Source organism: Haemorhous mexicanus, chromosome 3 (genome assembly GCF_027477595.1).
Source record: "Haemorhous mexicanus isolate bHaeMex1 chromosome 3, bHaeMex1.pri, whole genome shotgun sequence".
Taxonomy (NCBI): domain Eukaryota; kingdom Metazoa; phylum Chordata; class Aves; order Passeriformes; family Fringillidae; genus Haemorhous; species Haemorhous mexicanus.
In genome coordinates, this window is record NC_082343.1 from 12,032,057 (window position 1) to 12,176,235 (window position 144,179).

General features: G+C 41.6%; 1 protein-coding gene across 2 annotated transcripts; it reads left to right on the plus strand.

Annotated features, from left to right (window-relative positions):
- Positions 1-40,208: 40,208 nt before the first annotated feature.
- Positions 40,209-121,509, plus strand: FSHR (follicle stimulating hormone receptor). 2 transcript variants are annotated; one of them, XM_059840835.1, is made up of 10 exons: positions 40,209-40,403; positions 69,356-69,427; positions 92,533-92,607; positions 92,998-93,072; positions 100,684-100,755; positions 102,945-103,022; positions 106,434-106,502; positions 106,611-106,685; positions 111,525-111,710; positions 117,489-121,509. In XM_059840835.1, exons 1-10 carry the CDS (start codon positions 40,246-40,248, stop codon positions 118,714-118,716), a joined length of 2,088 nt encoding a protein of 695 aa, XP_059696818.1. In that variant the 5' UTR covers positions 40,209-40,245; the 3' UTR covers positions 118,717-121,509. The 2 variants fall into 2 exon arrangements, with proteins under 2 accessions (XP_059696818.1, XP_059696817.1); XM_059840834.1 differs by lacking the exon at positions 102,945-103,022.
- The last annotated feature ends 22,670 nt before the right edge of the window (positions 121,510-144,179 follow it).

Below are 144,179 nucleotides of genomic sequence, written 5' to 3' on the forward strand. Positions count from 1 at the left end.
TTCATCTCTTTTTAAAGTAAAATGCAATAAAACCAATCAAAAAATGTGTGAAGGCAGCCAAATTTTTCTAGACAAAATATGTCAGCAAAAGGGGACAGCCTCATCTGTGACCAGGCACATGGCTGATGCTTTATTTCTTGTTGTGTGCTTGAACCTAGAAAAATATTACAGTGGAAAAGAATGGCCTATTCTGAAATCAAAAGTAATTAGGAAAATTGCAGATTTTGTCCTCACACATGATGAAGTACCTGAAATACCAGGAAGAGTAAAAAATTAACAATTTCAGGACTTCAGGCTTAATGTTATCATTTTATCATTTCTCCTCAGATAGAACATCATGGTTGTCCTCTTAGTGGGCCTCAAAGTTTCTATTTGAACAGAACTGGAATCTGATTCTCTTCTCTTCTGGTAATGGGCTCTGGCTGATAATCTCTTATAAAATGCTTGGTCTCATTTGAGTTTTCAGCACAGGGCTCTTGCCAGCTTGTCTGGTCTAATTAGTTCCTTCTGAAAACCTAGTCAGGAAAAAGCACATGCCTTTTAGTATGTTGAACTGGTTGATTTAAATCCTTTTAAGGAGCGCACAGTCATCTTCAACTCTACTACGTGGTGAATGCATACATTTTCCTTAGTGGAAGCAAAACTTTTCAGCCAGCAGCCAAGTTAGCAGCTCTCTGTTCAGATGACCTGTGCTGGATGGAGTGTGTTTGTGTTTGCTGTGGGGCAGGTGATGTGGCACAGCCCATGTGTCTCACATAACTCACTGCCTAGTCCCGGAGAGAACAAATCGCTCTCATTTGTACTCTTCACTTCATCCCACAAGTACTCTTCACTTGATCTCTCTGGCTCCAGGTAAGTTCCACAAGGCACTCTGTTGCCCATTAGGGTTTTATGGAGGTGGCTAAGATGCACTTGTGTTGGGAAGAACAAGCTGCCCTTTTGCAGTGAAGCCAGAAGCATCTCTCTGCTGAGGGAGAATTGCACACAACTGAGTTTCACCCTTCAGATCTTGTCTCTCCCATCCGAGAGGAAATGGCTGCTCCTGCTCTCCCAGTAAAATGAGACTGTCTCCTTGAAACACCATGACACGGCAGCACAAACCTATTGCTATGCTCCCAAAGAGGAGGGGGAGGAGGAGAGCAACGCTCACGCTGCTGCACCAGATCTGCTAAATGAGGGGACAAAGGCAAAGTGCCAATTTTGCATCTTGCTTATTCTGGGGTAGTGAGCCCAGCACAGTGAGCACTGCAAGTCTCTTTGCAGGAAGGGACTTGCCAGACTCTGAGGAAGGAGAGCTGTGAGAGTCTGAGCTCCCCTTGCACGGGTGAGCTCCCTCTCCCAGGGTTACCCAGTGTTGGCCCCCCCAGTGACGAGTTCCCCACCTCAGGAGGATTTCTGTGTCTGTCTCTGCCTGCTGATATCAAGTTGAAACTCATGGGGACAGACACCCAGGGGAGGTATGGCTGATGGCTTGGTTGCAACTTAGTGAACTGCCCAGTAAGTTTGCCTGCCCACAGGAGCAGGACAGAGTCATTTAAATGGTTAAAGACCTCAGTCTCAAGGTGTTCTTTTCCTTCAAGGGCATCTGAATCTCTCTGAGAACAGGCTGAATTTCACCAGGAGTAGAAAAAAGAGTTGCCACAAATGTCAGTTTGTTCTTGTTTCTTCTGCTTCTCAGCTTCTTCACTGAACCCCCCTTGAAGGGATACCACAATACTTGTGTTTCTTGGCTTTCAGTTCCCTACCCCAACTTTCCTGATTTTCCCTCCAGGGCTGGCATGTTTGGAAAGATCTTCCAGCACTGAGTGTGCACTGGCTGATTCAGCCACCACATCTAGCAAGCTTCCTACTTGTAGCTGCTTCCACTTCTTGGAGCCTCCTGTGAGCCAGAGTTGCCCTGGAGATCAGCAAAGTGACAGGATCTGTCTTCTCTTGGCCAGGAACCTCCTTTCTCTGTTTGCTGAATGTCAGTGCTGGTGATGCCCAGCATGCAAGGATGGGTTTGTACCCTGAGTGTTCTGACAAGAGCTATGACTTTTGTGCCCCTGGGATTTTGGGAGACAATTTCTACCAGTGCTGCAGTGTTTAATTCACATGGGGATAGAAGCCAGCCATGTGCTGCCCACAAAAGTTCTTCCCCAGCTAGAACTGATCCCAAATGCAAATCTGATGCTTCAAAGCAAAGATTGGGAAAGGATGGATCTTTTTTTTTTTTGTCCAGTTGTGTGACAAAATTGCCTATATTTACTGAGTGAACTGAATTTTTCTCTACCAGCACACATCACACTCTTCTCTGGAGAGAGATACATGTCTTTAAGCAGCCCAAGCATTGATTCAGGGCTGTGAAAGTCAAGGTACTCTGAATCTAGGGCCAAAGATTTCTGCCCAGTAATACTACACCAAGCAATTGTTTTTTTCAGTATTTTTGGCTTTTTCTCCTGAGGTCTCTGTCGAGTGGTGCAGGAAGGGATAGGAGCTGTTTCTGCTGCTGATGCCAAGTAATGCACTGAATAAATGTCAAAGTATTTGCATCCCAAATAAGCTGCCCATTCTTATTTTTCCTGTAGAGCATAATCATCTTTATTCCAGACAGGTTCTCTCACTCCATCAAGATCAACCTGGCCTACTTTATATGTAAACTTAAGTTTGCCTAGCTAGATGCTAATATATTTTTATTTTAAAACCAAATTGGAAAATCTGTGAACATCCAGGAGGAGTGAATATTGCAGAATCTCATTCTCCTCTTCTCCTATGCACACTTCCTTGGTCCTGCACAAAGTGGGCTTGAGTTTTGCCAATCTGGTCTTCTCTGAGAGAATTTACAGCCACACAGGGAAACAATCACACAAGTCACAGGCAAAACAAGCTGTCATCTTTAATAAGAAATTGCCAGCATGCTTTAATCCCCAAAGAATCTTGCCTTCCTCCCCAGATATGATCAAGTCACTCTCTCATAATTGTTAAATGCAACCATGGCTGTTATTGTGCTCTGAATGATTTCTGTATTTTCATTATTTTGCTGCTATTACTAATGCAGATTCACTTGTTCCTGTGGAATTGCTCTTGGCTTTTATGCAAATACCTGTCATCTTTATGTCTCAATCAATCTCATTAGAAAGAGAAGGTAAAAAAAAAAATAAAAATATGCTTTTTTCTTCTTTTTTTTTTTTTTTTTTTTTGACAAGCAGATGCTACATTTCAGCAACTGTTCTTTGGTAACTAAATGTTATAAAAATGATCAAAGAGATGGTGAAATATTAAGTAGTTACTTTCATTGCCTCAAGGACAAACCCAATGAAGCTTCAGTGAGCTGCTGGAGTGAGTTATGCTTCTTGATATGCAGTTTAGTGTTTACCAGTTACTATTCAATCAGATATCTTTATGAGAGGTAGCCTGAAAACCCTAAAAATATTGCTGGGTCGAAATGAATTCCTGCATGACATCATGCAATAATTTTCATTGGACTCGTTGCCAGATGAGGAGAAAAATGAAATGAGACCAACTGATGAAATGAGCTAAGAGTGAGGATTTAGATTAATGGCAAAAAAAATCAGGCGCAGGTGGGATATGATGAATCCCGCAATTTTTCAGCATTAAGACAAGGAATCAGAAGACTCCTTCGAGAGGATGTACATGATGTTTATTTGTGGGAAGTGACCTTGTGAGCCAAAAGCCATTAATTTGATAGCACAGAACACGCTCGCCACCCTGTGGATGCTGGGAGAACTCGGCAGGTGTAACGCATTGCCTAATTAAAAAGGCAATTAATCCTACCTGCTGCCTAAAGCGAAGGGGTTTGCACGAGTTTTTTGGGAGCTTGGAGGGGATGGAACAGTGCTGCCTGCTCCCTTGGGAATGGAGCTTGAGTGGTAAGGTTCTAACGTGGCTGGGAAAAGAGGATTTTTTTGAAGGTTGAAGAGTCTTACCTCTGTGTGTGACCAATGTGTTTTACGCGTTCCTGAGTTGACAGAATTTGGTTTGATTTTTGCAAGAGGATGAAAGACACGTGCCATGCAAAAGCTGTATGGGAAAACTGTATTTTTTCTGTAATTCTACATCAAAAATTGCCCAAACATTTTTCTTAAAATTTCCCCTGAAAATATAAGCATGCCTAGAAGGACTATTAACAGCATTGGCAATAGCTTCATAAGAAAGCAGCCTTGCACTGCCTTAATTCTTTGAGAGAAAGCCCTGCCTCCCAAAGGCAATTTTTTTCATGAGGCTCTCTGTGTTGTAAGCTACTTCAGCTGAGAATTCCTTATTTCTGTAGAGGAAAATTGAGGAGATTGTGCTCCCACCCTGGGAGTGCTCCTGGCCAGACTGGATGAGTCTCTGAGCCAACCTGGTCTAGTGGAAAGTGTCCCCGTCCATGGCAGTGGGCTGGAACTAGATGATCTTTGAGGGTCCTTCCAAATCATCCTATGATGCACATCTAAACATTCCATGGATAAACATCCTATCTTTAAGCTTCAGATTGTTTTAACAAAATTATAAGCAACATGAAAGAAAATTCACCAAGTGGGAAGTGTCAGGGGATATTTTTAATGGACCTGGCTTACAATACTGTCTGTATTTTTGTGAATGCTTGGTGTTCATGTGAGGGACCCACTATTATAGGCCAATAAAGCCAGGTGCAATGCAGACAGGTGGGAAATTAATTTTTTTCCACAGAGCAGCAGCACGTGGACAGCTTGAGCTGCATGTGGGACAACTGGGCTTTCTGAGGCTGTGGACAATCTCCACATCTTGTGATCTTAATCTGCAGGAAACTTCTGCAGCGTGGACTGCAGCTTCAGTGAAGGAGAAGGTTTTGTGGAGCTTAAAGCAACATCTGTTTGATGCTGCTGGATTGGCTTTCTCCATCTTTGTGTTGGAGGATAAATGTCTCATTTCTCAGAGAAGCTGGAGTCAGTCTCTTCTCAGAACACCTCTCTAGTGCCATACTGTTCCTAAGCTATTCAGAGAGGCAACTCAAGGGTGACCAGCACAAACTTTACTCACCTGTCATTTAATTTAATTTAGAACTGAAAGACTTTAAAAGTTAAGTGAATGCATTTAACCCACTGCAACCTGACCTTCAGCACAAATTAGCCACTGTGGACTCCCCACTTTACAGTGGGAGCTTATGCTAACGTTTTTCTTCTACCAAATGCTTTTCCATCATACTGAGATCCTGTAAAGGACAGGAATAAATATAGCCACTCACCTCAAAATCAAGATTGGAGGTGAAGAAATATAACAGCAGTGCAGTGTTACCATAGTAACAAAAGCTCTAAAGTGATCTAATCTACTGTTAAATTCCATCTCAGAGATGAACAAAAATCAACATAACAGAATAAATGTTATATTAAAAAGGGAACGAGGATATTTTGAGACCGATATTATATTTGTGTCCCAAAATAGACCATGAAAAACGTATTTGAAAAGAGAGGAAATTTTTAGCCATTAGAGTTGCACATTTACCATATTTGTTTCTAATTTGGACTGTAATTAATCTCTGGTGAGGTTGGCTGTCAGATGACTCTTTGCCACACTGCCCAAGTTTACTCACACAGATAGATTGCTTTCCAGAACATCCCCCCCTGCCACTCCTGTAACGCAGATGGTGAACGATGGCCCATACGCTTTATGTCCCAGATTTTTCCAGCCATTAGAGCCTCACACCCATCAGTGCTGCAGGATCTAAATGAGTTCAAACACAGAATCTCTTCAAAAATTGGTTTAGAGCATGAGGAGCCTCTGAAGGGTCTTGCATTGCAAGGCAGAGCTGTTTCCAGTGTGTTTCTCTTTCTGGTGAACCTTGGTATGTCAATAAGTGTTTTCATTCTGTTTCAAAAAAAAAAAAAAAAAACATTAATAAAACTTCCCTCCCTCCTCCAAATAAAAAATCAGTTTTGAAAAAACAAAGTAGAAGTTCTAAAATATGGCTATTTCCAGCACCTTTTCATGGCATACCACTCTGAGCATGGACACCATGAACAGGGGGACAGTAACAGTTTTCTTCCAAGCTTTGTTTTAATATCCTTAAGGACACTGCAGCTTTAGCTGTTAGTGAAGATTCAGTCATTTTGGTCTGAGGAAATGAAGGTAGAGGTTTTTTTATGCTAAGCTGTCTCTATTTGTGCTGCATGTTTGAGATTTTAAATACCTGCTATTTAAGCATTTCCAGAGTAGATAAGATAAGAAATTCATATCAGTAGTCTAGCTGAGTTTGATGTAGTTTTGGCATATGCATAATAATGGGAAAGTAAAAAGAAAAATATCTGAACCAGCACCAATATATTTGAAATAATTTCTGAAGGAATTTGATAACTGATGTTTTAAAATGTTCGAGGTAAAGAAAATATATTCTAGTGGCAGAGTTTGACCAAAAACCCAGTCCTTCTGAATCTAAGCACCTGGCATATATTTCATAACGAGGTATGTCTTCATGATCAAAGACACCCCAGAATCTCTCTCTGCTTCATACTGAAGAATAAATTAACTCTGTGTATGTTTTGAAAGTAGGTCTTGGAGTGTATTTCATCAGTAAAAAACAGATTAAAATAGAGTTTGCAGAGCATCACTTTCAGTCTACCTTAATAGCTTACAAGCAGCATGTGAACTGCATGCTTTTCAGTTAAGTTTTCCTTTTCTAATGGGAGGAGATGTGCTCTTAGAAAATGAAAACTCATTTGCATGCAATTTGCACGCTGCTTTTTTGCAGGAATACATTTGACTTTTTGCACTTTTCTCTGGTGGTTGCATTTCATTTTCTCAGTGCAGAATAGAAGTGTTAAGATCAGATTTTAACTCAAGAGCATTATTTGCAAAGACAAGAGGCTGCTCTTTCCAGCTCCTTCTTGCAAGCTGTGTAAAATCCAATAATTTTTTTCCTGGTATCAAATCATGTATGTGTTTCTTTCTCCTTTATACCATGCACCAGACACTGTCAAATCTTCCATAAAGTTCTTGCCTCGTTATTGAGAGATAGGGAAAGTAGAGCTATTTCTGAGGCAATAATCTTTGCTTTTATGGTCTATTCTCCTTCACATTGATTGCTTGAATTTGAAACTCTCATGGCATTTTGCAGGCAATAAAAACCAGAGAAAGAATGTGTTTCTTTTTGCCAGTGTATTATTATTAAGCCAGGCAGATCTGCTTACAAACTTGGTGCAGTCACTGCCACCAAATTCAGGAAAATGAGGAAAAAAGAGCAATTTCCATGGAGGATGGAGCTGGAGCTTCCTTCAGCTGATTCACAGGTGATCTTTGCTTTTTTTTTTTTTTTTTTTTTCAGCTCAATTTGCCCTCATTCTGTTTGAGTGAACTTGAAAGCATGAAATTTACTTGAAAGTAAAAATCATTCTCTTCTCTCAAGCTGGCCACTGAACCAGTGTTCTTAAGTCCAGTGCAGTTTCCAAAGGGACTGGGAAGGCTTGAGAGTCTCTGCCCCTCTATGTGCATCAGGATATGTTGCACTGTAATGGACATTTTTGAGGTTTTGCTATATTCCTCACACTAATGCAGCCAAGTAGAGTGCAAGATGATCTATATTGATCAGAGGAGCAGAGTCAAGTTTATGGTTCAATTTTCAGGCATATTTCCTCAACAGGGTTAAGATGGGTATTGCATGTGGGAGTCACAAAAGGATGCAAAAAAAAATTATCTTGCTTCTTTATATGTACATCTATATCCATATATCTATACATATATAGATATAGTGTAGATTCAGGTAAATGCAGCAACATGAAAAGAATCTTCTGGGTGAGCACCACTTTAACATCTTTCTCTCACCAAACCTGAATCATTATTTTAGTTACATTTAAGGGCTCCAGCTACCATCTCAACCCCTATGCTTTTTGTATTTTGAAATCATATTTTAAATAGAAAAGTCAAAATTTGTCAACTGGGAAAGGCAAGATCCCAGTGAGAGCAAAGAGATCTGGGTTCACTGGAGAAGCAGCAAATGAGTTTATGATGCCACAACAGGCTTCAGATGAAGCCTGCTCTCTTAGTCACACCCTTCAGGCCCTCCCAGGTTGTTTCTTTCCTTAATTTATCTATTGCTTCTATGGCAGTGGCTTACCTTTCTAGATGCTAGTTCCCAAGTGTCCTTGACAACTAATTTTGACACTTTAGTTATAGATTGTGGTCAAAAAGAGAAATCTGCTCTCTTTTCCTAGATTTAATCTGCTGCCTGATAAAGTTTAAATTAGGAAGCAACTGGGGCATAATGAATAACTTATTTTCTAAACTCCTTTGCAATGATATTTCTTATTTTTTCCTAAATCCCTCCTACCTTTCCTTGACTGGGGCCTTCCAAGTTTAAAAACCCTTAGTCTGTGTGATCCTTCTTTGTACGGATTCTATATATATTTTTTTTTTTTTCCCTAGGACTGTTTGATTGTCTTTATCAGTTTTCTTCTGCTGCTCCATCCTTTTTGAGGTGGGGTGCCTAGAAAGACATGCAGAATTCAAGCTGTGGGAACACCATGGGTTTATAAAGCGGCATAACCATATTTTTGCTCTTGTTTTTCATCCTTCATTAATGATTCTTGCTGTTCTGTTTTCCTTCTTCACTGCTCCTGATCCATTCTCAAAGAACTATCAATAATGACTCCAAGATCTTTCCTGAAGGCTGGGAGGTAATTTAGAGTACATTTATATATATATTGAGACTATTTTCCCCTCAAATGTTATTCTTTAAATTTCACCTGACATTGATTGATTGTCCCATCATTCAGCATTGTGAGATCATTCTGCTGCTTCTTGCAATCAGTTTTCATTTTTAGTGCCCTGAATAATTTTGAATCATAAAGAAATTCTGTCACCTCACTCTTTATTCCTTGCCTGAGCTTTAAATGCATTGGTTGGGGACGATTCATATGGGCTCACAGTTTAACTTCCCTACATTATGAAAATTCCTATTTATTTTCATTCTTTACATTCTGCCTTTTAATAAGTCATTTATCCTGGAAAGGACCTTCCTTGTAGTTCCATACAGTTTAATTTTTTTAAAACCCTTTCATAAGAAAACTTGTCAAAACCTCATTGGAAATCCAAGTATAGAAGATCAATTGAAATGGCCTCATCCCCATTTATCATCTCTTTCAAAAGAGAGCCTGAATACCCTTGTGAGATGTGGCTTTGTGTCCTGGCCCTGCTGTGTTGCATTTGTCTGTGTGCTGCCTATTTCTTTATTACCATTTTTATTAGTTCATTTAGTATAAAAAGTGAGATTTGCTGGTCTAGTTTTCTGTTGATCTGTTGAGGGATTACTCAGGATTCTGTGTGTATGAAACCTGTTTAAGCTAGGAGTACTTCCATGTGTGATTATTTCAGGACTTTTATTGAAATACTACTAACTTACTCTTTTCTGATCTAAAATCTTGCTTGTTTACCTTTTGGTTTGAGGCACTTGCTCTGGCTTTTCTCCTGTAGAGAAGCTATGTATCATCTCTCAATTATTTCCTAACAGCCACTGACTGCATTGATTTCACTCTTCTAATAAAGCACAAGCCCTTTGACTAATTGCTGCTTCTAGAAACTCTTCAGCAGACATGCTTCTATTGATACATCTTTTTGGAAGAAAATCTTTGCTATTTGTAAATTGATCCTTGACATCTCTTTTGCCTGTCCATACTATAATTTTCAGATTTGACTCCCTAACATGCCCTTTACCATTTTCTTCCACTGAGTACAGCTTCCAGTTCTTGATTTGTTGAGTTTGCTGGAAGCTCGAAACTAGATTCCAATGTGATTTGTTATCGTCCTTCCCTCCCTTCATAAGAAAAAATGAAATGGTTAACGGTATTGACGTGTGAATTATCTCTGCAAGACACTCAAATCAATCCTGTGCTGAGGGATTTCACATCCCCCCACCACTCTCTGGAGGCTTGCTGAAACATGAGGATAAATGAAGACACAGCAGCGTGGGCTTCAGTCTGTTGCTAATGCGCTGCTGGCTGAAGTCAGTGCTGCTGGATCTTTGGTGCTGGCACTGCTGGAGATGTGTAGATTAAAGCTCAGCATCTCTGCTGCTTCCTCTCCTGCAGGTATTACTCAAGCATTTCCTACAACAGCACCTCTTGCCACCCTTGTTGCCAGAGAGATGTCACCTTAGAGGGACACTAACTCCAAACCCAGCCGCCGCTTTCAAAGTTCACTTTGTGTGCGTGGTTTCTACCAAATATCTGAGCATGCTCTGAGATCAGGGTCATGAAGCAGCTCTATGAAGGCCCTTGTTAATCATGTGCCTCGTTTCTTTTGCTGTTAATATGCCCAGTGCTGATACTGGCATCAGTAAAACACCTTGCAAAGAAAATGCTCCTTTAAAAGGAGGCTGTGGATGCTGACTCACCACCTCAGAAATACCAAGGGAGAAAGCTGTAGGTGCTCACTCTCTGACTCTACAGATCTCTTCTTCCTCAGTTTTGAGAGACTTTATTAATTCTTGGTCAGAGCATCCAAGGGCAATGACAGGTGGTGGAAGTAAGAGAATGTTTCTATAGAAAAAGATTTTCCTGGCAGCAATCAGATTTGAGTTTTCAGCCAGCTCATGAAAAAACCAACCCCAAACCAAAGAGAAACTCAAAAAAAACTCCTTCCCAAACCAGGTTTCATCAAGAAAATATTTAAGGATAGACCACATATTGAGCTTCTCTGACTGAGATACTCTCTTTGCATGTATTTAAGGTTTGCTTCCTCTCCTGAAAGATCTAGCAACTGCTTTTTAGATCGATGTCATGACACTAAGCAGAATATTCTTTGTGATGAGGCACCCTGCTGCCTGCCACGTCAGCAAACCTTGACCTTAGAGCATTTAAGCTTCAGTTTCATATCCTAAATGCAGGTACTGTATCCACATAGCTAAATTTGCCTCAAATTTAGAAGACACAGGAGTTGCTAAACTCACAAAGGAACATCCAGCATGTTATTAATGCAAACTCAATTCTGTGAAAAAGCCTTTCCAAGAAGACATCTAGTTCAAAAATCTTGCAATATTGAATAAGGTACTTTGGTAATAACACTGCAAAATTTTAAGGATGCAATGTCTGACTGAATTAGGAGTTTCTGATAAAGACACTGCCTGGATGCTAATAAATGCAGTATTTCAGTTTCCAAGATCATGTTCTGTGAAAATATTCTCCCTTAATATTTAGGGACTGTAAATTTGGAGTTTTCCAAAACTTTTTAGGAGCTTGTCTTGTACTTTCTGTTTGACACTAATAGCAGTTGTTTTTAAAATGATTAAACAATTCTTACTGAGTATGATTTCTGTAGTCTTGGGCTTGCAGCAGCATTGCTATCTTTCCATGTTATAGTAATGACATTTGTTGGCTACCTGTCATTCTTTATCAGTTCTTCCTGTTCACTTCTGCATGTGAAAGACTATTAGGGTTGGAAGAAATCTCCAATGACTTATTTAATCTCCTTTTAACTCCAATAAAAGTAACTTCCCCACTGCAGACCATCTCTAATCCATGGATATCCCAGTCTAGGATACTGCCAGGATATTACTAATTTGCATGATAACTTATTCCTAATGCTATGTATTGCTGTCTGTATGTCACTGTATCTCTTCACAATTTTGATGACAAAGTGGGTATGGGTGCTTATACATCTGCTCATACAATATATTTTCTTATATTTTTTTCATTTAATATATTTTCTCAAGGACAAGCAGGGTGTAATTTCATAATTTCTGTAGTGGTTTAGGCTTTTTTTTTTTTTTGGTGCATCAAACAGCTCTAGTCTTTGGACTGGAGTGCTGGTTTGCATTTGCTGTTGGTCTTGAAGGTAACTTTTACTTCTTATCCTACTTGCACTCTCTAAATCTGATCCACCTATTCAGAAAATGCATTCATTTCCCATAGTTGTTAAGATCTGTAGGGCAAACCTTGAGTATAGAATAAGAAAAAGAGGATTATTTTTACTTTAAACATTCTTTTCAAATATCTTTTCTTTAAACTCCATTTCTGCTGGTCTTTTACATATTTATACACAATAATCAAATATGGTTTTGAAATGTAAAATATTTTCACATAACTTTGAAATTATTTCCTTTTCCACTAAGATATCTGGAACAGCTGCCACTTGTCTTTTACACAGCCAGGGTCTTTCTCACGTCTGAAAGGCAGAACTTTGATACCCTGCTTTTGCTACATCTGAAGTAGCTCTCTGTCCATGCACCAGTAGATAAGTAGAATATAAATGTTGAGATCTGTGATGCAAATGTCACAGAACAGGTTGCACTCAAAGCTAGTAGGGAAACTACTGGAGCTCTATGAAATTTCCAGCAATTTGTATTAATAATCTGACTTTGTGGGTAATTAAGCTGTTACCCCGTCAGCTCAATATGAAAATTTTTTAGCAATTTGCATGTTGACCCTTATTCATAAAAGAAAGTAATGACCTAAAGGCCTGTCTTAAGATGATAATGTTTTGGCTACTGAACCCTTTTCCAGAAAGTTAACAGGAATTTTTATGGATTTGGCGTTCTCCTCAAGTAACTCAATCAAAGCACAAATAAGCATATGATTCAATCCCATTCAGGGAGAGAAAACCAGGTTTTGTTTGCACTTTTTTCTCTGTTGGGAACACAGAGCAGGTTGGTTGCACTTCTTTTTCCTAAAATAAGCCCGAATTTCTGCGTAATGCAGAATTCAACTCGGAGCATTCTCATACAGCAGAACAAGCACTGTGTGCTTCAGAAAGCTGTAAATCCTAGTGCTGGCCTGAAACACAGCCCAGGGGAATGCAGCCTTGGCTGGCAGTGCCTCTTCAGGCTGACAGCTCCTCTTCTCAGGGAGGAGCAAGCACCTTCCCCTGTTTCTCCTCTGGTTGTAAACTGGTGTTACTTAGTATGCTGCAGCTGTGCAGATTTTCATTTCTGATAAAACTTAGCCTGAGAGGTATTTGTTGATGATTGTCAACAATCAGATGAATTATAGATGATGTTGGTAAACAAAATGCTGCCTTGATGAATGATGACTTGGCTATACTATGACATGACTGCTAAGTCATTCAAAGCACTGATTAAACCCATTACAGTAAAATAATCACCATCCATTACCTTTAATGTCGTGAACTGACAACCTAGTTAAGGCAGCTGATGGTGTCAGCAAAATGATTTGTTGGTCCTCGTGTCCAATGACAATAAATCACTTCGATAAATCAATGAACAGTAGCAATAAAACAATATATTTTCATTTTTCTTGACATTCAATTACAGAGTGTGTATACAGACTTATTCTTAAACATTCAGTGATATGGCAGGATTCAGCATCCACCAGCAACTAATACATACAGTTCTTGGGATCTTGGTTTGTCCAATCGTGTTTTACCCTTGGTTTTGTTTTCTGCTGCATCTGCTGCTGTGATACATCACTTGTCTTACAGAGCCGGATTCATTCTCAGGTGGAAAGGCAGAATTTTTATATTCCTTTTCACTTTGTCTGAAGAAGTTTTTTCTTCTTCTAAATTGGTTTCTCTAAGTATTGCATTTTTTGCAAGACTTCAAGGGTAATGATCACATTCCTCTTTTTTCACTTTTCTGGTATCACCTCTAGGCTAATAAAGTCTATAATTTGGCTCACAGGTTAAACTAAAAGTGAACTCAATCATTGGATCAGCCAGACCTGGGCTGAGGCTCCTGTGCTGCTCATGAATAAGCAGTGGATGAACACTGCTGACAGCCAATTCAGCCAACAGGCACCATCTCCTCCCTGCTCTGCTGTCACTGGGGCTGTGCTAAATGCCAGTCCTGGCACACAGACAAACAGATTTGGGAGCACTGGATTTTATCCTAGAAGTAAACATCTGTATCTACCCATTTCTCTCTCTTGTCATAGATATGTTCCTGAGGGGATGTGAGAGCAAATTTTGGGCATGCAGAGAAGTACCAAACCTAGAAATCAATCCTACACTCAACTGAAATTGTGAAAGGCAAGACACTTCCCAGATACTTGATACATACTTATGTCAAGATTGACAACCTCAAAATCTTTATTTATTCTTTTTGGCTAAAGAAAATGAAAAATAAAATTTTCTCTGGGTTCCTTCCTCTTCCCCACCTATGTGCACACACTCCCCCAGACTCTAAAAATACCCTGAGGAATTCACAGAGCATAATTTTTAACATAATTCAGGTTACCTATTACCCAGGAGGGTCATTAGAAGGCAGAGATGGAAAACAAGATGGCTCTGGATTCAGTGGATTGTCTTTTCTGAGCTGTCCCACCATTCATGTGCCCTGAGTCTCCACCTGTTTGGACTCAGCTTGTTTGTGTCACACTTGCATTGCAAGAAGTTTGCTGTTCATCAAGAGCAGGTATTTTCCACACTTGTACAAAGAGAAGATTCAATTTTGGTTTCTGGTAGTGACTTGGGATCTGGGATCTGTTTCCTTGAGCACTTTCCTGCTGCAGACAGAGCATTGAGATGAAACTTTTCCACATGGCTACGTTGCAAAGCACATGAAAGATTTTTCTCATTTCTTTCTAAAAATTGATCTGTCTGTAAGAAATGATTGGTCTCAGTGGACATATGGGCAGTTAGAGCTAGGAAAGCTGAATGTCACTATGGGAAGGTAAAAATGAAATGTTTGACTGTAAATTATTTTTTATGTCATATTTAGATTACAATATAAAAAATGCAAGTAGTCAACATGAGTTATGTAGCAGACATGAGAACGTGTCAAGAAATGCTCCACTTTTGATGAAAGTGAGCTATAATGGAGACTTGCAGTGACTTTGCAGGAGACAGAAGTTGATCCTTATTCCAAAAGTAATATGTGCAGCAAACGCTTCTGAAATGGTGACTTTCAGAACTTTGTGGGCCATGTGCTGTGTAAGAGTTATTAAGAGGTCATTTGAGATAACAATCACCAATTTGGCTCTGCAAAATCTCAGCAGCTGCTCAGAAGAGAGGCAGTAAAACAGACTGTTGTCCTGTATTGAATAGTCTGCCTGTGAGGTCTGTGCAAGCAGTTAAAGTTTGTAAAAGGAGGGATGCAGGGACTTTTTGCGGAGAACTCAAGTATTTTCAAAGCTTCTGCTACATGCAAGAGATTATCTGTGCTACCATGGGTGAGAACTGCATTTTTTCCTGTAACAGTGATTCATTTAGCTATTGATATCCCACCCCCCAAACTCTACACACTTTTCTGGTATCACCTCTAGGCTAGTAAAGTCTATAATTTGGCTCACAGGTTAAACTAAAAGTGAACTTAATCATTGGATCAGCCAGACCTGGGCTGAGGCTCCTGTGCTGCTCATGAATAAGCAGTGGATGAACACTGCTGACAGCCAATTCAGCCAACAGGCACCATCTCCTCCCTGCTCTGCTGTCACTGGGGCTGTGCTAAATGCCAGTCCTGGCACACAGACAAACAGATCTGGGAGCACTGGATTTTATCCTAGAAGTATACATCTGTATCAGTGCTCAACCTCACGGCCTTTTCCAGGAACTTCTTGACACTGAAGCCTTGCCTTGCAAAGCAGAGCCAGTGCCTTTAATCACTAGCTGTGCTTTTATCCAGAAACCTGTGCTTTTGGGGCCTCTTTTGGCTGGTTCATACTTTCATACTTGATCTCAGTTTATCAGCTCAGCTGCAGAACGGTCAGAACAGGGCTGGGGGCATGGCCTGGAGACTGAGATTCCTTCCCTGCTGTCAGAGGACCACCTGGGCAAGGTGGATCTGTCAATGCTCCTTCTCTGTGTCTCTCCTGCTGTTGAAAGGAGAGGAAGGGAGCAGGCCCTCCACAGACCCTCTCTTCTCTTGACTAAAGCTTGAACCAAAACCTGCAGGACAGCAGGCTCAGGTGTTCCCTCGTGCCAGCTTTACCTGAAACATGATGCCGGTGGCTTCTGGCAAGGTTGCTCAGATTCAAGCTGAAATTAATGACCCCAGAAATGCTGAGATGAGCACGGTGCTTTAGAGTCCTCACCAGAGACTGACAGCACCAGTTTCCCCTGCTCTGGAGGAAAGTTAAGATGGCATTTCATTTTAACCTGGGTCAGCCTGGCTAGCTCCTAAGTTTGACTAGGCTAGGTGGTATTTCTGCTGGTGTAGACAATTTATTAGACAGTCTGCCCGTGGGGAATGAGAGGATCTAGTGGGCAATTTTCAGGATGTGCTGTTCTGTACCTTGTTAAAATTGCAAAGGGCAGCAAGAAAATGTGTGATGCACAGTAGATGAGCTTTGAAAATCACATTCATCTGATGATTCTTCATAGGGTCCTAACTCTGTCTGAGGAGTTGTGTAATGTTTTTTGGGTTTGTTTTTTTTTTTTAAAGTGAATTCATAGTGTTTTGTACCATCAATAGCTAAATCATGAGGTTCTTGTAAAGTGGTGGTACTTACTGTACCTTTGGAAAACATTCAGCACTGTGTACTGGCTCTGTCTGAGAACATATACCCCAAAGTGTTGTTTCAATGAGGCAAAGAGGCCAGTTGTTATGAAATTTGCTTTCCTACATTCATTTTAAACTTTCGAGAGATCACACTTCAATATTCCTGTTATCACTGCCTTGAGATTAACTGGACTGTAACAAAAAATATTGATGTAAAATGTGTATTTTCACTTAGGTATTAACATATGATACAGTTTTAAAGTTTTGTATAAAATTACTTTTACTCAGTGTATATATATATATATATGATGACAGCTTATTATATGATGGTCTGTGGTCCCCCTTAGCTCAAAATAAGATGAATGCATTAACCTTTTTCAAATGTCACCTATAAAATCCATGCAATGAAATAGTTAAGCACATAAGCCTCAACACAATCAATATTTCTTGGTGAAACTGGCTCTGCAGCATATCTTTGCCATCTCTATAAACATTTGTATAGCAACTTTAACATTTGTGTCTGTTTCCTTTCAAAGCTGAGGTGGAATTCCTGAAGGTGTCCTAGCTTGTTAATAGCATCAAATATTGAAAGCTGACCCCGAAGTTTCCTTCCCAAAGTCCTTCTGGTCTTGCTCATGGCTGCAAGAAATTAAAAATTAAACACTGAGAACACACAGATCCTGTTATTCAGCTTGAAAGCTCCAACAAACCCTGGTGATCCCTGCAGTGCAGCATTCAGTATTGCTGCTTGTGGCACAGAAGAGACTGGGCAGATTTGGCTCATTAGGGCAAGTACAATTTAAAGGTTTGTCCTAAAATGAGAGGAGAAAGAAAAATAATGCAACCACCATCAGCAGATTAATAGGGGATTTATAAAAAAAGAAAAAAAAAAAGGGCAGTGAACAGCATCTGAAATGCAGCTGGTACTAGCTTTTTGGTCACATTTTATCTCTCCATGGGCCACTGTCACCATCAGAGCAGCAGTGTGTGGAGTGACTTGTGCCACAGCTGGCAGCCAGCAGTGCCTCAGGGCTCAGGCCAGCAGGGACCCTGGCCACTGAAGCATCCCCAGAGAATGAGCATCTCCACGGAAAACACCAGGAAAAGGGCAGAGAGGGGAGAGGTGGAGGAGAGCAAATACATCCAATTTTTGCAACTGTCCCAGTGCTTTTCTTTTCTCTTTGACACCTGGCCTGGCATACACACAGCACACTGCTGATTCACATCTTGTCACTGAGACCAAAGCAATGATTACATTCTGATAAGAAGGCAATTCTATTTCGCTCTTGTCTAATAACTTACAGCAAGTAACTGCATGGTAGAGATGATTTTCTGGGGAGAGAATGAGAGGTTCTTTAAATTGTCCAAGTTTTTTTAATACCTTCCCATTGAAGCCTCCAGATTGCCATACTGTAGTCCTGTAATATTGTATTTAAAAAAAACCAAAAAACAAAATGGTAAACAACCCCCTCCACCCCCGCCCCGCCTTTCTCTTTTCTCCTTTGTCAGGTCAGCATAGGATGTTCAAAACCGGATATATTTTTGCTTGTTAATTCTGGTAGGGGCTGGGGTAGAAAGAGGTAAACAGCTTTTAAAAGCATTCTTGCCATGACTTGCTAGGAAAAAGTAGTGAAACTTACATTTCATCATTAAGTTTGCTGTTTCGACTACAATGTTCACTTTATTACCTTGTAAGGCTCCCCTATTTGCCAATAATCTCAATTTTTTCATTTCTCCCATAAGAAGAATGTATTCAGAACTGGAAATACAATGAGGCTATATTTGTATTTGAATTCTGAATTGGTAAATTGCAAATATTTCCCAAAATATTGGCAAGATTCAGAGCAATTTAATGATCATCTGGAAATACAGGGTTAAGCAACTATCTGTTTATATACAGCCTACCTTGCAGAATGTCTTGCAGAATAGCTTTTCTATTAGATCTGTATTGGAATATCTCTGGTAATGGAGTTTAAGAGCACATTTACCTTTCTCACAGCTGTAGCCAATTGGTGACCCATAGTCCCCGTGAAGTAAATTATGTTCTCGTTATTTGTGCTGCTCCTGGCAGCCAGACATCATTTACCTTAGAGGCAGGAGGGGGAAGGAGGAGAGCTTCAGAGAAAATGGTGAGTGAGCTCTCTGAAAAACACCCTCCAGCAGGTCCAGCTGTACCTGGGTAAGATGCTCCTGGCTGATTCTGGGTACGTGGGGCACTTGGGCAACGTGACTTGGAAATCTCACTTTCATTCCTTGAGCCTCTTGACTTTTGTTGATGCTGGGAATTTAAACTCACCAGTAAGTTAGTGCTGCTGTGGCACAGACACGTGTCCTGCTGAGCCATCCTCACTTCTGGCTGGTCATTTTGGTAGGAGGGGCACCTGTGTGACAGCTTTTTAGCAGAGCCTGGAGCCTGTCTTAGCACCTGTGAAAAGCTGTTACCAGTGTGGCTGCACACGAGGCTCCCCTTACAACCTGTGGGTACAGAAAACCTTCTGCTGGCATTAAACAAATGGGTGAAATGAACAGACTGACAACCATTTTGTCAGGTCCAGGAAGGGATCTGGCTCCCCTTGTCTGAAAAAGGTGGTGATTGGTAGAAGGTTTTATCAATATAAAGAACTCCATCAGTAAATTCTCTGTTTTTACACTATCCAGAAAACAAAAATATTTGTTATTTGTTAGGATTTTTTCCTTCCATCTGATTTTCCAGTCGTGCCTAAATAATCAGCACAAGTCACAGCATTTGTGTCATTACAGCATTCCCTGCACAGCCTTGTCCAGTAGAAAGATTTACAAATATTATAAAGCACAGGGGCTCTCATGCCAAATGTTTATTTATACAGGGAGCCACATTACCTGTCTCAATTCACACAGGATTTGTTTTCCTTTGCCTGGTGGCCATCCTGCCATGACATCCCCACAGCAGGAAGCAGCCAACAGCCAAAGCAAACAGCTCACAGATCAAGAATGGGTCCTTTAATAATATATTTTCTTCCAGATTATCTGAAAAATATTTGCAGACACACTCAAAGACAGTCAGGCTTGATTAGGAAAGTTATTTGTGTCCAGATTATGACATGCCATGATTGAGGGCTGCCAAATGCAATACAGATGTGGCCCAGCTATCCAGCAGGTGTGTTTGAGGATTAAAACCTTTGGGGTTTTGTTTCTTTTCTTGTTTTTCTTTAATGATTATCAACTGCATTAGCAAAACGAGACATTAATTGTAATCCCTTCACTCCATCTGACCTGTTTTTGTGTAATAATTAAAATTTCAGATAAGGAATTAAATGCACTCATGGCAGAAAAGAAGCATAGTGGTTGAGAAAAGTGAAGAAGTTTGATGTTCTTTCTTTGTTTTTTTTAATGGATAATGTGGATTATTCATTACATCCTTTGCTTTGATGGTTAACAAAGCACATTGAGCTCCAAGGAACAGCGTGGGATTAAATGGCTTTGTCAGAGGCATCCTTAGTCCTCATGAACCAGAAGTCCATAGGTCTCCATGCAGAACACCTCCACAGGCACTAGGATTTAATTCTTTTTTCATGTATTTGTTTCATTTTGCTGTGCCATAGGTATTTGAATTCCTCATTGTCCTAAAGCTCAGTTACAGAGGGTTGCTGTGCTGAGCGAGGGTGGGGAGCTCCTGGGAACTGAATTTTAAAGATGTTTCTGCTGCAACTACCAGCAACAAGTTACTGCATGGCAATGAGAATGGCAGGTCACACCATGAAATGTAGAGGGAGTCCAGAGCCAGTGCAGAGTGAAGCAGATTTTGGCAAGCCTGCCAGCCTCTCATTGTCCTCTGATGTCCCTCCTGCCACACAAAAGGAAGGCAGCCCTGCTTCATTGTGCTGATGTTGTGGTTTAATGCAGGAGTCTGAAGTTTGGTAAACTGGTTAAAACCAATCTGTACCATGCAAACATAAAATGTGGTGTAAAGCCAAAGCAAAATGGTTTTTAAATCAAGCACATACCTTCAAAACAAGCCCATGAATATTCAGATTGAAGGTACTTATCCAGCTGTCTTGAAAGGCCCCTGAGAGTTTATGAACTATTCCAACAGTGACACCAGAATGGGCTGAATCCTACAAATTCTATTTCAGAAATTGCAAAGATGCTGTAGCAAACTTGTATCATTATTTATGCTTGGTCTCATGAGATTATGGTTACACATGCTGTCTTTATCATTGCTCCTAAGTTCTGTAGTCTCTTTAATCTGTCATTGAAGTACTTTCACCATCCTCCTTCTGTGACTCCATGCCAGGTCTCACATGCATTTGAAATGTAATGGATGGTTCCCTTAGTTAATCATTCTGTGAGAGGCCTGTGGTTTGTTTGTTTCTCAGGTATGCAGCTCCTGTGGCTCTTAATCAACAGAGAGAAATCTGAATTAAAAAATGAAAAATAGAAAAAAAAAAAAAAACCACAAAATCCTGCAATTATAAGTGAGGCAGTCAAAAAGCCAATGAATGCTGGAAGAAACTTTATTATATATTGTCAACAAATACAACAAAAAACTTTTTAAATCTCTGGAGTACTACTAAGATTACATCTTCTTCCATAATAAAAGGGATTTAGGACCAGTGTAAGATACCCTGCCAAATGATGCTGCCTTGGTGCAAGATGGATGTGCAGTGCCAGCAGTGAGCACTCCTGCACTAAATATTGGTCCTGTTACTATTATGGTCCCTAATGCTCCCATGGTCCCTAGGCACACAAAACTAAACAGGCTGCTGGTGAAGAAATCTGTTTGTAAAGGTGCCACAGCTGCAGTAAGTCAGCCTGGGAATGGCTCTGATGCCTCTCCTGACATCTCCAGGGAACTTCTACAGTGAGCAGTTGTACCACCCTCCTTACTGTGCTACATCTTTTTTCACCTTGATAATCTTTGTAAATCTGGGGCTAGGTTTTGCCTGCCTTTTCTTAATTGCTGATGTGAACATTGCTAGTTCCTGCACTGTGGACACAGCCTTTTTTGGCACACCTTCACATCCTGGTGTCTCTTAATCCTGTGATGGCAGCAGGTTCTTCTGCACAGCAAGAGGGGAAGAACACTGCCTTGTCCTCTGGCAGAGTCTAGTTGGTCCTTTGGACCATTCAAAGTAATTCTTCTACCCAAGGTTAAGCTCTTCCATGTTTTCTTGCCACTGGTGACATTCACTCAAATGTTTAGCTAAGGAGCACTAGGGCTCTAAAGCCTCCACTGCTGTCCAAAGTCCATACCTGCCTCACAATAGAGCAGTCCCACTGTAGTTTTCCTTTTGCCTTTGTTTTGAGCAGCTGTTTGGACCAGACCCAAACAGAGCTCTGCCTGGTGTGCCCAGTCATTGACACCTCTGCAGAAAGCTTCTTGCTCCATACAATACCTCTGTAGACAAGTGTAAACCCTAAACAAGATCAGATTTCATTTTGTGCAGCTTTTAACCACAGCCTGCTGCTGCCAGCTGGCCTCAGAAGACTTATTTTCCATCACCTGCAGTTGGCCACACTTGCCCAGCCTAAGATTGCTGCTTATCACTGTTGTTTTAGCTGTATTACATCTGGCACCACAGCCCAGCTGGAATCAAAACATTCATTTAATAGCACAGCTGCAAATCTGGCAGCTGAGTGACAGGTGCCTGGCTTTGGCTGTGCACACACTCCTTGCTTTTCCTGGAATTGCACTGCAGACATCATCCTCTGAACTAAAGCCCTCTGCATCCTTGGGCTGTGCACGCTCTGCTCGCTCCTTTCTTCCCGAAATAGCTGCAGCACTGGGGATTACAGATGGCTCTATTTCACATTCTCCTTGCACCTCTCCCTTTCTCATGCCTCACAGCTTTCTTTAACTTAAACCTTTCTTTGTGTGTGTGTATGAAGATTTTTGGTGGTTTTTTTTCTTTTTTTTTTTTTTAACTGTGTTGTTTTGGGCTATTTTTTCCCCCAAACTGTGATTTTCCTGTTTTTTTCTAATCACTTGAGTGGTCCAAATGGGGTGGTAATATTTGGATGTGCCTCTCTGGAGAGAAAGCACTCAGCAAACTTTCCTGTGGCTGGGATCCTAGGTTGGTAGGGAGTCTCCTTGAAAATTACAGGTAAATAAGAAAGTTTAAAATTCTTGCTACTTATTTTTTGTGTAAGTACATGAGAGGTCTCTTCTGGCTTATTTTTTGGGGGGGATCATAATGCTTATGCAGCATTTGTATCAGATTTCTGGTGTTTCTGTTATTGTTCTTAGCAACGTTTTTTATCTTAATTTTCTTTTTTATTCCCTATGTGGTGGCTAATACACATCTCCCTTCTGGCTTTCAGTTCTTTATCTTTTAGCATCTAGCACTAGATCTGTACAGAGGCTTTGCTTTCCCTGCACTTCTGGTTGTGCCAGATTCTCTTTGTTAGAAATTCAGCATGGCCAATGATCTCAGTCTCTCTATGCTAATCACCTTCCCTGCTTTCCTGTGCATCTCCCTGGCCTGCCTTCCCCACATTTCACACACCACACGTTGGCTCATCAAACAAGAGGCAAATCTGAGTGGCTCTTTATTTAGCAGCTGATTTCAGGGGTGCTGCAAATGCAGCTAGACCCCTCCCACAACAAATAGGTGGATGTCACGGTTCTTCCCTCAGCCTTTCCTCCTTTTTTTGCACTTCAGGTCTGAGCGGGGAGGATCTCTCTAGGGCACAGACAGATGTCTAAGCTCTGATTTCCATGAGTGTTGTGTACTTTTGCAAGCAGCATGCTTACTCTTTCTAGAAAAGGCAGCTCGCAGTGCATCCAACAGCCTGGGCCAGACAGGCAGGCAGCTGGAGCTGTGTGTGTGTCATTTTCCTGTTCTGGAAAAAATTCCGCCTTTTTTCCACCCACTGGAAAATCTCCACCTTTCTAACAAGAAAAGGGTTTTAAAATCTGTTTGGTTTGTTGGGTTTCCTTAAGTAAATGGTGAATTTAGTTACGTTGCATGTGCATTTTTTTAATTGTAGTTGTAGAGTTTATGTGTATCTTAAAATGAGGAGCTTAAAAGAGGATCATGAAAAAGAGCAGAGTTGTTGACCTTCTGACTATTCCTATACATTTTCTGTGTTCAGTGAAGTTGTTTGTGTTTAGCTATTTGCATCTTTCCTTTCCTGGAGAATTCTCAGATCTTATTCAACCTTTTACACTAGATTGGTTTTGGTTTTGGCTTTTTTTTAATTTTGACTATTAAAAAAAACTTTTGATACTGCTATCCCAGAAATGGATGTAATATAGCAATCCATAAAATTAAAAATTTTTGTGCCACAGTAGCACAAACTGTCAGACCTGGCAACAGGTCTGACAAAGACAAGAGGGTGGGTGTAGCCATATGTAGAGAGCTGCCAGGGATTCATCATCTTCAACAATTCAAATCATTATTCCTCACTGTGGATAATCAAGGGTGGGGGGAATTAAGCATGCAGTTTTATTTAGCAGAAATGTTTTGAAGATGTATGGAATTCTTTGTGAATAATTCATGTTCTTTAAGATCAGAAGCACTGAAACAAAAAAAAAAAAAAAAAAGGTGGGCAATTCTGCTGGGATGTGCCAGCTTAGAAACAAAGCAGCACTCTTGCCACATGTAAATGCAGCTGAAACAGGATGGCTGTAACATCAGGGAAAAAGTTCTTTCCTAAAAAGTCTGTAGCAATATAGATGATCTCTTCTTCAGAAAGTAAATTATTCATTTTGTCCTTGATCAATTGTAGTTAACATGTATTTGTGACTCGCAACTGTTTCTCCATAACATGAGAGTGGCTCACAGGGGAAAAGAAAAGTCATGCTTGGGGGAAAGAGCATCCAGAAAACCCTGCCACAATGAAGCCTTCTCCATCTTGTGCCCCTACCAGGCATCTCTGATTAATCAACCCTTTCAGTGATTTTGGCACTAAAAAGTTATTTAAATTTTCCTTGCCTCTCCCAGTACATTGTTCTACTTTTTTTTTTTTTCTGCAATATTAGATACAGAGTGGAAATCAAAAATGAAAAGAAAAATTGGAATGTGCTTTTGATTTAGGACAGCAGGAGAGCAGCAGGTGTAGTGTGGGCTGTTAGGGTGAAATCTGTGAGGGACAGGTGACAGCTCTGCCACTTCACGGGAACTTTCATGTGCTCACTTCTGTGAGCCTGCACCAGCAGAGTAATATAGGTATAATTTATTTTTTTTTAATATCTTCACATCAAGTCTCTGGCTTTGCAGTCCAAACTGAAGTCAATAGTTGGTTGCTGGTGCCTAAAAATCATTACTTCTTGTTTGAGGAACTGGGACTTTGTGGCACAGGCAAATTATCCCCCAGCTGGTCACTGCAGGGTGTGCTGGGCAGCAGGGCACTGCTGGGCCCCTGTCAGAGGGCAGCCTTGGAGCTCCCTTCCATCTGGGACATTCCAGCAACACCTTCTGTCCTCCCCATGACAGGGAGTGCATGAAGCAAAGTGCTCTCCAGGACTGATATTCCTGTCTGGTTTTCCCAGCACTTTGAGGACTTCTGCAGAACCCTTTTATCTAGTATTTTAAACCTCTTGGGAAACTGGATGCAAACTGTTTGTGTTCAGCATTCAAAAGCTGAAATACCTCCACAAATGTTCCCATGTACAAGCAGAGTCCTTCTTTCCCCATGTATGCTGGCTATGAGCATATCTCCTCCTCTTCTCAGGGGTGAGAAGAAGACACTCAGGAGAGGACACCTTTGGCTGCATGGACATGGGGTCAGGTAGAAGCACAATGTGCCCAGTTACACCCTGATGTCAGGACATTTTCACTGGCTTGGATACAAAATGATCCTTGTCTGGAGAAGCCAGACAGAACAGCATGCACCAATCTTTTAAAATACTCCTTTTCCACCTCTTTGCTACTTTTTCTGAGCAGAGACAAACAAATCTGCAGTTTGGTGGTAAGGTTCAGCCAAATCAAGCTGTCTGAACACCGAGCTGTTTTTGGAAGTGCCGCAGTGTGCCCTGCACCACTTCTTCTCCATTTTGCGTGCGTGCAGAGAAGGTCAAGCAGTGAATTAGCAGACACCTTTGATGGTGCCAAAGACAACAACCTGCCTCAATACATTATCAAATAATAGACTATAAATTATGTAAGCACTGAAATGCCAAGCAGCAAACAGCATGTTCAGTGCTAAATAGAATCACCAAAATCACTAGAAACTGCTAACCCCGATGATAGGATTTTTTTGAGGAGTCTGAACATTAACTCTTTGTCACCACCCATCCTTTTCTTTCTGCCTCTCTGTCAAATGTGATTTTTTTTTTTTTTTTTTTTTTGCTCACAGTCCCTTTTTATGTGATTCTGTGACACTGTGTTTCAATTCATGTTCAGACCAAGTGCATAAGCTGGCAGAATTCTAAGGCAACTCGGGAGGGGCACCACATAAGAATAAAAATGTTGAGTATGCAAAGCTAGGGAGTAAAATCCCTGAAATGAGCTGACAGCATGGAGCTCTGATTCTTTGTGTGCTGCTTAGCTCCCTATTTTCCATAAGCAGAAGATGGAGAGGTGAAAAATCCAGAGGCTGTGCATACATCAGTGTGGTACCTCCTGAGATAGATCCTGCAGCCTCTGGGAGGTGGGAATTGCAGCTGGCCAGGGCTTTCATCATCTGTGGTAGTGAGAAATCAGAAAAAAAAATGAGAATGTAAAAGACAGATTTTATTAGAAATTCAATTATGGTTTGGGGTTTGGTGGGTTTTTGGTGCTTGGTTTGGTGGTTTTTTTGGCTTTTAGGTATTTTTTTAATAGAGAAACATCAAAATAAATAGGGTTGATAAAAAAGTGTTGAGCACCTTGGTTTCAGGGAACACAAAAACCTTGTTACTAAGAGCTTGATGTATCCAAGTCAAGGGAGTCTCATAGAAGTTGAAGCATCCTTGGGAAGGGAAGTATTTTATCTGCAAACTTGTTTTCACAAGGTTTCCCAGAGGCTGTGGGCAGTGTTCTGCTAATGCAGTTTGTTAGACACACAAGGACAAGGAGTGCCACATGTGCACAAGACCATCATAATTTATTGACAAAATGTCTCACAGACTCGGAGGACTAACTAAAAATTAGGTTAACCAAACCATATCCAACACCTAAGGTAAATATTAATGTGCAAAATTCCATAGTCTAGCATGCTGCTTGGTCCCTATTTAGCACAGCAAATGTCATGATTGTTGGGTGCATTGCAGGACTCAGGTGAGTGCTGAGGTCTGGAGGGAAATGCAGTAGTTCACAAATTCATTCTGCTATCACTGCATTATTTTGGAAATCCACAAAAATCCATGGAATCATTGTCAAAGGATAAAGAACATTAAGTTAAAATACATCAGAAGTTCCAAATCAAGGCATTTGCCACTGAGCATTTTACTTGCTAAGGCTTTTTCTTTTAGAGAACTCTGCAATTCCTAAAAACAACTCTTTCTTTTTCATGATCACACACAGCTTTTAGGACCAAAATAAAAAAAAGCATCTTTCTTTGTGTTTTATCTCGATATTTCACTGAACAGGGAATTTTTTTTATTGAAGCTTCCAAAGCAAAGATAATTTGCAAAATAATTTCTCTACCACTTTGAAAAAAGAAACCATCAAAAGATCATGCCATGTCCAGTGTTTCTGTGAGAGAAGCTAGGGTAGGGAACACATATAATTAGGTGTTTCACAGCTGAATTTTGCTGTGATTTCTACACTTGCCATAATTTGCTAGTAATGCTGCTTAAGGCAGGGCTGCAGTTGTTCTTCCTCCTGGTTCAGGCGCTCTTTTTTCCTTCTTCTGCACGCAAACTTGAAGTCAATGATTAGAGAAACACTTTTCTCCTTTATTTACTCCATGCAAGAAAAGACCAGGGGTCTGGTGGCTATAGGTACCCAGAATTAGATTAATTTAACAGATAAGAGAAGAGAAAAAGGAATACTTTGCTGCATCTCTTCAGAATAGGGCAAGCTGTCCCTTGACAGTGGGAGTCCCTAACCCAGGAATATTCTCCAAGTTTAAGCATGAGTTGTGATTTTGCTATGTATAAAACATTTCTAATTCATAAAATTAGACATCTACTTGGCAGGCAATGATTTCAACTCTTAGTAAAGCACCACTGTCCTCACATGAATCTGGAGGCAGTAGAGATCTATGACTCAAGAGCTCACTACTAGAAAGTGTCTCCCATTTCCAGAATTGTCAGTTCCAGAATATTTCACTCTTATAACTTCTATGCAAAATAGTGAGAATGTTGAAAACTTTGGAGATTAACCTAAATTAAATATTTCTGTTATCATAGTAGAAGGTCTTCAGCTACATCAGCTGTTGAAGAAAGCTAATTCTCTTTAAGCCAAGACTGGCTGTTGTGGAGTCTTAATGCTGGTGACAATATTCAAACCAAGAATTTGCTATTCTGTCTCCAGAAGTGCTCATAAATGGACACCTGAAGCAGGCAAACTTATGTAATACCTTCCCCTCATATTCTCTCAGCCCTCAGCTTCATACCTTTCTGGTGATTTCCTAAGTCTCTTGTGGCTTGTTCATTTAGAACCCTAAATCATCTCTTTTTCTGGTAATCATACCATTTTTCCTTGAATCAGTGTCCACTCTTGCACCTACAACAGCAAGGAATTTTATAGATCTGCTCTCTGCTGTGTTCAAAACCAGCTCTCCTGGCTTCATGTGATAACCCACAGCTCCTGGAATCAAAGAGATAGTAAAAAAGTTGATTCTAATCCTTTACTTCCAGGCCAACCCTTATTTTGCAGACTTGTACCAAATTCTTTCCAATCATCTCCTTTTTTCAGCCTCTTCATTTTGACCCTAGCTATTTATTTTTTTTAAACCTGGGCAGAACTCCTCCTTTTCTCTCTTAGCTATTTGACTTTGGTGAAGAATCTTGTCAAAAATCCTTTTGGAAATGCAAATACCAGATAACACAATCTCCCTTTTCTGCAAGGATCTGCAAGGCAGGATTTCCCTTAGCAGTTTCTCTCAGCTCTGGCAGATTTCCATGCTCTGTAGATGCATCCTTTATTACAGTTTCTGCTAATTTGCCCAGCATTGTCATGATTACAGGCCTGTGATTCCTCAAATCTCCCTGGAACCTTATCTTCAGGATTGATATTGCACCCATTCTATAGATTGGAGGATATTTTATTTTAAGTGCTCGGTCTGCTTGCAAATTACCATTAATAACTCAACTGCTTGATCTGAGTTCTCTCACACCCTCTGGGTGACTGCCATTGGTTTTTGCAAAGGTTACTGGTCATGTGGAGCCGAAGTTACCCAGTGTAATTGTATTATCTGCCCTCTCTGGCTCTCTGATTCCCCTCAGCACAGAGCAGCCACTGCCAGCAGCTTCCTAAGGAACACCCTTACCACTCCCTGGATGTGGTTCAGCATGGTCATGTGCCCCTCTTCCTGTTCTAATGATGTCTCTGGAGCTAATCCTCTACAGTCCTCTCCCCATCCTCTTCCTGGGAAGATGCACTTAAAAATAAATGGAAGAAAGTTGAATACTGGACCTTTCTCTGCTTCCAGCCTGCTCCTGGCCCATTCTGTGCCATAGTCAGTTCCCTTTGTAGGTGGCATCTGGCTTCAGCATTAGGGTTGAGCTGAGAAATCAAGTACAGCTGGGACTGTGGGATCTATTGTTTCAAGCTTTTTTGCAGAATGGGGTGGATTCAGAGTTTAGTAACTGAGAAATGTTTGATTTTTCTGTAATGAATCTGGAGCTCTAATCTCACCACAGGATCAGAAAACTAAGTAGGATCAAATAGTATTTACTCTTCTGCTGCTGTCAGAAATGTGCCACATGACACTGACAGATCAGTTGAAGACAAAGGAGGAAAGAGATGAAATAGGAGCTATTTACAGATGCTTAACTTTGCTGCTGTCACCTTCACTCATGGCAGAAATGTCACCTTCTCCTACACACATCAGAGAATGCTCCCTCCAACAGCTGTGGTCTGTCAGTGAGGAAAACCAGGGTTTGTGGTAGGATGTGAAAGTGTGAATATTGGCCATGATCAGCCTTGGGAGCTTTCTCCTGCTGCTGCTGCTGCTGCTGGCAAGCTTTCTGCCCAGAAGCTGGATGACTTTCTAGTGTTCTGTCATCGATGTAGCTTTAGATTTGGACAAATATCTTGTCTGAAGGGCATATTTGGTCTGGGTTTCTGTTTCCCCAAAAGCTTTATAGACCTTTGGAGTGGCTTGACTTGTGTACCTTGACTGTTGCTCCTTCTTTTTTCCTTTATGCATAAGTGTGCATACTGCTAATGCCAGCAAGCTTGCATAACAACATGCAGTGGCTAAATATTTTAATTTTTTTTATTTTCCTCCAAAGAGAGTCTTTGTAAGTCATTTTGTTCCTCATTCAAAATCCAATCCTCTTCCCACAGTTCAGTGTCACTGCTAGCATTTGGTAAAATCACTCCTATAATGAATTTGAATTGAGATGTATGAGGGTGACCAGTGGCTTAATGGCACAACAGTAACTACTCCTTGAATCAGCTCCTGGGTAATAAGGGAGGTAAGAATAGCTCCTCATCTTGTGTGCTGCACTACCTGAGGTTCCTGCAGGCAATCATTATTACCTGCTACTTCATACTCTGTTTGGCCAGATAATGTCTTGCAATTAGGCCTGAAGAGCAAGCGATGGAAAGCTCTCCATAAAAGCTGATTATATTTGGGCCCAGCAGCACATCCCTACCACCATTCTCTGAGATTTATCACCTTTTTGATGTCTCTCTGCCGCTGCTCTGATACAGAGGCAAGCTGTTTATCCAGGCTACTGCAGTCCAAACCTTCAGCAGTGGTGCTCTGAAGTCAAGGACAGCATGGCCTGGCTCCTTCTCACTTACATCCCTGCATGTTCTGTAGTGTGAGCTCTATCCTGCTGGCACTGCTCCGTTTCTTTCATTGCCACACTCATTTTCAGCAGGTATAAATACCATGTCCACATTTCCTCAATGGATCCACCACTGGAATCAGCCTTGCTTCATGGTTTTTCCATGATGATGCTGAAAAGTTTTTAGGGCTGTGGGAGAAGGGACAAACATCAAAAACCCTGAAAGTTTGGTAAATGTCAATAGAGTTAGGGAATGAATCTTCCCTGACAATGACCCTTATGGTGCCACACAGGGGAGGGATGGGCACTTAAAGTGGCCCCAGCAGTAGCCCCACATCCTGAGGGCATACCAGCTCCTTTGCTCCTGCACAGCAGCAAGCCAGCACAAATGGCTCCCAAGGACAGGCAGCACTGCAAGCCCAGGCTTGGCAGATAATTCAGCTGGGAATCTGTAAGGGAATTTCCATCCCCCCTGCATTCCACAGAGGGCACGCATAGAGGCCAAGTGCTTTCTTTCTCCTTCCCAGAGCTGCTGTGGTTTGGAAGGCTGTACAAGGATATTCCCTTGCTTTGTATGTGGCCAAACAACACTGATGTCCCCAAGGCTGACAGCGCAGCCTCCTCACGTTACTCTGCTAGCAAAGGCCACATCACTTTACCCACGGGCCAGGCCAGCCAGGAGTTACATCAGGAGAAACACTGGCTAGCACTGAGCATGAGCTGATGAGCCCTAATGAGATTTCTGTTCAGCTTGGAGCACATGCAGAACAGCCTTGTAAAATATAATCATATCACTTTCTAAGACACAGTACAAAAACCTCACCTCTGAGAGTTTTTGGGTCTCCAAGCACTTTGAAGTTCATCTGGGCAAGAAAAAAATTAGTCAAAGTCTGGTCCTCATTTGGCAGTGTTTAACAGATTGTGTTTCACCTTTGTGGTCCATTGTAAAAGCACCAAAGGAAGGTGGTCATGAAAGGTAAAACAGTCTTGCAGTTTGGTTTCAGGTTATTATGACCAAACTGTGGTCAGCTTAGTTCCAAAAGTATTTGTTTTTTTGGTCTCATACAGCAGTTGTTGACAAATTATATCATACTAAACCATGCCATGTGAGTCAAAGGGTAAGGAAATTGCAGTAGAGATAAGAAAAAATAAATATATTGAGGAAAGAAAAGTGAAATATGTGGTGGAGTATCTTCTTTTTTTCTGCTTTTAGCTTACAGCACTCAAGAGATTAAAATGTTCTTTCAATACCTAAAACTTTTCTTCTCTAACCCATCAGTGAATGACATCCCAGCATTGTCACAAGGGTGGTAGGAGCCACAGGAGCCTTTCTGAGTGAAAGACTTGCAATCTGTCAGGGTGGGCAGGCGAACACAAATCTGTTAGCACTTGCTTTTCCTACACAGGTCAGAGTCTTCAGAACACTGGCCAGATTTCAATTTGGGTAGCTGTACATCTGTTGGGACTTCAACTGTGGCTTGTAAAGTTTGTTTGAATCCTCTGAAGAGCAAGTAAATCCTGTAGAAATGCCAGGTGGGATGGGGTTTCAGAGACAAGAAAAAGTTGAGATCTTGGCTGGGATGTGAGGAGGAACCACAGTGCTTCTCTGTCCTTCCTCAGCTTCCCAGGGTGGATGCCAGTGAATCCCTGCAGGCAGCAGGGTTGCCTTTGCATTGAAAGGTCACAGCTGGATGTGCAGAGAAGCAGAGTGAAGATGCCAGAAGTGACTGCAGGTGGGCCAGGGGGAGGTCAGAAGTCCCGTGTGTGTGTTTGCAGCTCAGGACCCCAAAGCCCAGCTTCCCAGCTTGGGCATGTCTTTTTGGGTTTATACTTGTTGTGCACAAGTCTGCACCTCTCTGGGCTCTCTGGCTGCAGCCCAGGGGATCTACCCACCCCCAGGCAGTAGATGTGCCATTAGTTCCCCTGACATCATCTGTAAAATGATGCTGGAGGTCTTTGCTAGAGAAGAGGGGACAAAAACGGGCATTAGAGCTGGGAGCACTTTGATAACATGGTAATGAGGACTACAAAGCACCTCAGAGATATGGACAAGCTTCTTTTTCATCATCTGCAGAATCTCATTAGCCTACCTGCCACTCTCTTCTGTGCCTTAAGAGCAATGTCAGGACCTTATTCTTGTCCTCTTGCAGAGAGCTGGGCCTGACCTGCTCCCTCTGCACCGAGAGCAATTGCAGCAGATCAAGGATAGCAGCTCCTCTTTGTCCCCTTCCATGCAATAACCTGCTTCCTGACAGAAGAGGTGTCAAAGGACAACTATTCCAAGGATGAATATATCACTGGGCAGTCTTACAGCACTAATTTGAGCTTTCTGAAGCAACTTGGAGCTGTTCTTTTTCATTTTTTTCCAGGGCTACAGCTGTGTAAAGACTTAGACATGCCCATCTTTCCTTTCAATGCTCATTTGCTTGCTTTTAAGTGCATGTGTCATTTTTCATTATTTTATATGCTAAGGGGAAGAGTCTGAATTTTTAGCCATGTTTGGCAGAACCTTGTTCCATAAATAATCCTATTAATTCCAGTGGATCTTTTTGTGGAAAACAATACTGTTCAGCAGCAGCTGAGGAGCCCCAGCAGGAAGCTCAGGGAAGAGTGGAAAGGGAAAATGGCTGCCAGAGATTGGAACAATATTTAGGTTTTAACGTTGTTCCACATCAGCCACTGAATGAAGCAAAACAATTTTTTTTTCTTTGCTGTTAAAAGCTCCAGTAAAAGTAGGAAAAACCTTGGATGACCTTCAAGGATGCTTTAAAACAAATGTGCAATATTAATTCTTGCTGTATAGTGCTAAAAGAAGACTCAGTGACTCTTGGGCTCCTAATTGTCACCTCAGGCAGCTTATTTAGCCTACCTGTCAGGAAGGCAAAAGTACACAAAACACTATTCCTGCAAAGTAATTGAGCCACTTTTTTAACCTCCTTCTATCAATATTAATAATCTACTCTAATTGCACAATGCTTCTTTTTTCTTTTCTCCTTCTTCTTCAATCTGCTATAGGGATTAGTTAGTCATCTGCATCTTCTTTAGAGGCCTTCGCAAATGTTAATTTTTCACTCTTGACTCTCTTTTTCTATTTTTTTTTTTAATAAGTGTCAGAATGAAATTAATTTCCCGGAAGGATATTTAGTGTCTTTCATGTATCAATCACAGCTGAGTTCTTCCTTTTCTTATGCAGAGATGGTTTCTCTTAGGCTGTATGAGGTCAAAAAAAATAGAAGATAGGTGTATTGTAAAGATATTTCCATTTCAGATCTCTTTAATGTATTTTAATGCTGGAAATGCTCACCCAACCTGAGTGAATTTAGGGAAATTTGGTTTTCAAACGGCCAAACAACAGGCTGTTAGCACTGTCTATGGGCCAATTTTAAGTATGAGAGGAATTAAAAAAATTTCTCTTTACAGATATCTCTGTGCTTCAATCTTTCAAACTTCTCATGTATGCTCTGCAAGGCAGCTCTCCTTCTTTAATATGAGATGATAATTATGGCATGTGGCGGAGCCATCATTAAAGTTTCTTTAATTCGTTTTATGTCATAATAAATTGTACTTGAAAGAATTAATAGCCTCTTGAATTCTAATGAGTGAGAACTTCAGGTTTGTCACTAAACTGTCCTGAATGGCAGGTTAGTGAACTTTGAAATGCTGGACAGAGAGCATTGCCAGCCTATTTTGTTCATGCTGACAAACAGTTCTCCCTCCTTTAGGGATTAAAGACTAATAGCTGAGTGGTATACTATAACCATGCTCAAAAGCAAGTGGCAGTGTAGGTTTGAGGAAAAGCATGAAGAGTCAGTCTCTATCTTAAACATCCTAGGGAGATTTTTTTCCTGCCTGAGCCATAAGTAGAATCACAAAAGAATTCAGGTGAAAGAGGGACCTGGGGAGGTCCCACGTGTTGCTCAATGTGAGGTCAAACTGGGCTGCTCAGGATTTATTCAGGCTGGTCTTTTAAGCTTCTGTGGAAGGAGAGAATATGACCTCTCTAGCAGCTTGTGCCGCTGCTTCAGTGTCCTCAAGGTGAAAAATTATCTCCTTGTATCCACTCTGAATGCCACTCATTTCAACCCAAGTCTGTTTTGATCTCCCACCCTTCACCTCTGCAATGAGCCTGGGTCCACTTGTTGATCACAATCCTGTAGGCACTGGGGATTGTTTTTACATGTCCACAGGCCATCCCTTCATAGGCACTGGGGGCTACTTTTAGGTGCCCACTGGCCACTCCTTCCCTGGACTGTTCTCACAGTTTTCAGCTCACAGAGTAAGCGCTCCTGCCCTGACCATCTTGGGTCTTTCCTGCTCTTCCTCACTGCCTTCTACTGGGCATCCCAGAATGGATGCAGAGCTGTCCACATGGCCCAAAAGTCCTGAGTAAAGGGGAATAAACACATCTCTCAACTTACCAGCAGATCTGCTCCCTGAACAGGCAGTGTCCAGCCTGCATCGCTGCAGGGAGTTTGTCCTCCACAGGTGTGGGGCTTTGTGTTTGCCTGTCCCTGATGGATTCCATGGGTTTCCCCTGGTGCTGACGTGAGCAGTGCATGGTTATTGATGCCTGTGGGCAGGGCTCCTTGTCTTCACAGTCAGGCAAGGTTTCTCTCACCTCACATCCCTGACCTTCAGGTACCTTTTGCTGGCTTGGGAAGGCGTCAGAGGAGAAAATATGATGCAAAGTGTGATTCTAGGCAGGCTTTGGTGTCTCTTGTGCATTATTTTGGTCTAGTCAAACCCACTCATGGACAGTGCAAAGAAAAAGTACTTCTATAACTGTGCTTCCACAGACATGTGATAGAAACCCAGCAGATGGGCTGCGTCTTTTATTATCGGCTGGGGATGAACAGACCCGAACCCGAGGAGCAGCACTAGATGGAGTGACAAAGATTATTCTCTAACTTCACTCTTGCCTCTTGCATATGTCTCCTCTGCTATGAAAATACATGAGGTGCTTATATCCTCAGATTGCCTCAGAAAAATCGCGCAGATAAAGGGCTGAGTGGGAGCTTGTTAGCCATCAAAGCCATAAAAGTATCAGGGCAGAGGGAAATAAAGTCAAAACTCCCCTGCTCCCCCAGCCCAGAGCACAAGCTCACTGAGAAGTGTCAGCAGAAAAATTAGAAGCTTCTGAGGCCGTTCCATGCTGGGCAATGTCCTTCCTGAGCTGAATAGATAGGTAGGACTGTTCTCACAAGATCCTAATTCATCTTCAAGCAGGAGGGAAGAGCCACCGTGCAGCTGCTTGCTGCTGCCCTGGACACAGCTCCATGTGCTGTGCAGCTCTGGCCTCTGCAGGGGTGCAGTTTAACCAGGGAGCGACTCATCACAGCCAAGTTGTGAGGCCAAGAGTCAGACAGCCACAGGAAATCGTCATGGGGATAATTCCACTCAATTTCTGATCCTTTGCCTCAGACAAGTGCGTTCTATTCCCGAGTCCATGCGCTCCCTCTGGTGGCTGATTTACTGTCTCAGCCCCGCTCCGCTCCGGAGTTGAGGTTTCGTGCGAGCAGATGGCTACAGGAACTGAGAGAGCAATAATCCTGCTTTTATTAGGCTCCTTTATCGATTTATGTTCTCGGCACCGAGGGCACAGATGAAGTCTGTCCATTCAAATGTATTTAAAAATAATCCCCGTTTGCAGAAAAAGGTGAAGCTAAAAATATTCTGTTCAGAATGGCTATTCCTGGAAAGTGCCTAAAACATTATCTTTTTATCAGGTCAATGATCTGTTTGCCTCAATGATCTGCTGTTTTAAGACCCATGTTGGTCGTTTGCACATGGTAAATCAGTGATGTGTCAAAGACCTTTTTCATAATTTCCTCTAATTTCCTTTTAGGATCTGCTCCAGCTCACACTGCCAGCTTTTCTGGATAGAAAACACCTTTTTCTTCTCATAGCATGGCAGTCAGGACAATTGAGGCTATTGCAGCTTGTAAAGCCACAGGGAGAAACTCTGTGTTGGAAATCCTCAAAAGAGAAAGAAATATCCACTCTGAAAGGATAAACCTCTTTTGGATGTGTTTTTTTATGTCATCTGTTCATGCAGGTGATTGATTTGCCTACACATTTTTAGAGAATGCTTATTGTTAAGCAAAGCCACTGATAAAGAGGCATTCAGTAATTAAACAGAGTTCTGAGGCTGGGAAACATCAGTAGAAACAGTATTTACTTAATTAGCTGTCATGCTGTGTTTCAGAGGAGAGAAACACAAGCAGATGCTGCTGTGAACTTGCTTGCCTGTAGGTTGATGCACTCCAGCACCTCGTGACCTTCCTGCCTTATGGAAAAGAGCTGCTCCCACACATCCAACAGCTGGATTTAGGTGCTGACCTGGCCACATGAACACTGCAGTGAAAGGACTCAGAGCTGTCTTTGAAGCATGTTTATTGAGGGCCAGAGAGAGAGAGGTGGGGTGGCTCATTTTATTTCCCACTGTAACCTCATCCATCCAGGTGACAGCATGGCCCAGGACAGGCACTGCTGCTTGGTCAGAGGATGGAGTCTGCAGAACCCCTTGGTTCCTCTGGCTCAGAGTTTGCAAATTCAATCAGTGCTAATTTTAGTGGCCAGTGCTGATTTTAGAGGCCAGTTCTATCAAGCAGACTCCCTAACTACCACCTTCAAAAAAGATCCCTTGTTGATTACACAACCTGGAATTAACTGTTTGTCTCAGATACCATCTAATTTCATAATCTGTAACATCATCATTGAATATCTGTCATAATTCACTTAATTGCATCTCTGTTGCTACAGTGCTTCAATTTGGGGAAATTTCTGTTTTCTTACTCAGGAAAACAGTTTACACTCTCAAGACCAATTTGCCAGCTGGAGCATAGTTCTTCTGCAAATGGATGCAAAGATAAGGCTCTCATAAATATCTGAAAGCACCATCATCTCTGCATTTACACATTCAACAGCATGAATCTCAATGACAGTGCATGCTTGCTCCTAGCACATGATGTTCTGATGGTGGTCCCCTGCAACAAGTCCTGTGGGTTTACAGGCATGGTCATCGCTCCAATCCGGCACTCAGGAACGACTTGGGAGTGCAAATTCCACAGAAAGATACCAGGAAGGGTTTTTTCCACCCTCTTTTATAAGAATTTTCTTCCCAAGAGGAGATAGCTGTGCTCCTGAACTGGGAGTGAGAGGATCACCAGATGATGTATCAGTGCAGGGGACTGTGCTCATGTGGTTGTGTGACATTTGACAGTCATGTGCAAAAATGGGACAGAGTTTCCCGGTTCAATACATTAATAGACACCAGAATCTCTTCTTTAAGAGCTTGGATCATATGTTTAAAACAACTCAGAGAACCTTCTGAGTGTTCATGTATCCTCGGGGAGTTTTTGTGTGGTCCTGATTTATTTCTTGTTCCAATATGAATGAAATGTCAGTTCTGTTTAGCATACTAGCCTGATTTTATTGAATGTAATGATACTTGCATATTTCCATCAAAATCTTATCTCTGCAGTATTACAAGAGAAGCTTGCAGTCTGGATAAGGGGTTTATATTATTTAATAATTGTCATCTCATTCTTAACTGATGTAAGTGAAAGTGGAGCAGTGTGTACTGCACTGATAAAATGGTCTCACCAGACAAAAATGGAAAAGAGACAACCTCTCTCCAATATTTGCTCATTATGTTCATGATTTTCTACCGAACCTGATCTGATGTTTTAAAATATATATATTTTATTAGCTGTATTAAAATCAAACATACTTTTTATAGTTTTGGCTTCCACTAATTAATTGGAAAAATCCCTTGCAATAGTTGTGATATTTTTTGATCTCCTGACTTTTGTACATAGAAGAATTATTGCTTTCATTTGAAACAACTTTCATGGCTTGATATATGAATCCCAAATTTAATCAAATTGTCATGTCTTCTTATCAGGGAAAATTGTTTTGACATTCAGAGAATGTTACCACTTTTTCAACCATGTCATAAATATTACTATCCATTTCATCAGTATAACATGACCATTTATACTGATGTATTTCTGTATGAAGAGATGCAGTTTAAATTCCTTTTTATCCAAATACTCTTGTACCCTTTATATGCCTGAAACTTCACATTTCGTATTTTGGAGATTATCTCAGCCTGCTTTTAGTCTATGACTGCAGGAGTTAAGGACTTTGTATTGAAAAGACAAAACCCCAAAAGCCTGAAATGATTTGTCTTCCTGGCATTTGTTTAAATCTTGAAGTGTGTCATTATTCCAACTTTCAGTGGGCCAAAGCAAAAATTTAACTAAATAGGAATTTGTTTGATCATAGGGTGCAATTCTGTAGTTTTCATCCCACTGAGGATGAAGGTGGCTGAAGGTTTTACTTATTTCAGAAGACCTTGTAGGTTTAAGATCTTTCAAAGGAAAGGGAAGACAGAGAGATAAGGAAAAAGTCGGTCAGTAAGGTTTTAGAAATTCTTTTTTCCTGGCAGTCACAGTTTTTCTCATGAAACTTAGAGAAATGGACTCTGTTTTACACGTACAACTAAAAGAATACTCTTACAACTTGTTATAAGCCTACCATTGTTAGAAAAAGATTGTCATGATTTTTCCCTTACTTTTTTTTTCTATGTCAATCTAAATTCTCATCTTGAGTAGGCTTAAGTGACTGAGGGGAAAAAACCAAATATTTGGTACAACTGGGGTAAGTCTTAAGTTTAAGAATTATTGTAATTATTTTTAAAAATCTTGATTAGTTCCCTTAAGAAACATCTATATTGTTTTAAAAGTGAGAATGATAGAAACTTTTGGTCACACAGTTCAGAGAAAAGATGTTGTCTTTTGTCTCATTACATTTGTTACTGCTTTTTGATTATGAAAGACAAGAAAAAACCCAACAATTTCAAAAACTATGACAAAAAAGCTAGCAGCAGCTTTTAACAAGACTAAGAAATCCTTCCAAGCAATGGGAAGGATTAAATGTGAGTCAGGTTCAGCAGAATCACCCATGGCTCCCTCACTTATTTAAAATGCACATGATTTATAAGCTCTGCGTGTCTGAAACAGCCATTTACAGTTTAAAAGAAAAGCAAACAAACAAAACACTCAAAAAAAAAAAAAAAAAAAAAAACACCACCACCAAAAAACCTTTATGTCAAAATGCTCATTTCAGGTGTCTTGTAGAGAAGCTCTGGTTCCAGGCCATGGCCTGGTGCAGCTTGACTCAGTGACAGCAAAGAGTTCACAGGGCCCCTTCCTCAAGGATTAATATTTGTAGTGAGATAATTTAGCTCAGTCAAAAAAGTAAAAAAAAAATAGGGACTCAAAGACAAGATTCAACATCCAAGCCTTATGATGATATTCTTAAGGCTGTTTTCTTCCTGTTGTGCCACAAATAGTCGTCTGGCAATATTTCTAGGATTTCTGTTCTAGATGATGAAATTAGTTTGCCAGTCCACAGGGACAATTTGGATTGTGGAGTTTTCTTCTGTTTGGATTCCAATAAAGATGCCAAAGGAATAAAGGAGATGAATCAGCAACTGCATGAAAAATAAACACACTTGTGGGAAAAAAGGCATTATTTAGCTCTGGCTCCAGGTCTATAGAGCTCTTACCCCATGAAGTAGACTATATAAAATAATAGCACCTTACTTTTGCTTAGGATAAATACAAAAGCAGAGGTCCTTGGATCTGTGAATGGGAGCATAAATAGTGCCATAAATAGAGTGCTTCTTCTTCAGGGACAAAAAGGGTCTGGACTGTAGAAAGTGAAAATGCTTTGTTGTCCCTTGGTCTCACCAAGCAAGACATGAAAAACAGTGTAGCTGAGAAGGAAGAACCTTTCCCCAGCATATTAAAAGAGCCCTGGTTAGTACAGCTGGGTCTCCTGATTTCAACACCACTTGAAATACAAAATACTCGTGTCATGAAAAATCAGCATTTCTCATCTCTATCCCCACTCCAACGCCATAAGGAATCTGGGGTCACGAAGGGAAACTTGCTGAGAAGTCATCCCCTAAGAGCCACTTGGTTTGTCCCAGCTTTTGGGGCGGATCTTCCATCCAGGGAGCTGGCCTGGGAGGTCTCTGCGTTCCTCCCTTTCCGATAAAGGGACGGGCACAGATGTGAAGGCAGAGATGTCTCCAGACCTCTCCTGCCTGCTGCTGCTGCTGCTCCTGGCGGGCTGCCTGGGATGCCAGCACCCTGCCTGCTGCTGCCTGGGCAGGGTCTTCATCTGCCAGGAGAGCCAGGTGGTCCAGGTTCCCCGGGACATCCCTGCCAACACCACCGAGCTGTAAGTAGGGAGAGGGAGAGGTTGGGAGCAGCAGCCCTGTGGTTGGGAGCAGCAGCCTTGTGGCTGGCTCTCCAAAGGAGCTGCTGCTTGGCAAGATAAGGTCAGGTTTGCAGGGAGTCACTTGGGAGACTCCACGCCGGCTGTTTGCAGAGCACAGCCCTTCCTCTGATGCCCACTCAATCACACCTTGAAACTCCTCTCCATTTCTCTGATCATGCTCTGTTAAGAAAGGATTTTGCACGTTATAATACAAAGTGCAGGCTAAATTTGAAACAAGCATCCTTGGTGCTGTGACAGTAATTTGAAGCATAAAGTCTAAGCTTTCTTTACAGCTTTGCTTTAGCGTTGTCGGAACGTGCAGAGCAACTTGTCTGCCCCAAACAAGTCGATGATGAGTGTTTGTTTGTACTGCAGGAGCTTTCCAAAGGTTTGTGCTTGTTTGCCAAGAAGCAACTTAATGTTTTCCCTTTGAAATCTCAAAGGCATTGCAGAAAGGACTCTGATAAACATTCAGAGAGGGATCCTCCCCCACCACAGGAGCAGCATGGCTGTGGTTGGAGAGAGTGAACAATGTGAAGATAGAGGAGGGGTTTTGTCTATCTTAAAGCTTCTCATTATTTCCCATAAAAGTAACATGAGCAACAAAAAAATAACGTGTGGCAGCTGTTTTCTGTGTCAGTAGCACAGGCAAGAGAACAAGCTTGCGCAATGGCAAGTATCTAACTACAAGTGATTGTTTTCATTTTATTAGTTTGAAGGCAAATATCACCCTTTGCCAACACCCCCACAGACATCTGGCATGGTTACAGCCTAAAGCAAAACCAAAAGGAGTAGTCCTGGATAAAGCCTTTGGTAAATAAGTGGAGTGGCAAGTTTGAAGGGAGGATACAATGAAGAATGATGTGTCACTAGTAAGAAAAATACACCCCCATCCCAGTTTTACACACCATGGTTATTATGACACAGTTTTCCTAGGGTAGAAGTTTTGTTTTCTTCAGAAGGAGGGATTGCTATGCTCACTGACTAAGACTGCAGTGAAAACTTGAGAGAAATGTCTGAATTAACCACAAAAGGTCAGTAAAAGTTTAAATCATTCTCACAACTAGAGGAAAAACTAATCCATCTGTGATTTAGGTCATCTAAATCCTGAGTGCGCTGTGCTCCAGGCGTGTACAGCTAATTTTGTTTAATTTTGCTTTGATTGTTTCTTTAGATTACACAGTTAAGGTCTGCCTTCTAGGGATTAAGCAAGAGCATTTTTTAATTATTTCTGCAAAGAAGTAGAGTATCGCTGAAAAGCACCTGTTAGTAAAATGGGATTTGTTTTCTCCTTGTTAACTTCTCAAGAGTTTGTTGAGGATGCTAATTTGTGGGTTCTTAGCAGGAGTGTTATTCTCTGAAACAGACAGAATACAACATTAGTGTGACTGAAGACAGCAAACAAATCCTTTCTTCTGCCAGTGCTGTGTAAATACTGGATTTAGAATCTCTCAACTTGACTCTCTTCTCACTTTCTCAAAATAAACCAGATTTTGGTTTCTCAGGAAGTAATTCACGTCCCATTCCATTAGTATAGCCCTGGGACTGATTTCAGCATGCCTTAAAAATTTGAAAACTGCCTGGAGTAGCTTTGAACATACCAAACCTTAGTATTACCAAAGGCAGATACATTAGCTGAAGAGCTATCAAGTGACAAATAAATCTTAGATTTTTCCTTCAGGATCAAAGGGAAACTCTAGAAAAGTGCTTTCCTTGGCATCTCTCCCCTGAGTGCCCAGTGGGGTGATTCAGGTGACTAAAATAGGCTTTACTGCACCAAATGACACTGCAGGTACACTCCTGGTAGCAGGAAATTCTTGCTTTATGTTTTCTCAAAAAGTCTTAATGAGTGAAAAGAGTTTTTTGATCAGTGTACCAACTTAAGCACAGAAGGCCATGGTGTCTAAGAACCCTGTACAGGACACAAGCACAGACTTCTTGCTATGTACAACTCCTGCAAGGTACTTTCTTCATTTAAGAGCTCATTCTAGGAGTCTGGATGCAGCCTGTTTTTATTTAATATAAAGGAGAGGGGTTCACTTCAGTACACTTACAGCTCTTCACCTTCCCTTATGTGATCTTGATAGCTTTCCTAAGTTATCTTAGAGTCCTTCCCTAGTGCCTTTAAAGTGTTGAATAGCATGCTGGTGAATGCTTTAGAGTGGGAGCAGGAGCCTGATCAGCCTCAAGCACTTCTCCCTTTGCTGTGTGTTTCTATTTCACTACAGCTGTGTCTGAAGTTGGGACACTGGCATGTGGCAGCCAGCTCAGACACTTGGTAGGAAAACTCTTGATAAAGGTAAAAACAGGGCCCTCCCTAACAGTTATCTCTTTGCCATTGCTGAATTTTTTAATTGTTATTATTTTTTAGTGTTTGAGTGTTGGTCCTGACCACGTGCTGCCGTGAGGGATTCCTTTGTGGTTGGCTTCCCAACAGAGAGAGCTTAGGCTCCAAGGGAAACGTGAGCTCTGCAGTGTGGTGCAGGAAGCAGGGGTTTGTTCCTGCCTGGATTAGCACCTGCTGTAGCAAGGGTGATGCAGAGGGAAGGCTGGTAGCCTCTTAGGGTGAGTGATTTCATTCTGTACTTACCTCATGGAAACAGAGCAGGGAGCAGAATACACATGATTCCATCACTCGAATTTCTGCCACGTCTACTTTTTCACTTACTGGCCAAAATCTCATGGGAGGATAATTACAGCTTGGTTTGTCCATTGCCTTTTGCAGATTTCCAAGCATTCTGCAGCTGGCATGTTCTAAGTATTTACAGGGGAGGCGGTGGCTATTAGCTGCTTTGCTTTATAATCTTTGCCTGGATAGAAGAATTTTTTGTATTTTTTTTATACATACCAAAATGCCTGAGAGATGGCTCTGACTTACAACTTTGGAGTCAATCCATTAGAAACCAGAGACCAGCAGTTCAGATTTGGAAATGTAGGCTCACCTGTGTCAAGTATTAACAATTATTTGCCTCAGGGGAGGAGAGGAGGGAGTGACTCAGTAGCAGCTGCAGGCAGTTTGCTCTTTGAAGATCTATTCCAGCCTTAAAATCCAGTGTCAAGTTTTGTAATCCATCATCAGTATTCAGTAGGATTTCATTTATTCATTAGAGGTCTTGCTTTGTAATGCAAACAAAAATAACAGAAGTGATCCTTCTTAAGATTTAACAAACTACTTTAAGCAGAAACATTTAGATAGCACCAAGTAACAGGAAAACAGGAAATGGCCTCAAGCTGTGCCAGGAGCAGTTTAGGTTCAATATTAGGAAAAATTCCTTCCCTGAAAGGGTCATCAGGCATTGGAATAGGCTGCCCAGGGAAGTGGTGGAATCACCATCCCTGTAAGTGTTGTGGATGTGGCACTTGGGGACACGGCTGAGTGGAGAACAAGGTGGTGCTGGCTTCATGGCTGGACTCAATTATCTGGGAGTTCTTTTCCAGCCATAATGATTCCATGATTTTAGGAGGCAGATCAGCCATTGTCAGAGCAGTTTAGAGCTATGTTATATAGAGTGTTTTCTCCCAAGCATCTGCAAACTATAAACAGCAGGGTTTTTTACTTGCTCACTGCATAGGTGTTTTTTTACAATTGCTCAAGGATATTTACTTTAGACTATCAAGTCAAGGCTGAGTAGATGTCTGAGCACTAAAACATCAGCTGCCTAGAAATAGCAAGTCCTGTGTTGTGTACTGAGTGTGTCAGATGTGCTTGCCAGCCACAGAAGCTGCAAATGATGTGAATTGTAGCTGCAACACTGTTATTGACAGCTGCAATTAGGATGTTTCTTTATTCTTTCACACTTAGAGCTGAAATTACACTGAAACCTGCAAACAGCTACACTTCTGGCTTGGGTGTTTATACTCATGGACTGACCTTAACCTAAGAAAGGTAAGGTGTGAGAGCATAAAGTAAACTAAGGAAATTAAGATCCATGAAGCTTTGAACTCTCTGTGTTGTGGTGGTTAATCATACAGTCGATCAATAAATCCGCATTTTTTCAGGAACGAGATGAGAATGTTTTCACAGCAGAGCATATTGAGAGCGTATTACATGCTGACTAAAGCCTTTTTAATTATTTTAGTTTTTAATTCAAACCAGCTTTGCATCTGTTAGGGTTACATTCTTCTCTTCCTGAATTTATGATCAGTTCCTACTTTGAAACAGAAAGCAACAGAGTTGCTGTAAGATTGCTGTCTATATCAGTGCAGTGGTCCAATGCTTAGGCTGGATTCTGTATTTGACATTTTAACTGGGAAGATAAAAAGAAATAGGCAGATCATAAGAGAGGAAGAGAAAGAAACAGAAGAAAATTACACAAAAGGATAACAAACTCTGCAGGACAGATCCTTGGCTGGTATAAACGACCAAAGATATAGATAGACAGATAGATAGACAGATAGATAGATAGATAGATAGATAGATATAGATATATAGATATAGATATATAGATATAGATATTTACAGAAACATTCAATTTCTAAACCTTCAGGAGCTTTTGAACACAAGGAATTATACTGCACACAATGGAAGCTGCTTTGCAGTGCAGTACTCTGCTGGCTTACTCCTGATGCTATAAATAAATACTTGCACATGGCTCTCACCTTACTTAGAGGGTCTGCAGCTTGATGCATGTATGAGAGAGTTATGGCCAAGTCTGAAGATGCAGAGCTGTCTATATATATGTACATATTCATGTATGTATGTATAAAATATATATTTGAAATGAAAGTGTGTTCATTTAAAATTTAATGACTTGCAAAATCACTGAGCTTTTTGCAGAGAAACAGTGAAAGCCAAGACTTGATTTTGTTTGCATGCAGCATTGGGAGGATACCAAGCTGATGCCCTTCCCTGGGGTCAGCTACAGAGGGATTCTCACAGTGTATATATTCTGTTTTTTCCAGCAGTCTCTGTTATACACATGCACACACACACACAAACCAGGCTGTGTCACACCCCCACACATCTGAAACCAGGCAAAATGGGCTCCTGGGCTGATGAGCCGAAATGAAGGCTCTCTGTTAGACATTTTAGATATGTTCTGGTTCAGTTCCTACAAAGAATCAAAACGTGCCTAGTGAATGAGATAATAATAAATGTTTTTCTAAAGGGTTTGGAAGATTAAAGTAGTCATTTGTGGGAGTTACATTTTCTTGTCTCAAATATGGTGTCTTCATCTTGTGTGTCTCCCCATTCAAGTCATTAATATAGTTAAAAACCCAGGAGAGTTTGACAGTAATGTTATTCATGAGATGGGATCTGGTAAATACCAAAGTTAGTGTTGAGGCACAGCAGGGAAAAAAAAGCCCTACTAAGATCTGAAATTAGTAGCTTTAAACTAAAATGTGGTAAAAATGGGGAAGCTGGTTAGCCTAGGGGACATTGCAAAGTAGGATGGAGGTCTGTCTTTTGCTTCTCCAACAAGAACATGAATCACTAAGCAGATTTGAGGCGTCAGGAATTCACTGGTGTCACGCAGCAGTTAATTTCCTTTGCTCTGAATGGTGTGTTAGGCTAAACACTTCAACAGTATGGATGATTTCCTGGCTTCATTTACTCCCCTTACAACAGTTTCTCACAACTCATCAGTTTTCACTCTGCAGAAGTAAAACACTGTATTTCAGACTTTGTTGCCTTCTCATGCCTAATACTACAATGTATTAACTCCATCCCTCATCCCATGCAGGGACGCTTTGGCACAGGGAATCCTATTGAGCATCACTCAAAGGTGACTGCTGCCAGCTGGGAGAGCAGAGCACAGTCAGAGCTCTAGGGAAATGCTTTCACGAGTTTCAGTGGCATTAAAGTGCTTATGTGGATCAGTCCCAGCTTCATTGAGCTGCCTTCCCATCCCTCACATAGGGAGCTGAGGGTATTTATGAAGAAAGGGATGCAGACAGGGGTATGTGTGTGGGTGCCACTGAGGCTCTGACCCAGCAGGGTACAAGCTGCTGTACTGCAAGAGCTACCAAGCCAGGCCAGTTCATCTTTATCCTTGTATTTGTCCATGCAGTTGTGCTTTCAGCTCCTCAGTCAGGTTTAGCAGCTTGGGAATTTGAGTTAATAATTTTCTAGATCAGACACTTAGCAGGTTCATATCAGCACTGCAGTCTTGAAGAGTAAAGCTTTTTACCTCCCTCAATATCCCAGGCCATGCCACTTAAATAAAAAAATAAAATTAAAAAAAATTCTTCTCAAATACTTGATAATCCCAGATAAATTCCTGAGATGATTTCTGGAGAAGACATCCCCAGTGGGACGTGCCTTTAAAAGCTACAAATCACATTCCTCTGCAAGAGTGTCACACATAAAATGTGTCACCTGATAAGCCAGCAGGAGCAAGTCTGCTGTGCAGCTCCAGGGTTTTCTTTGCAGATGCTGAGGGGGTCTCATCAGGCTGACATGTCACTGGAAACACTGTTAGTGTGAGAGTTTAATAAGGGTGATGGGACAGAGTGGATGAGGAATGCCACAAAAACAGGAAAAGAGCTGCCCAGAGGAGGAATTATAAATAAGACTATACATCCCAAAGGGAGAGCTGCTCAAACTGCCAGCAGTGTGTGTGTGCAGGAGGGGGTCCTGCAGAGGCAAGCAGAGTTATCTGCCTAAGAAAAATAAGCAAACCTGTGAGACATCCAACTGAGGAGCCAAGGAAACCTGTGCAGAGTTCAACATGCCTCACTGTCTCCTCTCTTGCTGGCAGTTTAGTTTAGTTAGTTCTGCTTAACTTTCCCAAGTCCTTGTGCAGGCAAGTTAACAGATAATTGGGGTAGGCTCACAGTTAATTTAAATTGTCATAGCTTCATTAACTTCAGTGGAAAGAACTCAATTCATTTTCTCCATCTGGCAATGGGGAACTCTCTCAGCCATGTGTTGTTCATTTTGGCAGCAGCTGATTGGGAATGAGTGTGTGTGTGTGTCTCTGTGTGTGTGTCCAGTAAACAAGACAGATAGTTTAGGCACAAAAGACAGGTGTTATTTTTCATAGCAGTCTATTAGTTTTACACAGTGAGGGGCAAGCACTCTGGTAGGAAAAGCCACTTTTCTTTGTTTAAGACCTTGACCTTTTCAGACAAAATCTGTAAATTATTTCACACACTTTGCCTGTGGTTTGATTGGGCTGCTCTTATTAGCAGTGAAATTTAAGTCATTAAAATGAAACTCATTTCAAATTATAGGTCAGACCAAGCATGGATTTCATATAAGAGTATAGAAAATGATTTCTTGTAATTGTCTCACATACACTATAATAAGGAGCCTGATTTCTGCCTTTTACTCAGGTGTAATTTCTTTGATCCTGGGGGTCAGAAAAGCTTGTGGTTTGTTTACTTTTGCTCGATGTTTTCCTCCAACCATCCTTAGGTCTTTCAGGAGCTCAGCCTGGAAGGTAGGGATGCTGTTTATCTCCCACTACCTTATCAAGCCACCTACAATCATTTGCTCCTGGGTAGCTAGAGGAGAACTTACAGACTGTTGTTATATGCAGAGGGAGATATGTGTCTGAGTGAAATGAAAACAGCCTCCAACCCAACTCAGCTGAACAAATCCTTGCTTCTCATCAGTATATTGAGCTTGCTGAGCCTCCCTCTTTGCCTGCACTAACTAAATAATGCTGTATCCTTAAAAGTAACATACTCAGATCTTCCTATAGATAGGACAGCCTCAATTTTAAGCATATACCCACTGGGTGAGCTGCAGGCTGAAGCTTTCAGCTCTGCTCTCTTATCTATTCATTAGTGCTATTACTGGTCAGCATTTTAACATGTTTGCCTGGAAATTCTGGTTTTTGAATGCCTATGGAGCATGATTCTGAGAATGGTCCTATTGACATAAAGTTTCTCCATATCTACATACATGAGGATGTACTTTCTGATATGAATCCTTGTCCAAATACAGCCAGTTAATTGAAATTTATTTGTAAATATTTATTAGTCAGGAATCTGTGAATCTTCAGTGATTTTCCAAAAACACTGTGTGCATAAACATGCAATGGGGAAAAATTCCAAGTTTTTAGTGTTTCATTCATCTTTTGTTTGAGAGTGGAGCAAGGAGGGGATATACCTTCAAATGAAGATCAGAAGATTTTTTTTTTTTTTTTAATAGTAGCATGCAATGAAGAACTGGATGGACTGTGTGAAGATTGGAAAGGAAAGCAGTGCTTGTTTTCTCAGGAGATTTTTCTGGTGTCCTATATTTACGTTCCAAAATTTCGGGATACCATAGGATACTTATAAAGACATCTTCCCTCCCTCTTACCCCAAAACCAGATCCTTCCCCAAGAAGGGTGCCCACACAACTGTGTATGTGCACAGGGTGTCTGTGTTCAACTTCCTCCCATGCCAGTTTGGCCCTGGGCAAAGGGGATGAGATTGGAAAATACCAGTGTGGATCTATAGCTGTAACTCCTAAAATGGCCCAGGCTGAGGTGAGAGTAATAATGGTAGGAGGGACCCTCTACCTGTCCCTTTTTCCCCAAACCAGGAGCATGGGATGGGAAGAAGTGATATGTGGTTATTTGAGATTGCTTTTTATCACTAAAAAGGAGGCAGGCTAAGAATTATAATGTATAATTATATTCTTTTGGACACACCTTTGGAAGCCTTTTAATGGTTTCATATTCTGTGCTAAGTCTTGTGCTTAGAAATAATCTCTGGTGCAACAGCCCTGCCTACACTTGGCTTTGAGAGGTTTGGATTTCAGGGCTTACCTTCAGGGTAAGCTTAGATTTCTTTTTTCCACCATCACATGGTATAAACACACTAGGCTATGGCCTTTAGTAGCCCAATAGGCATTTTTGAGGGCCAGATCCTTTGTAAAAGGATATCCTATTCTGTGGGAAACATTCATGCCTGTGAGAGCCACAGACATTCGCTGAGGTAAGAAGGCACATCTGTCTCCTGCAGTGCAAGCACCACCTGTGCTGCTTCCTCTGGAATCTCCACAGTTTTACAAAAAAGAACACCAACAACCAAATCCACTTTTTGCTTCTTGATAACTACTGGGAAGTAATCAATTCTGAAGAGTCTTTCCTTGGAGTCCAGTCTCCCAGCAAGAATACTTGTAGGCACACACAAATTTCTGAGCAAGGAAGGTATAAGTAGAGAGGCTATGAACCCATGGAAAGACAGTGGGTTGATGCTACAAAACTTCTCTTGTCCCCAAAGTTTTCTTTGGCCAACAGCACTGCTATGAAAATTTTTGCTTTTCATTTTTGGCAAGTGAAGAGTCATAAAAGCAGCACAGGCTGTGCTAGGAGATGACAGCAGAGCAAGAACTGTTGGCAGAACAACTTTCTAGGTGGAATTACTGGTTTGGGGAAATGCTCACTGCATCCGAATCCCACAAGCTGCAATTTCCTATCTGCAGTATATTGTTGCCATGGCAGATGAAGCCCAGACCTCATTCTCCAGTCCTTTGAAATCAGCATTAGTGGCCCCTGTGAGGGAATACCCTACAAGAAAATCCAGGGTCTGATTCCACTGGCATTCATACACATCTTAATTGCTTGCCCAGGCTGCTCTGCTGCTTCCCGGTGGGACAAATCACAGGTGCAAAAGTACCTGTCTGCACTGATTTGCAGATTCAGGACTTTGTGCTATTGCAGGAGGCAGGAAACCACTGTGGGGAAAAATAAAATTGGCACTGAACACGCAAAAGAAATAATTTTTTTAAAGTTTGCATTTGTTTTAAATTATTAGGGGAGGTTTTAATTGTTTTAATGGGCCACGTGGAACTGATTAATCTGGCTTAGAGCTCACCAAGTTTTCTATCTTAACAGATTTCACAACATTCCTGGTAAGTATGTAAACGTAATTTTATCCATTACAGTAACAACAAAGCTATGGGTTACAAGAGACAAGCAATTTCCCAAGAGCACAGGGTTTAACCCTGTGTCTTAGCCTCACCTTATTCACCAGACTGTTCTCCTTTGGCAAAAGGTTTCCCTTTTCCAAAGAGCAAACAAAAAAAAAATTACCTCTTGCATATTTGTATTTTTTTTTCTAATAACTAATTCCCAGCAGAGAAAGTTATAACTCTACTATTTTTTATATCAAGTGAGGTGTAAAGTTTCAGGACTTTTTCCCTCAAATGCATTTTTATTGAGTTGGTACATTTGCATCATTGCCTTTTCCGCTTTCTTCCTTTCTGTACTTTTCTTGTATCAGTTTCTGTCACTGTATTAGAAGAGCAGCACTTCACAGCAGTGTTACAGCCGGTAATTTAAAGAGAGCTGAGGTGGAGATTTTGTGAGTATTTCAATTATGGCTAACGGTTGGCTCCGTTATGGTCAGTAGGGCTGCCTATGGAGCACTAATTGGAAGGTTCTCACCCTTTTATGAGTTTAATTGCTCTCTGTATATTTCTCCTTAGCTAAAGATCTTCGTAAATGCATAAACAGGAATTTTTTAGTATATGTTTATAGTATTCATATAACAAACAATATTTCTTTGACTTCCTTCATTTCTCTTCATTATATTGATGCGGTATGTCGGTGTGGCTGAGCACACTGCCTGAGCCCACACCCCAGAAATCATGTTGGTTTTTGAACACTTTACCCTAGAAATCAGAACATGTCCATCCTGAGCATAATAGGGCACTATACAAGCTGGACAAGGAGCCGGCGGTTTCCATGAAGTTCCCACTGAGGAGTGGATTGATTCCCATTCCCTTGCATGTACTGATGTCCTGGGCTGGTGGGGACGGTGTGTAGCTTCAGGGCAAAGCTCAGGCTTTGCCATTTTGTTTGTCTGTTGAGAGGCGTGGACGCTGTCTGGAAGAGACACTCTGGCGACACTGGGAATCAGGGAGACTGGGCCTTTGTTCAAGGCTTTGAAAGGCTTTGCCTTTTTTTCTCCTTGGGTGTGAGGCTGCCAGGAGCCGGCCTTGGTTCTAGGTGTGGATTCATCTCTTGAGTGTCCTCCAGGCTGAGGTAGTTATCAGCTGAAACAGGCAATGAGGCAGGTCAGAAGTTGCTGCTTGCGTCTCCTTGAGGATTTTCTGCATTCCACAGAAAGCTTGTTAACCTCTGATCTGGTGGGGTGGCAGACTGCTATTTTTATTAGCCTGACTTGCCAGCTAGAGTACATCTCTACAATGTCCATTGTGTAAAGGAGTTTATAGATTTCTGTAAAACACCGCATGCTGGTACCCTGCTTCTATGAACAGCTTTGGGCTTCAGCCTATGTTGCATAGCAACACTCAGGGTTTTGTTACTCTGAGCTCAAGTGATTCAGGATGGCTCTCAATCCTAGAAGGCCAAAAGTCCCAGAAGCCTTGAGCTTCAATAAGATGCCAACTGCCTTTCTAAAAATGGCCCAAAGAAGGAAAAAGGTGCACCCAGACTATGTGGAGTTCTAAATTTCACCTTCAACATCAAGTACAGCATCAGTGTAGGAGTTTCCATGGCTTTGAGTTCCACCCTAGTGGAAGGTCTTTTTCCAACTTCAGGAGCTGCCTGATAGAAGCTTCTGCCCATATTTCCTCTGCTAGCCTGCCTAGGAGCATGCTTACCAAGCTATGCCTAGCTTGCATGGTCATCTGAATTGTCTTTGCCCTTGCTGATCTTATTGAAGAAGAGGTGATGGAAAATACTGCCCAGAAAGAAAACAGTGTCAAACCAATCACTAATCATTCCCTGCCATCTCCATGCTGAAATAGCAATACTCACTGAGAGGCTACTTCTGCCAGATAAAGGATAATCACCTAAAACATCTGTGTGCCTTGGAAGATTACCCTTGAGGGAAGGAGATAGGAAAATCAAAAACCATAAGCACAGGCAGAAAATATTTCGGTTGTGGCTTCCGATATTTTCAATGCTTGCTGTATAGGATGAAGAAGAGGCTGTGATGCTTAATTTCTTTTTTGCCTCTGACAGTAAGACCTGTTTTCTTCAGGGTAACCAGCCCCCCTGACTGGGGTGGAGAGAAAATAGACCCCCTGTAATCCAGGAGGAAGTAATTAGTGATATGCTGGGCCACCTGAAAACTCTCTAGTCTATGGCACTAGATGTGCTTCACCCAAAGGCACCAAGGGAGCTGGTGGAAGGGCTCACCAAGCCACTCTCCCTCATTTACCATCAGTCCTGCTTAACCAGGGAAGTCCCAGGCACCTAGAGATTGGACAATGTCACATCCATCCACAAGAAGAGCTGGAAGGAGCATCCAGGAAACTACAGGCCTGTCAGCCTGATCTTGGTGCCGGGGAAGGTTCTGGAGCAGATCACCTTGAGTGTGATCACAAGTGCTCACAGTGTGAGCACATGCAGGATAACTGAGGAATCAGGCCCAGTCAGCAGGGCTTTGGGACAGGCATGTCCTGTCTGACCAGCCTGTTTATGACCAGGTGACCCTCATCCCCCGTGGGTGAGGGAAAGCCTGTGGATATGGACGGCCTGGACTCCAGTACAGTCCTTAAAGCTGTCTACCACAGCATTCTTCTGGAAAAGCTGGCAGCCCACGGCTTGGACCGGTGCACTTTTGGCTGGGTAAGAACTGGCTGGATGGCTGGACGCGGGGCATGGTGGTGAGCAGTGTCACACCCAAGGTGGCTAGTGGTGTCCCCAGGGCTCAGTACTGGGGCCAGTCCTGCTCAATATCTTTGTTGATGATCTGGATGAGGGTATCAAGGGCGCCCTCCATCACAGATGACCCCAAGCTGGGTGGGAGTTGATCTGCTGGAGGGCAGGAAGTTCTGCAGAGGGATCTGTACAGGCAGGATAGATGGGCTGAGACAACAGTGTGAGGTTCAGCAAGACCAGGTGCTGGTCATGCTCTTAGACCACAACAACCCCACGAAGTGCCAAAGAGTGCAGGCAGAGTGGCTGGAATGCTGCCCAGCACTAAAAGACCTGTCAGTGCTGGCTGGCAGCACTGAACATGAGCCAGGTGTGCCCAGGTGGCCAAGAAGGCCAGTGGCATCCTGGCCTGGATCAGCAAGAGTGTGGCCAGCAGGACCAGGGCAGGGATTGTCCCCCTGTACTCAGCACTGGTGAGGCCATGCCTGAAGTGCTGTGTCCAGTTCTGGGCCCCTCACTACACGGAGACATTGAGGGGGTGGAGAGACTCCAGAGAAGGGCAACAGAGCTGGGGAAGGTGCTGGAGTCCAAAAGCAGCAGAGAATATTCTTTTAAACAATGCAGCCTTGTAAACAAAGCCCTGGGAAATAAACATCCTTTACAACTGTCAAACTCGGAGCAAATGTTCATTTTCTCATTGCCAGAGGCATTTCTTAATCTGAGAAAGTGAGACAGAATGGCTGCAATCATACCTACTCTTTGAACAATCCATTTGCAAGAATAGATATGAATGTCACACTAAAAGAAAAAAAAATAGTTGGCTATTGAGGTGAAATAATCAAAAGGGCTGAAATAACAAGCACTGAATCTAACCCAACAGGTCAAGGGGTTTAAATTAGCAGCACATTTTCTTGACAAAGTAATCAGCTACAAAATCCATGCATTCTCAGTTTTTTTTTGCAAGGCCAACTAGTCTTTGAAACTTAAAGGACTTTTTGCCATGTAAAACAGAGGAAAAGGATAGGAGATTCTGCAAGGAAGCTGCAATTAGAGTAGAGTAATGTTGCAGACCTTTGAAATAAATCTGAGGGAACACGTAATGATTCTGGAAGGGTAAGTGTGAAACTTCACAGGGACATTTCAGGTTCAGTGGTTGATGCTGACTGTCATTTTTTCTTGCCCTTAAGCTAAACCAAACATGGTTAACCAAGCCTCTTGCAGCAAATTCTATCAGCTAGATAAGATGTGCAGCACTTAATGTACAGAACTGTGCTGATTGTGGATGTCGCCAAAGAAGAATGTGAGGCCAACTCATTTTTTTGTTAGAAACTCTGATTGGGACAATTCCATCTCAGCATTAAGAGATTATCACTGCACCACTGATTGGTTAACCTCTGTTCCCATTATTCAGGTTTCTGCATGCAATAAATTATCTGTCCAATACATATTGAAAAATCAGTGGAAGAATTCCTATTGATTTCCCTTGGACTGTGTTGTAATATTGGGCTCAGTCTTTTTGCTGCATTGCTTTAGCACTTGGTCATCAGCACTGAAGTGTCAGCTAACAGAAGCCAAGGAGCCGTGGCAATGTTTTTCTCATGTGACTCATGAACGGATGTTTAGAATAAAATAAGAGCATTAGAAATAGCCACGTTCTTATACAACTTATACCCTTTAATTACCTTCTGTCACAGCAAGTTATCATTGTTTTTAATTTGGCAGATGCCCTCAGACTGGCAAAATGTCCTGTTTCATCCCTGCTGGAAATGTTGGTTTGTTGGTTTTTTTTTAATTTTAATATGAGACATCAAGGAGGTAGAAGGAGAGCAGAGGCTTCAAGCACCCTGACATCCAGTACTGTATCTTATGTTTCCTTAACTCTCTCTTCAAGGTGAGCAGTCAAGATAAGCCAATGATCTGCAGCTCATCTAATTTGTTTTTCCATCATTTTCTTAAGTTGTCTTATGTGCAATAATCATTACAGTGTAAGTGACACTGCTGGGAAAATCAATTCTTCCTCACTGAATAGAAAATAAATTACACTGTGCTTGAATCATAATTGGTATTTTGTTTATTTTGTTGGACTTGAAGTTAACCACTGGGTACTTTGCCCAGGAAAGTTCTGTGTCTTCTGGCAAAGGCACTGCATGCTATAAACATTAAGGAATCTACTTCCAATCAAAACGTAATAAAAAATGTTCATGGATTTACACTGAATTTTCTGTCAGATGTTCAATATTATGTCCTTGAAGGCTATAAAGTCTCTGAATATTTATTAGAAAGATGGAAGTCTATTCCAGATAGGCTTTGAACCACGCTCACCACTGGAGCATGTGAATGACTTTCAGTAGTACATCTGTCATTTATTCTATTATTACAAGATTACTATTCCTCTTCTGCTGTTTATCTATAATTCAACCACAACAATGAAAAAGACTCTTATGTGCTATTCATGAGCACAAAGCCCACATAACTGATGCCAGCTTTTCAACCTGAGGATGAATGGGAGTTAGCAGAGGTTATCAGCACCTTGCATTGTTCTCACACATCTAGGCTGTTATCCCATAGTGTGCCAAAAACCTCTTCAGTTTTACTACATTTGATAAAACAAATTCAGGACTGGTAGTTTGTATTTTGCTTACATTAAACAAGAAATTTCATTGGAGGGGAAGAAAAAAGGGGGCTGGGGTTGTTTAGGTGCTTTAATTTTCTGTGTGGCACTTATTCCTCAGAGCAGGTTCTCAGGGTCTTAGGATGAAATCCCTGGGAGGAAAGGGTGATCAGGTGGCAGGAAAAAAACCCCTGTGATGAAAGGGGAGCTCCTCAGTGACCAGGTCCTCTTGTTAGTAAGACACTACAGCTTTCTGGGAGCAAAGTCCCTTTGGAAAAAAGAATCCAACAAAGCAAACAAAAAAAGGATGAAAGGGAAAACAAGGTGCCTGTGTGCACCTATCCCCTCCTGTTACCCGAAGCCTGATTGAAGTTAATTCACCTCCCTTGTTCCCCTCCAGTGGATAACCCTTGGCTGAGCACTGGGGTTAGAGAGAGCTTCTGTGTTCTCCAGCACCCTTTCCTAACTTACTCCATGGAAATAGACTTTTCCAGTGGTCTGACCAAGAATCTCTTCACCTGAGCATTAAATCCCATATATGATGCAGGATGCTTGGTGCTTGCTTATCTATTTTGTTCTGTCCTCCCTGTAAATTCCTACATTGATCTTCAGGGAAAAAAAATCTTATTTTGGGATTTTATTTTTTATTTTGGAGGGTTTTTTTTTTTTTCCTTCTGGGGAAAAGGAAAGGGAGTCTGTGTTTATGTTTGGATAACCTGGAGTATTTTCAGTATCCAGCTCTGTGTACAGCTGTTCCGGGAGAGATACTGAAAAGCTGCAAGTGGATTCTTTTGCCATCTTATCACATTCAGACAAGAGAAGACACCCCTTGGCTTATAATGATAAGCTACAGCCTTGATCGATTTGATCTGTGCTTTTGTTCTTCTTCATAATCTGAGCTATTGATTCTATTTATTAAAACTAATTTTAAAAATACAAGCCCTGAGTGCTCTGCTGTTCCAGATCAGGCTGCTCCAGGCAGTCTGATCTGAAGCTAATCCATTCACTGCCGATTTATTTTCACTTTGTTTTCAAGCAGAGTTCTGTTCTTTTTTTTTTTTTTTTTTTTTTTTTTTTTTTTTTTTGTGTGTGTGTGTGTGTGTGTGTGTGTGTGTGTGTTCTCTGTTTCTCTCTGAGTAAAAAGGCATTTTGTTTCACACCTCCAGTGCAAGCAGGGACACCTAGATTCCTTTTTCTGATATATGAAGTGAGCTCAGGAAAGTTTACCTGACTCTCTTTCATGCAGGTTTTTGTTCAGAAGGTGGCCTACTGTGCATTGTTCTCTGTTGTCTTAAATCAAAGCACTACCTTTATGCTAGAAAAAAAATATATTTGCTTAAAAGCCCTCAATCTTGCCATCTTGGAGTTCATGGGAGTCACCATGTTCCTAAACTAAGGGCCAGCAGAGGAAATTTTTTCCCTGTACTTCCTGGGAAGCACAGGTTTGTCTAAGGGCTGGCTGATAGTTCTCTAAAAATAAGTTCCTTTATTCAGACTCAGATAAGTAGAATGAAGTCCCTATTGTTCCAAACAGACAAAAAGAGGAACCTTAAGGAGATAGACACTTTTCAGCACCAAGCTGGCTTTGAATTTCTGGGCAAAGATGAGCATTTAGTGACTTTGTGGTATTTTATTTACTGTAGGTGCATTTTGTTAGTGATGCTATTGGGCCTTCTTTCCCCCAGTTTAGCACAATTATTTAAATCTTTAACCTCAAAATTATTTGGCTGGTTCAAAGCTCTCTGAGTGTCAAACTTGTGCAGGGACTGCATGTTGTGCCCACTGCATCTTTCAGTGTTTGCTGCTGTAAGTTATTCTTTCCACTGTAAAAAAAACCCTCCTAGTCAGTTCCTACTTCATGCTGAGGTCTGCTTGGTCATCCTCACAGTCTAAAGCCTGCAATTTCTTTTGCAGCATGTCAGAACTATCAGCTGGAATCAATCAGGCAAAACATAAGCCTTGATATTGTCATGAAGGAAACAGGCACAAGGTAATATAGAGTAATATCCTCTGAAGCCTGGGTCTGGCTTTGGAAGCACTGAGCTTTACTTCAGAATCAATATGGGCACAGCAAGATGGAGTCAGTGTTGCTGAATATATCTCTGTAGGTTAGAAATGCCTTATGGAGTGCATTAGGAAGGTATCTTTGTTTTGACTTGGGAGCCACGGGTAGATTATTGATGGGATACTTGCAATAACCAACATTTAAGCAAAACCACAGCTGTTCAGATGCAGTAAGAAAGAAACTCCCCACAGTTTGTTTACAACATCATCTTGCCCCAAACCTTCACAGAGATGTTGTATAGCCCAGAGGACATCTTCTGCAAAGGGTCAGCAATTCAAATTTGACCCATCAGCTCCAGCTGAGGCTGTGCTGTTCCCAATTTCCCCTTCCTTATCCCCAGCTCTCCAGGCAGGGTTACAGCCCAGCAAAGGCAGATCATGGCAGGTTTTAGCTTCTGTAGGAAGAGACCTTCTCCTTTGCCTGCTGTCTCCCTGCAATATCAGCTGTGGCTGTAAGTGAATCAAGCACTCTGTGCACAACAGGGAGTCTTAGGAGCTGCTAAGGGTACCTTAAGAATCAGAGAAGCATTCAAGACACTTTAACACAGTACTCCAACCTCCAAATAATTCCAGCCCAGAGGGTTGTCTGGAATTTATGTTGAAGCACCAGTCCTTGTCCACCCTCTCCAGGACTGCTGTGGACCTCTAGCATCCCTTTAAGCTTTTCAAGCCAAAAAGTAAATTGGTTATTCCTCTTACAAAAGCCATATTATGTCTTTTATCAGTATTAGGGCCCTCCTCTTTACCTTTCCCAATACTCAAATACACTTTTTGAGATGGAAGGGATCAGAACTGCACCCACTGTTTTTACAGTAGAGAAGGGAAAGTTTTAGAAAAAGAATGCAGCAAACAAGTGACACAAAACCCTTAAGCATTTAGAATATTATGAGCCTCAATTTCCTTTGTAGTCACCTCCCAAAGAGGGCCTGGGAGAGGAGTAAGGGACAACTTGAGACTTTGCACTGGCAGTTCAACTGCCTGTGCCTGATTTTACAAAGATTATCAAAATTACCCAGGAAAAGAATTTGTGGAGAGCTGAAACATTCTTTTAATATTTCCATTATTAAGGTATGCTGAAGGGTCCTTGTCACATTTATTTTTGGCAGTGTCTCGTGGAGCCAGTTCTGTGCAATGAAATAGGAGTCTGAATGAGGTGCTGAAAGCATTAAATGGTATCAGCAAGTGCCACATCCACATGCCGTTTTTTACCCTGTTTTATGCAAGGAGATGCCTATCACAGTCATTTAGAGAGCTGATGTCACAGTCAAATCAAGAAATATGATGGAAGGGTGTGTAGGAAGGGGGCAGAAGTCTCATCCATTGAGGTTAGATGTTGCAAAGAATATATTTTCCCAGGCATAACTGCTAAACTCTTTCTTAGAGGTCTTCCATAATCTGCAGCTGTGCCATGAGCAGGTCAAGTTTCACCCATCTCTATTTCACTCTTCTATCACCCTTTTTAGGAGGACCATGTATGTTTATTATTTTTAAGTGCTCTGTGGAGGGTTCATGTTTGAGAAGCAGTCTGAAGGTGAAAGCAGGAAACACATCTTTATTCTGAACACAACCTAGCATTTCAGTTGCCAGTGTGGTCAAGGTGGCCTCTTTCTGAAACAATACCACTCACTTTCAAATACAATAAAGATCCATGCTTGACAACAGTGCAGGCTTTGTCCTGTGTATTACTGGGAAGAGACCTGTCAGCCTTAAAGGAAATAGTACAGTGACTATTTTTAAGGATAGTGGCACACTAGCTGCCATGCTATATTTAGTCAGGAGCATCATTTTAATATGTGAAAATAAATCCATGGTTAATGGAAGGTAGATAGATAAATTCAGCTATTTGCAATGGCAAGGTAATTCCTGCTAAAATAATAGGAAAATGTAATAATTTATTTTGTTTTGTACAAGGAGAAGTAAGGAGAATTCCTTGCTTTTTCATTCCCTGTCAAATTGGTGATGTCTATGGGGAAAGGACCTCAATAACAGAGAAAGACTGTGAGGGAGGAGAGATACTCTCAGGAGAGTGCAGGAGAATATTGGAAGAGTGCAGGCACCTGCAGTTGATATCCCTATGATTGTTTCCCTCAGCAATCTCCAAGAGATGAGCTGAGAAACGTTCCTGACATGGGAGCTCTGTGACTGGGAAGAGGACCAGTGATTTGGGAGTGTGTGGTGAGCAATGGCAGTGAACTGGAATTTTTACAGGACTTGCATAAAATGTGCAAAGTGCATTGAATTGTGAGGACTGTGAGCTCTTTTACAATTACAGAAACCCGTTGCTCACTTTCATCTCGTGGCTTCTCCCATTCCCAGTGTGCTTTGTGGCTCTCCCCCTTTCACAGGCAGCAGCAATTCCATGATCCAACCCCTGAAAGATTCAGCAGAAATTCAGACTAAAGGAAGGTATGACCAGAGGAGATTTCCTTTTTGCATGGTGCTGGAGCGACCAAAGTTGGGGATTTTTTGTCACTTTTACTGTTATTTCAAAACTTAAGCATTTAAAATTTAAATGTTTGCTTCAGTAGTTAAAAAGAGGTAAATTTTCCACTTGCCATGGTGCTGGAAAAGCAGGAGTGTGGGGCACAGGCCCAGTATATTTCTGTACTTCAGGACAGCTGTGTCAGCACAAGTCTGGCTGGTGCCCTGGGAAGAGCAGAGTAGTTGCTGTTCCTCTCTGGGACCCCTCCTCCCAGAGAGGCTGTTTTCCCAAAAATTCCAGTTGAGTTAGTTGTGTTTGACACTCGCACTGCTCTTTGGAAAACACAGCACATAGTAGATAGCAGAGAGAATATTTACTTTTGCAAAGCTTATATTCAGATAGGAAAGAGGAGTACAGTGTCTCAGCACTGCTTCCTAAATGGTTTCTGACTGCTCTGGCACTGGGAGTATCTGATGTCTCATTACAACTTCAAACAAGCCTTTGCATGTATCCAAATTAATCCAAATATTTGGTGGGGACCCTGCTACTTATTAGACTGTGTGCTAAGTAGGGAATGTAACAGGGAGTATCTTTCTTTTTATTTCATTAATATTCTGGGATATTCCAGCTGTGTCCCATGAAGCAGCATAGGTAGAGTGCCTATGGAGATATGGATGGGAAAGGAGATAAAAAGCACTCTAGCTGTTTCTAATGAATTCATCAAGATAAATGGTCACAGTTACAAATAATGTTTGGTATGTTTTGCTATTCAGTGATGGCTCAGCAAGAAGTTCTGCAGAAAAGCTTCCCTTTTCTCTTTTACCTTTCCTAAGGCACCCGACTCAGAACTGAAGGGATTTTGTCCCTGGAGGATTTGTCTCAGTCCATAAAAACAACATCATGTATGGTGGGCCTGCCAACATAGAAAGTCCCAAAGTCTTAGAGGCAGAAACACCACACACAAAGAACACTTGTCACCTTTTGGGTACCACCTCAGGCAATGAACAAACTCCAGTTTTCTCCCTGCTGTGAAGTAAGACCTTTTTTGACTTATTCTTGGGACAGGAAGAGTCTCAGTGACTGGCTGTGTGTGAGCAGGATGGCTATTCTTGCACTGCATCAAAAGAGGAGAAGAAAGCTGTGAAGACAATACCTAAAAAGCTTCCCATCTGATTGGACTGTGGACATTTTCCAGAATTGTATTTGCCTTGACAAGCTGCCCATGGGAAAGAATGCAAAGTGAAACATTCTTTTTGCAAGAACAAAATACCCAGTGCTTGTACAGTGCTCCTTTTGTTAGGAAAATATGCAGAGATATTAATTTAGAGCTATTAACAAAAATAGATGTAACACCAAGAATGTTTCTCAGAGTGAATGAATTTTTAATGGATCCTCCTCACCATAAAGATGGTTGCAGATATCAAGGTCAGGTTATAAGGAAGCTGTACATTCATCACATGCTGTACATTTCTCAAAGGCCCCTGTGAGTGAGCTGTGAGGAACAAAGATGTGCTCTTCTAAAAGTAGCATGGTGTCTTACAGGATAATCAAAACTAATAAAAGTATAGCTATTTGTAAAAATAAAGCAATCACTGTTTCCTGGCTCTCTGTAACCAAGACAGGATAACTTCATTCGCTGGTGTTATTTATCTTGCACAGAACACTTTTCACAGCATGCCTTTGACATTAATAGAAGCAATTTTAGCTGTGCTTTCAGGCTTACTGCTGGCCTTTTTTGTGGTAACTCATCCCAAGTAGTTAAACTCTTCCAAGATGCAAACATGATGACTATGATTCTGCTCAGAGGCCTAAAGAGGACTTGTTTGCTGCAATTTGTGCCCTTTTTCTCTGTATGTGTATATACTGTAGAGGAATCCAGGGCTCCAGCTTTGCTTTGCTACAGCTCTGGGTAAGCTTAAAGCAGGGAGGAGACCCTTCCTGCCAAGACAGCATTGCTTTGCCTGCTTTACCTGATGTCATTGTGTAGCTACTGCTACTTGCACCTAAATCTTCAACAAAATTGATTGTCAGGGACTTTACAAAATCAGTTAACACACACAGGCAGCTGGTCTGAATAATCACAACTCTTGTGCATCTCCAGCATTGCCTCAGTGTAAACCAACCCAACCTAAATACACTGAAATAACTACAGCAAGTGTAGACCATTAACGAGTAAACTCTTGGTGTTGGATTCCTTTTCCTGATTGGGAGTTTTGCCATTTTCTCTTTTTTTTTTTTTTTTTTTTTTTCCCCTGTTCCTCCATATCCAGATTCCTCCCACCCCATTCGAGCAGAGCTATTTAAAAGCACCTTGGAGCTTTATTTTTAACTGGCTGCACGTGTGACCTCAGGGGGAAGCTATCTGCTGTGCCCTGGGGGATGAGGCAGCGCTACTGAGGACAGTGTGTGCTTTGTCCAGAAATGAAAAGGCTATCAGTGCTGAGACTAAACATGCCTTGGCTTTGGAAAACTAACTCAGGGAGGAGGGAGAGTAAGCTTTACAAGCCCACTTCTTGACCACTTTAACAGTCTTTTTTGTTTTTTTGGTTTTTTTTCTCAATAATTTTCTGTTTCCTTATCTCTTCTTATCAGCATTAGCTCCCTCTGGGCACTGTGGGCAATTAATTAGCTGAACTAAGCAAGGTCCTAGGGGAAAAACAAATCCCACAGCAAATTTGCTGTGTGCCTGTGGGAGTAGCATCACAGTTCTGCTGAGAAAACAGACCTGTTGTTATCCTGCTATGGTGTTGTGGGCACTCTGCACCCTGTGAAAAGCCTACAGGGCACTGGGGGTGTGATCTTGAAATGCTTCCCTGCAGCTTTTTGTGGCTGGGGGGCATTATTACACTGGGTAAGTGTTAACTAAATTTAGAATAGGAATGCAATCAGTGCTATTAATTATCCTTTTAATCTAATTCCAAAAAGAAAAGGAAATTGATTTTTATGGGAAGCCACTGATAAAGATTAAGAAGTGATTTTTCATCAGCTGCTGCACTTATTCCTTTTAGATTCAGACCTGCAAAGCAGATGGACATCACTAATAATTTTATCAACACTGTTCTAATTGTATTTACTTTGTCTGTACAATACTTTATTTAATCGCTCACAAACCAAAATATTTTCTTTCTCATAGATGCCCTTTACATCATTCCCAGACCTGAAGCAATTCCCAAGTAGCCTTCCTGAAAGGAGAACACGTTCCCTCCCAGATTAACCCTACATTTTCTGTCTTCTTCATAAAATGTGCATTGCCCAGATTTTCCTTGGAATACTCACCTTTACCAGCTTTTATTATCCCACAAGAGGAATAAACCAGCTGCACTGTCTAGATAACTTCTTCCTCAAGCATTTAAAAGGGATGAGGAGCTGACTTAAGCACATTAGGTGGATGCAGTGATCAGATGCTTCAATCCAGATTGTGCATGTTAGCAAGGGATTATGCTCTTTCTCTCATAAATCCATTTGCATGTGTATGAAGTAGGGTCTCTCAGACACTCAAATCCAGGGATCATGTCTCAGTTGAACAAATGAATTGCAAAGCTCTTCCTCCATTATTCAAGTGTGCCTGAGCTATCAGGGTCCAGTCTTTGAAATGAATCTGTAGTTACATGAATAGTCATTATTAGAGAAATATTCTGCTTGGCTTTGGATTTCTCATAAGATAATGCCATATTTCCCTGAAAAGATGAGGCAGCAGGATAGTGGGAGATGTTTTTTGTCACTGCCTGTGTCATTCCTCATGATCCTGCTTTACTCAGCTTTACAAAGTCCCTACTTCAGAATCCCATGGAATTGAGGTGACTAATACAAATCTTTTCCCGTTCTTAAATTAAAGCCCCATGAGTGTTGAAAATAGCTTAGCAGCATGATATGAATGCACTCTAAAGACTTTAAAACCAAAAAGCAAATAAACCCAAGCTTTTTGCATTTAGCTTGATGGGTTTTGAAGCCTGATGTTTAGCATCCAATTTGTGACTTTTGTACTTCTCTCTGCCTGCTGTTAGGAAAGGGAAAACATAGCTTTGTCTGAAAGCACCTACAACCTACTTAATAGATTCCAGAGATTTTCCACCTAGGCAACTGAGTAGCAGAAGTACTTTAATGTTCATATATATCTACATGTGCCCCTTCCCAGTGAGATGCTCACTGGAACCAGGCCCTAGTCACAGTGAAGTCAGATGACAGTGTGAACCCATTTCAGTGAGCTGGAGGCTTACAAATGTTCTTCATAAATTTAAATTAAATCGCATTCTGCTCTAAGGAATCTCATTATTCATTCTGATGAGAGTTAAGACAGAAGTTTAGGGCCAAAGTGACACAGATCAATTGATTTGCACCATCTGGGATGTGGTCTGCAGTATCTATTTGTCTCCTATTACAGCACGAAAAGCAAAATAGTCCTTCACTGTTATATTGACTAATCAAGCAAAAACAGAATAAAAAAACCACCCCACCAGGATACAGGATCTTGTTGATTTGTGCATTTAATCAAGAGCACGTTAAATAGGTCATAGAATCATTTTGCCTTCCCCTGATGTAAAGCAAAATTAATCTGTTGCTCATGCAGGAACCTCCAAAGCAAGAAGAAAAAACAAAGAAACAACCAAAAAGAATTAGAGAGAGTAAATTAAATTTTATTGTAAATCTTTGTTTGACAAAATGCACATTGCTGCAGAGGATTAGAAGGTGATAGCATCAGTCTATTAGCTCAGAGATTAAAGTAAAAATGTTCTTCAAAATCCTATCACATTTATTTCTTTGGAACCAAAGTTGGTGATTTAGCATTATGGTCGCCGAATCTTTTTGGCTTTTTATTTTATTTTCCTTTGGTCTTTAAGTTATAAAGTTTATAGTATCTGTTCATTTTAACGTCAAGAATTTGCAATTTACATGAGGCAGAGAAGATAATTCTACAATGCACACACTTTTCTGATTAACTGTGTGTGACTTAAGTAGATCTAAGAAATGTGTTTTAACGAGTGTTTTGAAAGACCTAAACTCAGCCAGGCTTTATGATGCAGAAATTATTTTATTTTTTTTAACCAGTCTAATTTCTGATAATCAGTGCAGTTCTGTGTTGTGCAAGGTTATTGCCAATGGCAGGGGAAGGCCTTTGCCAAGGAAGGGGCCTGGGAGGAGGGGACACAAAAGCAATGTGGGAGCAAGTTCTGGTGCAAAATTTATACCAAAGAGCACTATATTAACTGTTCAAGGAAAACTTGTCGGACCAGGGTCTGAGAATTCTTTTGATGAATATGTAAAATGCACCATTCTGAACACAAATGGCTAACCTCACAAACACAGTGTAGCCACATTGACTTCACAGGTTTCTTTTGCACTTATTTTCAGAGACAGTTAGCAGAAATGAACTGCATAGGTCCTCTTTTTTAATCTTCTAATTTACAAGCCTTTTTAATCACTCACACCTTGAGCATCAGATATTTGAATAATGACATCCAGTCCTCCATCCTTTCATTAAGAGGTCAAGCTCCTTTGTATCACTGGAATCATGTGGGGCTGCATGAGAGAACATTAATTTTTCTGAAGATTTTTTTTTTCCTTCATATCTCATGCTCTGCCTGTCTGAACTACTTCAGCTGAAGAAGACTCTATTTTAAGAAAAGATCAATAAATCTCTTCATAACTGGAAATGTTAGAGGGTTCTTCCAGAACATTTTAGTGGTATCTGCTGATTTCTGTTCTTTGCATCATGTCCTCTGTAGGCTTTGAGATTAATTTGTCACTGTGATATTTCTGTGATACTAGACACAGCCATACAAAATCAAGATGCATTTCTATTGTTTGTTCTTCATAATGGTTTAAAGTGCAAGTCATCTGTGTCGGTGGCTTCATATTAACCAAGATTCTGCTGTTTTAAACATCAGGTTTAAATGTCCTTTATAAATAAACAAATCTATAGGAGATAGCTCTGTCCTCATCTTGATAGGTCTAGCTTTAAGTTACAACATTTTTTAGCAGCTTCATAATAGCGGAGTTTACTCGCACCTATTAGTGGGACAAACAAAAATGATACAATAGAGATATGTAAAACAATTAAAAATTAGAAATGGAAAAAAGCTGGGGGAATTTTGTATGTTCAGTCCAGAGAAATATAGAAAGTATGAGTGTGATTGTAAAACTGGAGCAGACAGCTTCAGTCCCTACCAAGAAACTCCTCAAGAATCACATTCAACAGATATTTAAGTCAGGATTTAGAAACCTGTCCTGGATATCATTGAAGCAATGGGCCAGACTGAAATCTATCCTTTTACATAGTGAATAACAGTAGTCAATATTGCCATTTTTCTCTTTCTAGCTATGTATATTGCCTTCCCACAATGCAGGATGACCATCTGGGGCTTGTTTCCTTTTCCATGCTTCCTGCTGTGTCATTTGTTAAGTTTTTGGTGGCTCCAACACTGGAGTCCTTTCTGGGACTTTCTCATGCCTTGTGTTGGGCACCTGGCTCTGGGTTTTCAATTCCACACCATTCACTGAATGTTTAGGCCTTTCAGTTGGTACCTAAGTGCCAACATCAATTTTTAGGACCAAACACTGCGTCTCTGTCTTAAGTACACATTTTTTAAAGGAAGCTTTTCTTTATTTGCTTCTCTTGACATGAAGCCTGCTTGAGTAAAGGTGGGCTGTATTCATTTATTTTACCCTAATATAGTGCCAGAAACAAAACCTAGGAAATGCTTTCCATTTATTTTCTCCATATACCTCAGAAAGAATTGGTGCTGAACAGCCAGTATCTCATGTTAAGTACAGATTGATTCTTGGAGACTAATTGGTGAGATTTATTGACACTAGAGAATTTGGCTAGTTATAATAGATTCTATTCATTATACAGCTGATAATTCAATGAGTAGCTGATTCTAATTTTCACTGTTAGTTATGCCTTTAAGTCTGACTTTCTATAGCTCACACAGAGATGTTTAAAAACAATTAACCTTAATTTTTTTTTAAGAGGAATATGAGATTTCAGCTATTAAACTTCAATTCTGTTTTAACTGCTCCAGGGCATTAGACACGTGGATCCTGAATTCTGGCACCTCATTAACACAGGATATCAGCATCTTCAACAAAGAAACTCAAGGTCTGATTTCTAGTTTTATGCAGATGTGGCTTTTCTCATATCAGTAACCCCATCTATGAATGAGGTTCCCTTCTTTTCATTAGTTTCTGTAGCAGACTGTAATTTCTTGTTGTGGTGAAGCACAGCATAGGCCAGTGTTTAATTAAAAATTGCAAATGTCCTGATGACCTGTGCCTGCAGAGAGAGGATTAATTTTAGCACATTGCCATAACAAAATGATAGGTGGCTTTTCAGACAAAACCCTTTTCTTAGGGCTCAGAAATTAGGCGTGCATTTCTACAAAGCAGAGTTTGAGAGAGATTTCAAAGCAGATCAAAGTTAAAGGGTTTCCTGATGGTTCAGCTTTGTAGCACTAAGCCTGCTGGGTGTTCTGCAAGGATCCATTGTACCCATCCACTCTGAAAGCACAGCCCCAGCTTTGCATGCAGGACACCAGCCCCGTTTTCAGTCGGGTTTTACAAATTGCCTAATCCAGGTTAGGCCTATTCTGGAAGCTCTTTTATCCTTCTAACATTTGCATAATGATCTCAATACTGTAATTCTTGTGTGACAGTGTGTTGAAGCTCTTTCTCATTTACATTAACGATAGTACAAGAATAATGAAATACCAAATTGACTTCATCGTCTTTCACAACTGAGAATACCATAAATTTCAATGTCTAAAAAAAGTGTGGGACCAAGTTCACTCCTGCTGTAATCACTATGACATCTCTGGAACTAGGTGAGGTGTGCATTGACTTTTTCCTGCTTAAGTAAATATTAACTCATGAGGGAGTAGATTCTATTAAAGACCTACAATTAAAAAATGTGAACTTGTCACATTGGTACTCTGACAGAATAATAGGTTTTTTCCCCCTAAAATTTTGATTAAAACACGATGATCTCCCATGAAAATTCCTGGCTAATCATCTCAAATAAAACATTGATGAGGATTGCATGAATACTTTATGTGAATGGTAAGGTAGTAAGACTCTAGTTTTGAGGCATTGTGTTAAAATTTGCAGGACTGCACAGCAGGTAATAGCAGGCTGAGTTCCCATTTCTGTCCTCCTGCAGAACTTACAGTGAGACAGCATATGAGCTGAAAGGTGATCTGATGATGAAAATTAGGGGTGGTCTGGCAGAAATGCTCACTGGAAAAAAGACTTCCAAGGTAATGCAGAAAAAAATTCATCCCCACTTCCACAGAAAAACAGACTAAGAAACTGAATCCCAGGTTGTGATGTTTGTATGTAATTGTGTCCATGTGTGTAAGTTGAGTGGGTGTTTTTTTTAAATAAGAAAAAAAAACCCTTTTTAACAACTGTGTCCCAATGCAACCAATATTATCTGATGGCTTGTAATGAGCAGGTCATGGTAATATATGCATTTGTTTGTGCTAGCTTCTTATCAATGATTACATGTGTGAAAGAAAACAGTCATGCAGATGACATCTTATTTCTCTGAGGAGTAGTAGAAACCCTATATACCATTTGCTGAGTTCTATCAGAAGTTTTCTAATATTCTTTTTGTTTATTGAGATTAAAGGAGATGACTCTAGGTTAACAAAAAGCCTTACACTTCAAATACTTCAAATGGGTATTTCAAATGGGTTTTCTTCATAAAGTATATTCTGTGACCTTTAAAAATGATAAAAATTTTGTCCTGGTGCATGTGTGATCAAGTATTACAAAGTCCCAATTTTGTGGCACATTATCAACTAATTAGAAGAGAGACTGTGAGAAGCCATAAAGTTATTAAAGTTGCAATGATGGGACACAGTAGCTGACTCCTCAAATTATCTGTGCAGCAAGCAGGTCAAGGAATTTTCCTGTATGAGCATGGATGGAGCACTTTACAGCCTTGAGTAAGCATCTCATCCCAGTCTGGCTCCACAGGGGTGCTTCATCCTGTGCTGGAGCATCACTCAAAAGAGCAGCTGAGATGAGAAAGATGCTGCTCCCTCTCAGCAAACAGAGAAGCTGCAAGTCTGGATTTCTTCCTGTAGCAAAAAGGGAAATGGCAACTCCTAATGATGCTTTTTCCCCTGAAGAGTCCCAGTGCTGTGCTGTAATTTTGGATGTTACAGCAGTATGTAGATGCCAAAGCCTTCAGCCAGGAGACCATCCTTGTGCCTGTGAGAAAGGCTTCGCCTGTGCTGGCAAGGCTACTGCACAGTCCTGTGTTGTGAATCATAAATAATCACCCTGTTTTCTCTATTTTCAGGAGATTTGTCCTCACCAAGATGAGAGTCATTCCCAAAGGAGCTTTCACAGGACTTGTTGACCTAGAGAAAATGTATGTATTGTGTTAATATTTACTAGGAAACAACTATTTTACTCCAAGCAGCACTTTCTGATTGCAACTCTTTTTACAGCCTGTGAGCAAGTTCCTGTCACTGAGCTTCGAGGAGTTTTATCTTTCTGCTTAAAGAAAAAATTGAATGCTTTTTTTATTGACACCTTCCAGAACAATGTTGTCATAAATATATTTTCATATCAGCAATTGGGCAGTATTCAGTCAAAGGGCTGCTTGAGCATGGAGTGTCATTGCAGTTAATAATAAATGCAGTGCCATAGCAAAAGACCACAGGAAAATGAATATTTTGTGAGTTTTGGAATGAAGCAGTTGGAAAGATTAGGGAGGAAAGAGCTCCTGTTAATAATAGGTCAGCTGATTCTCTTTTCACTAATGAATTAACTAAATAGGATTTTTTTGTACGTGTTCAGAGGCAGCTGGCAGGATGTATGAGAGAATTTTCTTACAGGTGATAGATCCAAAAATCTTAGTACACAAAGAGTGTAAGCAGCTAATTTCTGTGAGTTTTAGTGATCAGCCTGGAGGTACAATTATGAGCACCTTTGATGAACAGATATATCTTACATTCATTAGTATGCTATTGTGGAGGCATTGCAGCTCCACCACTAGAAGGGAAAACCCTGTGTAACATGTTTCCTACTTCCCTTTGACAACAGAAAATCTATGGCTTAGCTGGTGCTAGCACCAGAAATTATAACCCTCACTGTCCAACCTGAATTATTCTGCCTCATGTATGATTTTTCTGAAATATTTCATATATGGGCAAATCCCATTTTGCTTAGAAACAGAACAGCACTTGAACCCTGACAGGAAAGGATCACAAACAGGCTGTTCACCCAAGTGGGAGTGGGGAAATATACTTAAAATGCAGTACCTTTTTCAGTGCTGTGTGTGCAATGGCAGAACTCCAAAGGACATTTCTCTGCATCATTCCTACCCTTCTCCCTCGTACTCTTGCATGAATAAGGGATTTAGCAAGAAGGTGGTGAGGGCTCATTTTAGCCTCATCCTTACGAAAATTATTGAGCACTTTGGACTGTGAAGTGGGCTACAAAGTGCATTGTGAGCTGCTTCTGTTATCTTTAATTACTCAGAAACCATATGTCAGATGTGTATGAAGGCATTGAATGGGATGTTCCTAAGTGGTGATTTATTGTTAACCAAAGAAATTATATATGGAAATGGGCTCAGCTTGAAAATACATCCATCTACTAGTAGTACATGGAGGAGAAATGAGGACAGTCAGTTTATAGTAAAATTTCCTTGAAAATAAAAGTGTGATAAATATGTAAATGAGGCCAATCAACATCAACAAAACTGTGGTATTTGCAGATGATATAGCAAACAGATAAAATTTGAAATAGCTCACAAATCCTAAACCTAACCCATAAAACATTCATCAGAAATATTCATGATAATGTAGGGACAAAAAAAGTGGGTAATCAAATAATAGATTTGCATATAAAAACACAGCCTTTGTATGAAAGCCTTTTTACTCTTGCAAGATCATGCACAGAAAGAAAGATTAAGCAAACTGTAGCCTATTTAAGGAAAACAGCTATTAATAATGTGATACCTCCATATGGTAAAATGTGGATGGCCTGATGTATACAAATGAGACACTTCAATGTAGTGTATGTGTGTGCTCCCCTAGAACTGAGTAGGCTAAAAATGAAGAGTGACAATATTTCCTGAACGTGTTACTGAAGAAAAACAGCATCTTCTTCAGCCCAGCATAGCTGCACTCGTGATTTTCATCACTAATACATCATTCCTAGGTGTGCTTCTGAGAACAGGGTGGGTGTTAAACCCCAGAATTTGGAGGGAAATGGTGTTCTTTGGAAACATCCCTAGGGAATGAGGCAGTTGATTGCAAGTTGGAAATGTGGTGGTCAGGGACCATCTTAGGCATAGCAGACTTTGGCCTGTTCTGGACACTGGTTCCAACAGTCGTTTAGGAAAGAGTCCTGAATAGCAAAGAAGTTCAGAAAGGCTTCAAGAAGGAGATCTTAAAGGCACAGAAATAATGTCTTTATGTGCTGAAAGGTGAGCTGGTGGGGAAGCAGACCAACACGGAGCTTCCGCAGCAACCCAGGGAAAAAAACAGTTTATGACCTTTGGAAAGGTCAGGCAACTCAGGAAGAATATGAGGATGTCATTAGGTCATGTAGAGAGAAAATTAGAAAGGCAAAAGCTCAGTAAGAATTCAATCTGGCCACTTCTGTGAAAGGAAATAAAAGGGGGTTTATAAATATATTAACGACAAAAGAAGGGCCAAGGAAAATCTCATTCCTTTAGTGGACCAAGGGGGAAACACTGGCACTAAGGATGAGGAAAACACTGGGGTACTTAATGCTTTCTTTGCCTCAACCTTTAACAGAAAGACTGGTTATCCTCAGAACATCTCCTGAAAGGAGGTTGTAGCCAGGTGGGGCTTGGCCTCTTCTCCCAGGCAAAATAGGACAAGAGGAAAAGTCCTCAAGCTGTGCCAGGGGAGGTCAAGGTTGGACCAGGGAGAATGTCAGAATTTCCAGAAAGGGTTTCAAGGCATTGGAACAGGCTTCCCATGGAAGTGGTAGAGTCACCACCCCTGAAGGTGTTCAAGAAACGACTGGACATCACAGGTTTACTTGACATGGTGGTGTTTGGTCAAAGGTTGGACTTGATGATTTTGGAGGTCTCAGTGATCCTTGAGGGACCCTTCCAACTCAGAATATCCTGTGAAATATCTGGTTTTTCCAACCTTAATGGTTCTATGATTCTAGGTTCAATCAGGGGTGAGTCCTCCCTCAGAATCCTAACTCTGTTATATTTCCCCTCAAAGTGAATTAAGACCTTTGAATTTTCTGGTTTTCAAAGAAAAATAATTCCTTGATATTTTCCTTCTTTCACTATGCATTTTAGTATCTTCCTAAACATTCAAGCTTCTGAGATCTTTAAATATATGTATTTTGCCAGAAAATGTCAAATACTTTTCAGTCAGAGTATCCAGGCAAGGTCTCATTTTTTTTCTATTTGGACTGTCCAAGGACTTTCCAGAATAGACACTAATGACCATGATTCACAAAGGGAAAACTACTGTGACTTGGAAATGTTGGCATGAAGGTGTTGATCTGACCTCCCTGGTGAAGCTCCAGTTTTAGTTACCAAGACAAAGTCTTTTAGGTTTCACCTGAATTTTTTTGTTTATTTGGCAATATTTGGCAATATTGTTCTTGGAATACTTTTGCCTTTTTTATTTTTTTTAAGAGTGAGAGCCCACTTGAACAATTTTCTGGTTGGTCATTATCTTCTCAACCATCTAAATTCCTTCAGTTGCTGACAAAACATGAAATGACCATTCTGCAGACTGTTATATGGTGCAACAACTTTCCTGAAGCATGTTCTGGGAGGAGGACCTTTGCTTCTTAAATAAAATGTTTAAAGTTATGAAATAAACTACAGGCTCTAATTATCAGAGGATTCTCTTACTAAACATGCAACTTGAATTTTCCTACAGAAAACCCTTTCAGAACCCCACAGGTCTGAGGAACAGCCTTGCCATCTTGTTGCCAGCAGCTCTCCTCCTTCTGCACAGCTCTGGCTTCATGTCAATTTAGCAAATCGGTGTTCAGGAAAGCAGATTGGTTATTTTTGCTACATGTTTAGTCTACTCCCAGGTCTTAGTCAACTGGAACGTGGCAGTTCTTCTGGACTTCTGCTTAACCAACTTGTTTACAATCCCAGAACTAATTAACCCTCCAGTTACTAAATTAAAAAGCAGTCCCATGCAGGCACATACCTGGCAAAATCAATCTGACATGCTCAGCAGCTGCTGTATCTTCCGCAACCTGCACAGAAAGAGCTTGATTTGGGGTAGAGACAGTCAGAAGCAACACCAAGTCTCTCTTTTTCTGTTTCTGAGTTTCCTGCTGTTACTATGAGGTGGCAAAGTAGATTTGTGAATCTTGATCTAACAAGGCTTGATTTGGGCATTATCTATATAGGAAGCTTGATCTGATTGTGTTACTCTGTGCAAGCAAAAGAGGCTTCATGTCTGTACCCTGAGGCACAATCCCTTTGAAAATTTATCATCAGTTATTTGTTCTTTTTGAAGGGTTTTAGCTAAAACGTAATGCTTTGGTTCATCATTTGCTCTCAAACCCAACCTATGTGCATCCTAAGAAAACTCAGCTGTGAGGATGAAGTACTTCTGAAACTAGAAGATGTCCCAGAGGGAGAAAAATGCACCATTACTGGCCCTGTTTTTGTTTTGGAGTAATTGGAGGGAAGCATTTTTTTAGCAGATGCTGGCAAAGACGCATTCTAAGAGCATGAACCATGGTATGGAGAACAGAGCTTGATGGGCTAAACCCATAACGAGCTCTGCAGATCATGGAAAGTTAAGCTTTTAGGGTGGAGGGAAGCCACCAGAGCTGACACCCCTGGAAAGGAAAGTTTTCTGTCCATGGAAGACAGCAGCTATCTACTGCTTCCTCATGAACTGGTAGAGGAAAAGTAGCCCTGAATCATGTATTTACTCAATTTCTTAGTGCATTCAAGATTTTCTGGTTTACTCTTTGTTGAGACTGTGGATCCAGTGATAGTTCCTAAGGACAAATGCTGCTGCTCTGTGACCTAGACACACAAGCACCAGCTTATTTCACAAACAACAACCTGATGGATGATGCTAAAACCTCTCCCGTTTGCCCCTCTAGGCTAAAAGGCAAGTCCCACTTTCCTTTGACTCAGCTCGCTCACACTGAGAGATCACACTGAGATCGCCTTTTAGGTTTTGTCTAAACTTAGAGTTACTTGTGGACAATGGAGACCAGAAGACAGAATTTTGAATCAAGGGGTGCCTCTCTTTCTGTGGCTGGAGAGGGACCAGAATTCTTGTCTTGATTTTAAGTCTCACCTAGAATATTTGGCAGAATGCGAAGACTTCACTTTCTCTAGCAAGTTATAACAACCTGGAAAATTGATGCATTCACCATCCAGACCTTCTTCAGCAGTAGCCATCAGCCTGCCTGGGCTAGCAAGTGGCCAGCCCATCCCATGTGCTCCTAAAATCAGCTTCATTAAGCTCCTGCAGGTGACTCTGACACTTTTCAGCGTAGAGCCTGAAGACGTGGGAGGGAAGGGAGGGAGGCAGGAATCACAGGATCGCCTAAGGACAAGCAGGCTGTGTCTTCTGCTACCAAGAAAGCTGTTCAGCATTTCACAGCTTCTCCAGTTGTTCTTGTATTGTGTGCTGCCTCATTTGATATGCAAAAGACTGGGCTTAAATAAGTTCATTAAAACTGTTTTCAGAAAATGGTTATGATTAAGTGTAGCCAAAGTATTTGAAAATTTTATCTAGGCAGGAGTTGCTTTCTACCTTTGGCTGCATCATTTGGATTAATTTTTTTTTTTTTTTTTGCAAGTGGGAAAATATGGATTTTTAGGATCTGCTGTGATATATAAGTCAAGTAGTGCATGCTTTTAAAAGTATTTATTTACATCCCTAAGGTGAAAGTGGTACACAGACCATTCTGTGTACCAAAATACCTACTGAAAAAGGTAAAAGTCATCCTTTGGTAGCAAATACTCCAAGGTATATTCTCAAGGTGCAACTCCATGGATATTAAATTCTAATTTACATTATAGGAACTCCTGTGTAACTTTCAGCATCTTGAGGGCAGGCTGTGAAAATAAGTACACTGCTTAATGCATTTAAATTAGTCTATGCATTTTCTCCCAGGGAAGAGAAGACTACTGTTCAAAAACATTAGGGCAAGTAACGAACATAGGCAAAGAAATTGAAAATCCAGGCTGTTATCCCAAAGGATGAATGTTTGAATGGGGCCATTACTGTTATGTGGGGCTTTCCCTTCAGCCCTGGACAAGTCAGCAGGCTGGTGGTCAGGCAGGGAGCTATCACAGGAGGCTTCCTGGCTCCTGCAGCTGGACTTGCAAGTCCCAGATGTCCCCACCCCAGGTGACAGTCTGTGTTTGATGGTGATCAGCAGGTTGGAGCAGGGCTTTTCCTCAGAGGAGGGGTTGGTGGCACTTCAGGTTTCTGGTCCATTCCAAGGTGGATCCAGCAAAGTCACATATGAGATCTTGTCCTCAGCCAGACACGCATTTCAGGGTGTGCCAGTCTTCTTTTGCCCCCTCTGCCCTTTGAGATGGGTTCCCACAAATGGCATGTGGAAGGTGAGCAGCCACAGGAGCTTCTCCCAGGGCTCCTGTATCCATGGTGGTGGAGGAGCCGGGCGGAGCAGCGCCTGTGCCGCTGCCTCTCCGTGAGCTGCTGGGGTACTTCTCCTTCCCCAGGCAGTGCCATTGCTTCAGACACCCCTCCATTGCTGCAGCCTTTGGAAACATCAACCCCTGGATGGCAAACTTCTGTGTTTGGGGTGAAAATACAGGAAGCCTGGTGTTCTAAATTCAGTTTATTTCACACCACGACAAGCTATGCCTCGTGTTCTAGACACAACAAGCAATGAAGGAAGGCTGGGTGGCTTTAATACAATCCATAAACCTTTTGCTGCATCATCACTTGGTATTCTGCTTTTCCCTGCCAAAGCTTCACTGTGGAAGAGATCTTCCACAGTCAGTTACTGTTGTCACCCCTTGCATAACTAAAAAAACTGAAGGAGAAATTTATTATCCATGTCAGTTACTCACTGCCAATGTCAAGGAGCAGGGATTTAATTACAGTTTTGCCACATTTCAGGGAAAGATAATCTGATCTCGGGATTTTTCTAATGCTTGGGTGGAACAAAATTACAAATAAAGTAAAAACCCTTAGAAGAAGAAGCTAGGAAATGTAAAATCAATTAATAGTGTCTACATCAACTTTTTCTAAATTTTCCATTCAGAAAGTCACAGAAAAACGCACTAATATTTACATATTTTAATTGAAACACATCAGAGCACAAGAAAAAAGTATTCCATAATTCTTTCTATGTGGTTTACTATCTTGATGCTTGCTTTCTTTGATAAAATAAATTTAGAAAGAAAATACATTTTGTCATTACTTGCTTTTGTTGAGCAAGAGTGAGCTTTGTGGTAATGAACTGTTAGCAGAATCTTTATTTGTTAACTGTATTGGTGTGAAGCCAGCATTAGACTGAAGCATTTAATGGGAGAATCATCATCTCAGGTCCCTGTTTTACAGCTGTCTAGACAGAGAGAGAGGAAAAAAGGGAACCAACTTGTCTGAATGTATGCTAAATGCTTTAATGCCTTTCCCCAGTGACATACTGTTCAGATTACCTGAATCCATAAAACATGAAAAGTTGGCAAATGCTTGTGCAAATTCCCACTCTGTTTCAGGAGGAAACTTTGAACCAGTGTTCTTCTGCCTTCCTCCACCCTAACAGAACAGACAAAGCTAAATGCATGCTAAATTAAGATAGCCTTTTGGCTTATATAAATGCAGGCTCTCAAGTAGCCTCATTCATCCAAAATGAGATTTGAGGGTGAAATGCACAGTTCTTAAAGAAAGTCTCAGCCCGGTGGAAGAAAAAAAAAAGATTCCAACCAAAAAAACCAACCAAACACCACCTCTGCAATTGAAAATGTTGTGAATTATCAATACCATTTTCTCAATTAGTAAGATTATTTCTCAGTTGGCTTGCCCTGCTCTTGGACAGCTTGCTGGGCTTCCCCTGCCAGCACTAGGGCAAGGAGCTGTGCCAGACAAGCTGGAGGTTCAGCATCACATGGAGACATTTCCTTCCCCTGGACCATTGCAAGGCAGCCCCAGTGCAGGTCCTTGCATTTGAGGCATGAATTAATGTGACTGGCAAACCTAGAGAGGAGCCTCAGAACTGATGGCCATCCTGTGGGGCAGAATTAACCCCATAATCTTTCTTCTTTTCTCCCATGGCATGGTCACTGCATGCTGAGGAGGCTGCTATGTCTGCTTTCTGGCCAGCTTCTTGACTTCCATCTCAGGTGCTTTTGGGTGGGTTTTTTGTTCCAAGAGAAAAGGATGGATGCTGGCAAAACCAAAATTTTTTCCCCAAAATCTGTCACTTTTTCAGTTTTCATCTCTTTCCTCCAGAAGATTCCCTCTATTGGGAAAGAAAGGAAGTTTCAAGTTGTATTTTATGATGAGATTCATGTGATTTCAAGATAGAATAAATGACCATGTAAGTGACTTTGTAAATATAAAAAAATACATATTTACTAGTTAACTTAAAATAATTCTTAAGGTGTCAGAGTGGTACATTTATTAAATTTATTTGCATATACCACAGAACTAAGAACTCAGAATTGCCAGTTCTATTTACATTTTACATTTTCAAATATAATTCATTACTCATACATGGCAAAATATATGGTTTTTCTCATGTGATATGTCAGAATGTTGTCCTGAATTAAATACTTATCTTTTTGATGATAAAATCAGTATATTCATTCTAATATCCCTAAATAATTTTCAAAATATGTTCTCCTTTGTTTGTTAGTTACATAATAACTCCCAAATTCCGTGGTCCAATTCAGAATTAAAAGGTACTGACTTGTAAACAGAACTGTAAATACAAAATTAAGGAACTGTAAATACAAAATTTTTTTTCCTAAAGAAAAAAAAATTTAAAAAAAGTATTTTCTAAATATTAAAAAAGGTTTTTATATGACTTTTTCCTATTAATCTTGTTGAGTGTACTGTAACTGTACCAGTGACTGAATGCAAAAGGTGTGACCTCCTTGAAATTGTGCCCAATTTGCTCTAAATGGGATTTACCTCAATTTTTATTGTTGCCACTACTAAATATTGTTTGCAGAAAGAAGCAGTCTGGCACCAGATTGGAAATGGCAATTCCATTTCAGGAGGATTTCAGAAACACCTTCCCATATTAATTTTATCCAGCTTTTCTGTTTATTTTAGGAATAATGCTAGTGGAATTGACATGCTGCAGTGAAGGAGTGTTTCCCATTACTACACAAATGCTGATATAAACCTCAGCATTTATGGAAAACAAATGTTGAGATGAAGTCAAGGCATTTATTTTCTAAGCAGGAGATGTTGATTCTCTGACAACATTATATTGCACAGCCTTTATTTTTATTATGCCAAATGATTGATGTGGATTTAATCATTAGTTTGATGGCTCCTTTGCTCAGTGGAGAGGCAACTGAGCATTTTATCATTATTAGTGAGCTGCATTTTGATTTTTCTATCAAAGGCTCTGCTGGCCCTAATTCATCCCAGGTGTAAAACCAGAGATTCATTTTGCCCATTGTTTGTTTTGTGACCAAGCCAAGAACAATTTGCTCACAAAATACTGTGAATATTTGTTTTGATTTCTAGAGCAGGAACCTGGTTTGAATGAAGACTCCCATATATGTGTGTGATCCTTTAAAAATAAGTGGGAGTGGTGAACCTTTTGTGACTAAACTACTCACCACATGGCAGAATAGATATACTTGTATACTTAAATACATGCATGTGTGCTGCTATATACTTATAGAGTAGTCTGGGAAACATTTAAATTGCTAGGATTTAGAATGGTAGACAGATACTAAGCCAGAAAATATTTTGAATGCTTGGGGAGCCAACACCACAGATGGAAATTACAAATGGTTGTGAGAGAAATGCAGAAAGCTGGAGAGCTCTTGGTGTCTGTAAGTTTTCCAGAGCAGCCAGCAGAAGACTGGGAGCTGGGGACAAGGACAGGCTTTTGACTTTTCCAGTTCAGAACCTCGCCTCTGAGAGCTGCTGATGTCACTTTCTGAAAGAGAATATTCAAGAAACATTTCTGGAACAACTGTGGGATAGTTCATCCACATGGAGAATATATTTTGTCCGCCTCATAGGGTGCTTCCTCCTCTAAACAAAAGAAATGCTTGTAATAAACAGGGGATTTCTCAGCACAAACACCAGGAATGGTCTCTCAATTTTGTCTTGTGCTTTCTTCACTAAAAACAGGAATAATGCAGAATTCCAAGTGGGGACAGAATTAAACCAGTTTTTGTTATTTGAAAGCATTGTTTACTTCTGTCTTGCTTTTCTGCTCAAGAGCACAAAGATTTGCATCTTTATCTGGAAGTGTTTATCCTTCCTAGTGTAATTATGAAGTGAAGGTGCTCATTAGACATGTCTAATCCCTTTGTCAATCTTATCTTTTATTTGGAATGAGGTTTTTATAGTTATCTGTTTTTCATCTTTATTCCCCACATTTTTAAGGCTTCTTGTGCTGGATTTTAAAGATTTCTGCTCTCCCCATCTGTGCTGTGAGAAGGGGTGAGCACGACACAGTGAAAAGAACGTGCTTATTTATTATTTCTCTTCCCAATGAGATGAGGCTCTTTAGGAGAGCTGGCAGCAGCAGAGCTCCCTGGAGGAAGGGCTGTGGGGTATTTCCTCTGTGGGATAAAGAGGCTGCAAGTGGTAGGATAGTTGGAGGCCAGAGACGGATATGTGTCACTCAAGGTCTGCCCTGGAGAGCAGGGAGCAGCCCCAGGGGTGATGGACAGGATTTACAGGAGGTCTGAGCAGAGCTTGCTGCCACAAGCCATTGGGGAACTTGGCCCTTCAGTGTTTAGAGATGGCCTGCACAAAAGAGGGGGACAAACTTTTCAGCAGGGCCTGTCCCAACAGGACAAGGAGTAGTGGTTATAAATTAAAAGAGGGTGGATTTAGATTATATATAAGGCAGAAGCTTTTTACTCTTTTTGTGCTGAACCACTGGAATGTGTTGCCCAGAGAGGTGGTGGATGAGGCATCCCTGGCAACATTTAAAGTCAGGTTGTTCTGGTCTCTGAGCAGCCTAGTGGATGTCCCTCTGGGAAGGTGGACTGGATGACCTTGAAAATAACCTTCCAACCTGTACTATTCAGTGATTCTATGAACTCCAAACCTCCAAAGGTATTGGATGTCCGGGAAGGGAGGATATAGAATCTTCCCAGTTCTCTTCCAATATCCTGTAAGGTTTTTCTGCTTTGAAGTTAATTATCCTAGTTGATATTCTAATAAAAGCTGCCTTTTTTGAGCTTAAAACCCTCTCATCCTTCTTTGAGACATCCTGTGCAGAGGAAGGTCAAGACACATTGCCTCAAAACTCATGACTTGAAGTGCCCTCACTGTCCAGACTGTTTTGTCATTACACTTTCACCATGTGCCACATCCTGGCTCCTCCATTCCCTGATCCTGACCCTCTCTTGGGGGACCCAGTGCCACGAGCTGAGGCTGGAGGCACATTTGCAGCAGAGGAGTAAACTCCAGGGAGCAACAGAGGACAGAGCCAAGAGGCAATGAATCTCTACAGAGGAAAGAAAATGGATTTCAGTTCATCTGCGACAGCCATGTGCCCAGGCATAATTGACAACACAAACTGTTTATTTAAAAATAAGCTTGGTTTTGCCTGTGTTTCTTGGTAGCAGACCTAAACACACTAACAAGTAAAGTGGTTTTTCACAAGCCTTCATCTGTCAATATCAAGGATCCTGTTTTGTATTCCCAGACCCAGAGTGGCTCTGAACAGCACATTATATTTCCATCCTACTGTGCTGCCAGGCACTGTGCTTTCAGGGTAACAGATAACATGTTAACGACTGAAACAGGCTGTAAAAATGCGGGGGGAATTGTGTCAGCAGGGGCAATCACTCAGGTCTCCAGACAGAGGGCCTCCTAATGGGACCTCAGCTAAGCACTGCACAGGCTTAATTCCCAGGCAGCACCATCCTGTGAACTGGACAGTCTCCAGGTTTCAGGCACCTTTCCTGCACAGGGAGATTGACTTCATATTGATAAAAATCTGGGGCATAATTGTTCTTGATTTTGGTGGTGTGCAGTCAGCATCAGTCTCAGCAATGTGACAGTAAGGTATCTTTTTATCTGCACACATAGGGGTGCTTCTATTCCCCACATTTTGTGAATCTGTTGGCAGGCTGAAAGCTCTCTGCACTCAAGTGGCAAAGCTCTCATTTGCCACAACTCCTTTGGTTCACAGGAGACAGAGTAATGGCAGAGCCATAATTGTTCTTTGGGGAGGACCACCGTTCCTTGAGGAAGACCATCCAGGAGCCCTCTCTTCCTCTTCTTGCTGTTATTCACTCTCATTAGCCTTTTTTTAAATCTGTAGAGTTTACTCCAGCTCTTACTCCAGCGCTGACCTTGTCTAATCGTATTGATTGTTAGTAACTGAGGGCTAATTAGGAAGCAAGTTGCTATGGAAATTCTTGAGTCACACATATAAAGAGAAAATACTGCTAAAACCACCCGTGCATGGTGACTATTAGCATAGTTAAACAAATTAAAAAATATAATTCATTCAGATGTATGCTGGAATTCAAATGAAGACCTAATACACTACAAGGAAGTTTTTCCCTTGCTACCACATTTTCCTCTTTCGTGGTAGTTTTTTTCTTTTATTTGTATGTTGAATGAGTTATACATAATTTTAGGACTAAATGACAAAGTAGGCTTTGGGTTGTTCTCCACCCCCACCCAGCAGCCCACACACAATATGTCACAACAAGTTTCATGTGACAGGAGAATGGCTCAGGCAGAGGGTAATGGGACTTGGAACCCCCCGGATTTCTGGGTCATTTGTTCATATCCAGTCTGCATGTGTGTGATGAATGTTTTATTTTCACTTGGGTAGGCTGATGGCTGGCATACCAGGAGAGGGTGAGCTCAGCCTGTGCCCTCAGGAGATGGTGATTCATTGCAAGCTAAGGCTGCCACAGCTGGCTGTCAGCAGCAGCAGCCTCTCTTGGCCAGACTTTGAAATGGGGTCTCAGTGGGTGTCCACGCTCCTTTGTGGGGCACTGTGGGAAGGCTTGATTGCTTTGGCCATGCTGTGCCTCATCTGTGGATAAATGGAAGATTTTTGCCACCCACATCAATAAAGTCTTTTTACCTCACTTTTAACTAAATGTAACCTAAAAGAAAATCAAGGGTATTCTCCCTGTTTAGTGGGGCCTTTCTTCTTCTCCTTTGGCACCTTCCTAAGTAGTCATGTCACTGACACATCTGAGCTCTCCTAACAGGTCTCCATCTGTACATTTTTAAGGAGGAGGATTAGAGAGCTTGCTTCCTGGTGCCACCCTTCTGGACTCTTTGAATGATGAGGCAAAATGGATTTGGGAGAGTCGCAGGTCTAGGTGGGAGTGAGTCGTGTCCTGAGCTCGGGTCACACCCTGAACTCCAGGGGAGTTTCTCTGCCCTTCTCATTCTTCAGTGGATGAATGACCTCAAACTGACTTTAGCAGCACACAGAGAAAAAAGTGAGCAGAATTGGAGTTGTTTTGTAGCATTAATCTCTTTTAACAGGTCTCATGGATAAATATTCTGTGTGGCTTCTTGGGACTTGCATGCTCACAGAGGTTCATTCATTTAACTGAAAATAAGTTATAAAATTGATTAGAATAAGTTATAGAATTGATTACTGTTCCAAAAAAGACAATAATGACAAAAAAAAAAACCACACCCACGCACAAGAAAACACATAGAAAAAAATAAAAAATCAAAATACACAAGTATGTTTGAATTCATTAGGATCAACTAAATCCAAAACATCTGATGTGGGGCTTTGTGTGGTCCTGAAGTCAAATAGGTGCCACTGTCCTGACCCTGCCATTTTGAAGTACCAATTGCATGATTTCAGGCCAAAGACAGAAATTAAAACCCATTAAAAATGTACTTGAGCTGCTGCATCATCTGCCCTCACCAAAGGCATTCATGTGGAGCACAGGGATTCACTTGGAGAATCACTTAGCCAGAGCCACACTGCAGAGCCCTCTTGGAACAGGTGGAAAGAGTACAATGCCACCATATTACCTTTGTGTAGAAGAAGGTGGTGGGTGCTGCTGCTGCTGGTTGCTCTCTGTTTGCTGGATCCTTCTGCATGTAAGAAAAATGCTCTTCTGTCCAGGCATCTGGTCCAAATTTGAATAATTTCAAGAAAAAATATCTTTTAGAGAGAATTCTGATCATGTTCCATAATATTATGCTATATTTGTTTCTTCATTTTGCCATTAAAATAATTCAAAAATGCATGCTTTTTCTCCCATCTGGTGGAAAAAGGAACAGTGAATCATTTTTCTTTAAGTTTTAGTTCAGTATTTAACAGTCCTTTAAATCTGAGCTAATTTGCTGTCAGAGGATTGCCTTTAAGTTTGTGTACTTCTGTGTTCTGTGTATTGAGCTGTGTGCTTTCTAGAGAAAGCACTTATTCAAAATTGCAGGAAAATATGCACTCCTCTAAAATGTAGAATGCTAATGTAAATACATATCCACCATTAAAATCAATGGATTTTCATTCCTTCTGCTGCAGAGTCTGAAATCTTCTTCAGACTCTACTAAAGCAATGATATTTATCAGAAATGGCAGATTTAATTTAATATATTTATTTTTAAAGTGTGTTTCATCACCATGACTTTTCCAAATGGTGATTTTTGTGGTTTGGGATCTCTTCAGGAATTGTTTTTCCCCCTTAACAGTAGTATTTTCTCAGAGGGTTTTAGTGAAAATACAAAAAGGTTTTGCCAGGCTTGAGTGCTGTGAAAACACTGTAAGTTCCATTTTATTTATATCAATACAGGAAGTCAGACAGAAAAAAATATTATAAGTACAGGCAATACTGTCCAGCATAGGAATAGACACAGCAACTTCTAAGGAAAAGATGATTTTTTTTTTTTTTTAAATTCAAACCTGATTCCTTTTTCAGCCTCTTTTTTTTAGTGCTGTGGCTAGGGAGGAAGATTCCTCTTTTCTCTTGATGAAGAAGGAAGAGCCAATTCCAATAAGGCGTTTTGCATCATCTGCAGGTCAAACTTCCTTCTATGCCCCAGGACAGAGGGGGCGAGAGTGGTTCCCAGGTAGTTCAAAGTACTCTGACAGAGGAGGAACAGGCTGTTCCCAAGTGGCTGAGAATTGCCTCTGGGTTCTCAAGGGTTTTGTCTCATTCCTGTGGAATGGTTCTTCCTGAGGGCTCCCCATCAAAGGGCTGGGTCCAGCCTGAGGATTTCCTTGTGAAAGCCCCGCAAGAGCAGAAAGCCTTTGTTTATTGAGTGCTTCTCCAGGGTGGGGTGCAGAGCAGTGGAGGCAGCAGCCTCCTTGGGCACGGGGTGGGGTGTGCAGAAAGGCAGCTGCTGCCTGCTGTCAGTGAGTAAGAACCCTCCTGCGGCCATGGGTTTCGTATTTTTATTGCTTTTATTGGAATATTGTGTGTACTCACACACAAGCACAGAAACATGTTACTGTAGTGAATTTTGGCCCAAGCTTTATGACACCTTCCCTTCCCCCTGTTAAGACTTCCTTATCTGTCTGCAGCCTTGCAGAGTTTGCTGATAGGGGTTGCAACTCAGGTGGAAGCATATGATTTTCCAAGGTTTCCTAGTGGACAGCTGTTCAGTTATTTGTAAAATAAGACTCTAGGTGTCTTGATTCAGGCTCCTCTTTGCTGCCACTTGGCAAAAGGGTTAGGGAGGGATTGTGTGCAATTCCCACATTTGCATGTCATTGCTGCATCCTCCAATAGAGAACCTGCAGATTTGGGGTTAGCAGTAATTTTTTTCTGCTCATTATGATATCATAATTATATAAATAAGTCTTGTTGCACTTGTTCTCTTGGTGGTGCATGTTTTTCCTCTGGCAGTCTGTCGCAAGGCAGAGGTTTGGATTTAACTTTGGAAGCATAAAGGAATATCCTTTTCCTTGGTTAGGCTATTTGTAATCATGCAAACATTGATGCAGTACCATCTTAGCTGAGCCTGGTGCCAAAGCTCAAGGATAAGAGTTTGTAGGGTCAAGGCTTCAGCTTGACACAAAACATAAGGACAGTAAGTTGCTTTTGTGGAAAGGAAGAATGAATGTAAAGAGAAAAGAGGAGACAAGGAAATCTCTGTGTTGGAAAAGAATATTTCGCAGAGAGAACTCTTAACACTGAATAAGAGAAGCCTAAATCCTTTCAGGAGAACATTTGAAAGATGTAGTGCATGGTGCTGGCAGCTGTTGGATGGTGTCTGTATTCATAACTGGGCTTAACATTAGGCAATGCTAATGTTTTTCTTATAATGGGTCAAATCATGGAGATTTATTTTCACTGAAGTGGGTGTATGAACTATATGATTTGCTCTGGTGAATAATACTCAGTGTTCTGGGAGGATTTTTAATGCAAAAATTGAGGACTAAGAACAATTTTTTTTTTTAATTTCCTATCTTAGCTAAAATGTTTAATTGTGCCTATCTGAGGCACTTGTTATTCTGGATATTCCTGATTCTGTAATGTATTGAATTAGTAATGAACTGTCCTCCAGAGGCCTCTCATGAATGTGTGCTTCCTTAAAGCATCTCAAAACTGTCTGCTGAAGTATCTGGGAGCACCTGCTGCAGGATAATCTGTTTGGAAAGGCTGTCACTAGATCTTGGGCTCTGGAAGCCACATGTTCTCCCAGCCCAAGACAGTCTGCCTATTGATTTCTCCCAGAAATTATTTGCTGCACTTCCCCGTTCAGCTGCTCCCCTGAATGATTGTCTCCAATGTAATTTCTTCATCTCCCCAGGTCATCTTAATAAACTATTCATCATTAGCTGGCTACTAAAGCCAAGAGAGGAGTAATAAAAGATAAGTGGCAATTGCTTGCCCATTTCCAAGGAAGGAGTTACAACTGAGGAATATCAGCATCTCTGAAAGAGAAGGTTCCTTCCTCAGCTGAGCACCCATCTTTGTCTGCCAACATGGTCTCAACAGCCTCTGGAGCCCATCATGCCTGAGGGGAAAAAGTGCCATTGACTGAGCAGTTTACACACATTTTTCTGTCTTCCCTGCAAGCTTTCATAGCCAAAGATAAAATTTAGTAATTCCTGAAGTGGGGGGCAGCAGATATGTCTGTCCCAGGGGCTGGAGGGCACTTAGTTCTGAGCCCCATCTCTCTGGGCTGCCTGTGTGGAGCCAGATTTCTGTGGAAAGTTGCCATTTCCTCCAAAACCCTTTTTCTTGTTTGACCCTAGAAAGTTTCATGCATTTTCAGCATTTCTGGCAATAAACTGAAAGGAGTATAACACACTCCCTTAATGTCCCCCCAAACTGTACTGATTATAAAATCAATTCTTGTAATGATGTAGCTCTGTCTGTTGGATCTGGTTGTTATCAGTCCCAATTCTGCAGACTAATCGTGTGCTTTTTCAGATTAGAGAGGCCAATTTAAAACCTTTACATGGACAATTAATTTGATGCAACCAAACTCTCCACAGACTTTCATCTGGATTTCTGGCATGGTGCTAAAGCACAGATAGAAATAAAATCCCCTTTGCTTCTGTCTACCATGCAGAAATTTGCATTTTATTTTTTTCCCATGCCTGCAGGGATTTATTTGAGAACATGGCTTCCTGCCCTTTGGAGAAGACAGGAAGGCACAGCATTGGCACCTCCTGATAATCTCCCTCAAAGACTGATGCACTATCTGACTCCAAGTGTGGAGCTGCCATCAATGTTCAGTTGGTTAAATGGGTTTTCCACTTCTTTAGTAAGGCCAGTACAACACGTGTGTGTGTGTGTCTTCAGCAAAGTAAAGAGATGATGAGAAGAGTCAGTCCTTGATTTCATTTCTGAAACATCAATATCTGCTAAGAGATATTACCCTGTAACTCCCTGGTGTTCAATAAATCATGGCAGAGAGACAAGTTTTTCATGTTCACAAGGAAAAGTGACAGGAGAAAGTGTCAACTATCTATTTTTTAAAGGTCAAAAGTCTCTAATATTTTTAAGAAAAATGGCTTTTCTTTTGTAACCTGTTTAAATCAATGTAGTAGCATTCTGCTGTCACTTCAGAGGGAAGTTTTCAAAAGTAGATTTTAGACTGGCTTGTTTCTGATCAGGCCAAAGAAATAAGAGTCACTCCATCCATGACACAGAGACAGAGGGGACAGAGGTAGCCAGGTGTTTAATTTTTCAGTTCAGACACGTCTCAGGCAGGTCCCGTGGGGGCTCAGCCAGTGAATGCTGGGCAGGATTGCCTGGGCAGCACCACATTTACTTGTGAAGCTTGACATAAACTGTGGCATCAGTCAAAGCACTGAGTAAAACTGACCTGGAAAACTGCTCTAAAGAGTATTTATATTTGTAGAAAGGGGGGAAAATAAGCATTTCTGGACTTTTTCCCTTCTCCTTTCCCTTAAATGAACACAATGCTGTTGATTTGTAGCAGTGCAGGGAGCACAGTGAGGCCACCTGCTCTGGGAATCAGTACCTTGAACCTCCAGTATCACTGCTGATTTCAGGTACCCACAGAATGAAAGAAAAGCATTCATGGGAATCCACAGGGCAGCTAAGCCACAGAAAAACTGCATCAAGTGTGAAGGATAATAGCCAATAAACACCCAATTATAATGTATCACAGGAAATACAAGGTGAACAGATCAAGTGTATAGCCTGTGTACATACCTCCTCTGGAAGGGAATTGAAGGAAGGCTGTAGGAGTCTACAGAGATGGAGTCACCACCAGGACCACAGAGTAGGTCCTGTGTGCCCGGAGAGGGGTGAAATCCCTTCTTCACACCATGTGCCACATCTGTGTGCAAGGTGCACACACCAAGCAAGGACCAGAACAGCCTTGACAGACAGGACAGTCCCCTCTGCTAGCCCACCATGGGGGGAAGAAATGCAGAAATCCAAAAATCCCACATTTACTGTGGCCATCAGACAGCCAAACTCACCAGGTGGGCAGCAGCCTCTCTCTGCCACTCCTGCTGCAGGAACTACAAGGTCTTCATGCTGGAAATCACACATTCCTGGGCACCATGGGAGGGGTTAATGCTGGTCCAGGCTGCTCTTCTGCCTTGTGTATGCTCTGCTCTTCTTTTGACATGACTCACCACTCACTGAACTCTGTTATCTGTACACAGGCATGCATATATAAGCACACATTTTTTTAAACAGTCTTATTTCCAAGCAGGAGAAGGAATTACCTTGTACCCTTCCTATCATAAAAGACATAAACTTCCTGTCTATTATTCTTTTGTTATTTGGAAACATTAGACCACTTGGCCCCGAGTCCATCAGTTTGTGAGTTTAAAACTCTCTTGTTTTTTCTGTAAGACTTTGGTTAGCCTAAGAGACTTTTCCTTCAGAGAAACTGCCATGAACTCTAAGTCCTTTGCTAACAGAATTGTTTAAAAGGCCATTTTGGTGTATCTTGATTTTTACAGGTTGCACTCTGGGTGCAGCTGGTTTGAAGAGGAATCCTTCCTCTGGATCACACGGGGCTCTGCCACAGATGTCATGAAGTTGTACCCCCGGCCTTGCCTAAGGGCAGCTTTGCAGGCAGATTAAATGATTTTCCATCTCCCTCTCTTCTAACACAGGCTCTGACTGTCACATGTGGAAATTACACACTGCACTCAGTTGCTGGGGAGTGGGTAATAGTGATTCCAGTTTGCTGCTTTAGTGGCAAATTAGAGGAGGTCCCTTAATCTTGTGATGTCACATCTTAGAGTCTTTGCAGAAAAATAAAAGCTGTTGTCCTTTGTGCCTTTGGAAAATGCCTTTACTGCATGCTTTTTCATCTTTTAGGCTATATTTGAGTGAACAATTTATGCTTTCAAGGATCACTGGTGATTTCAACTCTGCATGGAGTGAAAACTAAGCTCAGGCAGATGCCTAAGCACTTTGCAGCCACTGGGTGGTTTGGATATTTGGGGTTTTTTTTAAGAAATTTCCCCTGACTGTTTTGCACACCATCTACTCCAAGGCTTGTCTGTTGCAGAAGTGATGCTGGGATTGCTGGCTGGGTTTCCTGCCACAGCTACCAGTAGCACTAATAGTGTCATTCATTCCAAACAAACAACGTAATAACAGCCCTATCTTCTCTCTTGATGACATATAATCAGATCTGCATTATGAGCAATCATCTGTTTGTGTGTATTTATACTGCAAGAAAAAACACTTGCACAAACACTAGCCAGCAATCCCTTTTTTTCTCTTTGTAGCTGCTGCCTCAGGTGTTATTTGCTCTCTTCTACAGAGGATCTGAGTCTGCTGAGTTGGTTGTTTGATGTGAGCAGCAGTGGTTTGCACTTTTAATGTATCCAAGTCATTGTTTGGAATTTCCAGGAGCAGATGTGCACTTTTTGCTAGGTATGAATAAATAGTTCACACAGATTATGCAGCCAAACCCCAGATTAGTGCTGCCTGTTGTTCACAGTGCGTGCCTGATCTCCTAAACAGAATGGTTTGGTTTTATTTATCCTTCTTACCTGAACAAAAGCCCTGTCAGGTTTATGTGCAGCCCAAAACTGGGATCCATCTGCAAAGAACAATGAAGAGTAAGGTCATCACCACCAGGATTTCCTGGAGAGAGTATAGCAGAGAATACAGTTCATTGCAGGGGACAGAGGGTCATTTCCTTCACTACTGCAACCCCCTGAGGATTCAGCCCAGCACCAGAAGGGTTACTGCCCTTCTGTTCCTTTTACTGCTCTTGAGATGCTCATAACCTCATTAGCTGAAAAAGAGGTTTACTTCAGCTGGAAGACAAAAAAATGTCATTGTAAATGGACATATTTATGTATGTCCATCTTTCCATTACCTGTTTAAAAAAAACCAAGCCTGTTGTACCTGTGAATGGGAATGCTAGAATGAAAGCCATTTCCCACATCTCTGACAGCCCCCTCACACAGGTGTTATTTAATTCTGTTTAAAGCACAATCTCTTAAAAACCTACTATTTTAAAAACCTAATCTTGCAAAAACAGTTTGGAGATTCCTATCTTCCGCCCTCTCTTCATTCCTTTCCTTCACCATGCATTCTCTAAGCCTTCCAGAGTGCCACGGCCTGCTTGTGCCCCAGCTTAATCAGATCTGCATCTTCCATTTCTAGAATCAGAACAAAGCCAATAACCTACCACACTCACAGGAAGCCAAAACACTCTTCTGATGCAGAAACATTCATTTTTAAGCAATCCATTAAAAAAGCTGTGTCATCCAAGTTGTTCCAAAGTTAGATAGCAGATTGGATCATAAAAAAATTATTACCCTCAGCAGCACTATCTGCTGGGTGAGGTCACAACTGTATCACGGTTTCTTAATAACCCTTTTTTCCCTGTATAAGGCCAACACATCTGCAACATTTTTTTCCCTGAACTTCTTAGTGGCATGAAGTATCTTCTGGCTAAATGTATTTGTTGGTATTAAACATGATGCTTTTCCTGAAGATTTTCTTTTTTTCTGAAGATTTTCTTTTTTCTAGACAACTGATTTTTAGATTGTGGGGAATGGCAAATATACACCTGACCACCCAAAAAGAGTGAAGAAAACCAAACCAAACTTAAAAGTGTGAGACACCTCCCACATTGTTAAATCTCTGAGACTGTATTTACGCAAGTGAATTTTACATTGTCATATAAATACCTCATAGGGAGTGTTTGATTCTATTCTATTCTATTCTAGTCTAGTCTAGTCTAGTCTAGTCTAGTCTAGTCTAGTCTATTCTCCTGGACATTTCCACTTATGTCTTGTAATTATTTTTAAAGAATACAGGTCTTTGAAGCATCCCTTCCAATGGCTGTGTATCTCACATGGCATGAAGGAATCCCTGTTTCCATTGAAACATTTTGTTGCTGCTGAGAATTAAGTAATAAAGAGGAACACACTCACATGTGAGCTGTGGTTCAGCACTGCTAAACAAACCCATTCCTCAATGCACCCTGCCAAGAACCTATTGTCAGTCCTCATGTACTTTTATTTTCTTATTCTCCAGCAAGTTTAGAGCTCCTGGAGCAGAGCAGAGTTGGATTTCTTCCATTTAAAAAACCATGAGGAAACAGAAGGGAAAACTTCTTATTAAACTAAAAAATATCAAACCACTAAGGCATGTTTAAAACTGAAAAGGTCAGGTGAAAAACATGTCTTCTTTTACAAGGCTTCTGTTTGTCTCAAATGGGCAGGTGATCTGTCAGGTATGGTTCAGCTGTTACTTAGAAGAGAGTGGAATACATTTATATTCCTCTGATTAATTTTTGTGATTATTTTTTGGCTGTGCACCTCACATTACAATCTCTTGTTTTACCTCAGGCCTATTTGAATCTATTTGCAACCATCATAATTTCAGAAGAACATGCTATCCAGGAACAAGTGTCATCCCGTTTCCAATCTATTTATCCAAGGTTTCATGCCAAAGATGTGTGCAGTTACCTTATGATTAAAATGCAATAGACCATGACACTCTCACTGAATTACAACTGTATTACAAATTTTACTTCCTACAGCTGACCTCAGCCTGAGAAAATAACATTTTGGCACCATTTCCAAAAAAATGGCAGTGAGGAATCTTTTGGCATGGCTGTCTTTACCTCGTCCTTCCTGGTCAGTTCCAGGATAAGTGATGTGGCTGGGATAAGGGACACTGCACTAATGCCCACTTGATTCACCAGGGGAAATCCTGAGCTCTAAGTTACACCAGAGCCTGAGCCCACAGATTAAGGAAGCAAAGAAAGATGAGTTCTGGACTAGCAGGAGATGCATTCTGGTGTGGTGATAGCAGCAAAAATGGCCATTTATATTCTGCGCTTCTCTGGCTGTAAGTGGGCATTAACCGAGTACAGACCATGTCAAATGAGGTTTGCTCCAAGGTGTGGAAGACTTCTTCACTTCTGTGGTCTCCAGCTGCTGCTAACAAGGGCACACCTGCTGCTGGCTTAATTTTAATCTCTGTTCTTCCCATTGGGTCAAGACAGCAGAGTCCTGTTGCAGAAGTTGTGTAATATTTCTTGGGAACTTTTTAGCTGTCTTTGTTTTCAGTCACCTTCACCCCCTCTTTTCTTCATTGAGTTAAAAGGTTTCATTAAATTTCTCTCAGTAATTAGTAATGTCAGAAGTCCTGGAGCCCATGATGGATAGACCCTGACTTCTAAAGCACAAGGAATGGTGACAGCAGGACATGCAGGGCTGATGCTGCAGATACAAACTCCAGCCTCAGATCTCTCTTCCTGGCTGTTGTTGTTGCTTGCCCCTTGTACTCATCAGCATTTCTGTTTTCTTATCTCATATCCACCTTGTTTTTAAAACTCATCAGTAATCTGAGAAGAAGTTCCTTGTGAATTTTTCACTTCTCCGTTTTCTGCTTCACCATGACTTGAAATATCTTGACTTCTAAATTATTTTTCAGAGAGATCTCACAGAATGATGCCTTGGAGGTCATAGAAGCAAATGTGTTTTCCAACCTTCCCAAACTACATGAAATGTAAGTAATGAGCAATCTAAATGCAAAGGAGACAATTATAAAGATTCATTATAGGCAAGCATCAGAGGTTTTGCAGTTTGGTTCAGGTAAGCACAGAAGAATTTGTAGCATTATAGGAGCATTTGAAATCTCCCTTTGTCTTTTCCATCTTCTTATCGGGCTGCCCCTTTCTTTACCTTCTCAGGAGAAAATTTATCCTCAGAACACTGCCAGGATCAAAAGGTGGTGGGGCCTGCCTTTCCATGACAGGCTGCTCCCTGAAATCATCCAGATCTTCTGCTGCCAAAAAGAAAACCTCAGAGTATTGTTCCACTGCATCATGGGACAAACACAATTTGAAGATCAATTTATTGATATATTTTTCTCTGATGTTTCATTTCCTCTTTACAGAAGAATTGAGAAAGCCAACAACCTCGTGTACATCGATAAAGATGCCTTCCAACACCTCCCAAGCCTCAGATATTTGTAAGATCTTTTGCTCTTTACAACTCCTCGAGTCACTTTGAATTACACAGCTGTGTGTTTGTGCAGCTGGTGCTGAGCACTTTGGGTGATAAGACAGGATGATTCCCTCTCCTCACTACAGTTGCACATTATCAAGACACATTTTCCTGCCCGCACAGTCCTCAGAAAAGCTGAAGATAAAGTTTCCACAGAGGAGTCCCACACACAAGTTCCCTGAGCCTTTCTAAGCAACAGGTTGAAAATGAGTGATGAGAAGAGGAGCTGGAACTTTCTTACTTCTATAGAAACAAATTTAGGTTGAAATTCCTCCTGGGAGCTTAGGGACAAAATAAAAATCTCTCACCTGTCTTTGCAATGGTGCTGCCTTCTGTTATAGGTCTCATACATGATGTTAAACATTCAGATTACTTTTTCTTTGGCAAAGGTGGTGTTATAGCCATGGTCTTCATAAATGCCTGCTGTGAGATTATTAGATCCCCAAAATACAAACATACAGCTGTATACAGATACAAAATAATTGTATACAAAATACAAAATAATGCTGCATGTTCAGCTTTATTTCCTCAGCCAGCCTCATCAAGAATGTGATTTGCACTGCTGTGGTTGCCACATCTGTTTCTGTGGAGTTGCCATCAAAATTCAGTGGTAACTCAGTGCATCCTCAGAGTAAGCTGGATACTCAAATATGTTTTCACTGCTTTTAGCACATGGTTTTAATGTGACTGATGATCTCTCCTCTGTGTTAGAACCCAAATGAAGTCCAGTGAACTCCATTTAAAGTTAGTTGGTTTTAATGGTGGCAGCTTATACAGCTCAAATGGTGCCCTTTGGTGAGCAGGATACCACTTTATTCACCCAGCAGGATACCAACTTAACTTGTGTATGTCCATCCACCTGAACACATAAACCCTGTCTGATTTTCCTGACTGACACAAGAAAGAAGCCTTGTTTTCCTTACTCATGTGAGAAGCCTGGTCATGGTTTCTACATTTGGGTACATGAATGGAAACATTTGATTGTCTGCTTAGAGATTTTATAAAGACAGTTTGAAATCAGGTCAGTGGTCTGATAGGCACAGCTCCCAGTAAGCCAAGGAGTGTTTAAAGTCTCTGAAAATCACTAGTATCTGACAGGTTCTGGGCTCAAAAATGCCAAGGGGCATTGCTTCAAATTTTTACTTTGAGATTTGAGATTTAAGGCTTGGACTTTAGGAGATAAGGTGTATTTAGCACTACAGAAGCCATTACAGTTTAAACCCTCATTGAACTGGAATATGAGTCTAGATTTGGAGTAGGATTTTTGCTCTTCCCAGTATTTTTGACTGATTCCCACTTCATAAAATTCATCAGACTCCTTGGTAAACTTTAACTTTTGTGTTTGCATAACTGAAACACAGGTTTTCTCTTGAGAGTGGGGAAATAAAACTTTAAATTTGCACTGTCATGCAGAGATATCATGTGCCTTTTTCCTTCCATTTCAAGCCTGAGTCCTTCAGCAGTGACTGCTGTCTTTGAGTAGCTCTGGCCACCTAAGAACAAAACCACAGCATTTGTTTATCCCATGTAAAATCCCCAGAAGAGTTGTCAGATGTACAGATGGGTGGAAAGAATGAGAGCACATTTATGTCACCTGAAATTGAAGCAGAAATCTGAACATACCAAAGAACACACAGTGAGCATTTAAATATGGGACACAGAAATCATAGGTGAAGGTAACTCACACTTTAAATATCTGAAACAGGGAAAGTCTTTCTCTTGGCTCTAGTGGATGTTGAACACTTGTGAACACTTGCCATTGCACGCTCCCATGCATGCTGACTCAAACATTCAGAGGTTCCACCTATGCAAAAACTCAGCTGCAGCAGCAATCCTATGACTTGTAGAAGCAACAGGTTGAAAATACAGAGGATTGCTTTTCTACCTGACCATTCCCCTAGTTTTACTCTTCAGCTAGTTTTCCTTTCTAGTTGATATCAGAGGAAATTGCATTTTGAAGTCTTTTCAAGGTTTTTTTTCTCCTGTGAGCATGGAGGGCTAGAAGAGACTCTCCAACTGCTGTATCCTATTTCTTCCCTGATCCACTTCATATATCCTATTAATTAAGTGCTCTATGGAAATTCCTGATGCTCTTCACTGTTCTCTGCTTTCCTCTATTTTCCAGGAGAGGCTTTTCCAGAAATTTAATGATTTTGTAACTAGAAGGTTTCCTTTAGTTTATTCACGGCCCCTTAATTCACGTTCATCCTTGTGCCAAAGCTTTTCTCTGATTTATGTCCATAAAATCCATCTTTGGTGCTTACTCCACTAACGGATTCATGCTGCATCCCCTCTGTGCCTTCATTTTAGGAGGTAAAACCCCCCAGTCTTGCACGATTATAGAGAGAACAAAAGGTGCAGGTTTCATGGCTGGGAGCTTCTGAACAGATGAATGTGGGGTTTGTTCTAATAAAAAGGGCTGAGGAAGATGTGCTGGGGGTATAAATCTGTGCAATATTGTTGGCTTCAGTGGGAGCTACATCATTTCCCAATGCAGGGACTGGGAGCAGGACACAAAGTTCTTGTTGGGGACTTTCTGCATGCAGTGATGCTGAGTAACATCATGCTCAAAGCAACATGCTCAGATCACCTCTCTTTGTGCTTTCCCCTACATTTCTGGGGGAAAGATGCCATTTTCTCCATCCCCTGGCTTAACTGACTGGTGCTTGCCCTTTTGGAAACGGAATAGGCAGAAAGCTTTGCTGTTTGAAAGGGTAAGATAGTTAATTTAATGAGAAAGCAGAAACCTTGATGGAAGGCTGTAAAACACCACCTGATAAAGGTAACCCAGTCCTCCTATTCACCTTCCTGCGACATGCAAGGAAGAGGCAATACTGAAAATATAAGGTAAGATGTTGAGGAGGTTAGGTTAATAGATTGATGGGTTTTCTGTTCTGTTAGAGGGGGTTTGTGGTGGTTGTTCAGGGATTTTTATACAATACACAAGCAAAAGGTTGTAAACATGTGGGACTACAGTATAAAATAATTCATAAAAGGGTAAAGCATCTGTGTGGAACAGCTATTGCAGAAATGATAAAAATTTTAAGGCCATGAAAGGAAACTTGTAAAACCTGGAAACTTGTAAAACCTGGAAACGTGTAAACCTGTACATCACTGCCTAATTTTCACATTAATTGCTGTAAGTTGGGAAGGAATAGCACATGGTTTTGTCAATATCGTGTCACATAACAAATTAGGTGGTTCTGTCTGACTGTGCAAAGAGGTACAGAGAGACCAAGCTGCAACCAGCATCTCAAAGCACAAGGACCTGGGTACCTGCCCATCCTTGGATCATTGTGGGTCTTCTGAAGCTCCCAGCTATGGGGGTAGTCTGGCAGAGTACAAGACATGTGCTCTGATTCCTTACACAGTTCTGTGGCTGTAGCAGAACTTTTAAAACACAATGCAGAAAATCTTTCAGAAAAAAAAATTATATTTACTGATGGTTTTTGTTCAGAGAAAAAAATAAATAATCAGTTTCAATGTCCAAAATTGAGCCCAGGTACTACAGCCCATTAGTTTAATGACCTTTGCAACACATTGTTTGCAAGGCTTTCTCTGTGTTTCTACAAAAATAGTTTTATAGCCACTGGGTCATGTTTATGGGCAGGCAAGAAGCTCTAGCTAGCCTTGTCAGTCCCCTCATCATTTTCATGGGCTCATTATGGACACCAGCTGTTGAATATTAATATGCTTTTATCTCTGTCAACTTGGAGACAAATACATTTCCTCCCAGCCCCTTTGTCTCCCCCTTTGTCTCCTGCATCATCATTACCAGTATGGCAAAAACACAAAGGAGAGGAAAATGCTGAAAAAACACAGAGATGAACAGCCTAAACCTTCTAGAAACTGGCAACCTCAACTTTCTCGCCAGTCTCTCAGAAGCAGTGAAGAGAATTGCTAATTGGTTTTCTTGGGTATATGCCAGAGAGACAGGCTGCTTCAAAATGGTAACTCACTGACCTTTTCATGGGTACAAGATTATTTATCTGGCTCTCATTAGGGAGACCTGTGGTATAGTCTCCTTAATAATGTAGTGATGGCTTTTCAAACTCATTTTCTTTCCAAAATTAGTGCTTGTATGTGATCCATGTCCTTTGGTTCAATTTTGAGGGGTGTCCATGTCCTGTATGAAGCAATCTCAGCTTACAATTCAAAGATTTGAATGTAACACTCCTTTCAGGTTAATTTTGAGGGGATACAGCTGGATTGTTGGAGGGGAGGGAAAATGTAGGTCCCAAAACTATAGGTTTTACCTGCAGAAGGAGCAGAGCCCAACTCCAAAGTCTTTCAGCAACATGTACCTGTCTGGGGCTTCCTAAACACAAATCTGCATTTGCTGCAGGTGTATCCCACCCCACAGAATTCCTGACCCTTTTCTTGGAGTTGACTCTTCAATAAAAAGAAGCGATGCTCCACTCCTTCCTTTGGCCTCCCTGTTAAAGACCTTTCCCTGGGAGTGGGGGCTGCAGATTTAAGAAGCCTGGGGTGCCTGAATCAGGGGAATGTCCAGCTGCAATCCGGCTCACAAGCACCATCAAGTGACCAGTGTGACTAAGGGACACAAAGATAATGCTCCCTGAGTGAAGCTGTGTTTATCTCTGCCTACCTTGAGCTTGTAATTTAGCAAATACCCACAGTAAATTGATGAGGTAAACTGTGTTCCCAGATTTGTCAGAACAGCTCCCACAACTTGGCACAAAAAAAAAATAAAAGAAAAAAGAAAAAAAAAACAGCCTAGTTGCTCTATCTGGAGATAAGCAGCCCAAATCATCCAGGAATTAGTTTCTGAAATATTTTTTTTTTCTCTGCTGATTGTGGTGCTCTATTTTCTTAAGTGCTGACTCTAGTAAGCCTTTTCAGAAAGACAATTAATACCTTGGAAAGCAGCCATCAGCAGTCTGAAAAAATAAAAAATATCCTCACCAAGCTGTTTATGCATGGCAAGGGGGGTCTCAGTTATAACACAGATTAAAGAGGACACTTGTTTAAAGTGAGGTTACTAAGGATGTATACATTGTATGGTAAATATATTGACAAAGCTGTCCTGCAGGAAAGATATTCAGTAAATTGGATTATCTGCATTCTAAAAAGATTATCCACTTAAAGGCCTCTGGAGATTTGCTGGTGGAATAAAAAGAGAGGGAAGATCTAGGCTGCAGTCTAGCTAGATATTTTTTCAGTTCTTTTTTCTGTGTTTAATTAAAAGAACATCCTCTCCTGCTCCTAATCACCATTCTGTGCCTCTGTGCAATCAGTGCCTTGTACCACCTGTAGATTTACTTCAATATGTAATGATTTGTCAAAGATGCTTCCCTCTTCATCTCCTGCTGCTCAGTTGACACCAGTGAAAATTGAACCCTGAACACTTTGGAATTACTGGAAAGATCAGAACTAACCCTAGGCATTGGTGATGGTTTTTCTCCCATGTATGGTGAAAGCCCTAACAACCAGTGTGGAATTTTGATATGCTGGGATTAAGTTGGCCTTGGGAGCAGTGTTTGAATAGCAGATGCTAGATCCCTGCCACCTTTCATTGCTGCACCATGAGGACTGAGATTTTCTTGGGAAAGGACTGTAGACAGAAAAGCTTCTGATGTCTTCCCTGCCCTGCAGTAGCCACACACTGCTTGGCAGGAGGCTCCTCCTTCATTTTCCTGCTAAGGGAAATGTATGCCATAATTTGTGTTTAAAAGGGGCTTGTAAAATAGGATTGCACAAATTTTTAGCATGTGACTCATTTAAAATTAAATGCAGCTTTCCACTAAAACCCTGTAAATCTCCAGTAATTTAAAGAGTGTATTTCAAAATATTGTAAGGGGGAGTTGCAGGTTCTTCTCCGATTTCTTCTAATTTTTATTTTTGGTGAAGTCCTTTTACAAAGTGTAAGTGCAGAAATGTTTTAAGTAACAAAGGCCTTGTATAATCCACCTGCTTCATTAATCATGCTTTCTATTTAACTCTATGTAATATAGCAATAGTTTTTCAGAGGCATTTTTGTGGAGGTTTCTTGGTCACACATGACAGCTGTTATTTTTAAGTTAATGCAATTTCAGACCACTCTGAATCCTGAGATGAAACAGTCTTGACATTTCAGCAACTTCCCCAAATTGACTTCTTGAATATTCACTAATACTACTTTAATTTTTCCCTGCATATGAACTATTGCTTTCTGTTACAAGATGAGACAGATCAAAGTTGGCTTTTCAGCATCTGAGGATACCCAGATACCATCTCAGGGAGCTCAGAGCAGTACTTATGCAAGTGAATGACTTTTTTATGGACTTATGTGTCACCCTGAGTTCCCAAATGTAGGATTTGGTTGTCACATGGAGGCGTTCAGTTTCAGTTCAAATTATGAAACCTGAAAGACTGCAACTCTCCTGAAATAATCTAGGTTCATAAAAAACATCATATGAACAATGTTACCTTTTTCCAGTCTCAACCAGTCCTTTGATCACAATTCAGCTATTCAGGAATGATACTGTTAAAAAAAAATAAATAAAAGGAAAAAAAATCACATCTAATAATAAAAGAATGTTGTTCTAAGTGCCAGGATAAAAAACCTTACATATCCTGTGTTCCTTAAGAAACCAATATTCTCAGTGAAAGGTTACCTTCTTTACCTTCTCATATATTAAAACCACAAAGATATAATCAAGCTTTCAAGAATCCACATTTTCTCTTTGTTTGGTGGGGTAAACACAAGACTTCTTGGTGTCTGGGAAAAGCTCCCAGATGTTCAGAGGCCAGTCCACTCCAACCCCTCCCTCCAGCACTGATCCCTCCTTCCAGCCATCAGCAGCCACCAGTCATCTCCTGCTGCATGGCAACATCACAATTTACTGACCTCGCTGCTGCTCTGGGTAACAAAATCTGACTAAATTAGATGGGGTCCATCTCTCTGGACACCTGTGACCTCACTAGCTGTGAGCACAGGGTTGCCCTTCAGAATCAGCAGTTCTGGGGTGGTGTTTCATGGACAGGAACCACAGTGCAGAGGCCAGTGATGGTCAGCGCAGAGGGAGGGTGGAGGTATCTAAGGACAGAGGCTTGGGTCCATTTCCAGCTCCACAAACTGCTGAGATGTTCCCATGGGTTTGGCTCCTCACTTCCAAAGGTGCTGGGAGTAAAATGTCCTAATTCTCTCCTACTTTCATCAATTAATTTCCCCTGGAATTAATGTGTCCTCTATTATGGTAGAAGGTTAAAATTGTCGTGGGTTGATACATTTGTCTTAAAACATCTGCCATGAAAATAATTATCCTGTGTCAGTGCAGTTGATTTCTTAGAATATGTTGGGAAATTAATATGGACAATTTACTGAGATCATCAGGAGGGACTGTGTTATCATCCAAGGCAGGGTTTCTCCCTTTACCTCTGTTGGCAGAATTCAGCTTGTATTTTGGACAAAAACCTTTTTAAATTACTATGTCAAGTTTCCTACTGGGAAACCCCACTTTTGTGGCTAAACTCTGCGGTTTGTGACTACCACTTTAAGTTCAATATTCTTTCATTAATTTCTGCCTTCTTTCCAGGGGCAGACTGAATAATCTTCATCTTCTCTTCCCCTTAGGTTAATATCAAACACTGGCATTCGTTTTTTACCTGCTGTCCACAAGATTCACTCTTTCCAGAAAGTTTTGCTGTAAGTTGGAACATTTGCTTTTTGCTTTTTGAAAGCTGCCTTGGAGTGTTCTTCTGCCCCAGCAAAACCTTTCAAGACATGATTCCCCATCTGTTAATTTATTAGCTCTGCAGTGGCGTGTTGATTGTGATTTTGCAAGCACTGATGGTCAGAAGGTCTCAGTTCTCTCCAGGTCTCCCTTCTACAAAGCATTGGAACTTTGACTTTGCAGACCACTCTTCCTTTACCTGCAGTGTGAGCATGTGTCTGGGGGGCCCAGAGGACAGACAACAGCCTTTGAGTCCTCTTTCAGAAGTTGAAATCCCCCCAAACCAGGGTGGTGGCAGTGGAAATTTGTTGCAGCCTGGTGAAAATTTTCTGACCTGCATGAGAAGAGTCGCTGATCTCAGAGCTGAGTTCCATCAGAAGTGGCCACATCACAAAGAAAAGAAAAATAACAACAACAGCAGCAAACCACACCAAAACCCAAACTCAGGGGATTATCTACCATACCATTTTCCGTTTTCATCTGTCACTAAAACTGTACAGAAATTTAAAAATTTTTACTATGGAAAACTCCAGTGCCAACGATGAAAAAATATTTGCGCAAAATTTTGTGTGAAAATGGGCTGTTAATTTCCTAAAGCACTTTTTTCTTCTGCAGAAAAAATGCATATCAGAAAACCTTGGTTTCTTTTTCACTGAAAAATATTTTGACATACATTTCTCAGTCAGTTCTTAGTATAACTGAAAAAATTATTTTGGACAAGATTTATTGTTAATTTGCAGACAAAGTTCTTCATCTTCAGATGTTTGATTAGAAGATTTCAACCTGCAGAAACATTAATCCTGCAATTAATAATGGCTATCTTAGTGATAGCCATTAATATCAATAAGAATGCATATAAAACATAGAGGGGATGACTGAATATAGTGTAGAGACATATAAAATAAGAAATCCATTTCAGGAATACATTTGATGTTTGTAATTCTGAGAACTTCAGTTCATTGCTCCTCGAAACCATCAAGGAAATGCAACAGCTATGGCACTACAGGGACTGTCACCTGTACACCTTTGTGTTTATCCTCAGTCTTAACCAGACAGGAATTACTGCATCCTGTACCAGCAAGAGCTTTTAAATTTTTAGGTGCAGCTCCTTGCTTCCCTTTAAGAATAAATAGACCTTGGTACTGATTGAGTCCCAAACTAGACCTCAGTTCAAACCTTGGACCCTCTGAGGTCAATAAGAGAATTCCCCTTGGCTTCAGCTGTGCCAATATTTGAGTCCCAAAGACGGGTCTTGAAATTTATAAAGGGCAGAGCTTTAGTAGAGGGATACAGCTTACTTGCATGGGTGCTGTGTTCCCTCCCTGTTCCTGCCCCTGCTGCCCTCAGTTTGCTGAATGAAGCCTCTGTGTAAGTGTCACTCAGTGCAGAGTTGTGGCTGTATGGAGCTGTCAGCATGAGATAATTTTGGAACCGCACTTAATTTCAAGCTTTGCAGATAATTAATTTTGTTCTGTGCTTTCCAACAGAAACAGCATGGAAACAGCAATATCCCCAGTCTAAATTATGAGTAACATTATTTAACTTCTTTGAGGCCTATATTGAGCCAGCAACAGAACGTTCCTTTTTTTCGTATCAGTCACAACTGAGGAAAGACAGAAATTCTTATTTGTCCATTCAACAAATTGCACTGACAGGGGTCCTGCATTTAAGTTCTTAAGCACATACAAAGCTTATAAGCAACCCTGCTGACATCAGCTGGGGAATGATTCATGGGCTGGTAGGTGCCCTGCTGAATCAGGCCAGAAAGGCTAATGGCTTTCCTCCTTCTGGCTGGGAGGCTGGGGGAAGGGGTGGCCTCGCAGCCCCTCCAATTGCATTTTCTGGGGAGTATGTTTGCTGGAGGAGCTATTTCATCCACCTCAGGGTTATAGACCTGAGCTTATATGCATTTTAATGTCTTCAGCCTATTTGGGAGGAAAGTATGGGGGTGTTGGAAATGTTTTGCTCCAGCCTTCTTTATCAGGAAGGTTTGTGCTCTGCGGGAGAAAAATGTGTTGGAAACTTTGGTTATTACCCTCTGTCTGCAGTACTTCCTCAGATTGAATATAAGGGGAAAATACTGTGTTTGAAGCAGCATATTGTATTGAAAGGCTCATAGAAGTACAAAAAGGTGTAGTTTCTATTGTATTTTATTTTTCAGAGATATTCAAGACAATATCAATATACGTACAATTGAAAGAAATTCATTCATGGGCCTGAGTTCTGAAAGTGTGATTCTGTGAGTAGACATAGCAAACTCATTATTCTCCTTGTTAGCTTATTTCTTTTCCAGAACAGGGTCAAGGATAGCAGGAGTTGGGCATGTTTTCATACACTTCCAAATTCAATTTGAGATTTTACATCTCTCCTTGCCCCTGAGATCTCTGTATTCTGTTTCCCTGCCATGAAACAAATGAATGCTTTTGGGATTTTTTGTTGTGTTCTATTCCTGCTCTTTATTTTAGAAGCACATCAGAGAGTGAATTTCGTAATTACCAATGCCAAGGTTAAACACCTGCAGCTACAGTTCCCCGCGATACAAATTGTGTTCAAAAGGATGGCACGACTCATAAATATTTACAGTCAGACACATCGCTCAAAGACATTTATTACTTGGGCAGAATGTATGAAGATGTTGTGGAAATGTGGTTTCTTTGTACACAATGTTAATGCATTGGTACAAGTGAGTTCTCAATGCAGTTTGGAGCCGCATGGTTAGCTGGCTCTACATTTGATTTGAGCAGTCATCTATTTTAATGAACTAGCTGGCTTCTTTGATCCTTTTTCTCTGTATATCAAAACATACTGTTTGCTGCCTTCCTTTCACTTAGCCAGTGGCCAGACTGGAAAAAATTCCCACCATGTGGTTTACCTGGCACACTGAGAGAGAAAAGCGAGGTTTGAATTGACTGAGCTCACGTTGGCTCTGGGGGGAGCAAGGTCAGACCATCAATAAGAAAGAGAGGCCAGTCACGAGTCATCTGGCTTTATCTCTCCCTTTTCCCTATCAGTTATGCACAAGCTCTCCATACTTTTCTGGAGTTTTAAACACACACACACACACATATACACACAGACTTTTCTCAAGTATATATTTCCAAAGCACTGCACAACAAATACTGTGTTTGTTTTCATGATACCACTGGAGGGTAAGATAAATATCCCAGAGTGTTGCTGTGTTTTGATCTCTCTGTGCCACTTGAGCAGCTTGAAGTTGGCTTTCCCCTTTCTCCCCAAAATGTTTCATTGCTTATATCAAGAAGAAATTCTTTACCAGGTTGCTCAGAGGCGATGTGGATGCCAGTCCTGGAAGTGCAGAAGGCCAGGCTGGATGGAGCTTTGTGCAGGCTGGTCTAGGGAAGGTGTTGCTGTCCATGGCTGGGGGGTTGGAACTGGGTGATCTTTAAGGTCCCTTCCAGCCCGAATTTTCAGTGATTCTGTGATTGTCAAGGGCTCCCCACACCCACCAGTGTGTGCAGGAGCAGCAAGAGCTGTGTGAGCAGACCTGGCCTCCACCACCCTGATCAGTGTCCAAACTTTACTCTAGTTCTCCCTAGCCCAATTCATGACAGAGGCCCTGCATGCACCCTTTGGGAGTCCCTGATTAGGCGTTCCTTGTGCTGTGGTGAGCTTAGTTCATTTTAGGCACAAATATGCCATTTTTCTATACAAAACAGAAGTCCCAGCAACTCAGGAGAGTCACAGCAACATCATTTAGCAAAAGCAGGCATATCAAGATGATTAAAATCACCCAGGACCCACTGAACCCCCACATTCTAGGGAGTAACCATTTTAAAAGGCTTAGCTATGGAAAGCTCCAAGCATATTTCCACCAGTAATTTGGATTTAATCTCATGCTATGCATGGGATCAGCACAGGTGGGAGCTGAGGAGACATTTGGGAATGAAGTGCTAGAAATTTGTGGAAGAAATCCACTTTGTTTCCAGGTCTGCGTGCAACTTAGGCTGTAAGATAGATCTTTCCAGTCCTGAAATAGGGTGTAAATTCCTGTTCCTCATGGACAGTGACCTCTTGCACTGGGTGAATTTTGGAGTTTTAAAAATCTGCTCTAGCCATGAAATGATAAGGAAAAGCCTCCATGTCCAAGCTCTGATCTCTGCCTCCATTGTCACCTTGCTATGTAAGAGTTAGTGGAGTCAGTAAGGATGCTGGTTGAAGTGAGAGGAGAATATGCCTCAATAGAAATTCATCTATGTGTACTATAATGAGGTCTCGGAACTTGGGTAATTTTTTTTTGCCCTTTTTACTACTCAGGTGCTATTAGCCAGGTGACAGGAGTATATAGTCCACACTGCGTGGCTACAGTGAGTGTTTTGCAACCTTAGTATCTCATTGCATTAACATCATGTTCAGTGAGAGAATGCAGCCAGTGCTAATAGCGTGATTAAAAACGTATCTATCAGCCTGGCAGCTACAAATTTATAAGATCAATGTAATATAATAAATGTTTCAAATGCTGTAAGCAGGGACCTGTCTCTCCTCCGTGCCTGCTCACTCATGTCTAATAGTGCTGGCAAGTGAAGGGGATGGTGACAGCTCTCCTGATCCAGCCTGACAGACATTATAGACACAGAGCTGTGTGCATCTGCCTGTCATGGTCAAAAGAGCAATCCTTTCAGCCAGACCCATGACTGATTTCCGTGCTGACCTTAGCTCACCACCTCAGACCTCAGATAAGTGGGTCACTTGTATGCTCAGCTTTCAAAGTGAATTAGAAAAGAGTCCAGGTTGGCTGACAGTTTAATTAAATCAGGCCATTTCTGCCATCAATCAGCCCTGTCATTGCCTGTTGGAGAGGGCGTGAGCTGCTCAGTGACGTTCAAGGCGAGATGAAAGATTGCACCGTAAAGATGATAAATATAACTGACCTAAATGTAAATTTTTAGCACCATGAAGGGACAGAAGGAAGGTCGTTAAACGTTAATTAGCTAATGCACCAGAGTAAAAACTTGGCAGAGAGCCCCAGGAGCTTCAATTGCCAGGTTCACTACCTGTGGCCTCCTCCTGGGGAAGGGAGCCTGGGGAGGCAGGGCTGGGCAGCAGAGCAGACAGGGAGTGTAATTTGTCAAGGCAGCAGTGTAGGAGGAATCACCTGCTTTCTGGGCAGTTTGGCTACCCCCTCCTGCCCCCTGCCTGGCTCAGTGACCATCAGCCCCCTCCTCCACCTGCCTGGCTGTGGCTGTCAGCCCATGGCACACGGCAGGCTTTTTTCCCTAATAACTGGCAAAGGGGAAGCAGTGGCCCAGCATTTCAAAAGCATCTTGCTAAGAGTAAAGCTGAGTGGCACTGACAGCACCAACAGGAAAGATTCTGGTCTCCCTGGCTCCTCTGCTGCCTTCCCAGTGGAGCCATGAGCAGTACCAACATCTTCAGCAGCTTTGACCTTACTCTGGAACTTACTCCAGCTTCCATCTCTGACGGTAGCACTCACCCACCCTACTCATGTCTGCCCCCTCCAAAGCCTGCCTCCAACCACTGGAGTCTTACAGGCTAGGATTTGTAGAAATTTCACCATCTCAATGTTCATTTAACAATTTTTTTTGTTTGAGATTTCCTATTTTGAAGTGCATACATTTAGTCATGAAGCATAAATAAGAACACAACTCTCTTTTCCTTTTCTCTGTTGCAGATGGCTCAATAAAAATGGAATTCAGGACATTGAGGATCATGCATTTAATGGAACATACCTGGATGAGCTGTAACTATTTCTGTTGTTTGCAATTCTGAAAAATGAAGATAGTAACTTCTGCAAGATTTTTTTTTTTTAGTCTCAGATTGTTTCAGCATAAAATATTGTGTTTTTCAGAAATCTAAGTGATAATCACAACCTAGAAAAATTACCAAATGAGGTCTTCCAGGGAGCCAATGGACCTGTTGTTTTGTAAGTAGCAGTTGGATAACATTTTTCTCATTACTGACTCCTTAGAAAAGGTCAAAGAAGAACATATGAATGCCAGTCTGGATTTCAACCTCTTGCAAACCTTGGAGGTCAAGACCAGAGGTCTAGTTCTGAATTTAAAAAAAAAAAAGGAAGCCATAACTGAAATTTCAGTCTAGAACTTTATTTTCACTTTTTCTTCAAGTTTTTGAGAGTATTGAAGGTGAGAGATTTAGATCGAGGTTTGTCTACACAGTTTATTAAACTGTGCAAGAGAGGAGTCATTCTGCTTTGGTTTTTTCTGCTTAAAAAAAAGGTCTTTGGTTTTCTGTTTGACCAAAATCAAGACTGGGTGAGTGGTTCTCAGTGCTGAAATCTGAATTACTTGCCACTGAAGATCTGCCCCTGCATCTGTGCAGCTTAATTCTGAAGGAAAATTGCAATCCTACAGGGATGGGGATTGGGATAGGTACGAGATACATCCCACACAGTTACAGCAGGATGTCCTTGGTGGATGATAAGCTGGGAATCAAGAACTCAGAAGTAGAAAATTCAGCAGTAGGATGCTCATGGATCTCAAGCCACAGTTTGCCACAGGCTCCAAAAATATATGAGTTTGCACAGCTGCCTGTGTTTCTGAGCACGAGCCACCACATGTAAAGGCTGCAAGAGAGATGTGAGGTGCTTTTTTCATCTCACTGATTCATTGGAACCTTTCTCTCTCTGCATCTACCCTGGCTGTCCAGAAAGGGCTAAAAGTCACCCTGAACAAGTGAGGGGGGTCATTGGAGCTGTGGGAAGATTTTGCACAGATGCTAGAGTGGTTACAAATCTGAAAGGGAGGGAGAAAAGATGTCTGATTAACCCTGAGTTGAGTCCAGAGCTCTTCTAAAGGCCTCATTTTCCACTGTGTGTTGGTCAGTGCACCTACAATATAAAGAGCTGGGCTTACTGCATTCTGCTCTACTTCCACTGTTTCTTCAAAGCTTCTTCTTTTTTTGGAAAAGACTGGCACTGGAGCATCTTTGAATCAGTAATGTCATAGGTGTTTCTTTGGGAAATCATTGTTTCCTGTGGTGAAAAGTAAGTGCATTTTCTTTGCAGGCTATCCTTGATGCAATCATATTCTGGAGGTTTATCAAATTGATTTGCCTGTAGTTGAGATTCATTTGATAGTTCAATTTCTAACACTGAGTTATTTGTGTAAAAAGTTTTCTGTTACATTACCAATACATCCACTATTCTGTGGATGGGAAATTACCTTTTTATCCTGGACGAGATCATGAGAGAAGAGCCTTCTTATTCATCCATCACCAGGGATGTGCTTTCACTTGTGGAAATGATTGACCCATAATCATATCTTTGCTGGGACAAATCATATTTTTGCTGTTGCTGCAATCAAATCCATGTTGCAGACTGCAGAGTTCTAATAGAATGAATATCAAAGTCAGTTAACTCTTCATCTTCCTGAACCAGTGTTATAGAGTCAATTAATGCCAACTTCTATTTTATAATTCATCATATTAAAGTAATGTGAAAGAAATACAAACACAAATAGACCTTGTGCAGCACCAATCATAGACCTTGTGCAGGCTACAGAGTTTCACAAGTTAATTCCTCTCTCAGACTTACAGCTCTTGGCTGAATTAGAATCTCTCTTTGGGAAAGATCAAATTTTTAGTTAAAGCATTTCAGTATTGACAGTAGGCCAGTAAATCAAATAGCTAATAAATCCCACAACTATACATATTCCTTCTATACAGATATACACTCTGTTTCCAACTTGGAGTTTCATAGCTTCAATTTTCAGCTGCACTGTTTCATTTAATTGTCTGCTGCTCCCCTCAGAGCTGTCGTGCCTTGCCCCAGCCTTTGCTGGGGTCCTTAGTCCTCTGGCTGTGTCCTGGCTCAGTGCAGAGTGAGGCATGGCTGCAGCCCATCCCACCCTTGCCATTTTTCTTCATTGGTAATCCCACATATGGAGGCTGCAGGAGAGCTCCAGTAGATCCCCAGCTCCACAGCTGAGCCCCTGAAGTGCAGAAGAGATCAGTTTAGATACAAGCACGAGGAAAATTGTTCTCCCCAGTCCGCCTATCCTGCTCTGATTTCTGCTCCAGGAGCTATTTTTTGCCATTTCTGTAGGTGTCTTTCAGAGCTCATCAGCTGGTCAGTACTTCTGCTAATCCAACAGAGACTCCCAGTGGGAAGGGGAAGTGATTGGAGGAGAAGGTAGATTCATTTTGCTGTTCCTGCGCCGGCTGCTGTCAAGGCTGATGACTCACAGCCAAGCAACAATAACACAAGAACACGTATTTCAATTGCTGATGCCTTCTGGTTTGATTTCCTCCTGCCACTTTATAATCTTGTTCATCAGGCTTATTTAATTTATCAAGCCTCTAACCAGAGAACAGCATCCCACAGAACCTCTGTGCTGAGGTGCGTGTGGTAACTCAGTGGAGTTATTTACTAAACCACCTGCACAATGTCTGTCTTTGCTTTTTGGGGCTTTTCAGTGGTGTATCCATAGCTATCCCTCACAGACATACTGAAAAAAAACCCACAGGGGTATGCAGAGCACTTTCCCTAACTCATGTCTGTTTATGTGGGATAATGAGCATAAAAAGTAAAGTTTCTTAAATAAGAAGAAAAAGATTTTGTGAAAAAGCTATTTAATATCTTTGAAACTATTTAGAGACTATGAAAGATGCAGAAAACTTTTAGATATTTTTAAGTGCTATTCCTATTCTTATTTATTTCCACACAGTGTAAAACCAATTTGGATGCAGCGATGCTTTTTAGCTAACAAGCCAAAGAAAACATTTTTTTTCCTGTGCTCTTGTTCAGAACTATGAAGTTACACATTCTCTTAATGATGCCATGAGAGATGCTGTTTGTGGATTTGAGCAGAAATCTGCTGTTTAGTTTTTGACTCGTGAGCACATACTCTGGGGACAGTTTTCATTAGGCAGAGCACTGAGGGCAGTAGTCAGCACGAGGGGAAATTGAGGCTGCTCATTGCGGCCTAATTACCTCTTCAAGCAGACAAGGTAGAAATCAATAGCCCCAAATTTCTCATAGGCTGCCGGGTTAAGCTCCTGTAGAAACAGACCCAGGACCTCAGGACCTCTCCTGTGAGAGGTGTGGCTTCTCTCAGCCTGCCCTGCAGAAGTTCACAGCACTTTGGAATACACCAGTCTATCTTCTGTAAAAGCCTCAGTCCCAGCTGGGGCAGCGGAGTGGAGCTTGTGTTTGCTCCTCTGCTGCCACAGCCCATTGTCCAGCTGTTGAAGGTGGCACATTCCTTCAGAGCCTGGATGTGAAGCCTCAGCTGTGGGCACAGCATGGACTCAAAGATCATCTTTACCAATTCTACAAACTGCTTTATCATCTGCCTATGAACAGCTTAGGCTTGGCTGGCCCACAAGCAGAGCCCTTTCCTGGTACTAATTTTGCTTTCTAGACCAGAGAACAGAGGTGCAAATGTGTGTGTGGTACATAGCAACTGTCTAAACTTTATCACATGCTGCTAAAACCTGGTCTCCCCCTCACATGGCACCACTCTCCTGTAATAATGCAATAATAAAAACAATTTGTGCATGTTGGGTGATAGAGATCAAATAATGTATCCTGACATCACACTGTCAAAGATGAACAGGAAAAACTGTACCTTTGAGGGGACATGGAGAAAACTGCAAATACTGTCAGTCCAATTCCTTGATTAGGGAGAAATCTTCTCTTTTCTTGGAGAACAAGGAGCAGAGCAGCCTCAGCAAACACTGCATCCTGGATCAGTCTCAGGCTGTGAGAGAACAGGGCTTAAAGAAGGAAGAGTGATTTTGTGCAATTCACTTTTACTTTTGCTCTTCAGGGAGAGGAGATGATCTCAGGCTGTCATGATCTGAGGGACATGGTTTGTGTCCCAGTAAGGGAAATGCAGAGATGTTCTGCCCCAGCTGCTACAGTCTGGAGCTATGGGGATGGATTTCCAAGTATCTCTTAGCCTGGAGATTGAGCAGCCTTGGTCCTTCTTCCCTTTCTTCGCTTGCCTGGCACAAGTCAAGATTAAGTGCATGCAGAACATGTTTCCTTTTAAAACCCCCTCTAATGGTCTCTTTAGTTCATTCATGGCTGCTGACTCCATCACTGCCTCTGACAGCCTGTCCCACAGTAATTGCTTTCACATAAACACATCTCTCCCAACCTCCTGCAGTCGTGCCCCTTTCTTTGCTTCAGCCTCTGCTATATTTGTTTTCTAAACCTCCAAGAAGGTTTTGTTGGGAATTTTTTTGTTCCTAACAGCCTGAACAATGCTACTCCTGTCTCTCTTTAATGTTTTTCTTCCTAATGAGTACAAAATCTGATATCCCCAACCTGTTCCCACATGTGAGCTTCTCTCTTTGTGTTTATTGCCTTTTCCACAGCAGCCTTCCAATGATGTGATGTTCATATAGCAAACTTCTATTGTGATTTCATCAGCCATTTTTTTTTTGTCCTTTAACAGTATTATGGGATGATTGCTGCAATTTCTGGGTATTTACTAAACCCAGCATCATATTGCAGTAATAGTTTATGTGCCTGCTAATTTTTATCCAGAACATTATGGGATTTTTTTGTTTTGTTCTCACAGACTAACATTACTTGATTGTTGTTTGCAATGGATATTAGCTCACTTTGCTGGAGGAACACCCAATTTAGCACTGGATCATCTTTTCAGTGTAGATTTCCAGCTGATCTGTTTCCAGTCACTACTCTGAGAATGAGTAGGACAGCCTAAAACACATGTCCATTGTTGAGCAGAAGTAAATTTGCTTTTTACCAAGATTTTCATATGTTTTCTTAAAGGGATATTTCCAGCACGAAAATCAGTTTCCTGCCAAGTCATGGATTAGAACTCATTAAGAAGCTAAGAGCAAGGTCTACATACAATTTAAAAAAGCTTCCTGACTTAAGCAAATTTAGATCTTTGATTGAGGCAAACTTCACCTATCCTAGCCATTGCTGTGCATTTACAAACTGGAAAAGACAAAAGTAAGTGACTTAATTTGTTTTTCTTTCTGGTGCTTTTCAGCAGTTGATAGTGAATTAAATAAAATTCCTCAAAATGTGGATAGAAAAGGTCTCTTCAGCGCAGGTGAGTAAATGGATGGAAATAAATGATTACACGATACATACAGGTTTATGCATGCTACACAGTGCACTGCCTCTCCATTGCAGGGAATTATTAAATTTTGATAGCATCAGCACTTTCCCCAGACACAACTCTGTCCTCACCTCTCATAAATCCATCTTTCACTGGGACCAGCCTGGAGACATGAAGACATGAACCAGGAAACATCTGATAATTTTTTCAGAAGGTAACTGGAGGGAAGGCTGTGTTTGTGAAGAAACTGGTCAACACTTGTCCAGGAGGGCAACAGGACCACTGAGTGACCCCAAACTCTTCTTTCAGAAAGCCTCATTGATGCTGGAGCACTGTCCAACCATCACAGATAAATTATCTGTCGAGTTCAAATTCACAGCAATTTGGGACATGCTTTCTGAGCAGATCCATTTCACACAAATCAACAGTGCAAGGTGGGAGGCTAAGGTGCCTTTTTTAGACTCCAAAGGCAATTTTCCATGCTGTTTTTAATTTTCCATTACCAAGTTGCGGTGAGGCTTTAGGTATCAGGGATTCTCATTGAGTATTTTCACCTCAGTCGTACAGTCTTGAAATGTTCACATTTAGTAGTTAATGAACCTCCTGAATCTGTGCCACTGGAAAACGTGAGGAACTGGTACCTACAAAAACCCTTGGTATTGTTTGAAATTCTTCCTTTACTGGATGTCCTGAAAGGCTTGGACTTTGACATAAGAGAAAAAAAATATGAACCATTGTTACAATTCAAGACATCACCTTCAGAAGTGGCATAAAACTTCAAAGAAAAGTCAAACTATGCAGAGAAAGTATAAACTGTTAGTAGCTTCAATTTTAATACCTTTTAATAGCCCTTTATTTTACTTTTAGCATTGCATTGTCTCCAGACAAGGGAAGATAACTGAGTTTGCTGATAGCTAATAAATATCATCTACATGTGTTCACAAATCTGTGTAAAGAGTGCAAGTGTGATGGTGGAGACTGTAGTGATGACAGAAGTATCTGACAGAATCCATCCCCCATCACCCATTTTTGATCCAAAATGCTAAGTTTTCACTAGAACAGTTGATCAGCAGGCAACATTTTCACACACTTGTGCAGTCTTATGCAGACACAGTGCCTGGTGGCTTCTAAGCAGAAATGGGTCCAGTCCTTCCAGAACTGGTGGCAAAATATTATTTTACAATGAGTCCAGTGAAAGCATGCTTAGTTCTGGATCTGCAAAGGAACACTGATATCACTCTGCTTCATATTTTCAAAGGTATTTGGCTTCTGGGCTGCTTGGGCCTAATCAGCACCCAAATCCCAGAATGCACCCCTTAAATTTGGCAACTGGACTTTTCAAAAACAAAGTAAGAGTTGCTATTGAAGGAGGAAATAGTCCTGACCCTGTGGTAAGCTCTCAGTGTCTACTCCCCTTACTTGGGATTTGAAAACCTTCCATGCCACACGCTCACACATGGAAATGAAGTCCACAGCACTCAATTCCCCTTAGTACAGCCCCACTTTTGGAAGCCTTTCCCTGGCTAGCAAGAAGGCAAGGAGAACATAACACAGCCCTTTGCACAGCCTGGGTAAGTAATTTTGCAAAGAAATGCCAAGAAACCTGTGAAGAGCTCTCATAGCCCCGGTGTGGATGTTCAAGGCTGGGCTGAAGCACCATGCCATGGTGGGGCTGCTTCTGGAGCAAGACTGGTCACAACTCTACCTCCCTGGTCAACAGAACCAAATTAAGCATATTTATCCATGCAATAGTTACCAGATGTATTCTCTACCAAACATTAGGCATATATGCTCATAATTTTTTATGAGAACCTATTATTTAGATGAACCCTTCCTGTCAGCTTCTTTTTAACATAATTAAAATTTTCATTTCTTTCATACAGTCATGTCTCTTGTAGTGAAATTGGTGTGAAACTGAGATCCTCTCTCCAGATTAAAGAGAAAAAGTGCATGCATGTGTTTGGTTTGAAGATTGAAAGTATTACCATACACTTCAGCAGGGATTAGTCACACCTACAGTAGCTACACCCTCTTTCATTTCAAAGCAGTTTTCATGACAGCTGGCACAAGCTGCCTGTGCACTGAAGGCTTCTCAGGCTGTTTAGAAGTTATTAATAGTTTGCATAGTGCTTGATCACACAATGTGTAATATTCCTTTGGTGGGAGCTGTGCTTGGCTCAGAGCAGCAGGCATTGCTTGTGGTGGTGGGAGCCCTGGTGTGCCCTGGCTTGTCGTGCACCTTCACAGGAGAGGGTCATTCCTTGTGGCCATTTGGCTCACAAAATACTTCCAGGTAGTCCTGGGAGTACAAAAAGGATCATCACCCCCAGAAGTGCATTCCTAAGGATCACAGCAGCAGCTGGTGTTCATCTGAGAACTCTTGGGAAGGAATTGAGACAGGGATGTGCAGCCCCTTTCTTGCTGCCTGTTCATGTTTGATTTCCCCTTTTTGAGACTTTTGCAGCACTCAAATCCCTAGATAAAATAAGTTACCATGGCGGATCATGCTCAATCACCTCTCCAAAAACTGTCTGCAGCAGCAAACAGGTGCTATTGTGATAATGGAAAGCTTAAACTTGTTACAGCAACAGTGCTGTCTAAGTTTTGGAGGATGCCACATCAAGCACAGTTCTCCCAGTCTAAGAAACACAATAAAGACAGTTTTGATTTTTTTTCTCATTCCAGTAAGGATTGCATGCCAAATATTGATCTGTAGTTTGAATAATGTGGTGCTGGCCTAAAGAAAGGTAAGCTGCATTCTTAATAGAAGTCTAGTACAGTATGTTGAACTCCCCACACATTTTTCTGTGACTGGAAAATAATATCCTTGAAGTGTGGATAGGGCAGAGGCCAGATGTTAAAACCCTCAACTTGACATAGGACATTAGGAACTTCAGCAAGATTTTGGCTTTCTTTGACATAAAGATCACCTTCTGCCCAAAAGAATGGCATTGATATGACTCTGTCCTTACACTTGGTCGTTATTCTTTGGAGGAGCTGTCACTTGAAATCCTACTTTTTCAAAAAATGTGGCAGCATCAGGAATGGTCTTTGGGCCAGCCTCATCTCACAAGAACATACTATCAGCTGCTCACAACTCACCTAATGACACTTTTTGGTGAGGATGATTGGCTTGAGAAAGGACTTATTACAGAACACAGGTCAAGACTATTTATTCTGCTGAGCATGTTTCTCAGCACACAAGATCCTGCTTCCAGCAGATCCAGACGAGGCACATAAAATAACAACTTAAATAACAACTTGTGCCAAGGTAGTAATTTTTGTTTATTTTTGTCAGAGCACTCTGCCAATTTCAATTTTGTTCTCTAAGTTGCCCTTTCTGCAGTTTATTTTCTTAGTTTACTTGAGCAAAATAATATTAAACAGTAAGGAAAGTTTACAACGAGAGGGAATGAATTAACTGTATTATGACACCCACGGTCATGACAGGAAGAAGGACCCACACATCCCCTGGGAAATAATGTTTTAACTTGTTGCTCTGAGTGCACTGCACAGCCCAAAGGGTGAAAAACAGAGGGCAAAAATATGATAAAGAGTCAGTATCAGAGGATGGCTCTTCCTTTCCTTGGGAGTTTCATCTTACCTGCTACCAATACAGGGAACCAGCAGGACACTTGCCAATACCCTTCCCTGGAGCAAACACCTTATTCCTTGGGACTCTGCTTTTATTTAGGACACTGGCTGCAAAAATCAGGCAAGAATTAATGAATTGCAATAATCAGAAATATTTAACTGTCCCTACAAATTACTCTTGCCTGGATGTATATTTCGGTCCAGGCAGTGCTTCCAAAACTTTAGAAAAAGTTTATTTTTCTAATTTTTTTTATTTTCATTTTCTCATGCTGAGAAATGATTGGCTACAAACTCAAAATTTCTCTCAGTTCATTTTCAAAGAACCACCAATTGTTGTAGCTTTCAGTGCCCCCAAGTGCCTGCTGCAGTAAAAAATGAGGGACTTTTTCTCTGTTATTGCTCCTTGGAAGCCTGTATTCCCTTTCAGCCAGAGAACTGTTGATATATTGATCAATACTCTGGACCCTTCACTCATCCTTATGCGAGTAGAACACAGGAGAGCAAAATGTAATGCCTTGTTATTGCTGCTGTGACCTTCATAGTGAATATTTGACCTCACAGAAAATCAGTTTTCTGACTCAGTTGACAGGCAAGATAAAAAATATTGATAATAGCAGAGGATGTTCAGAATCTCATAGGAAATGTCCCTCACCTTCTGGTGCTGGACCTTCATTAGTTTTCCTTTCTTGCAGACCCTTTAAACTCAATTTTTGGAAGATGTAGTGAGTGCAGAAAGTCAAAAGGTAAAATTAGGTTACAAAGAAGAATTCTCCCTTTTAAGCTGCTACCAGTTGTTAAAAATTTCAACTTTACTTGCCTAGAGAGTTCTTCTCTCAACTGTGCTCAGAGTCAGGGTGGAAGATAAGCTGGGGTCCTGTCTTAGAAATTACACACCTAAACTGCAGTCTGGCTTGTAGCTGAATGTAGGCAGAGCTGAACTGGGTTGGGTTTACAACAAAATGTCAAGTGTTTTATTCCATAACTCAGATTAGGTCTGCATCCAAAACTGTGGATGTAAGTTCATGGGACAACCAAATTCTAAGGCAGCCAAAGAGCTGTTGTAAAAACTGAAGGTTCATTTCCTGTTTATGTTTGATATTTCTTGATACTTATGATCTTGTTGGAGCTGATCATTTTTATATCATCAGCCAAAAGATTTGTTTCTTCTGTAGGTCTATGCATGGAGAAGGGCACAGAGCTAAAACTCTACAAAATAAAGCCAAACACAAAACTATCAAAAATGCTAGTGTTTACTTGTGCTACTGAAAAATATTAAAATGTTTTTAAAATGCTTTCTGACAGAAACAAATGCAGCTCCTGTTTCCATTAAAAAGTTCAGTTTGGTTTGGTTTGGTTTGGTTTGGTTTGGTTTGGTTTGGTTTGGTTTGATTTTGCTTCACTTCACTTGATTTATAATCCACTTATTGTAAAAAACAGTTTTTAAGCAAAATAGTCTCCTATGCCTTGTGTTTCTGTTGGCATCTGTCATCTAGAGATTATCTGGAATCCTGCATGAACTTATTTGTGCTATTTACTTGTGTTACTGGCTAATCACTAATACAATATGAGGTACTAAAAATGAACAGCACAAAATGGAGTTGTGTGCCCTGGCAGAGTTACAAGATGGTGGTGGTCAAAACCTTCAGGAAAAAGGGAATTTGAAAATTCCTAGCTGACTTGACTCACTCCTCAAAGCTCAGTCCCACACTGGTGTTCATTGTCATGCATTGCCCCCATGCTTGTAGTGACAGCTTAGGTGAGAAATTCATTTCAGATGAGGGAGGTTTCTTACAGAGTGCCTTATCCAGGTGGATAACTGCATCCTGAGCATTAGGCAAACATTAGGTTTTCCTTTCCCATGAAGTTTATGATGTTTCCAAGTCATTTACATGCTCTTGTAGTATTTTATAAATAGGGACCAGCCGCACTATTAATTTCAGGCTCCAGGGTAATCTATATAATCAGCTAACCAGAAAAACTGTGCTGTTAATGGGAACTGGAGGATTTTGCATTTGTTTTTTGCCTCATACTGTGTTTCTTAGCTACCAACTCTACTCTTTTTACAATTTCAGGACTGAATTACATCCAATATGTAGCATATCTCAGGTGAAGCAAGACTTTGAGGAGAAGCCTGGCAAAAAACTACAGAGAAGGTCTGCAGCTGAAGATTATATTTCCAACTATGGCATAGGATTTGACCCAGCAGAGAATGAATTTGACTATGGTTTATGCAATGAAGTAGTTAATGTAGCCTGCTCTCCTAAACCCGATGCTTTCAACCCATGTGAAGATATCATGGGATACAACATTCTGAGAGTCCTGATATGGTTCATCAACATTTTAGCTATTACTGGGAACACTGTTGTCCTCATTATTTTAATAAGCAGTCAATACAAACTCACTGTTCCTCGCTTTCTGATGTGCAATCTTGCCTTTGCGGACCTCTGCATAGGGATCTACCTGCTTTTTATCGCCTCTGTAGACATCCAGACCAAAAGCCAGTACTACAACTATGCCATAGACTGGCAGACTGGGGCAGGATGCAACGCTGCAGGATTTTTCACGGTGTTTGCCAGCGAGCTGTCGGTGTACACGCTGACGGTGATCACCCTGGAGCGCTGGCACACCATCACCTACGCCATGCAGCTGCACCGCAAGGTGCGCCTGCGCCACGCCGTGACCGTCATGGTTTTTGGCTGGCTGTTTGCCTTCACAGTAGCTCTCCTCCCCATATTTGGGGTCAGCAGCTACATGAAGGTCAGCATCTGCCTGCCCATGGATATAGAGACGCCGTTTGCCCAGGCTTACGTTATGTTCCTCTTGGTGCTGAACGTGCTGGCGTTCGTCGTCATTTGCGTCTGCTACACCTGCATCTACTTCACCGTGCGCAACCCCAACGTCGTCTCTTCCAACAGCGACACCAAGATCGCCAAGCGCATGGCCATACTGATCTTCACCGACTTCCTCTGCATGGCCCCCATCTCCTTCTTTGCCATATCCGCCTCGCTCAAGGTTCCTCTCATCACAGTGTCCAACTCCAAGATCCTGCTGGTTTTGTTTTACCCCATCAACTCCTGCGCAAATCCCTTCCTCTACGCCATTTTCACCAAGACTTTCCGCAGGGATTTCTTCATTCTCTTGAGCAAGTTTGGTTGCTGTGAAATGCAGGCCCAGATTTACAGAACAGAGATCTCCTCATCTGCTCACACTTTCCACACAAGAAATGGCCACTGCCCTCCTGCATCAAAAAATGGTGATGGCACTATTTATTCCTTGGTTCCCCTGAATCACTTGAAGTGAAATGCTTGCATAAATTTGTGTCTGAGGCAGTGTGCTAATCACTTGCAAGTATGTGAATTTGAATAATGACTTCAGCATAACTTGCAAACTTGTTTTTTATGAAAAGAAAATTCTTTCCAATTCCCCATTTTAGTTCAATGAACAACCATCAGAGATGACATATCATCTTCATCAGTTCTCGAAGAACAAAGTGCTGAAGTGTTCATGTAGAACTGTCTCAAGAAATAAATGAAATCATAAACTGGTATCTCCCACCATGCAGGCAGAGATTCCCTTCACTCTAGGGAGATGTTAGTTGCTTATTGAGAATTAAGTAGTGGTTCTATACAGTTTCAAAAAATATGTAGAATTTCTTTTCCTGTGAATTGTGTTATAGCAATACAGATAATTAGCTTTTTTCATTATTCACATCTCCTGGGGTTACAGGAGACAGAAGGCCAATTTAAGCCCTCCTCCAGCACAGGCTTGCTAGGAATGAGAATATCTCTTGGTGTTTCCATTTCTGTTGAGCACAGCAGGGAGGCAGGAGGCATCTCCAGCTATGCTGGATCTTTGCAGTTCCACACTGTGTGGACCTGCTTTACCCTGCACAGAAGTGTCACTTTGGGTGGTATTTGTGTGTGTTTAGATTGGCAGGCTCAGAGAAACCTGAGTTTGCATTAAAGCGTTGGTTTGGTTTAGGGTTTGTTTTCAAGGTAAGAAAGAGCAGGAATGAGGGCAAGAGAAACCCCTCATAATGAAAAGGGTGTTCTTTAAAGTTGTTTTCACAAAGTTGAATTCACTTGTGTTTCTGGGAGCCTGGGATATGCCAGCATGGGCCAATGGGCTGCTCCACCAGGACCTGTGAGTCGGGTTTGCCATACAACAGCATTTGTGTATTATACTGCCTGGGCTGCACAAGGAACAATGGCACTAGATGTGGCTTTTAAATCCCTGCACAAAAGTACATGTGAAATCCTGATTTTTTGTATACTCCTTTTAGGGTTTCTCCTTCCCCTCTAAAAAAAAAAAATCTTTTGTGCACATAGTATTACATGCTGGCCCAGAGTGGAAGACCTGAAATAAATCACAAGCTGCATATGTTGAAATAAAAGCTAAAAAAAAAAAAGTTAAAAAGAAGAAAAAAGAAAATTAATCAAGATTTTCTGATTTTACAGGGTTTTTTACTAACATTTCAATGAATGTACAGACTTTTTACATGATTTGAATATCTAATTTTTGCATGGTTCATCATTCCAAATTGCAACAAAGATTCATGGATGGGTAGGGTTTTCTCATGCTGATTATGGGTCTGTGTGTGGATATGTGGGCATAAAGAAAACACCAGGAGAGCAGTCTGGGCTTCATTCCCATCTCAAAAACAACTCACAGTTCTGCCCCATGAAATTATAAAAGCTTGGAGTCTCCATGGTTAAATGTGATGTGCTTTAAATGTTTCCTACCTACAGCTCATAAAATTTCAGTAGCAAATTTTGATGCTTCTATCCATAATTTCCCCTGTCATCAGTTTCACATTTCAGCATCTGAATCTTATGTGAATAACAACAGGAGGTGATTATTCATTCAGTCCTAGCCAGGGAAGGAACTATCAGCTCCCTAGTGCATAAAACAGGGGAGATCAAAGACAGTGTGTTTTGGCGGGGGAAATTTCATTACTCAACACAAGTAACACTCCCTCCAAGATCCAGGAAAAGGAAGAATGAAAGAGAAAAGTGGAAAAGACACTTCATCTCTGGGAAGATCATCTGACTACTCAGAGGAATCATTTTCTTTTTCACAAATGCTTTATGTCATACACTGTGTGCTGGTGAGCAGCCATTAAAACCCATCCCGATGGAAGTGACTGAATGATGATGTTCCAAAATGACAAATCATCTCGTTATATTTTTTAAAGGGTCCCGAATCTATTATTTCCTAAAAATGAGGGATGTTCTTTGGCAAATACTACCCCACTTTTGATGATAAATATGCAAAATTCTTGCAGCATGTCATGTCACACTTTTTTTGGCTGAGCTCTGTCCCTTTACCAGGAATGAGACCTGGCAGCTCAGACAAACACAAGCACAGTAGTCCAGAAGCCAGTCTAGTAAATCCTCTCACAGATACATCAGGCACATGAGCTTGATACACACCATCTACTTCATGCAAACCCATTGCCCAGACATTTGCAGAATCAGAACACGGTTAAATATGTTTTTTTTTAATTAACATCCCTGAAAAGAGACCTTGCATGGTTGTGCCTTGTACCCAGGGCCTGGGATTGAGGCACATAGCCCATGGGCTTTCTTCCAGAGGACACGAGCTCATACTTGAGGAGCAGGTAAAGCCTGCAAAATGGGACACCATGCCTCATGTAGAACATATCATCCTGCTCAGGATGCTGAATATGCTGCTCAGGAGCTCTGATGGCAGCTCCAAAGCTGAGAGACTGACTGTGCAGTTGCCAAGACAAAATTCTCCCTCTTCTAGTCCTTAGATCTCCTTGGCTTTAGCTATTCTTTTGATTTTAATTTTAAAAATCTTCCAGATTGTGAGGGACATTGTGGGACCTGTGTCTTTTCCTGTGTGAGATATTGGTCTTTTTGTATATTTTTTTTTTTATCTGAAGACAGTAGTATAAGAAAAATAAACCTCAGGATACATTTTGTCCATGCTTGTAATGTACAAAAAAGCCTGCTGGTGTTTGGTGTGGGTTCCCTCAGCTCTTGAACAACACATTTATGTTGCAATCTCTAAACTATTTTACATTTCCCTTTCTGAAATCTATTTTAATAAAACCAATATCAAAACAGAGTGCCTTGAGAACAAGTGTGTGGCCAGAGATATGTTGACAAAGTATGCAATAAATGTTGCTGCTTATCTGGAGAGTTCCATTTATGCAGTGCAGCCCCCACAGTCAGGTCACTGTGACCTACAGATGAGAGACTCTGCAGAGAAAACCCTCCTGGAGAGTTAACAACGCACAGAAAGGTGTGCTTGAAACCTCTTCAGCAAATAATACAGGAGGACTGACCTGCCTTTGTTTTGACAAATCTCTTGTATTAACCCATATTTCTTAGGAAATAAGATATTAACCATTGACAGAACTCAGACAGGCATGGTTTTCCTCTTTAATTCTTACTAATAGCTCTTCTTATGTGATGCATTCTAATTTTTTCCCCTGCATTTTTAGAGCCAGGGTTTGTAATTCTTTTTTTGTTTAGAATTTTGCTCAAACAAATGAGTGTGTCTGTGTGTGCACATATGCCCATGTGAGTAGGGGAGACAGGCCAAAGTTAACAAGGAAACTGAATCAAAGCCTAGCTCTGATTCACAGGAAAAAACTGATAATTTGTCTATTATGGGTAGAATTGCCATTCATTGTGGCAATTAATTGCATTTTAGTCTTCACCAAGCCCCCAAAAAGGCTGAATTAAAGAGTTATGATTCTGTTTGCCCTTATGGTGCCATCACCAGAGTGGCAAAAAAGAGACTGTACTGGCAGTGAGGACACAAAAAGCAACTTCTTGATAGCTTTGATAGAAATATCATCCCTTCAGGCATGTACCTTGTGGAGAACCCAAACCTGACCTCCCCAATAAACATTCATCAGGTGTTGTGATGGGAAATGAGAAATGGGGCCACTTCAGCTTGGCAGACTAAAAGCAGCATCACAAAAATTGCCACCATGGGTAAAGGTAATAGGAGCATCAGGAGCACCTGGTCAAGAGTGCCAATAAAAACAAAAGCCTGACTCGGTAGAGAAAATGAACCAAGATCCATTTTCTTTACAGCTTTGCTCTGGGGGTTACACAGACATGCCAAGCAGAGTTTGCTCATTAGAAGGCAGGTCTGTGTTTGAGCTTGTTAAGAATTCAAGATGAGATTTGCATCCCATTTAGCAAGTCTTCAAATCATTTGACCACATTTCTTTCCTGTAGATTCCCTCCTAATCATTCCACTGAGGACACAGCAGATAATCTTACATTTAATTTATGCAGCGTTGTTGTTAAGAAGAGTTAATAATGTGAAATGATTTATCCTCAAGGAATAATTTAACCATGCCCACCCCCCCCACCTCCCTGAATGAAAGAACAGAAAAGAAAGGTAGGTCTGCTTCAAATGGTCAAGCAAGCCCATACAAACCTCCTCACAGATTTGCATCTTTAATATGGGCGTATGCAATCTCCTATGGTGTATGCAAATGGGAATTGCACATACACACTCTTCTTCCCTGAGAGCTTTTGTCTAAGTACTTGGCTACAAGCACATATTTGAAAGTCTGGGCGTTGTTACTTTAAAATATTCAAGCACAGGAGTAGGATTTTATAACTGTCATCTGGATAATTAAACTCTTCATTAACAGTTGTTCACAAACCAGTAGGTGACCTTTAATTAGGGATAAAAGTACTCAGGAATGGATTTCAAACATTAAGAAACTGCAGAGGAGCCCTTTTCCCTCCACTTCTCCAAGTCCATTGAAAATCTTTTGTAAAGCATTGGTTTTCCAAGAAAAATTATGCTGGGTGAGACAAAAATATGTTTCCAGGACCAACTCATCAGATATATGCTTTGTTTAACCTTGCTGTAACTAAAACATTGTATTTTCTGTTTTCTGCCTCATGCAGAGTTTGCCATGTGTTACCTGGAGCTTTGTTACCCCAGCCTGAACACCTGCACCATGTCATATCTCCACCAAAAAAAGAACAGGAAAAATCAACAAGTTCACAATGAGAGCAGTGCACAGATGGGAACGTGCTGTATTTGTGAGTGGGTGGAAGATTGCAGGGCAGAATTGAGCAATATGGACATTTCTGTTGAGTCATTTGAATACCCAGTGCTAAAATTCTGCATTAAAGGGGCAGTTTAGCTGAAGTATAGTTCCCAGGAAAAAAGCAATAGAAATTTGCATGGAAAAAATCCTATGGAGAGATAAAATTTAAAGGTAAAGGTAAAGTCAGTGGGGTTTAAAAGCAAAATATTGATATGAGAGAGTATGTGCTCTCTCTGGAAAAAGAGATAGCACTTCCTTTAGGGGCCATCCAGGCACCACATTGCACCAGTCACCTTTGCACTGCAATTCGGTGTATTCATTGTGAGCTACAAATGCCTGATTAGCTTTAAATGCTCACATTTTGTTCTTTTCTTGGCTATGCTGTGTGGACAAGCACATACCCCTTGGACATCTACGCCCTTGCCTCTTCATTGTCTCAGCTTTACCCCATCTTGTCCCTTTCCACAATGATGGTTTGTGCTGTCTGTGCTTGGAAGTGCTCTGCTTTTATCTGCAGTCATGTAAGGAACAGAATCCACATCCCTTAGAAACACTTCTTCAGAAATCAGCAGCTGGAAGACCAGAGCACTGCTCATAGCTCTCTGTTCTGGGGTGCACAAATCATTTTATGCTGCCCTCCAGCTTCTCTGTCTCTCCTTTTTAGTTATTTGAGTGACTGTTATGAGGATAACTGGCCCAAGCTTGAGACATTCTGCTTTGAAATAGTCATTGCTTGAGCCAGACAATTTCCAAAAATCAGGGTGATATGAATAGATCCCTCTCTCTGACTCTACATATTCCCTGGACTTTGCTGGGGGGGGGGGGGTGGGGGAGAGGAACCCTAATTTTTACATAGATGTTTCACAATTTTCCTCTCCCACATTGCCAGCTGCACTTTTGTCTTGTCCCACAGATGTCATGGTGGCATGAGGCAACCCTAATTGCCCTGGGGAGGCTGCAGAAGGAGGAGGGAGGAAATAAAATCTGGATGAAATGGGGACACCAAAAGTTAGAAAAGCACACCCAGATTAGAGCAGTTTTTAAATGACCCCCAAATCCTCCAAGAACTACCAAAACCCACATCAAAGAAAAGCCCAAAGCCGTTCTACTTTTTAATTCCTGCCACCAAGGCTGCAGTCAGAGAGGATTCACTGATCCAAGGGGTCCCTGAGTATAACCATGGGATCTGTCTGTCAGGAGGCTGTGCTAAATACCAAGTTTAGCAACGGCACCAGAAACAGTGATCTTGCTCAGTGCAGTACCTGTCCTGAAAGACTGTTTTTCTGCAGAGCTAATAGGCTGAACGGGGCAAAAAATTGTATTGAACTAGGATTTTTTCTAGAGGTGGCATATCCATGGTACTGTTTTCAACCACATCAATTTAACCAAGGTTTGGGGTTTTTTCCCAGCAATTTCTCCTGCTACCCAACATTACCTTTCTTTCAGAATGTTTGTTCTTCCTTCCTTCCTGGAATCCTTCCTTCCAAAACCACTGCTCCACAACCACCACTTTTAGTACCAGTTTTCCTTCTTTCTGTGGATGGCGGCATCTTTTCGTGTGATTACACTGGAGTCCACCAAAATACTCATTACCCCCTGAAAAAGCTTTCACAGCGTCACTACTCTATATTCTCCCAGCAAAGTGTTTTTTTTCTTCATGGGAACACTCAGAATATTTTTTCCACACACTTAATACCATCATAACTAGCATTCAACTTCAGTGTCTGTCCTACAGCGCGCCATTATGCAGACACAAGCTTGGTGGTGCTTTTGGTCTCAGTTTCACCATCCTTTCTGCACTTGCGTTAACCAGACAAGTGCCATCATTCTCAGATCCTCACAAGAGAACTCCCAGTTTGATTTTCCAAGCTGTAGGTGCTAGTCCTGTTTTGATGTTCACTAGAAGAGACCTGCCTTTGTCCCTGAGGAGGGTGAGCTGTGTAGTCATGAGAAGCTGAGGAGGAAATAGGTGATCTTTGTTTAGAACAGCCTCACCCTTGCTCAAACACATCCAAGGACACTTGAATGGCAGCCAAATCTCACGTGTAAACATATGTAATTACAATTTTGCCTCTCTCCTTGTTGCTGTAGATAAACCTCCGTGTATCACACAGCACCACCAGTGCTGTGTCCCAGAATTCACAGTGCTGGAGCTGCAGTGTGTAAATCACAGTGGGACCTCTCCTGTAAAACATGCATGCATGCATTTGTCACCAGGAGTCAATAAAGGTCTCTAAGAGTTAACTAGTTAGGCAATCAGACAATTAATTATGCAACTAATTAGGTTTGACCTAATTTCTGGAAAATAACCATCCAGGAATCCTTTGGTTGGCTTCCTCTCTCAGAATAATTCATCAGCAAATACATTTCCTTTCTGTGAAGAGTCCCCCTGTGAGTTGTAGCCCAAGTGGCTTCTGGTTCCTTCTTTCATAATTAAAGACCCTTTGTCACTTTTTTCAAAAGGTGAGAAGCACCACCAGTGCTGTGCCTGGCTTCCCCTTGCCAACCAGGCACAGATGGCAGCGCCCGAGGCTTCCAGCGAGGAGCTGAGGCTGTTTGCATAATGCAATCTCCACACTTCCCTCGGGTCTGCAAAGCTCCAGTTAGCACTTGCATGTAGACAAGGTAGGCAGAGAGCTCCAGAGGGACCTCAGCTGTCCAGGACTCATGGACATTCATGTGGAGAACTCCTTTGAAGGCTGGGGCTTTTAGCATCCCTTTAGTCTCAGGAAACTGTTTGAGGGAAGGGTTTTACATGAGACAAGATGTAATTAATACTTGCTGACACAAAGGCAGGTCTCCAGCAGTGCCCTTCTTACCCTTGTGGTTTTCTTCCCCTCCCAAAAGACCAAAAGAATAAAAAGGATTTTGAAAGGTAAGCCTGGAGAAGCACTCACTGCTACTAGGGTGAGGAGCATTGCAAATAAGGGAGGGAGGCAAGGAGGGAGGGAGGGAAGGAGAGAAATGAATGGATGGATGGATGGATGGATGGATGGATGGATGGATGGATGGATGGATGGAATGAATCCAGGAAAACAAGGTGCACTTAACAGGAGCTTTTGCCATATTTTAGAAGTAGAAGGATTTTCTCAAGGCTGTTACCAGAAACCAGGTGGTATTGAAGCAAAATCTTCCACGAACATGGCTGTCTGAGGAGAGAATCTTAGTGAGGCTTTCAAAGGTTTTATACTTCTTTTTAATGTTGGCAAACTCTGAGGGAAAAGTGTTGGGGAAGGAGGGAAGAGGATGACAAGGAGAATGAAATTTCTCTTACTTAAAATAAACCTATAAAAATAATTCTTACGAGGGGAGTTAAAAGATTTGCACTGCTGTGGTTCATAAAAAAAAAAAAGCAATGTTTAATTTTTTAAGCTGGGCCTCCTGGGGCGAGCAATGCTCTGCACAGAGACCAATATCCATCCCTGTTCAGAGAACCAGCACAAGGACTATTTCCACAAAAAATGACCTTTTAAAGTGGGGCTGACATGATGTGTAAGTTTTGTGCTGGCCCTCTGCACTGCAGCAAATTGCATGTTGAGGAGGCAAGGCTTGTCTTTCGCCTATGACAAATGTCCCTTGGCTGCCCCGTCACCCCCAGCCCCTCCTAACACACATTTGTTTATGTGCACCTCGGGCTCCAGGGCTCTGCATCACACAAGAGCACCAGAGCTATTTAAAACACGCTGGTTTAAAGTAAAATGCATGGTAAAATCCTCCCCCAAAAGACAAGTGACTCCTGTCTTGCCTATTGCCTGGGATCAGGGCAGCCTTTTTCGAGCTGAAAATCACAGAAAGGTGGCAGACAGGCTACAGGGACACCTGAGCTCCTATTTGTTCAAGCTGTATGAATAAAAGACAAAACAAAGAGAGGGAAGAAAGCAAAGGGAAGGAATGTTTGATTTGAGTGTCTCAGCTCTCAGTCTCTTCAAGCCAACACCCTTCCCTCTGCAAGAGGGTGCTTAAAGGGCTGGAAGATCATGAAACCCCCAGCAAATTTATCTTGTGGGCTTGTCATTGCTTCTGACATGGATTTGTATCTGCTCTTACTTAGAAACAAATCAAATTAACTCCTCTGTTGAATTACAGCCAGATTTACAAGCATACACAAAAACTACCTTCATGTTTCATCACCAAGCACCACTTTCATCATCACTACATGCAATTCTCTTACTGCCTCATCACTCTAGGTTTTATCTCTATATTTCCTTACAGTTTTCTTGAAAAAAATCTTTTCCTAATCAAGCCCTTCCTAGTGCCAGAAAGCCTGTCTGCAATAAACCACTCCTGCAGTCCTCCCATGTCTGCTCAGGGCAGGGATATCTCCACTGGTGGCAGAGTAAACTCTTCCTGCCTCATTCCGGCACAGGACAGGCAGTCCAGGACCCCACCCCTCTCTGCTTCCTGGGCAGTGATATCAAATGCCAGCAATCACAGCAGGGTCTGCAGGCTGACTCAAGCCTCTAGTGCACCCCTCAGAGGTCACCAGAGCTGTGCAGCCCTGGCAAACCCAAAAATGTGGCATGCCAATGTGCAAGGCATGCTCTCCCCAGACAGGGTGGAAGGTGCTGCAAAATGAGAGCAAGACCTCGGTGCTTTTGCAGAATTGCTTTTGTTCACGCTCTGCATCAGAGCAGCTCGCAGAGAAAGGCATGTGAAATGAGTGAGCACACATTGTCCCTCCTGCTGTGTGGGCATTAAAGTCAAGCAGACAGTGGGGGCTGCGTGGAGGAGAGCAGGCAGCAGGCTGCAGAGTCCCTGCCCTCCCCTCTGCTTCACACAGGTCCTTTGTCCTAGTGGGAAATTTTTTATACAGGTATTTATGATCAGCAGGAGAGCAAGAGTGGAGCTCGGGAAATGAGGAAATGAGCATGTTGAGCTTTGCTAGGGCACTCTTCCTGCTCCTTGCTCCTTGCTAATTGCCAGGACACCAAAATAGGGCAGTGCTTGAGCACCATTAACTACTCAAGGGCACGATGTGCAGGGTCCATGAGAGCCAGCTCAGCTCCACAGCTACTCAAGGGCCCTGGCTTTGGGTGGGGGGAGAGTTTTCTCCTCAGGTCAACCCATTCTTTGTGCACAGCATTTTAAAAGCTGAAGCATGCACTTGTGCAGAGCAGGAGAAAGCACACAGTCAGTCTGGTTACAAGGAGCAGGAGGCACTTGCAGCTCTGCTACCATTGCAGCTCTTCTTGTCTCCTTCACTGTTCACCAGGTTGCACCACATTTCTGTAATTCCCTTCTGTGCTCTCCTCCACCGCTTCCCAAGGCATACGTGTCCTCTCTCCCTCATTTTTGCACAAGTGCTTTCTGTTTCTACCCTTTCCCTGCCTGTTACATTTCTTTGAAGCAGCCTGGATATTTCACTTCTGACAGGAATATTCTGTGCTCCTCAAGCATACAAGGAGCTGAGAGGGGAGACTGGAGAGGCTCAAGGAAGAAAACCTGAGCTTGATCAAGAGACTGATGGGTGGGGCAATTTCTTCTGAGAGACTTAGAAGAAGAAGAGGAAGGATAAACCTTGGCCTAGCCCAAAGGATCTGTCCTGATTTGGGATAGACTTTTGAAACCAAAGACTGAACCCTTCAGAAGGACAAGGTTTGTGTTCATTGTGATGGAGAGGCAGAGATGCCAGCAGTTATGAAAACACTGTCACATTATTTACAGGACATTGGCTGGCATTTTCCAGCTAATAAGGGGAATAGTAAAGAAAGCTGCTGTGCTTTAAAAGTACTGCCAGATAAAAAAAAGCACTGCTAAGCAGCCTCCAGCCACAAAATCAGGCTGGCTGGATGTATAAACCCCACACTCCACAGGTGGCCCAGCCAAGATCCTAGGATTGAGAAGCTGCTCTAGAAAGCAGGAATGCCAGTTGCTGGGAAATTGCTGTGAACACAAAATTTTCCCCTCTTCACATTCCTATCTCTCAGCACATTTTCTTTCTGCCTGCTAAGCCCTGTGGGCAGAGAGCAAGGGTACAGCATCCACAGATGGGCACCTGGCAGTGGGCTGTCCCCACCTGCAGGGTGAGGTGGGGCCAGGGGACAGGGCAAGCTTGTGCACTGCACCTCAGCTCTCTGAGAGCACCCTGGGGCTCTGAGACCACCTGCTATTTCTGGACCTGGAAAGTTTTTCCCTGGTTTCTTATCCATTCCCTTAATGGGATTAACTCACAGTTGCATAGAATACCCAGTCTCAACCATCCATTTTCATAATTCAGAGGCTTCCTTTTCCTCTTAAAGTAGAAAGTAGCTGCCTTGGATTTCTACAGAATCCAGTGTTTAGCATATGAATGGGATGGCATTAGCTGCCCTGGTGCTCAGTAGCTGTTTGTCCATCTAGACCCCACCTATGCATCTGCCAGGAATGGATTTCAGGCTTTCCAGGAGCTGGGAGTTTATCCTTCTCCTTTTTCATGCCTCAGTATCACCAAAATTTTCTGGACAGCTCATTTAACCTTTTCACTTCCCATGACTGAGGGAGAAGCAGCTGCTGCCCTCTTCCTCCAAACTTCTCTTAGACCAAAATTATTCCTCCCAGAGCTTTGTCTATTTTATCTGGAAGAAGGATGTGACATTTTAGTTTAGCCTAATGAGAATGTGCACATGGTACTAAAAGAAAAAGCAGGTCTGGCTTCTTGCCTTGAGGTTAGAGACCAACATTCTTCATATAGCAATACACACTCTATATTCGGTCAAGCTTCCATTGACCTCTGAGCCAGTTTGGACAAATGGCATAAATTTTTCTGCAGAGACTTAAGGTCCTGACACTTCTGAGATTGTTGCAAAGTGAAATGTAGTGACTTGTACAGCTGCTCAGGTCAAAGATGGATTTTGACCCCTGATTTATTTTTCCATCTTAGAAAGTAAGGTTCCGCAGAGTTGCAGAGAGGGTTTTTTGTTTACTAACCTGTTCAATCAGTAAAAAAATTGTGGATTAGCAAATCCTATGCTTTCACACCCCAGGAAAATGTGCTCATTATACCAGAGAACTTCTGACCTTGCAAGGCTTTTAGGTGAGGTATTTAAACAAAACAAATGCCCATGTGCTAGCTGCCATCAGGACACTGCTGGGCACCTCTTTTTCCCCTCTGCTTCAGTCCTCAGGGACTCCAGCATTCCTGGCACACGTGCAGCAGCTGGAAATGCTCACTCACTGCTCTGCTTCCTGCATGTCTTTGATCAGTTTCAGGCCATCACATCCCAGAGGAGTTTATCATGATGGACTTTCACAGCAGTCACTTTGTGCTAGTGAAACTGTAAAAATACTAATAAATTCTGGGCTTGCTTTGTGGCAATACAATAGGCTTTTATGCCCAAGGCTCAGGCTCAGAGAAGGACATGAAAACCAAGGCTGAGCAGCAGGAGCTGACAGAAGTTTCTGAGTAACTGCAAACTTTTGAACAGCATAAAAATCAGACATTTTGCCTCTGGGAATACAGAAGAGCTCGCAGCCAGGAAAGCTGGCATAGGAATGATGGACATGGCCCGTGGCAGCATCGGGCTCCTGGGGCAATCCAGGCACAAACAGAGCAGGCACTTAACCCCAAAGAAGTGGGTGAGCAGCACTCCAAAGGGCACATCCAACCTGCATGGAATCATCAGGGTGCTTGGGTAGCTCAGCCTTGTCCTGGTCTCTGGGGAGTGTTCCAAGCTGCTGAGCATCGAGGGGAATGTTTCCCATTACCCACGGAGACATTTTCATTCCATGCCTCATGGACCTCAGGCCTGCAAGGCGGTGGAAAGGACAGGCTTTTATTCCTGGGATAAGCCTGGAATCTCCCACAGAGGGCACAAACTGGAGGGTACAGCAGCTTGCCTCCTGCTGCAGCTTCTGGCTCAGGAGAGAGCTGTGGAGCCAGAGGTGAGGTGCACGAGCCATGTGGGACAGGTCCATCTCAGGGAGCCAGTCCCACACTGCTCACTCTGCCTCATTCATAGAGTGCCTTGCAGGGAAGGTTTGCCTGGACCCACCATCACTCCCAGATGGCAAACAGCAGGCAGAGCAGCCTCTGGCATGCCACAATCTCCTATTGCTCCCCCCATCCAGGCCAGCCCTGTGCCAGGGAGGTTCCTGCTCGGCACTGCTGTGCCTGGAAAATGAGTTTGTCTGAGAGTGGCACTGTGGTGTGCTCCCACACACAGCTGCACAGTGAGCTATTTAACTGCACAGACATTATTGAGGCACAGACTGCAATGGCTGTTTTCTTTCTGAAGTAAAAAAAGGAGAATTACATCATGCCTATACTGAGAAACAGTCCTGCCTTAAGGACAACAGCACAAAGTTTACCTCAAAATGCATGATTAAAATGTGTGATTAAAGTGCAAGGACACTCACAGGTAGGGAAGGGAGAGGCTGGATTCTTCCACCCTGGCCTGTGACCTTGCCCTCATTATTTCTCTGCTTCCCACCTGTGGGAGATAACTGTTTGGAGTTAGGATGAGGTGTGCAAGGAAATTTTTGTAGTGCCAACTATGGAAAAGCAGTGAGGCACCCAGCATCTCCTGGGGGTCTGAGGAAAGCAAAGGACTATGGGCACCTTGAAGTGCACATTCAGTTTTGGCATGGGAGGGTGAGAGGGAACTTCAGGGGATGCTCACATGGTTGGGCTTGACCCATGGCCAAATCTGTAAATCCATCCCTGGAGGGACTTCAGCACAGGCAGGTGATGAGAATTTAACCCCTCTACAACCATCCTGCAAGTGCTCAGCACTTTGCTGCCTTCTGCATGTCAACTGGAACGTGCACAGGAAAATATAAAGAGCTGTAACAGGGCTGAGTCAGATCATCAGCACCATGGCTGCAGCTTCTCCTGTGCTGTGTAGAAGATCCCCAAATTTTAATTGCACTGCCCATACTGTTGAAGCTGACAGGATGGATTTAATACCAGGTGAGAAACTGGAGTGCTGCACACATGAAGGAACCCTTACAGGAGCCTGACAGAAGAGATTCGCTCACAGCAAAAAGGCAGATTTCATCCTGATGCATCTTTGTTGAAAATATGTTGTTTTGTTGCTCTCTCTCCTCTGTCTCAAATAAATATTGCACCTAGAAGAAAATTCAGAGAAACAGATTATTTCCAGCCCTGTAAGAGATGCGGATTCACTTCGGGATTTCTCTCTCTGCACTGGCAAAGACTTACACTGTGCTTTCAAGGACTTTTTTTAATTCATTTTTGGGTTTTTCCACTTATGGGACAAAAGATTAATTGTATCAATAAAAAGACAATGTGCTCTGTGTGTCAGTTCTGCTATACTGAGGTTACAACTCCTGTATAGAGGTCAGCTCTCTGAGGTCACAGTAACACCTACAAAACACTCCACATGCTCAGGAGGAAGAAGAACCTCTGAGTTTCTTTCTGAAGACTGTGGAAATAATTATTTTCCATGTGTCCTTGGACAAGAGTTGATTCCCAGGTTATAAATTTTGAATATTGGCAGTTTAAATGGGCTGCAGGGCTGGTGCCCTCCCTTAGTTTGCTTAATAATATCAGATACCCTTTGGTGATTACATATAGAAACTGGTGTTAAATCTTCTTTAATAAGAAAACTTATTTTGATTTTTCTGCACTGCTACCTATACTACCATAATCTATTGACAAAATACCAAGAATATAAGCATCTTATATTGGCCTAACATGTCCACACTATTTATTAATTATAACAATGCGAGAGACTATTTATTTGAAAAATTTGATAAAAGTCTGAAAATTAAAACAGCAGCAGCAAAACTCCCACAAAATGAATCTTAAAACGCCACGGTGTTCCTGGAGCTATTCCTGGAAAGGTTGTCATGTTTGTGTGAAATCCTGGGGAGGGAATGTATGCAAGCATTCTGCTCATCATGAGCCCCAAACACCCACAACACTGCTAGATGCAATGTACTAATATGATCTGAAAGAAGAAACACTGCAAGCAAACTGAACAACCCTTCAATGCTTTTTGACACCCAGAAGGGAAAGGTGCCCAGGGAATGTTGTTTTTCCCCCCCAGCACACCAGACCCACAACAATCAACAACTTGGCTCCAAGAAAAACATAATGCCAGGTTGCCAACAACAGCAAAACCTGACCACAGAAGGGAGAAGTCAGTGTCTGAGGAACAAGGGGCTCTCTGTGGTTGGGTGCTCCCATTAAAGCTGTACCCAAGGTCTTCAGGACCATGGACAGAGGCTCTGCCCTGGAAAATATTTATTTCTTCTTGGAAGCAGCGTTAGCGAGCATCCGTGTCTGCTGAGGAATGTACTTGGGGGTTTGTGTAACAGGAAAATCAGAATATGAAATAGAATTCCTAGTTTGCTGCCTTTCTCACTGCATGCAGACTAGTGACTCATTCCAATGGGATTGCCTGAATTGTATTATTTAGTAATTATTAAAATAATTAGTAAAGGAATATCTGCAAGAAAAAGTGTGCTTTATTCGTATGCTCATAACCATATGTGGTTTTATATCCCAGAGTTGGGCACTGGAACAGGGTCCCCAGGGCAGTGGTAACAGCACCAAGCCTGAGAGAGCTCAAGAGGTGTTTGGACAATGCTCTCAGGCACATGGAGTGACTCTTGGGGTGTCCTGTGCAGGGCCAGGAACTGGACTGGATTATCCTGATGGGTCCATATTCTGTGCTTCTGGGGTTCCTTAATATTTCCTTCCTGTCACTGATCTTATGAGAGGCTGAGACAAAGGACATTCTACCTCACATCACATAAATATGATTTACCCTAGGAACATACAGAGTGCCACCCTAACAACACAACCAGAGTGCAGGGTTAACCTTAAACCCAGGAAGGGACAAAAGTGAGCAACCCACTGCCTAAATCATGGTGTAAGCCCGGACTGAACCATCCAGTTCTCATCAGGTATGCACAGAGTGCTTTTCAGACAGCTGGAAGACTATATTCTTCTTAGGGCTAGCTCAAGGCTCCTTGGCTGTTTTGCTGCCTCAAGGATGAAGACAGAAATAACAAATGCCGACCCAAAGCAGAATCGCAGCTAGAGCCCTCCAGATCCACCCAGCACTGTTCCCCCTGGCTAAACAGAACCAGACTGATCTTTTAAAAAATTCTTTCTTCTTTTTTGTCTGCTTGATTGGAGGGTCATAGGCAAAAATAGGGTTTTTTAGAAATATTGCTACATATTGCATTATTGTTTTTCTTCTAGAATCTGAAGTGACTAGCCTGTCTTTATTGGAACAGATGCTCTAAGGCATCAAAATTTTGTATTAATTAATTGTCTCCCTGCAATTAATCAGTGTGTCCATTCCTATAGGCAGGTTGGAGAATTGTGGTTTGCAGACCTGGGCAGCCTTCCACATTCAGCTCATTGGGGGCAGGAAAAACATGAGGAAAGAAATTATCTGGTACATAACAAATATCTAACAGGGTCTATTCTATCAGCTCTGAAGAATGAAGGCCCAGAACCATGTGGATTTTATTAATGATCATGGAACAAATCAATGGAGATTCTGACACAAGAAATTTGTGCTGCTCTGGAGGCAGATAAATTATTCCACTTGCAATTTTTGCCTAAGATTTGCAGTCTCTAAGAGATCTCAAGGAAAGCCCTGCTGGAGCTAGAACCAGAAACCAGTTGAGTATCACATGACTTTTGGGTATGATGGAAAATCTTTCTCACTGCTGGGTAGAAGAGAGTTACTGAGTTTAAATATTTCAAGCTGCAACCATAAGAAGAAATAAATTCAGACATATTTGTCTTTGCTTCATGACACAGGGAGAGAGAGAAAAAGAAAGGGAAAAAAAAGAAGAAAACTCTCAGTACTGTTGTCAAATTGTGCTAAAAGGGTTTGTTACTGTTGTTAGCAGAGTCTGACTCAGTGTAAAGAGAGTGCTTTAAATGTGTGAATATTTTCAGCACATCTGCATATGAGCCCCAGTTGTTTATGGTGGCCGCCCCCTGAGGACAGAGAGTCCCTGCAGCCAGAGCTGCATGAAGCTGCAAACCCTTCTTCCCAGAGGGAGCACATCTCCTCGTCTCCAGCAGAGACGTTCTGCAGAGATGCTCTGCCAGCTCAGAGGCAAAGACAGACACATTAATGATGTATTAGTGCACCAAAAACTGTTCTAGGATTCAAAGCTGCACTCCAGTGATGTAGTTTAACCACAGGAGGCTTGTGCTGAGTATTGAGGTTACACAAGGATTTTTCTTTCAGAAGTAATCTCGCTCTCGGTTTATTTTGCTTGGTTTCAGTGTTTTGTTGGATAACTTAGGAAACTGTGAGTTTGTTTTTTTTTTTTTTTCTCAGTTTTGTGTTATATCTGAAAATTTATAAGAAATTGGTTTCAGGTCAGATCAAAATATTCATGTTTACCTTAAAAATGTCACAGGAAAACTCTAGGAAACATATACATTCTGGAAGAGGTAAAAAGTCATATTTGACCTAAAACCCAAGTGCTTTGGATATATTTTTCTGTTGGATATAGTTTTCTGTTATATAATCAGGCCTTATATTTTAAGCAAAATTTGTGTTAAGTTTAAATGGACAACACCATGTTTTGTGGAAATTTTTTAAAGTAATGTAAAGCTTTGAAAAAATTCTTTCAATTCAAAAATAAATAATAAATTAAAAGCAATTCTTCAAAAACCGTGGGGTTGTTTCTGTAAATTAATTGTCTGTGATTTTTTTTTTCTTTTTTCCCTTTGAACAGTTGGTTGCTAATTAACAGCAATGAGAAATTTCTGGTAGCACAAAGAGGAAAGGTCATGAAAATTGCTGTGATCACAGCTGTAAGCACTCAGCACAAGTCACCAATAATTGCAATGGTCTCAAGAAACACCACAAGTTAGTCCTGCCTTACAGGTGGAAAACATGAGGCACAGATCCTGAAATCACCTTGCTGTGGTCATGCAGGACATCTAAAACTGATCAAGTAGCACCGCCCAGGAGGAGAAGAGCTGTGCAGAGAAAAATCTGAAGAGGTCCACGATATTTGTGCTGGGTTCAAAGCACCCCCATGGACAGACCTTGCTGTGTGTTTATCTCAGTCTGGGCCCATAAAGCTGGAGCCACATTCACAAGCAGAGTGCAGCAGGTGCAGGCTCTGAAAAGGTCACACGGTCCAAAACTACTCCCCAGTGGGAACCAAGAGTAGAGTGAGGAGAAATAGGCATGAAATTCATTCCAAAACACACTCCAGTTCTGCTTGAAAATGCAGATACTGCATTGTGTGTCCTAAGAGAGCCCAGGTCTCTGAAATGCTAATTCTGGACTCACTTTTATAATTTTCTCACTTCTAACTTGCAAGAGGTCTATTGTGAAATGGTTTGAGTGTTTCAATAGTACTAGCCAAAAAATGTAAGTTTCAGGAGTAGTCACAGTCTCAGTCAGTCAACAGTTACTGCTCACTGCCAGAAGAGGTAGCCTGTCCCAATTCTGTTTCTCAAACACAGTTTTCTTGGTGACATCACCATCATCATAATTATTTTTAAATGGGTTTGAAAGCACATGCCAATAAAATAATAATAGTTTAAAAATTGTACTGATACAAAATCAAATAGCCATGAGCGAATCAAGAATGAGTTCAGACTGGAAATCAGAAAACTGGTTCTTATTAATAAAAAAAAATGAAACTGAAATAGCTTACATAGAAGATAGTGGGAACTGGGACCTCCCACTGCTTTTAAATGAGGATGATCTATTAATGGGATTGAATAAAGAAGGGACTAAGACACAGGATTGCTGTATCAATCCTAAAACTTCCAAATTCTCAATATCTGCAGAGTAGGGAGTGGATCAGATCTCACTTGTTAATAGTGTTTGTTCACACCCTGTTTATTCTGCATTTACACATGCCTCAAATCTCTCAGAGTAGCAGCACAGGGGTGTGGGAGCTTCTTTTGCTTTTTTCTTCCTCTTTATACAGCGCATACAGCGTGGGTTCTGAAGGGCTGGTCTTTTTCCACCTTCTTCTGAAGCACGAGAGCTTGTCCACAGGAGACAGGGCAGTGTGTGCTCAGTGATATTAAACCCCTCCAGGTGGCCATCTGTCATTTTTCCACCATTAGTTCAGGCTTAAACTCATCATCTGGTTTGGAATCAAACTCGTTTTTCTACAGATCACTTTGCAGCAATCATTGTTTCCTGGCTGTTTTTAGTTTCTTTGCTTTCCATCTTTATCCGTTGCTTGGAATGGGCCCCTTTTCAGGGCAATGTGGGATTTTTCTCCAGCTAAAACTTCACCTTTGGAAGTCTTGTGACTCTGGAAATGCCCCCCTGTGACACACTGTATTTGGAGGTTTTGGTCTTTCACCACATTTCTTCCGTTTATTTTGTAGCAGGCTAAGCAGGCAATAAATGTAAGAGCCAAAGGGATGCTGGGACAACTGCTTAGAGTTTTGACCACAACTCTGTGTCTGTAGTGAGTGGAGATCCAAAATAGGGCTGAACTCTGGCCAAACCCAGGCTCTGACAGCAGTTTTGTGACCCAGGGCAGGTTTTTAAATTTCTAGTTACACCTATAATTTACTCTGGGAGCACCACTGTGTGACACATTTCTCCTGGAAGATACAATCCGAAGGAGAAGGCAGAGTGAGGAGTACAGACCGTGTCTGAGGTTAAAGGGTTGTGGTAGTAGAGAGAAAGGGACCGTCTCTTCTTTACATTGCTCATGGATTTTGCCAGTGGTGGATAATGTCAAAGAGCCAGGGAGCACTTGGTGCACATGCATTATTCAAATCGTGCACTTTTTTGTGGTAACTGTTGCAAGGAGGAAGCAGGGATGGGTGGAATGTGCTATGTAAACAGTAGGTGGAGAAGTGATCAGTATGTACACAATGATAATATTAGGCAGTAAAGGTGCTACCAAAATTGATTGATATGCCTTAATAATGCCTTTCCACTTTCCTAAGGGAGTCAGAAAACAAATGGAGCCAAGACTGCTCTGTGTTGGAGATGATATTTTCTAAGTTCATATTTCTTTTCAATCACTTTCTAGGAAAGGATTTTGCACCAAGGGTATAATCTTCTCCTAAAGAGCTCTCCTAGTGTGCTTCCCTTTATGAACCAACATTGGCTGTTATTAAAATACAAATTTATTTACATGGAACTGAAAACACTCTTGTTTCACTTGGCTTCTACAAGTGTATGGTAATGGTAAATGTATCAGGTCACTGTGCTCTTTGCATGAGATTATCTCTTTTTAGATTCTGCTCACAAATATAGAAATAGATTAGAGCAAAATATACTTTAATACATAGAAAAATGCAAAGTACTTCAAAATAAAATCATTCTCTCCCAACTGCTTTGTTGGGTTGGAGTTTGTTTGGTTGGTTGGTTTGTTTAATGGGTTTTGCCTAGGAGTTTGATTTCATAAAAGTCAGATGGGTATTCTGAAGTTTTTGCCATCCAGAGACTTTTATTTCAGGGATGAAGATTGTAAAGGTGGCTTGAGATCTCAGAGCTGAGCACTTGTGTTCATAACAAAGAACCAGCATCCCATAATGGTAAAGGTACATCTGTACAGAATCATTAAAATTCTGTAGGAGAAAAAATATGGTGTGATTCTGTCAGTGTAAACAGCACTACCAATGAATTCTTTGCCCAAAAACCCAACTCTTCACCACATTTTGCTGCCTTTAAACCCAAGCCTGAGAGCAGATTCCCAGCTTTTAGCCAGATGAGCTTACTCACCTCTTCAGACTGATGCCCTGCTCATTTAAACCAGAGAGACATTCCTCATTCCCAAAGTGTGAAGGCCAGGAAGGCACTACTGACATGGGTACCTGCTTGGCACAGACAACCTCACCCAGCCCCACCTGCAGCAAACTTACAGCTTGGGCTGAGTCCCCTGGGGAGGTAACTAAGCATGGGTAGAAGCTCAAGTGACCCCAGCATAAGGTGGGTGAGAAAAGAAAGAAAAGCATTCTTTAACATACTTAATGTCTATCCTGAGTAATATCTCTCTCACCTCTGTCCTTACTCTTTTTTTTTTCTGCTGCATTACAGAGCTGCCTTTTACCTGCAGCTTCTCCTCTAGCCAGGGTAGGATTTTTACAGTGAACAGCTTGCCTCTTTGCCTGGGATAAATGAGACATACCCTAGTAATAAAAACAACTTTAACCTCTCTTTTTTAAAAAAAGGCCCACCACGATATCTCCAGATTACTGTTTCCATCAACATGGCAAGTTCCAGTTGCTTCCCAGAAAATCAAAATGTACTGTGTTGACATCATTAAGACAAGCAAACTGATATTTCATAAACATAAAGCAATAATTCAGCCATTATTTTTCTTTCATTACTTATGGATCCTCTTCTATTTTCACATGATGCCCCTTCAGAGAGTTGCTGGATTAATTAGTCTGTAATTTGCTGGGTCATTCGATTTACCCTTTTAAATTGTGACATAATATTAGCTCTGGCATCCCTCAGCCCTCTTGCTCCAAGACTTGCCAGAAATCAGCACAAGCAGTTCATAAATCTCCTCAGGCAACACTTTCAATGCTTCTGGATACAAGCACTGTAAATCCCGAGATTTTAAAATGCTTAAATTCAGTTGCTGTTTAACATCCTCCCTAATTAAGAACAGAAGAGAAAGTGTTACCACATGTGCTCTTAAGGTGAAACCATCATTCCCCTCCTCTCTGGGCAAAGAACAAACAATTATTGAACAGTCCTGAGGCAAAGCTTTTGGGGAGAAGCAATATCTTTGTTGGACTATCAAATAGTTTTGACCATGCTGATACCAGGTACAATAAAACATTTTATCACTGCCTGAAAAATCTGCTTTACCTCCATCTTTAACCTAGCATGGTTCCAACGGCACCCTCATGATAAAGATTTAAGTTTTTTAGTATCAACATAATTTTATCATCCTTCTCTATGACTCTCCATGTACCAATGCTAAGGTTTCATCTGTTCCTCAGGCTGTTCAGCACTGTCTTTAGCCTCTTTTATCAATATTCTGAGTTTTATGTAAAATTTAAGAGCTCCCCATTCTAATTTCCTATTGGGACTGTGCATGGATGTGCATACACCTATTTGGTTTCACTTACAATCACTGCCCTTCCTTCTCATCAGCAGGAGGTTGTGGCCTGGTTTTCTCCCACTGCTGAATTGCAGAGGCTTGAAATTTAATAAACATTTCCTGAAGAGTTTTCTATTACTGTGTGTACTCTGGTGTTTCAATTTTTCTCATTATGATTTTGTCTTTTGAGAATTATCTCTTTTTAAAGCAGAGAGGAAGCAAGAGAGGAAATTGCTGGATATGTCTGCCTTCCAGTCAGGATCAGCAAATGCAACTGGGGTTTTCTCTAATGATATTTAAAATACATTTGGGGTGGTTTTGTGCTTAGAAAACTACCTGTCATATTTAGAAATTCTAAGGTTATGGTGTGAATGGAAGAATGTACATGTGCTTCAAAATTTTGCCTCCTTTGCTTACTCCCTCTGCTGAACTCCATTAGGTTATAAGGGGATGGTGGCCTCTTGGTGACCTCCCAGCCCTTCTGTACCTATCCTACATGTAAGAACTCTCAGCCTTTCAGAAACAGGCCATCCTGGGGTACAAATGGCCTTTTGGATAGAGAGATCTGCTTCCAGCCTATCACAAGCACCCAAAACACACACCTCTCAGCACAATTTAATATTTCTACAGAGGTTATGCCCAGTATTTGAGCACTCCAGGTATTCTGGGCTTCCAACCAGCCTTCAGTACCCCTGAGGGCATCCAATTTCTTTCCATGTGTAATTCCTCTTATTTATTGCCCAAGCTTCTTGTGTTGGTAGGAAGGCTGCTACAGATCTGCTTTTCTTTAAGTGCCTCAATGCTCTGGTTCACTTTGTTGTTGTAACCCTAAGTAACACGATAGGAGCAAACGTGCTGTGTTAGTGTTCCTTAATTCTCTCTCATTTGGAGAGAGAGAAAAATCTTTGGGGCCACTTTGGTCAGGCAACTCCCCAGAAGATGGACAGCTGTCTCAGACCAAGGCACACATCCTCCAGCCACTCCCTTGTGTTGGGAAGGATGAAAGTTTGACAAGAAAGTTTCACAGATAAGTATGCTTACCAGAAAGATTTTTAAATGTAGAGTCTGATGAAGGAATAGAGTTGGAAGCAAGTTTTGATGTAGAAGAAGAGAATTGCTGAGCCAGTCTTACTGGATAATCAAGAAGGCAAAGGGTCTGTTAGTTAGAAGGGGGTTTTATGACTTAGAGAAAAGGATAAACCCACCCCAAACAAAAAGATGTTTTTACTAAGCAGAAAGATAGCACAGGCAAACAAGTCAGCAAAGCTGCAAGTAGAAAAAAGGTCTCCGAATTTTCCACTGCAAGAAAACTGTAAAACAACATCTAGCTTAAACTAATGTACTGACTTTTAGTGAGTGGAGAATAGTAACATAAATATGGTAATTATAGTAGTTATGATTGGCTATAGATAATAGTTAAGGGATAGACTGGTTCTTCTGTATTAAGATGCTCAGCAAAGAAAAGTATATAATGCATTGTAACCAAAACTAAGGCTCTCCACGTCTGCCTGCAACTGGAGCTGACAGCTGTGGGCACAGGCTCTGTAACCCACCACCCTGGGCTGCTGTAATGTCTTGGATGGAATAAACTGCATTTTAAAGAGCTGCCTGGAGTCCTGCATCTCTCATTTCAGCTCTTACACCCCTGCCACCCCTCTGGTGTGCTGCCACCCACAGCTCTGCAGTGCCAACACACTCAGGCATGAAACTCTCCCTGCCTCTCTTAGAAGGCACTTAAACATACTGTTGTAGACAGTCATGCCCAAACCCCTTCTTAAATGTACTTCCTCCTCTATCTTCATGTTTCTAATATACATTTCATGATGCTTAAGCCTTGCTGTCCCCTCCTCCTCCCAAGTGCATTAGCTGCAGAAATCTTCTGGATGCCCATGTAGCACAGTGACATGGACCTATTACACTGAAATTATTAACAGTGCTGGTTCTGCTGACGACTATTTGTGCAATTCACTGCAGCAGCACATGAGAAGTGCCTCCAGCCCCATTAATCACATCATTTCCCTAGGATGTTAGGCATTATGACCACCAGGATACGACCTGCTTCTCCTCTAATATCTGCAGGTTATGGGCAAGCCACCTTATAATGATGCAAACTCACAGCATCAAGAGGGGCCTGAAGGACTAAATATTCATTCTGTGTTATATGAAACCCACATGGAGAGCTCTACCCTCCCCCAAGCACCGTTCCTCCTGGTCTCACTGCTGTTATAAATAAACTGCATGCTGGCTATGCTGCCTTCACAAACTGGTGTTCCTCAGGCGGCTCTTCACAGCCTTGGGATGAGCTGCAGAGATTAGCTCCGGGTGTGCAGCCCTCAGGGATGTACTCTTGTCAGCTTTTCTCTCTCTTTTTCTGCAGGAGAGAGGAAATTTGACAAGTCCATCTAGTCCTGATAACAAAGCCATTGTGGGAAATCCAGTGAGAGTGGTGCTGGTTGCTGCATTGTGCCTCCCTCGGTGCTTTTGAACCTATTTAAATTCTTTCCCGTGTCCACAGACCAGGTGTGGCACACAGCACCCTTGCAAAGGCCTCCTCCTATTCACGTGGTGAAACATGGACAAGTCAGTGCAGAATATTGGCTGGGCTAGAGAGCCTGGCTCACTGACTGAGGCATCTTGCATGTTTTAGCAAAGCCACCTAGAAAAAGTGTTGGTGTTTTAAGGCAGCATTCCCCTGGCTCTCTACAGCAAGCAAACATTATCTTCAGCAGGACAGATTTGCAGATAATCAGTTCACTGTGAATTCTTAGTACAACACGGTAGCCCTGGACAAATGCAGTCATTAGGTGTGTGATTAAAGAGCACTGACAGAAGCAGTGAGCTTAGATTTTCTCTGCATATGAGACTTACCCATCTGTGATGAAAATGCAGCATCTGCCACTCAAAAAAAACTCTGAAAAGCTGGAAGAGATTCCAAGAAATTTCCTGACAATTATTGGGGGATTTGAAAGTATACTTACAAAGAACCAGCTCCAGGAGCTCCAGCTATTTATCCCATCAGGCCTTGGGGTTACTTGGGTAGGTTCTAAAAATTCCTATCTAACATTCAAATGCATCAAATACCAAATGGCCAGAACCTGAGGCTAGAAAAAAATGGTGCTAAAAATCCAGTGCCATTTTAAAGCAATATTTGTATTGCTTTTGTATTGCACATCAATTTCCCAAGGATAAATTTGATTCTCCACCACAGCAAGATGTTGCATTAAAGGGGGAGGGATTGGTTTGGATTCACTTATAACTCAAGTAAGAATTAACTCAGGCGAGTCTTGTGGCCTTGATGGTTGTTTTGGGCTTTCCAGTGTGTGAAATTTCTGTTCCTGACCTGCAGAAGAGGCAGAGAGCTGTCCTGCCTCCCACCATAGCCAGTGCAGATCCCTCCATGGGAAACCTCAGCAGGCACAGAAAGAGACCACAGCCACAGCACCTCCTTCTCCTGCCACTGCAGGGGAGCCCCTCCAGGTCAGGTATGAGTCTTTTCATGCCCTCACTCCCTTTTATTTCCCTTCCTTCAATACAAGGTGCTCTGACACTCCCAAACTTACACCCCATGGGGCTCAACTCCTTCTACACCTGCCACACACTGGCATATTTTTCCTTGAAGTGGGTAACACAGATCTTTTGTCACTCTGCATCCCTGCCTGTGGCAACAGGCTCAGGCTCACAGCTTCTGTAAGAAAACCAGACAGCATAAAAAGGGAAATAGCAAAATTGCCTGTTCATT

Bases quoted from the DNA above. Each gene is read 5' to 3' on its own strand.
- FSHR (XM_059840835.1), top strand. From the start codon at position 40,246: ATGTCTCCAGACCTCTCCTGCCTGCTGCTGCTGCTGCTCCTGGCGGGC. The intron at 69,428-92,532 runs GTATGTATTGTG...ATTATTTTTCAG, and splicing joins CTTGTTGACCTAGAGAAAAT to AGAGATCTCACAGAATGATG. The intron at 111,711-117,488 runs GTAAGTGACTTA...TTACAATTTCAG, and splicing joins ACAAACTGGAAAAGACAAAA to GACTGAATTACATCCAATAT.